The 110,307-nt window shown below is 56.8% G+C and overlaps 2 protein-coding genes across 6 annotated transcripts; both read left to right on the top strand.

Annotated features, from left to right (window-relative positions):
- Positions 1–26,398: 26,398 nt before the first annotated feature.
- Positions 26,399–88,266, top strand: IGSF9 (immunoglobulin superfamily member 9). 4 transcript variants are annotated; one of them, XM_077841437.1, is made up of 22 exons: positions 26,399–26,619; positions 27,044–27,116; positions 27,991–28,411; positions 29,573–29,764; positions 43,180–43,332; positions 46,766–46,917; positions 48,473–48,590; positions 49,023–49,164; positions 52,413–52,558; positions 53,156–53,298; positions 53,391–53,531; positions 63,003–63,119; positions 64,053–64,203; positions 65,102–65,225; positions 65,548–65,723; positions 66,707–66,957; positions 67,806–67,890; positions 68,202–68,372; positions 69,366–69,411; positions 69,781–71,274; positions 78,500–78,645; positions 79,951–80,670. In XM_077841437.1, exons 3-22 carry the CDS (start codon positions 28,354–28,356, stop codon positions 80,178–80,180), a joined length of 4,236 nt encoding a protein of 1,411 aa, XP_077697563.1. In that variant the 5' UTR covers positions 26,399–26,619; positions 27,044–27,116; positions 27,991–28,353; the 3' UTR covers positions 80,181–80,670. The 4 variants fall into 4 exon arrangements, 3 of the variants coding, with proteins under 3 accessions (XP_077697563.1, XP_077697562.1, XP_077697564.1); XR_013348696.1 differs by lacking the exon at positions 26,399–26,619 and adding an exon at positions 88,229–88,266 and having other exon boundaries at positions 27,003–27,116; positions 79,951–80,408; XM_077841436.1 differs by lacking the exon at positions 26,399–26,619 and having other exon boundaries at positions 27,003–27,116.
- Positions 88,267–92,154: 3,888 nt separating this feature from the next.
- TAGLN2 (transgelin 2) lies at positions 92,155–105,739 on the top strand. Of its 2 annotated transcripts, none has more exons than XM_077841425.1 (5): positions 92,155–92,253; positions 102,523–102,715; positions 103,123–103,297; positions 103,953–104,055; positions 104,600–105,739. In XM_077841425.1, exons 2-5 carry the CDS (start codon positions 102,539–102,541, stop codon positions 104,739–104,741), a joined length of 597 nt encoding a protein of 198 aa, XP_077697551.1. In that variant the 5' UTR covers positions 92,155–92,253; positions 102,523–102,538; the 3' UTR covers positions 104,742–105,739. The 2 variants fall into 2 exon arrangements, with proteins under 2 accessions (XP_077697551.1, XP_077697550.1); XM_077841424.1 differs by lacking the exon at positions 92,155–92,253 and adding an exon at positions 93,283–93,407.
- Positions 105,740–110,307: the final 4,568 nt, after the last annotated feature.

Genomic DNA, 110,307 nt, shown 5'->3' with positions numbered 1-110,307 from the left:
CCACGCCTGCTGCTAAAGCTGGAAAGTACCTGCCACAGAGGGAGACCTAGAGGAATGGCTAGAAAGGGCCCAGGATCCTTCCCTTGCTGTGCAGAGGGGGCCTGGCTGTTAGAGGGTTCTAGGCCATTCCCTTTGCCCCAGGGTCCCCACACCAGACGTCACAGCCTTAAAGCCACTATGCTTAGCATAGCTGTCCTGGGTGGGAGCAGGGAGTGGCCGTGCAGTCACAGGGCCCTGGAGCCGAGCTGCCCCCATAGCTGCCTGGCTTGTGGCAGCCTGGAGCAATAGCTGTGTGCCTGGCTGTTTGGCTGACGGTGGGCCCTAAATACAAACCAATCAGCTGGGGGCGGTTTGGACCCCTGTTTTTGCCTCCTCACCCCCAACTCCACCTAGGCAGGCTGCAGGATTTGTCAGTGTGGCTGAGAAGGGGAATGAGGATTTCCCACTCCTAGAGAAGGGAGCAGGCTTGCGTGAGCCTTTGCCCTTTTATCCCAGAGCTGCATTTGCCTCAGAACGTAAATGTTCATCATAACAGTGCCTACTAGCCTGGGTCCTGGCTGTTAGTTAGCTGTGGAGTTGCAGTAGCTCCTAGAGGCTGCAGTCCTAGACCAGGTTCGTCCTGTGCTAGGTGCTGTGCCTGCCCTGAGGCACTTACAATCCAAATTTTACACTTTGGTTGCCTCAAAGGCTTCCCCTCTAGTGCCCCAGAACTCAGAGGTTAATCTGCAGATTCACTGGGCTGTTGGGAATCAAGGTTCCTTGTTCTGTTTCCCTCCAAGCAGAGTGTAGCCTAGGTCAGAGGCAGCCTAGCCAAGCACTTAGCGTGGCACATTCCTTCTGAAAGGCAGCGTGGCCAAGTGGATGAGACCTGGCTCTGCCATGCTGAGGAGGGTTCTTTCCCAGCCATGCTAGCAGTGACTTTGTGCAGCTACCCCTTCTGTGAAATAGCTGCATGGCAGTTTCCTCCTGCTGCAGTGGGGGTCTGAGATGTTGCCTGATAAGGACTGTAAAGTGCACAGAGATATTAATGGCAGTTGGAAGAGCTGGGACTGCTAGTCTCCGCAGGTAGCTCTAGGCCAAATGGTGCGTTATAGGGGTCTTTTGCTCTGTTTTTTCTCAGATGTGGACAGGAATGCAGGGCTGACTGGATGCACCATACAAGTTGCTTGGCAAATCTGAAAAGAGTTTGGTCTGCTTTCCTCTAGTGGAAACCCTACTGGCTTTTGCCCAGCCATGCCCCCTGAAGCCATGGCTTCACCAGGCATCAGCTCTCTGCCTTCCTTTTGCTGTGTGCAGGGAGTAGAGGGAGCTGTGTCTTGGGAGCCAGGGGCGACAAGTAGCTCTCTGGTTGGAAGCATCTGTCTCTCCTCCCTCGTCTGTGGTCTGTTAGGTTGTTTGCTGTGTGCCTGCTGGATTGACGTTTATAGTGTGGTCTGTTTAGGGGCCGTGTGTTGAGTCAAGCAGCCTTCTAGGCAAGGCTGAGAGCTTCCCATGTCCTCTGATTCCTCTTCCCTTAAGGGTCGCTTAATGAGAGGGATGGGCTACTCAGGGAGAACAGGGGGTTAAAAAGCCAGCTTCTAAGTGACCTCAGGCATTTTGCCAGGGAGTTTAGAGAGGGAATGTAGGAGCCAGATACACCTGATTAACAGTCTTTGAACTCAGGCCAATTAACAGCCCCCTCCAAAAAATCCCCACCAAGCCTGCAGGAGTAAAAGGAATGCAAGCAGAAGTCCAGCAGGGGGAGGGAAGTTGTCCAGTTTATTGTACTGAATGCAGCATGTGCCATTTCGTGCCTTGTGGGCCGGTGACGTGTGTGCATTCCGTGCAAGGAGCTCTTGGCCTGCAGAGACTGGATACGGGACCCTGAGACCAGAATGGCTGAATTGGAGGAGCTAAGGGAGACAGAGTGGTACAAAGAGGAGGCTTTGTGGGACACAGAAGAGTGGTCCCACACCCAATCTGACAGCATTTGTACAGCTGAGGAGGATGAACATCTCAGAGAAGGAGAACATCAGGCTCAGGTAGAGGGAAATGATCCCATAGTTGGGACTCTCCTTCCAGATGATGTCTTGCACTGAGGATAACTGGGCTCCCCTCCCCCAAAGAGGTATCAGGAAAAGACAGGTAATAGTAATGGGGGACTGGATTATTAGAAATACAAATAGCTGGGTTTGTCATAACAAGGAGAACTGCATGGTGAATTGCTTGTTGGGTATGAAGGTTGCGGATCTTACCTAGTCTCATCTAGATCAGAGGTTCCCAAATTTTCTTATTGCATACCCCCATCCAGATCCACCAGCTGCCCACGTACCCCCATCCAGATCTACCAGTGCCTGCGTACCCCATCCAGATCCACCAGCTGACCACATACCCCCTACCAGAATACAGGTTTTATAAAGCCTTTTAATGCCCAAATGTACAAAATGTACAAATTATAATACACAAATACAGAGAATTCTTTGCTGCGTATCTGGCTGGTGAATCTTGCCCATATGCTCAGGGTTCAGCTGATCGCCATACTTGGGGTTGGGAAGGAATTTTCCTCCAGGGCAGATTGGAAGAGGCCCTGGAGGTTTTTCGCCTTCCTCTGTAGCATGGGGACGGGTCACTTGCTGGAGGATTCTCTGCTCCTTGAAGTCTTTAAACCAGGATTTGAGGACTTCAATACCTCAGACATAGGTGAGAGGTTTTTCGCAGGAGTGGGTGGGTGAGATTCTGTGGCATGCATTGTGCAGGAGGTCGGATTAGATGATCATAATGGTCCCTTCTGACCTTAATATCTATGAATCTAAATACACATGATATAAAGGACTATAGTACATATCATTTACGGTTTTAATTTTAATATATGCATATTTTTGACCACCGTAAAGAATGGCTTAGTAGTACCGCTCACCATTAACATGACAGATGAGGTTGTTTGAGCACCAGCGTATAAGTTTGGTGTGATAGGTGATAGTTGGAGTCGTAAGTTGTTTTCTACACAAAGGCACTGGACAATACTTTGATTTCATTCCAGTGCATGATGAAAATCCATTTTCACACAGGTACATTGTAGCAAACGGCATCAAAACCTTGAACAGCCCTGTCTGACAATTCAGGGAACTCTGCTAGCATCTGGATCCCAAACTCAGCCAACTGCTTTTGTTCCAACTGCAAAGTGCTGGCTGCTCCTGACACAGGTCACTAATTGAGTTAGGACCTCACTGGCCATGTCATCAATTTGATGTGGCACTGTGTTGTTTGATAACGGCACTAAATTAATTTTTGGGCCTTCTCTCCAAGCATAGTGCTTAGCATGTCTGCAGCCGCAGGTCGTGTTAATTCCTCTGCTACGGTGTGAGGTTTTCCTGACTTTGCAACTCTGTAACTCACTAGTGATGCGTCAAGGGCCTTAAGATTGTCACCAGGAGCAGCAGAGCGCAAAACTTCCTTGCTCACCATTAGCTGCACCCACATCCGCTTGAAAAATGCCGATGGTTTGCCCTTGTGTTGTTCATGTTTTGTTTCCAAGTGTCTATGTAGAAGAGGTGGTTTTAGTCTGTTATTTGACAGGACTTCACCACATAGCACATGCTGCAGCTGAGGGAATTCACTGCCTCCAGCCCAAGTAAAGCCCATTTCGATGGACTTTTCATCATATTAAGTCTCTTTGATATGCATCCCGTTTTGTCCCTGGTGTCAACGTTTCGCTTCACAGGCTGAGATCTGCATGTTGAGTCGGTAATCGCTGTCTCACCAGTGATTTCAGCAAGCAGGACAAATTTCATCACTTCGCTTCTCATCACTGATCCTTTATATGTTCTTCTTCACACTACCTGTATTAGCCATCTGTCCATGTTGCACTGTTACATACAGATATAGTTATAGTGCAACATATACAACCTCCCCAAAAAAACCCTGACTAAGTTCTGCACACTTGCTGGGCGACTGAACTTGCGCTGTACAGTGATTGGAGGTGAAGGCTCTGTACATTAGCATCTCTGTGTGTCAGGGTACTCATTGGTACATCTTAAAGTAAATTAACTACCGTATTTTATATAACAAATTCCCACAGAGTTATCTGAGTAGCCTCTTATGAAAATGCAATAAAGAAAATAATTAATAAAATCCACCATTACACAATTTCTCCCGCATGCCCCCTTGAGACATCTTGCATACCCCTGGGGCTACACATACCACAGTTTGGGAACCCCTGATCTAGACAGACTTATGTACAGTGCTGGGGAGGAGATGGAGGTTGTGATACACATAGGTACCAGTGACATAGGAACAGATAGGATAGAGGTCTTGGAGGCCAAATTTAGGCTGCTAGGTAATGGATTAAAGTCCAGGAACTCCTACAGCGCATTCTCTGAAATGCTTCTAGTTCCATGCACTGGACCAATTTCAGGCAGAACTTCAGGGTCTTAATGTATGGATGAGATGATGGTGTAAGGAGGAAGGTTTTAGGTTTACTAAGAACTGGGGAGCCTTTTGGGAAAGGAAGAGCCTAGACAGAAAGGATGCGCTCCACCTAAACCAAAACAAAATCAGATTGCTGGCATGGAAAATCGAAAAGGTCATAGAGGAGTTTTTAAAATAAAGGTGGGGAAAAGCCTACAGGTGTGGAGAAGCACACAGTTCGGCCAGAGACCTCCCATAGGGAAGGATATATTAAAAGGTATTCTCTATATCCTTGTAAAGAGGAGAGGATAGACATTGATAAAATCTACTGAAGGAACCGAAGAGAAACAGTCAAATGAAAAAGACTCCCATTCAATTACATCGCATGAAGGTAGACAACTAAATATTGACCAATTTTATGAGTGCTTGTGTATGAATGCTAGAAGTCTAAACGCTAAGACAGGTGAACTTGAGTGCCTAATATTAAACTAGGATATTGGTATAATAGGTGGAATGATGATAATCAGTGGGACACCGTAATACGAGGCTGCAAAATACAGAGGATTGACAGAGAAGCTTGTGCTGGTCGGGGAGTGGCACTATGTATGAAAGAAAGCAAAGAATCAAATATAGTAAAAATTTTAAATAACTCTAACAGAATCTCTAGGGATAGAAATTCCATGCTCGAATAAAAAGAGCATAGCAGTAGGACTGTATTACCGCTTGGTAATAGTGACCACAGTGTAATTAAATGTAATATCCTTGGGGGTGGGGGGAATACCAAAGAAACGCATACAATAGCATTTAACTTCAGAAAGAGGAACTACAGAAAAATGAGGAAGCTAGTTAAATTAGGAACTTAAAACTAGGAAATTAAAAGGAACAGTCATGAGTGAAATGCTTGCAAGCTTCATGAAAACTATTTTAAAACACCATAATACAGGCTGTCAAAATATAAAGAGAAGGGTGAACCCCTTTAAAATCCCTCCTGGCCAGAGGAAAAATCCTCTCACCTGTAAAGGGTTAAGAAGCTAGGATAACCTCGCTGGCACCTGACCAAAATGACCAATGAGGAGGCAAGATACTTTCAAAAGCTGGGGGGAAGGAAAAACAAAGGGTCTGTCTGTGTGATGCTTTTGCCAGGGACGGAACAGGAATGGAGTCTTAGAACTTAGTAAGTAATCTAGCTAGATATGCGTTAGAGTCTGTTTTCTTTAAATGGCTGAGAAATTAAGCTGTGCTGAATAGAATGGATATTCCTGTCTGTGTGTCTTTTTGTAACTTAAGGTTTTGCCTAGAGGGATTCTCTATGTTTTGAATCTAATTACCCTGTAAGGTATTTACCATCCTGATTTTACAGAGGTGAGTCTTTTTATTATTATTTCTGTTTTACTGTTACTTCTATTAAAATTCTTCTTTTCAAGAATGGAATGTTTTTTTTTTAATTGTTCTTAAGAGCTAAGGGTTTGGGTATGTGCTCACCTATGCAAATTGGTGAGGATTTTTATCAAACCTTCCCCAGAAAGTGGGGTGCAAGGGTTGGGAGGATTCTGGGGGGGAAAGACGTTTCCAAACAACATTTTCCTAATAAATAAACCCAGATAAACATTTGGTGGTGGCAGTGGAAGTCCAAGGGTAAACTAGTTGTACCTTGGGGAAGTTTTAATCTAAGCTGGTAAAAGTAAGCTTAGGTGGTTTTCATGCAGGTCCCCACATCTGTACCCTAGAGTTCAGAAGAAACCTTGACACAGGCTGTGATGGGGTAAACTTAACCTCATTAGCCCTGCAAGAGCTGAATTAGGCCATGAGGCCCAAACAACTAATTAGGCTGCAAGCAGGGGAGATTTAGGTTGGAGGCAGCTAATTAAGGACAAGCTCACCTGTGCAGATACAGGCAGGGCCTGTATAAAGCCAGATAGCTAGCTGCAGTAAGAGTTGTTGCTGGGAAAGGCTGTATGGAAGTAGTCTGCAATCACTCTCTGAATGGTGGGAGTTAGAGGCTGGCAAACCCAGAGCGGGGGAACCCTGATAAGTAGGAAGAAGCCCAGGGAAACAGCCGTAAGGGGTAAGACTGTACAGGGACTATACTAGCCACTGGGGAGTGGCAAGGACATTAGAGGTGCCAGCCAGCAGGTCTGGAAAGACCGTGAATCCCCCAGAAGAGGAGGACTTTACTGACCTGGCCAGATGGCCAAGCCACGAAGAGGGAAACTGCAGACCTGGGAGTGAGCAGGGCAACAAAGTGAGACAAGACGGGAGAAAACAACACCAGAGTAGGAATGCAATCTGGCAGAGCTAATCCCCAGGATGGCCAGCAGGAGGTGCTGCTCACAGTGAATGGACCCCATGACACAAGCTCAAACTAAAGGCATACCCCAAATCAAAGAGAACAATAACAAGATGACCAAAAAACTACCTCCCAAGTTAAACAGCGTAAAAGAAGTGGTTAGAGTCCAAAAGGCATTCTTTAAAGATTGGAAATAAAACCTACTGAGGCAAATAGAAAGGAGTCTAAGCTCTGAGTCAATTGTGAAAGTATAATTAGGCAGGTCAAAAAAGAATTTGAAGAGCAACTAGTAAAAGACACAAAAATTAACAGCATTTTTTTTTAAGTACATCAGGGGCAAGAAGCCTGTCACACAATCAGTGGGGCCACTGTCTGATCAAGGTGCTAAAGGACCATTCAAGGTAGGCAAGGCCATTGGGGAGAAGTCAAATGAATTCTTTGCATTGGAGCTCACTGCGGAGGATGTGAGGAAGGTTACCACACCTGAAGCATTCTTTTTAGGTGACCAATAAGAATGGCCATACTGGGTCAGACCAAAGGTCCATCTAGCTCAGTATCCTGTCTTCTGACAGCGGCCAATGCCAGGGAATGAACAGAACAGGCAATCATCAAGTGATCCATTCCCTGTCGCCCATTCCCAGCTTCTGGTAAATAGAGGCTAGGAACACCATCCCCGCCCATCCTGGCTAATGACCATTGATGGACCTATCCTCCAAGAACTTATCTAGTTCTTTTTGAACTCTGTTATAGTCTTGGCCTTCACAACATCCTCTGGCAAGGAGTTCCACAGGTTGATTGTGCATTGTGTGAAAAAATACTTCCTTTTGTTTGTTTTAAACCTGCTGCCTATTTTCATTTGGTGACCCCTAGTTCTTGTGTTATGAGAAGGAGTCATCTTTTTTCCAAGTTGAAAAGTCCCAGTCTTATTATTCTCTCCTGGCATGGCAGATGCTCCATACCACTAATCATTTTTGTTCCCCTTTTCTGAACATTTTCCAATTCCAATATATCTTTTTTTTTGAGATGGGGCGACCACATCTGTACTCAGTATCAAGATATGGGCAGGCATACCCTGGATTTATATAGAGGCAAAATGAGGCAATTTTCTACCTTATCATCTATCCCTTTCTTAATGATTCCCAGCATTCTGTTTGCTCTTTTGACTTCCGCTGCACATTGAGTGGATGTTTTCAGAGAACTATCCACAATGACTCCAAGATCTTTCTTGAGTAGCGACAGCTAATTTAGACCCCATCACTTTATACATATAGTTGAGATTAGGTTTTCCAATATGCATTACTTTGCATTTATCAACATTGAGTTTCATCTGCCATTTTGTTGCCCAGTCACCCAGTTTTGAGAGATCCTTTTGTGGCTCTTCACAGTCTACCTGGGACTTAACTATCTTGAGTAGGTTTCAGAGTAACAGCCGTGTTAGTCTGTATTCGCAAAAAGAAAAGGAGTACTAGTCTCTAAGGTGCCACAAGTACTCCTTATCTTGAGTAGGTTTTTATCATCTGCAAATTTTGCCACCTCACTGTTTACCCCTTTTTCCAGATCATTTATGAATATGTTAAATAGGACTGGTCCCAGTACAGACTCCTGGTGGGCACCACTATTTACCTCTCTCCATTCTGAAAATTGACCATTTATTCCTACCCTTTGTTTCCTATCTTTTAACCGTTTACCGATCCATGAAAGGACCTTCCCTCTTCTCCCATGACAGCTTACTTTGCTTACGAGCCTTTGGTGAGGGACCTTGTCAAAGGCTTTGTGAAAATCTAAATACACTATATCCACTGGATACCCCCTTGTCCACATGCTTGTTGACCCCCTCAAAGAATTCTAGTAGATTGGTGAGGCAGGATTTCCCTTTACAAAAACCATGTTGACTATTCCCCAACAAATTATGTTCATCTATGTGTCTGACAATTTTGTTCTTTATTGTAGTTTCAACCAATTTGCCCGGTACTGAGGTCAGGCTTATTGGCCTGTAATTGCTGGGATCACTTCTGAACCCCTTTTTAAAAATTGGTGTCACATTAGCTATCCTCCAGTCATTTGATACAGAAGCTGATTTAAATGGTAGGTTACAGACTACAGTTGGTTGTTCTGAAATTTCACAGTTGAGTTACTTCAGAACTCTTGGGTGAATACCATCTGGTCCTGGTGACTTATTACTACTTAGTTTATCAATTTGTTCCAAAACGTCCTCTACTGACCCCGCAATCTTAGAGGAGAGGAAAGTGATCAGGAACAGTTAGCATGGATTCACCAAGGGCAAGTCATGCTTGACTAATCTAATTGACTTCTATGATGAGATAGCTGGCTCTGTGGATGAGGGGAAAGCAGTGGACGTGTTGTTCCTTGACTTTAGCAAAGCTTTTGACACAGTCTCCCACAGTATTCTTGCCAGTAAGTTAAAGAAGTATGGGCTGGATGAATGGACTATAAGGTGGATAGAAAGCTGGCTAGATTGTCGGGCTCAACAGGTAGTGATCAATGTCTCCATGTCTAGTTGGCAGCCGGTATCAAGTGGAGTGCCCCAAGGGTCGGTCCTGGGGCCGGTTTTGTTCAATATCTTCATAAATGATCTGGAGGATGGTGTGGATTGCACTCTCAGCAAATTTGTGGATGATACTAAACTAGGAGGAGTGGTAGATACGCTGGAGGGCAGGGATAGCATACAGAGGGACCTAGACAAATTGGAGGATTGGGCCAAAAGAAATCTGATGACGTTCAAGTGCAGAGTCCTGCACTTAGGACGGAAGAATCCAATGCACCGCTACAGACTAGGGACCGAGTGGCTAGGCAGCAGTTCTGCAGAAAAGGACCTAGGGGTTACAGTGGACGAGAAGCTGGATATGAGTCAACAATGGTGCCCTTGTTGCCAAGAAGGCCAATGGCATTTTGGGCTGTATAAGTAGGGGCATAGCCAGCAGATCGAGGGACGTGATTGTTCCCCTCTATTTGACACTGGTGAGGCCTCCTCTGGAGTACTGTGTCCAGTTTTGAGCCCCACACTACAAGAAGGATGTGGAAAATTGGAAAGAGTCCAGCGGAGGGCAATAAAAATGATTAGGGGACTGGAACACATGAGTTATGAGGAGAGGCTGAGGGAACTGGGATTGTTTAGTCTGCGGAAGAGAAGAATGAGGGGGGATTTGATAGCTGCTTTCAACTACCTGAAAGGGGGTTCCAAAGAGGATGGCTCTAGACTGTTCTCAGTGGTAGCAGATGACAGGACAAAGAGTAATGGTCTCAAGTTGCAGTGGGGGAGGTTTAGGTTGGATATTAGGAAAAACTTTTTCACTAGGAGGGTGGTGAAACACTGGAATGCATTACCTAGGGAGGTGGTAGAATCTCCTTCCTTAGAAGTTTTTAAGGTCAGGCTTGACAAAGCCCTGGCTGGGATGATTTAATGGACAATAAGGACAATAAGGCCATTGTGGAGAAACTAAATGAATTCTTTGCATTGGTCTTCATGGTTGAGGATGTGAGGGAGATTCCCAAACCCATTCTTTTTAGGTGACAAATCTGAGGAACTGTCCCAGATTCATAGAATATCAGGGTTGGAAGGGACCTCAGGAGGTCATCTAGTCCCACCCCCTGCTCAAAGCAGGGCCAATCCCCAATTTTTGCCCCAAATCCCTAAATGGCCCCCTCAGGGATTGAACTCACAACTGTGGGTTTAGCAGGCCAATGCTCAAACCACTAAGCTATCCCTCCCAGGGGAGCTGTCACCAAAACTCCTGATCAAACTCCTGATCACCAAAACTCCTCTCCTGCCTGGAGAGAGGTGATGGCTAGAGGCCTGAGAGGGCATCCCTTGAGTAGACCACATGGGGGTCAAAGGTGTAATTACCCCAAAGCTAGGATAGTCCCATTCCAGGCCTATGCGGTTTCTGGCCAATGGGAGCTGCTGAGCTGGCGCTGGGGGTAGGAGCAGTGTGCAGATGCAGAGCCCCCATGGCTGTCTCTCCGCCTAAGAGCCAGAGGGAGATGTCGCTGCTTCTCGGGAGTCGTACGAAGCTGGACAGGGACCCTGCCAGCCCCAGGCTCCCGTGCCAACCAAACTTTTAACGGCCTGGTCAGCGGTGCGGATTGGAGCTGCCAGGGTCCCTTTTTGACCAGGCGTTCCGGTCGAAAACCGGACACCTGGCAACCCTACTGCTACGGCCACCTTGCTGGGGTAGCTGCTGCAGCACTAGGGGCATGTCCTTTTAGTGCTGAAGGACCCAGGTTCCAGCCCTGCTCCCGGCCATGCTGCAATGCAGCCAGGCGCTGAGACTGCACAGAAAAGAGCCCGGCTGCGCAGTGGGCTCTGCCTGCAGCGAGGAGGTGCATGCAATGTACCAGCACTGCATGTGAGCATGGCGCCTCAGAGGGTCGTGGGCCGAGGACTGCCACACTAACGGGAGGGGTCTGTATAACTCAAGTGGCAGGAGCCAGGGCCTTCGGAGCCCAAGGTCTGGAGCTCTCTTCTCCCCAGGACCTGGCTCACCATGATGCTAGCTGGCTGGGACAGGCTGTCCATGCATGCGTGGGGGAGCTTCCCTCTATCTAATCAGCTATTAGCATGCTTTAGGCTGTGAGATTCATGGCCCATTCTCCAACGCAGCCCCTTGTCTGACCTGCTGGGCTCATGGCAGAGTGGTCAGAGCAGTGGCTGCGTGCATGTCCCTGCTGTCCCCCTGTGGCCCCACAATACAGGGGCTGGTTGGCATTTGCTCTCCAAGGCATATGCTGCGTCCAGATAACCAGCTGGTAAGGATCTACCCAAGGGACCAGGTGCTGTGCTTTGGTGATCACCCCCCCTGACTGGACAGCGCTGGCATCTGCCTATGCCAGCACGTGTAGGTGGAAGCACTATGCTGGAAGAGCTATTTGCTGGCCTGTCTGGAGAATCGCTCCTGGGTTTTTGCTACATCTCCGATGGGCTAAGAGAAACCAACAGGCATTTAAGCAGCACTCGTGGCCTGGCCGGAGCCTATCTCCCGATGTGTGTGATCCGTGGCTCCGTGTCCCAGGCCAGCGTGTCTGTGTGTACCCTCCCAGCAGATACATTAGTCTGGGCCTCTGCTTTCATACAGTCCATGTAGTGGCTGTCTGGTCTCAGGGGGCTGCTCCCACTGCAGGAAACACAGCCGGCTCCATTATGTGTAATTGCTTTTCAAACTAAACAGGTGCCACTTGGGAGTAGCGGTGCCCAGCTGATGGTGTCTCTCTCTGGGCTTGGCTGACAGGAAGCTGGGGCTGCCATGTATTGGCTTGTGAGACAGAACCCTGCAGCAATCCCACGGGTTCTCCAGGACCCGCTGCCATAATAGCGGGAGCAGGTAAAATTTACTTTGTTATGGGCAGGATTGGGTGCGGAGGGAAAAAAAAAAAAGAGTGCAAGAGTTTGCAGGGGAAACCCTAAATCGCTCGTCAGAGTGTCAGAAACAGAATTTCAGCAATGTAAAGCAAGTTTTTCTTTTTTAATAAATGTTTTATGACTTGCATTTAAGAGAGGGATAGAAAGAGATGATGTCTTTTATAACAGGAGTTAAAGTATTTTTACATGGCTTAAGCAAGAGTTGTTTTATTCTTTTAGTGATAACAATTGTGTCTGAATTCTGTTTATTTGTATCATATATTAACTGACCATTGGTTTGGGTTTGTTAGTAGCATGGGGGAATCTCTCTTTTGCAGGATCTAAGGAGTTTTGCAAGTGGGAGCAGGATAAAAAGGCAAGAAATGATGCTGGGGAGGGAGTGGGAGTGGGTATTACGGGGTGGGATTAAATAAACAGTCCCGCACCAGGCTCTGCTGTGAGGGGCAGGGTGGCTAGATGTTGCTCAGCTGGGAGTATGGCCCATGACAGGCCCCCGCTGCTGGGCCAAAGCCACAGGCTTTCCCACAGGGTTTCTCTATTCCCAGGATGAGGCTCCTGGGCAAAGACCCCTTCCCCTCGGCTCCCTGCCCTGGGCACCAGGATTGCTACTGACACACACAGGCAGTGCCAACCCCTGCTTGGCACATGCATCTCCTGCCCCCAGAACCCTGTGGATGCTCTGCGATTCTCTGGCTGTGGGGAGCAAGCAGCCGGGCAGCCTCCCCCTTCCCCATCCACGCCTCCCCTTCCCCCACAGACTTCAGTGTCCCTCTCCCCCAGAGAGGATGCTGATCTTTTGAGGCTTGTTCCTGTGTTCACTGCATCATAGGTATCGTATGACAGTGGGCTGTGATGTCACAGCCCCGGGGCTGTGACCTGGCTGGATCTGGCAGAATGGGGAGGCACCTTGTTGGCAGAGGGGCTGCTTCTGTTCAACCCCAGTTCCCCAGACCACGTGGCCCAGGGGGACCGGGCTTAGGGAAGGTTGTGACCGGAGAGAAGGCCATGGGGAGGGCAGGGCTGAGCTAGGAGTCATTCCACAAGCAGCCTCTAAACCCAGCGGAGCTGCCTGACTCACATGGGCCGGGAGATGCAGGAAAGCTGCTTACCGCAGTATTATTTACTCTAACTCCTCTAACTGGAGCTCTGTCCTTAATAGTCTCCTGGGCTCAGAGTGATGGTCAGGGCAGTGACGCAGGGAGGGCTGCTGCCCACTGCCAGGGCAAGGCATGAGTCACTGTGCGGTGCGCCCCTGGCTCCGCTCTCAGACCCACTGTGCCGTGCTGATTGGCTGAATGGGGGGTGCAGCAGGAGCAGCGTTACGAAGGCAGCCCTTTGTGCTGGAGCAGCCAGTGCCCACAACAGTTCACAACAGCTTCCACATCAACTCAACCCCAGCGCCAAGCAGCGCCCAGCCCACACATGAGCACAGCCCAGCTGCACCCTACACACACACAGATACCCCATCCCACCACACACACACACCCTGCATGCACATGGACATATAGAGATGTGCAAACCTCCTGCACACACCCACACACATAATGGCAGTTCTGTTCAGGACCAGAGCCTTTCCCTGCAACAGCTCCTGGAGCAGGCCCTTGCATTCACTCCACTGGCTGGATCAGGGTCCAAGCCACGCTCCCTCCCAGAACTGGGGCAAGAACCCAGGAGTCCTGACTCCCAGCCCTCCCCTCCCCCCACTCCAATCTGCAGACTGCCCACCTGCCTTTTGGGAATCCCTTCCTCCTTCCATCTGATGGAAGGGAAAGAAAGAAAGAGAACGAATTGGGGGCGTGGGGGCTGAGATCTCAGTCCCATCAGCAGTGGGGCCATCACTCCCACTTCCAGCCTTGGAGCTTCCAGCCCACTCACAGTTCCCTCCACCCCCCTGGCTCCTGCTGGAGCACTTTGATCCCAGGGGATTGGTTTAGAGCTAGGAGGTTTGGCACCCATCGCTGTGCCCAGGGAGCCACTGGCAGCACCTGTGCCCATCTGTCCTGGCTGCTAGGCCCAGCAGGGTGGGGTGGGGCAAGAGCAACAGTCCCCTCTCCCTGCAGAGCCATTTAAGAGGGGACTATCCAGAAACTTCCTTGGAACAGCAAAGAACAGTGAACAGGGAGGTGCAGCAAAGGGCACCGCACAGCCATTCACAACATTGGGGACAGAGCGGGCACTCACAGCCCTAGGGATGGGGGTTGCACCCACAGCCCAGGGGACAGGGCCACTCCCATTCCCCAGGGGGTGAGGGGGGCACTCTTCCCCAGAGACAGGAAGGCACTCACAGTCCCAGGTATGAGGGGGCACTCACAGCACCGGGGAGCACTCCCATCCCTGGGGACATAAGAACGGCCATACTGGGTCAGACCAAAGGTTCATCGAGCCCAGTATCCTGTCTTCTGACGGCAGCTGGTGCCAGATGCCCCAGAGGGAATGAACAGAACAGGCAATTACCAAGTGATCCATCCCCTGCAAACAGAGACTAGGGACACCAGTGCCATTGATGGACCTATCCTTGGGGACACCATCCCTGCCCATCCTGGCTAATGACCATTGATGGACCTATCCTCCATGAACTGATCTAGTTCTTTTTTGAACCCTGTTATAGTCTTGTCCTTCACAGCATCCTCTGACAAGGAGTTCCACAGGTTGACTGTGCATTGTATGAAGAAATACTTCCTTATGTTTGTTTTAAACCTGCTGCCTATTAATTTCGTTTGGTGGTCCCTAGTTTTTGTGTTATGAGAAGGAGTAAATAACACTTCTGTATCTATTTTCTCTACACCAGTCATGATTCTATAGACCTCTATCATATCCCCCCTTAGTTGTCTCTTTTCCAAGCTGAAAAGTCCCAGTCTTATTAATCTCTCCTCATACAGCAGCCGTTCCATATCCCTAATAATTTTTGTTGCCCTTTTCGGTAACTTTTCCAATTCCAATATACCTTTTTTGAGATGGAGTGACCACATCTGCATGCAGTATTCAAGATGTGGGCGTACCATGGATTTATATAGAGGCAATATGATATTTTCTGTCTTATTATTTATCCCCTTCTTAATGATTCCCAATATTCTGTTCGCTTTTTGATTGCCGCTCCACATTGAGTGGACGTTACTTTGCATTTATTAACACTGAATTTCATCAACCGAGAAGTCTGCCGCTTGCCAGGAGCTAGGATTCATGATGTGACAGAGAGCCTGCCGAGACACATCAAGACCTCGGATCACTACCCCTTCCTGGTCCTCCACGTGGGCACCAATGATACTGCCAAGAATGACCTTGAGCGGATCACTGCAGACTACATGGCTCTGGGAAGAAGGATAAAGGAGTTTGAGGTGCAAGTGGTCTTCTCGTCCATCCTCCCCGTGGAAGGAAAAGGCCTGGGTAGAAACCGTCGAATCGTGGAAGTCAACAACTGGCTACACAGGTGGTGTCGGAGAGAAGGCTTTGGATTCTTTGACCATGGCATGGTGTTCCAAGAAGGAGTGCTAGGCAGAGACGGGCTCCACCTAACGAAGAGGGGGAAGAGCATCTTCGCAAGCAGGCTGGCTAACCTAGTGAGGAGGGCTTTAAACTAGGTTCACCGGGGGAAGGAGACCAAAGCCCTGAGGTAAGTGGGGAAGTTGGATACTGGGAGGAAGCACGAGCAGGAGCGTGTGAAAGGGGAGGGCTCTTGCCTCATACTGAGAAAGAGGGACGATCACCGAGTTATCTCAAGTGCCTATATACAAATGCAAGAAGCCTGGGAAACAAGCAGGGAGAACTGGAAGTCCTGGCACAGTCAAGGAATTATGATGTGACTGGAATAACAGAGACTTGGCGGGTTAACTCACATGACTGGAGTACTGTCATGGATGGATATAAACTGTTCAGGTAGGACTGGCAGGGCAGAAAAGGTGGGGGAGTTGCATTGTATGTAAGAGAGCAGTATGACTGCTCAGAGCTCAAGTATGAAACTGCAGGAAAAACCTGAGAGTCTCTGGATTAAGTTTAGAAGTGTGAGCAACAAGGGTGATGTCGTGGTGGGAGTCTGCTATAGACCACCGGACCAGGGGGATGAGGTGGACGAGGCTTTCTTCCAGCAACGAACGGAAGTTACTAGATCTCAGGCCCTGGTTCTCATGGGAGACTTCCATCACCCTGATATCTGCTGGGAGAGCAATACAGCGGTGCACAGACAATCCAGGAAGTTTTTGGAAAGTGTAAGGGACAATTTCCTGGTGCAAGTGCTGGAGGAACCAACTAGGGGCAGAGCTCTTCTTGACCTGCTGCTCACAAACCGGGAAGAATTAATAGGGGAAACAAAAGTGGATGGGAACCTGGGAGGCAGTGACCATGAGACGGTCGAGTTCAGGATCCTGACACAAGGAAGAAAGGAGAGCAGCAGAATACGGACCTGGACTTCAGAAAAGCAGACTTTGACTCCCTCAGGGAACTGATGGGCAGGATCCCCTGGGAGAATAACATGAGGGGGATCCTCCCAGTCTCTAAGTCTAAATTAATAGTATCCAATTTGCAAATGAATTCCAATTCAGCAGTTTCTCGCTGGAGTCTGGAGAGACTGGGAGTGGCTAAGTCATTATGCAAGGTAGCCTATTTCCCCTTGTTTTTTCCTACCCACCCCCCCCCCCCCGATGTTCTGGTTAAACTTGGATTTATGCTGGAAATGGCCCACCTTGATTATCATACACATTGTAAGAAGAGTGATCACTTTAGATAAGGTATTACCAGCAGGAGAGTGGAGTGGGAGGAGGTATTGTTTCATGGTCTCTGTGTATATAATGTCTTCTGCAGTTTCCACAGTATGCATCTGATGAAGTGAGCTGTAGCTCACGAAAGCTTATGCTCAAATAAATTGGTTAGTCTAAGGTGCCACAAGTACTCCTTTTCTTTTTGCGAATACAGACTAAAACGGCTGTTACTCTGAAACCTGTCAGTGTGCCCTTTTTGCCAAGAAGGCCAATGACATTTTGGGATGTATAAGTAGAGGCATTGCCAGCAGATCGAGGGACGTGATCGTTCCCCTCTATTCGACATTGGTGAGGCCTCATCTGAAGTACTGTGTGAAGCCTCACACTACAAGAAGGATGTGGAAAAATTGGAAAGAGTCCAGCAGAGGGCAACAAAAATGATTAGGAGACTGGAACACATGACTTATGAGGAGAGGCTGAGGGAACTGGGATTGTTTAGTGTGCGGAAGAGAAGAATGAGGGGGGATTTGATAGCTGCTTTCAACTACCTGAAGGGGGGTTCCAAAGAGGATGGATCTAGACTGTTCTCAGTGGCAGCTGATGACAGAACGAGGAGTAATGGTCTCAAGTTGCAGTGGGGGAGGTTTAGGTTGGATATTAGGAAAAACTTTTTTACTAGGAGGGTGGTGCAACACTGGAATGCGTTACCTAGGGAAGTGGTGGAATCTCCTTCCTTCGAAGTTTTTAAGGTCAGGCTTGACAAAGCCCAGGCTGGGATGATTTAGTTGGCGATTGGTCCTGCTTTGAGCAGGGGGTTGGACTAGAGGACCTCCTGAGGTCCCTTCCAACCCTGATATTCTATGATCTGTCATTTTGTTGCCCAGTCACTCAGTTTTGTGAAATTCCTTTGTAACACTTCGCAGTCTGCTTTGGACCTAATGATCTCGAGTAGTTTTGTAACATCTGCAAATTTTGCCCCTCACTGTTTATCCCTTTTTCTAGATCAGGGGTTCTCAGGACAAATTTTTGGTGGCTCCACTCTCAGGCCACCAAACTTTTGCTGGTGGCCGCTCTCATATTTTTTTTCCTAAAATACTTGATTAGCTTTAGGAAAAACTAATAAATATGCACAGAAACATGTCTAAATTATTGTAATTTATTCATTGCTAGGTAGTAAATCTGTTGTGAAAAGTGATATTAACAAACATACAAGTTTCGCTTTTCACAGCAGACTTACTCAGCCCTAGCAAGCCTGGGGACAAATTAAACCCTAAATGGGGGGCACTCAGCCCCAGGGACAGGAGGTACTCACAGCCTGGGGGGGGGGGGGTACTCCCATCCCTGGGGACAGTGGGGCACTCACAGCCCCAGGGATAGGGGCCATGGCAGGGTATCCAGCCCCAGGTGCCTGGAGATCTGCAGGAGGCGATCCTGGCCCCAGGAGCAAGGCAGGTTGATAAGGGTTCTGTGCTGCTCGGTACATCACAGGCTCAGACTGAAATTCTCAGGGAAGGGATGTGATCTTTGGGGATGGGAGAAAGCTAGCTGCCCCCTGCCTCCCATCTCTCCCCACAGCCCTGCATCTCCTGAGGTAAGCAGGGCAAAACCCACTCCAATGCACCAAAGGCAACCAGGGATGGCACCTGCTGCTGCAGCCCTTGGGAGGGCAATGGCCCTCTGCTGTACTCCCCACCCTGGCAGAGGCAAGGGGAGGACTGGCCTCTCTGCAGCATGCTGACTTGGGTATATCCAACATGCCAGGCTTTGCGGTGTTCTGCACTGCCCCACGGGGGAGATTTGGTGCATGGAACTCACATCCCCTGAGCAGCTGCTTCTTAAAATTGAATCTACCCTCTGCTGCTTAGACAGGCTAGCAGTGCCAGGAAGGATATTGCTCCCAAAGTCACCAGGCCACATTCATAGAATATCAGGGTTGGAAGGGACCTCAGGAGGTCATCTAGTCCAACCCCCTGCTCAAAGCATTGACACATTCCACCCGGGCCTAGCCTCACCTGGCCATTGCGTCCAAACGGCTGCAACTGTTCCAGAACCCCTAAAAGGCCCGGTCCTGCCAAGTGCATGGCATGTCATGTTCAACCTAACACTTCGCTGCTATCTCCCATCTCTGCTCCAGGCAGGAAAACAAGTCAAGGCTCTGCGGAGCACAGCACCTAGATCTACACTGGGAATAGCTGCTAGGAACCTGACGTTGCTGGAGTGGTAAAGTGGCAACCCTGGCACCCTACCCTCAAGAGCAAAGATTCATGGATTCCGAGGTCACAGGGGATCGGTGTGATCATCTTCTAGTCCGACCTCTGTACAACACAGGCCAGGAAACTGCCCCAAATAATTCCTAAAGCAGAGCTGTTAGAAAAACATCCAATGCTGATTTAAAAATTGTAAGTGAGAGAGAATCTACTACAATGCTCCCTAAATTGTTCCAATGGTTAATTACCCTCACAGTTAACAATTTACACCTTATTTCAAGTCTGAATTTGTCTAGCTCCGCTTTCAGCCATTGGATCAGGTTAGACTTTTCTCTGCTACTTGAAGAGCCCATTCGTAAATATTTGTTCCCTACGTAGGTACTTACAGACTGTAACCAAGTCACTCTTTAACCTTCTTTTTGTTAAACTAAACAGATTGAGCTCCTTGTGTCTGTCACTATCAGGCCTGTTTTCTAATCCTTTGATCATTCTCATGACTCTTCTCTGAACCCTCTCCAACTGATCAACATCTTCTTGACTTGTGAACACCAGAGCTGGACACAGGATTTCAGCAGTAGTCACACTAGTGCCAGTACAGAGGTAGAATAATCTCTCTATTCCTACTTGAAATTCCCCTGTGTAGGTGTCCCATGGTCATGTTAGCACTTTTAGCCACAGCGCTGGGTTCTCATGTTCTGCTGATTATCCACCTGTAGTGGTGCACAGGACCGGCTCTGGGCACCGGCAAAGCAAGCACATGCCTGGGGCAGCACGATTCCGAGGGCGGCATTCTGGCCATTATTATTTTTTTTTTTTTTTTTTTGCTTGGGCAGTTGCGCTCTTGGAGCGGCAAAAAGCCTAGAGCTGGCTCTGGTGGTGCAGGTGGCCCACTCCAGTAGGGGATGGGGCAGAACCGGTCAGTGAGGCTGTGGAAACCTGCAGTTAATTGGGAAAAGGCTTGTTAGGAGCCAGACAGGAGGCAACTGCTGGGGTAGCCCAGATCTAAGGTACTGCCCAGCAGAGCAGAGAGTCTCTCCGTGACAAGTGGGGGGGGAGGGGGAAGACTGGCTCCTAGGGATAGCACCTGAGCTAGAAAAGTGCTTGGCATGTTCAGGGGAGCCCAGGGTGAGCTGTGGCCCATTACCTGATAGGCTGCAGGCCCCTGCCAGATAGGGCCAAGAAGGTGCAAGGGCCAAGGGGAAGTAGCCCAGGGACGATAGGCAGACAAGGGGAGAGAAGGAGGGCAGAGAGGCTGCCGCTAGAGGGTCCCTGGGTCTGGACCCAGAGTAGCGGGCGGGCCTTAGTCCCCCCCTTGCACTGCACCTGGCCGCAGAGGGGCAGGGCCAATACAGACTGCAACTTGCCAGTGAAGTGAAGGGCTAGACTTTGGGTTGTGGTTGGCCCCTGCAGTGGGTGCAAGCCAAATGACTGCCGTGACCCCCCAGAAGGGGGGTAAGAAAGAAGTACTGGGCACTGGCAGAGGGCAGTGTCCTGAAGAGGACACCACCGAGTGGGGGAGCAATGTGGGTCTGAAACAGCGGAGTAGAGCAGACAATGGGCAAGACACCACCCGCTGAGGGTGTTCTGGAACTGGACTGAGCCAATTCCTGGGGCAACCACCAGGAGGTGCAGCAGTGGTGAGTCTGCACCTGGTCACACCACCACAACCCCCAAATCTTTTTCAGAGTCACTGCTTCCCAGGGTAGAGTCCCCCATCTGTAAGCATGGCCTACATTCTGTGTTCTAGATGCATACATTTACATGTAACCATATTAAAATGCATATTGTTTCCATGTGCCTAGTTTACCAATTGATCCAGATCACTCTGTGTCAGTCACCTGTTCTCTTCATTATTTATCACTCCCACAATTTTTGTGCCGTCTGAAAACTTTATCAGTGATGATTTTAGGTTTTCCTCCAGGTCATTGATTAAAAATGTTAAATAGTCTGGGGCCAAGAATCAATCCCTGCGGGACCCCACTGGAAACACACCCATTCAATGATGATTCCCTATTTACAGTTACATTTTGAGGCCTATCACTTACCAGCTTTTAATCCATTTCATGTGTATCACGTTAATTTTGTATCTGTGACCAGTTTGGTCAGAGAGACCCCCTTGGAACTGTCACCTGATGTGCTGAAGTTACCTCTGAGCCTGTTTTCCTGCCAGCTTGGGACTCCAGAACCCTGCCTTGTCGAGCCAGACATGATAGCCTGCTGGAACATAGACCCAGGTCTGATCCATGCCCCCAAAGCTGCAGACTTTAACCAAAAACTGCTCAGCAGGTCACCTATCTCCAGCACCCAGACACCCAGTTCCCCATGGGATCCAAACCCCAAATAAATTCCTTATACTCTGTTGTGACAATGTGATGCAGCAGGGAGAGGGGAGTGTTGACCTGGGAATGTGCCCTGGGGATGGGAGACCTAGAGCCTGTAACCTGAGCCAGGAGGCGGAGGTGACACCTCTGCCCAGGAATGTGATCAGAGGCTGCAGGAGGGAGTCTGCTGGGGGGATTTAGGATGGCTTGCAGGTAAATAAACACAACCTATTGTCCTATTTAAGGGTAGCCATCAAAATTCTAAGCCACCATTAATGGCCCACACTTTGCATAATTACAATAGGACCTCTGAGTTATACTTCATATTTCTAGCTTCAGATACAAGAATAAAGAAAAGGAGTACTTGTGGCACCTTAGAGACTAACCAATTTATTTGAGCATGAGCTTTCGTGAGCTACAGCTCACTTCATCGGATGCATACCGTGGAAACTGCAGCAGACTTTATATATACACAGAGAATATGAAACAATACCTCCTCCCACCCCACTGTCCTGCTGGTAATAGCTTATCTAAAGTGATCGTCAGGTTGGGCCATTTCCAGCACAAATCCAGGTTTTCTCACCCTCCACCGCCCCCCACAAATTCACTCTCCTGCTGGTGATAGCCCATCCAAAGTGACAACTCTTTACACAATGTGCATGATAATCAAGTTGGGCCATTTCCTGCACAAATCCAGGTTCTCTCACCCCCTCACCCCCCTCCCAAAAACCACACACACAAACTCGCTATCCTGCTGGTAATAGCTCATCCAAAGTGACCATTCTCTTTGACATTCTCTCTGACATTGTAGGGAGAATGGTCACTTTGGATGAGCTATTACCAGCAGGATAGCGAGTTTGTGTGTGTGGTTTTTGGGAGGGGGGTGAGGGGGTGAGAGAACCTGGATTTGTGCAGGAAATGGCCCAACTTGATTATCATGCACATTGTGTAAAGAGTTGTCACTTTGGATGGGCTATCACCAGCAGGAGAGTGAATTTGTGGGGGGCGGTGGAGGGTGAGAAAACCTGGATTTGTGCTGGAAATGGCCCAACCTGACGATCACTTTAGATAAGCTATTACCAGCAGGACAGTGGGGTGGGAGGAGGTATTGTTTCATATTCTCTGTGTATATATAAAGTCTGCTGCAGTTTCCACGGTATGCATCCGATGAAGTGAGCTGTAGCTCACGAAAGCTCATGCTCAAATAAATTGGTTAGTCTCTAAGGTGCCACAAGTACTCCTTTTCTTTTTGCGAATACAGACTAACATGGCTGTTACTCTGAAACCTGTCAAGATACAAGAATGATACATTCATACAAATAGGAGGAATATATTCAGTAGGTTATAACCTTTGTTATAATATCTTATTGCATAAAGCATATTCCAGTTGCATCATATTCACTCATAAAGCATATTTCCATAAAACATATGGAGTGCAAGGTTACAATATCACTGAAGTTTTTTAATCGAAATGTTGAGTGGTACCAAGCCAAACACCTTACAGAACATCAGCACTTTGCCTTTCTCAACCAAACTTGTAATTTCATCAGAAAATGTTATCCAGTTATATCCACAGAATCTATTTTCCATAAATCCATGTTGCATGGCATTAATTATAGTACTCTCCTTTAATTCTTTATTAATTGAGTCCTGTATCAGCTGCTCCATTATCTTGTCCCGCTCCCAGGCAGCACACACCACTGGGGGAGCGGCTGCTTCACCCAGCCTGAGCTCAGCTACCAGGGCAGTGAGTTGCCAGAGCGCAAAGCAGCCCCAGCGGGATGGCTCCTGAGAGAAAAAGAGACAGACACAACCCCTAGGCACCCATTGTCTCCACTGCACCCCGAGCCCTGTCCATGTATGCAATCAACCAGGACAGCTCCAGGGAAACATGCATCACCCTGAATCCCAGGCAGGGCTCAGTCCAGGGAAGATAGGCATCTCCTGGCATCAGTTCATACAATAGTGATTTCTCAGATATGGACCTCTGGAGAAGATCTACCACCAGACACCTTCATTCTCTCTCTCTCTCTCTCTCCAACCATCTGTCCCCTACACATCCATCTATCTATCCCTATACACCTCCTCTATCTGTATACCTATCTATCCCCACACCCTCGTTCTATTGGGTTGGTAGTGGAGCCCATCACCATGTGATCCGAGTGTCAGAGAATATCCACACAGTGGCCGTCTCTAGACAGGGCTGCAGTCATTCACCCTTATCTGTACATCATTGCTGCATCTGGCCTTAGAGTGAGTCCTGGGGGTTGGAAACTCAGGATGGGGAACACAAATAAATTCCAAAAAGAAAAGGAGTACTTGTGGCACCTTAGAGACTATCACGAAAGCTCATGCTCAAATAAATTGGTTAGTCTCTAAGGTGCTACAAGTACTCCTTTTCTTTTTGCGAATACAGACTAACACGGCTGTTACTCTGAAATAAATTCCACAAATTGGCACTACCTTCTGGGATGCTACCTGATATACTGGGGTTTCACTGAGCCCCTCCTGCTCCATCAGCCTGGATTCCCTCTCCCTGGTTTGCTGAATTAGGCTCTCCGGCCTCTTGCAACACAACACACACACACACCCCCGATAGGGCCACATCCAGCTGCAGACACAGATTGAAGTCAGCTCTGTGTGAGAGGATTTACCCAGCACTCACTTGCACACCCTCTTTGGGGAATAAACCCAAAATAATACTGTCTAATAATACCGTCTTGCGCTATATAGAAAGATCTGCACCGCGCAAGCTCATAAAAATTTGTCCTCTCCCTCAATGTGAAGAGAGATATGCACAACTTCTTGCCTCCCACATTTAGAAATTGCACAAACTGGGTTTAAAAATAAACAAAACAAATTTATTAACTATAAAAGGCAGATTTTAAGAGATTATAAGGGATAGCAAACAGAACATAGCGATTACTGAGCAAATAAAACAAAACAGGCATACTAAGCTTAAGATCTTAAAGAAACTGGTTTCAAGAAGAAATTTCTGACCCTAAATGTTATTTTAGGCAAGTTGCAGAGTTTCTGTAGTTTAGAGTTCCAGGTATTTCTTCTTAAAAATTGGACCCCTGTGTCAGTCTGGCTTCACCCCTGCCTTTCCTCTCAGGCTAGTTCCTTTATCCCTTCAGGTACTTTCAGCAGTCTTTCTTCTTGGGTAGGCAATGGAGGAGAAAGTCCTGTTTTCCTTATGCCCCAGTCTTTAATAAGATTTACATAAGGCAGGAATCTTTTGTTTCCCAGTCTTGATGTCCCCCTCCTTTTAGTGGAAAATTATTAGAAGTCCAAGATAGTTTTTATCATAGAATCATAGAGTATCAGTTGGAAGGGACCTCAGGAGGTCATCTAGTCCAACCCCCTGCTCAAAGCAGGACCAATCCCCAACTAAATCATCCCAGCCAGGGCTTTGTCAAGCCTGACCTTGGTGACAGGACCACCTGACCTAGAGTGTCACAGCTAGGTCCCAGGACACCTCTCAGGAAGGAGAGAGATTAGTATTTTTAAAGTCTTATTGTTTCTTCCTAATGGTCCACCAAAACTGATGGCCTGTTGTCTGGCAGGTGTCTCCCAAATACATACACACACAGCTGTGATTATTACATGGTCAATATTCCTAACTTTAGATACCTGCATACAAATTGGATAATCACATTCAGTAAATCATAACCTTTCCAATTGTATCTTACAGGAGCCATCTTGCATAAAGTATATCTTAATTATGCCATATTCACATCATAACTATATTTCTGTAAAGAGTATGTAGCATAACTTCAGAGCTATGACTGGCACAGGCCATGGAGGACTGTGCCCACCCAGCATGACAGGATGAGTGTGTGCAGGCTTGTAGTTATATTGATCTCAGGATATGGAAGAGACAAGATGGGTGAGATAATACATGTTCCTGGACCAACTTCTAGTGGTGGAAGAGACCGACACAAGTTTCAAGCTACACAGAGTTCAGGTCTGGACTGTGTGGCATCTGTGCAACAATGCAAGGTGCTAGGAGGCCTACAGGGCATCAGCTTGGAGCAGGGGAGGAGAACTGGAGAACCAGAGTGAGCTGTCCTGGTGACAGGCAGGATGAGGGGAGACAGACTGGTCCCTCCTAAGCTTCTGTGATCTCCGTGCCTAGGCCCCAAGCAGCCCTTGGCTTACCTTGGGGGCAGCTGGGTTAGAACATCCCATGACCCAGGATGGCAAAGCCCAGCTGGGTCCCGCGGTCCCTCTTCCTAGCTAAGGCAAAGGCGAACTCGCTCCTAATCATCCGTGTCTGTTTCAGTCTAGTTTCCAACTCCCAAAGCAGTGAAGCAGGTGGATGGGCTCCCTGGCCAGTGAGTGATCTCTGTGCCAGGGGGGCTGTTCAGTAGAGAGCGCCCTGCACTGGGCTGGACGATCCGCTGGTAACTCCCCAGCAGACAACACAGCTCTCTGCGGCTGGGCTAGGGGAGGCGGTGGGGTTTGACTGGGAACGCAACCCTGGTGTACCTAAGACCCCGCTGCCGGGCGCTAGCAGGAATGCCTTCAGCCGCACACGCCCACAGACAAGCTCCCTGCTACCGCTGGGGAAGTTGAGGCACGTAAAGAGGACGCACTTCGCCCCGAAGCCAGGAGCCCTGATTGTTCCCACCACCGCGGTCAACGGCTTCCCACGCTCAGCCAGAGGTTCCCAGCGGGCCGCGCTGCCATCACCTGGCTCAGACAGGAGCCAAACGAACTTCACACGCCAGCTCCTGCGCTGCCCGGGCGGCGATGACCGAGACCCCGGCCCGGCCCGCCGCGCTGGCCCGTCGGGCCCATGCGCGGCGCGCACCGCCCCAGCTGCTGTCTGCGCCCCCGGCCCCGCGCAGGGCAGACGCAGCTACCAGGCGGAGCCTGGGACCGTCGCACCCCGCCGGCTCCCGGAGCGGCAGGGCGGGCCCGGCGATTGGAGACGCGGAGGGCACTCGGAGCTGTCGCAGGGCATTGGCTGTCCCCGTGGCAACGGGCGGCTTGGGGGGGGGGGGGCGGAGGCGGAGGCACCGCCCCCTATTGTGTTGCTGGCGGGATCGGGGCCACGGGGGCCCTGGCTAGCTCCCTCCTGCCCGCCAGGCGCGTCCCAGCGAAGCGGCCGGCCCGGGCTGGGGATGAGCGCCGGGGCCCCGGGAGCTTGCGCGGCGCCGACTCGCTGCCCGCCGGATGCGGGTGCCCGGGAGAGGCCCTGCCGGTCCCGGAGCGTGTCCGGGCGCAGGCCGGGGGGGACTGGCGACCGGACCATGGCGCCGAGGCTGCGCTAGCGCTCGGGGCGCCGCGCTGCGCTGCCCGCGGAGGAGCCTTGAGTGCCCATGGCGAGCGCGCGCGCGCGCAGGTATCCGGGGGCGCCGGCCTGGGGGAGGCGGTTGTGCTGGGGCCGGACTCCTGGGTTCTGGGGGCGGGGGGGTTCTCCAGGTACCTTAGCAGGGATGAGGGACTCCTGGGTTCTGCTCCCACTGCCCCCTCTGTGCCTCCGCTTCGCCGTCTGTAGTGACCCAGCCTCGGGGGGGAGGCGCTGAGATCCCGTGGGAAGGGTGAGCACAGGGAGGTGCGCGGGAAGAGGCTGCGGTGGGGGGCGAGCCTGGCCAATGGGGGCTGCCCGCGCCGGACGCCACCGTGTTTGTTTTTGAATGTTTTGCACCGGCGATGGCAGTGGGGCGGGGCGGGGGTGGCTGGGCGTGGGCAGGGGCTGGCCTTTGCCGTTGGCTGCAGGCACATTCGATCCCCACAGGAAAGTTGGTTTGTTTTCCGCATAAAAGCAGGGAAAGAAATCTCCTCTCGGGGCCCTTCATGGCAATCGGATCCGGGACCTAGAACAAAGGCAGCGGCCAGGTAGGAGCTTTGCTCAGCGCTGCTCCCCTTGCATGTGCCCAGGAGCACTGGGCCCTGGCAATGCCAAGGACAGGGAGTGAGGCTGGCAGAAAAATGGCCTGGTGGGAAAGGACAGGGAGAGCCTCCCCTGTCGGGTTCTGCCAGGCCGCATGCCCAGATCTCAGCACGAGGGCACTAAGGAAGAGAGGCAGGTCCAATGCTACACCAGGGCACTGAGCTGGAGAGGGTTCCTGCCGGGCATGTGCTTCTTATTAACGGAGTCATCAGCTGGGAAGAGCCCCAGCAAAGCAGAATGCAAAGGCTCCCAACCGCCAGAGGACTGGAGGAGCAGGGCTGTGCCCCCACCCCCATATCCAGGGGTCCCTGGGCTGGGGATAGGTAAGGTACCCAAAGGGGCTGGCTAGCTGAGGGCTCCATGCCTGTCCCCGAGGGAGCTCTTGCTGTACCTAGAAGGGCACAAACTCTGGGGGAACTAGATGAGAGAGAAGTGATGAAAAGAGAAGAGCAAATGAAGGATGAAAGAAGGCACAGGAGGGGAGAGCTGTGATGGGAAGAGGAGAGGGGGCTGAAAGAGCTGCAGGCAAGGATCTCCTTTTGATTGCCCCACTCTGCAAGACCTCCTCCTGCTCCTCCACAGACAGCTGGCTGATTGAGAGATGGGCTGAGGGACTCTCCCGAAGTAAGGCTAGCAACTCCCTGCATGCCATGTTGCTATTAACAGAGCAGGAAGAGAAAGGGATGCAAATGGGAGGCAGATGCTTTCTGAGCGCTTGGCTATGCTGTGTCTAGCTGGGGCAGTGACATGCTGGGACTGTTCTGCTCAGACCAGCTAGGGAGCTGCTCCCTAAGGGCTTTGTGCTGGTTTATTTCCTAGGTGTTTCTTCGAGCTCCCGATAGTCCACAGGAGACCAAAGGGCAGCTGGGAGGTGAGACAAGCTGGATCTTGCCTGGACTGCAGCGCCTGGTCTGTGCTAGCCAAGGGCTCTTGGTTTGAGGAGTGGCACTTTCCCATCAGGCCACCAAAGCACAGAACCTAGGAACAGTACCAAGGAGTCTCCTGCACTCCTGGCCCTAACAGGTCTCACCTAGGGGGACACCAGACCCTTCTGTCCCATCGCACAGCCATTTGATCCTCCCACCCTCCTCCCCCACCTGGGTCTGGTCTCTAACTGTGCGGTGCGGCGAGCCGGAGGACTTGGGACAGGGGGTGCAACGTGGCTGTAAGGGGAGCTGTGCTATGAATTGGTGTTTATGGATTGCCTACCTCAGCCTGTTCACCAACAACCTTGCTGAAGGTAAGTGGGTGAACATAGCACGCTGTATTGTGCAGCCCCACAGCTGTATGCACCAGGGGCCTGACCCGGAGCCACTGAACCCAATGGAGCCTTTCTGTGGGTTTGAATTGGATTTGATCAGGCCCCAGAGCTTGGGGTGTGCACGGGGAGGGTGCAGGAGCCACTGAGGTCATGATTAGAGCAGCAAAGAAGGCTAGTGCCCCTCTGGGGGACCATGTTCATGAAGAGCAGAGACAGTGATGCTGCTGAACTGCCAAAGAGGAGGGGGTGGGAGGGAATCCCAGACGTTCACCCCTTGCCAGGGAGATGGTGCCCTGCCCAGATGCCCAGGCAGCAGGTTACATTAAGGGAGCTCTACTGGTGATGCTCAATCTCTCTGACCATGACGACTGGATGCCTGAGGGCCCCTGGCACTGCCCCTGCCCTGGAGTTCCAGCAAGCAGCCTGCAGGGCTATTCGAGAGAGTTATTTCCTGCTGCAAAGGGTCTGGGGTGGGGGATGCAGTACCCCCCCACACACTTACTCCATTCCTTTCCCTTCGGCCCTGCATTCTGCAGTGATGTGGATGTGGGTATCCATGGACCATGTTTGTGGATTAGTTGTGGTTACAAACTTTGTATCCATGCAGAGCTCTAACAAGGGGGGTGAAGACGGTGCCCTTCCTCTGTGAAGGGCGCTGGGATGTGGGGATGGAACACACTGTGTTGTTGTGGCACACACAGCAAAGCCGGGGCCCCAGGTAAAGCCGGGCAGGACGCAACCTTAGCTCTCACCTTCTTCTGCCTTTTTGGAGTGTGAGTTGCACCCCACGGGGCTCCCTCGTCATCAGTAGAGTAGTGCGAGGCACTCTCCAGGAGTCACTTATGGCCCCAGGAGCCGTTCCCTCTCAGGGTTTTGAATCCTGCTCTGAGAGCGCCATGCCCAGGGTGCTGGGTGTAATGGGCCCTGCCTCGCTGCAGGGTATTGGGTGGGGCAGGGTACATGGGCTCTCCTTGCATAACCTGGATACCTGTGGGAGCATCCCAACTTGGGGCTTGGCTGACTGATGCGGTGCTGTGTCTGAGCTCCAGGACATAGCAGGGGCTCCACTGGAGATGGTGGGCTGCAGCTCATGGGATGTCCTCCCCATGAGTGTGAAATCTCCCTGTGCTGGCCCTACAGGTAACGGCCAGGTGAAGTCTCAGGCTGTGGTTGGGCGTGTCGGAGAGAGCGTGATCCTGGGCTGTGACCTCCTGAACGCAGAGGAGGCACGCCCCCATCTCTATGTGATCGAGTGGGTCCGCTTCGGCTTCCTCCTCCCCATCTTTATCAAATTTGGGCTCTATTCCCCACGCATCGATCCGGAGTACGTAGGTGAGTGCATGCTAGGACAGCAGTGAAAAGGTGAACCCGTTGGGAGGACCTGGGGGCTGGGATGTAGCAGAGGGCATGCTGGTGTGTATCTGAGTAGGAGAAGTCTGGGGGGAGGAGGAAGGCTGGGACGTAGCAGAGGGGATGCTGGTATATATGGAGGTAGGGTAAGTCGGGGGTAGGGCTGGGAGGTAGCAGAGGCGATGCTGGTGTATATGGAGGTAGGGGAAGTAGGGGGTGAGGCTGGGACGTAGCGGAGGGGATGCTGGTGTCTATTGGGGACGGAGAAGTCCTGCGGGGCTGGGAGGTAACAGAGGGGACACTGGTGTATATGGGGTAGGAGAAGTTGGGGGTGGGGCTGGGACTTAGCAGAGGGGACGCTGGTGTATATCGAGGTAGACGTGGCAGGGTGGAATGTAGCAGAGGACATGCTGGCATGTCTCGGGGCTGGAGGCTCTCTAGGTGGGACACACCGATGGGGGAGCAGTAGGGCAGTGGCTGGTTCTGTGGCATGTGATCCAGTGTCTGAGGTGCAGTCCGTGGGCTGGCCTTACACAGCTGCATGGTGTTTGCCTTCCCTGAGGCGAGCCCATCCCACCCTGGGGCCCAGAGGAGTTTCCTGGCAGGAGCCCTGGGTTCCCTCCCGTGACTGTAGTATCTGGTGACTGGCCAGGCCCCAGGAGGGTGAGGCCATGGCATTCCCTGTGCTGGACTAGCTCTGGGTCTTCTTGTGTGTACAGCGCACTAGTGCTCTACCTGCCGCACGCTCCTCCCCGCCCCCACGGCTGGGCCCCAGCCGAGGGCTGCTGCTGTCAGGCTGCATTAGTCACGCCCCATGGGCTGTGTAGCGCAGCAGGCAGGGCTCTCACCCTGCCCATGCCAGCTGGAGGAAGGGATGGCCATGGGGCAAGGCAGGGAGGTGAAGGGGTCCGTCCCTGCAGCTTGGACTGACTGGTCTGACCCTCTCCGCTGGTAGGGATGGGAGTGTGGAGGAAGTGGGGGGAGGGGCGCTGTGAGGGGCTGCAGGGGGGGTTCCCTCCCCCATCCTCTTATGCCTAAGGCTCTGTGCTGAGGGGGGTGGGGGAGGCAAATCTGGCCTCAGCCACACACAGCTCAGCTGAGTGTGGGGGAGGGGATGGGGCTGTGGACACATCAATGGGCACCTGCTGAGGCAGGAAACTCCCATAGTGTGACCCTCCCCTTATTGATGTGCTGGTGGCCTCCACTTGCAGGGAGACTCTCCTCCCTCCAGCCTGGGAACAGGCCTGTCTGGGGCTTTGTGAGACAGGTACACTGCCAGGCTCTGAGCCCGCATCCATGCATGGCGTCACATGTCTGCACTTGAATGGGAATGTTTCAGTGGCTCGGTGGTACATCTTTGCCTTGCACCAGAGTGTACTAGTCTCTGTTGGTCTGTGTCTTGCTGCCCAACGTGCAGGCATCCTGCTCGGCGCAGGGCAAAGGGAAACTGGGAGGAAGCGGCACGCCACACCGGGAGCTGGACTCCCTGCAGCACAGAACCTTGTGGGGGCACCATGGGGCTGGGGCTGCTGAAAGAAGGCAGGCAGCAGATGAAGGTCCCGGCCTGAACAAGTCGCTGGCCTCTTTGTGCTGTGCGCAGGAGCTGGGTGCCTTGGGCCTGGGCCACACAAAGGCTCTTTCTTGCCAGGGTCAGAGGTCAGATTGACGCTGCTCCTGGGATCTTTGTTACATTCTAATCCCATAATCCCAACTGGGGCCTGCTGCTGCCAGGGGAAATTCATGCCTGGGAGCCAACCGCCACCTGGGCCTCCTGGCAGTTCCTGGGGCTCTGGGATGAGCTGCGATCCCATGGGAAGAACTGCAGGGAGCCCTTGGCACAACCTTGAGCGTGGGCTTTTGTGTGACAGTCACAGCCTCTTCCTTTCCGCAGTTGCACTGCCGTTGCATCACAGCCCCCAGCCCCTGTGTTACCACTCACCCCCCATACTTCTCTTCACAGCCTCCTGGCTCCTGTTACAATCCCCGAGCTGCCCCATCCACAGTGCCATGTGTCACACCCACCTTCCGAGTCACAGCCCCCCCACCCCCATCTACACCAACCTGCATCACAGCCCCCGGCTCCTGTTAGTATCCCCACACCCCACCTGCACTTCTCTTCACAGCTCCTCCATCCCCCACTCCTGTGTTACAGGCCCCCCGCTGCCCCATCCACACTGCCCCTGTGTCACAGACCCCCGCCCCATCCTCACTGCCCTGTGTTACAGACCCCCACTCCTGTGTTACAGCCTCCCCACTGCCCCATCCACACTGCCCCGTGTCACAGCCCGGTGTCACAGCCCCCCCGCCCGATCCACACTGCCTTGTGTCACAGCCCCCCCCACCCCATCCACACTGCCCTGTGTCACAGACCCCCACTTCTGTGTGACAGCCCCCACCACCGCCCCATCCACACTGCCCCTTTGTTACAGCCTGCTGTCACAGCCCTCCCGCTGAATCCACACTGCACCTGTGTCACAGCCCAGTGTGACAGCCCCCCAACCCCATCCTCACTGCCCTGTGTCACAGACCCCCCCACTCCTCTGTTACAGCCCCCCCTTCCCCCACTGCCACATCCAGCCTACCCCTGTGTCACAGCCCCATGCGCACTGTGTCATAGTCCCCTGACCCGTGTCCCACCCCTCCACCTCATCCATGCTGCCTCGTGTCACAGTACTGCCCATCAGCTACACCTACCTGGAATGTCCAATATTCCCTGCTCCCCACCCCACCCTTGTTGCCCTGAGTACCAGACAGCTCCCCCTACAGGAGAGGACTAAGTCCCACAACACCATGGAACTGGGCACTGTCCTGCCTGTTCAGGCCCCAGCCAATCGCAGCTCCAAGAGTCGTTCAGTATTTGGGGACAAACAGAACTAAAATCTCCTTGGGAGACACAGAAGGACACACACATGCACACCACTCCCTCTCTCAAGCCAGCCCTGGGTTAGGATCTCTGTGTCTGAAGCATCCTCTAGCCCCTCTGTCCCCGCCACACACACTGGGACTGAGCTAGCCTTTCTCCACACTTTTGTGGCTTGATCGCTGCTGGAGTCCTGGGGCTGTGCGCGCTGCCTGCTCAGCCCTGCCTGGTGGGTCACTTGAAGGTTGAGCTTGGGGAGGGGATTTCGGCAAAGCTGCTAATTGGCAGTACTGGGTGGAGTGGGATTTGGAGCGAAGCTGCTGGAGAGGGGGCAGTGGCGTGGGAGGGGGATGTTCTCCTACTCAGAGGGTATTTAAAGTGGAACAGTGGCAGATTTTCAGGGCTCTTTGCAAACGCAGAGGCGTGAGCAACAGGATCTTCTCTTAGTGAAAGGGAATGCTGAAAGCTTTGGTTTGGGGCAGAGTGGGAGGGCCGGCTATGGGGCTGGGGACTGACAGCCCTGCAGGCCAGGGCAGAGGCTGGGGGCACTAACACAAACCACATCCCAATAAAGGTCTGTTACAGCCAGACTCTGGGGGACAGGGTGGGATAGATCTGGGGCACCCAAACTTTGCCCAGGCAAGGCTGTATTGGCAAGCTATAGCAGGAGTATGCCTCCAGCGTGAGCAGGGCTGGCTGCAAAAATATTGCTGGACTTTGTTTCAAAAGCAAAAGTTTAAAAAAAAGTAAATCCTTCCTGTGCCCAAGCTGGCCAATGAGAGCTGACGTCTTGGACACCAAAATGCAGACCAAGAAAAGCCTGTTGCCAGCAGGGTGGCCCTGCACCCATGGAAATCGCAGCTTTCAACATGGGTTGAGTTGGGGAGGATTTAGGAGAAAAATGATCATTATATTTCAGCCAGCTGGTGTGGGAGAGACACTGCCGTGGAGGTGGGAGGAGTTGATATACACTATTTATCTGAAAAACTTGGCCCAGCTTTGCTGCTCAGCTGACAATTATGGAGTGCTGCCCCCAAGCCCTTGGGCGAGTCCCACTGGGCTCCCCCGCCCACTCTCAGATCACCAGCAGGAAAGACTCTGCCTTCAGAATGGAGCTAATTCCACCTGTCTGTCTCCTAATGCCTTTAAGCCCATCCCCACTGCCAGGATGAAGCACAAGCCAGACTGGAATCCAGTTCCTCTCCTGTGGCTGTGCTGACTTGCAGGACTAATGAGGGAGCTGATGGGACTCTGATGCCTGGACAAAGGGAGTGATTTGTTGAGTAGCAAGATACTACCTTGAAATAGCTAATCTTCAGAGTAGGAGTGTGTGCACGTTAACATTTAGGGGCTTGCTCCCAGCATGCACTGCTCTGTCCTTGGTTTGGGCAGTTGAGCTGCCCTCTGGGCTGCGGGTGGGCAGTAGAATCCCTGGGTCAGGCTCTTTCCTGGCAGCGGGGACCACACATGGTTCAGCTTGCTCGTTCTGCATGGCTGGCCATGGGAGGGGAGCCTATGCCCAAGCTGTTCACAGTCCTGCTTCCTCACCACGACCCCTGGCTCACAGCTGCTGGCTGGGTTACTGCTGGGCAACTGCACACCTCCCCAGTCTGGGGGGTTTCTGCCTCCTGGTGCTCACTTATGACTGGGGGATGGTCTTGCATTGCCTTTTCCCCTACACTCTGACCTAGTCTCTGTGGAGACCAACTATTTCCTCCCCACACCTCTCCAGGGCCTCTGGCTCCAAGTCTGTCCTGAGGTCTGAAAGGCATTCTTGGCTGGCCGGGCTCTGGGATCCAGAGGCACCACCAGCCCTGGTGGTTCCCTGGTCAGAGAGCTGCCCCACTCAGCCTGTAGCTCAGAGCTGGCTCCTTTCTCTCTGCAGCCATGGCTGCTGTTCCTGGTATGTGAGCTGCTGAGGGCAGGGGTCTTGCCAGGGCCGTTGAATGCAGGGTTCAGTGCTGCTCACAGGCATCTCTGCAGCAGTGAGGGGCTCCCCCGATGCTACCTACTGGCCAGGTGTGAAAGCATAGCAGCTTGTGGGTCCCCTCAGGGACAGCCCAGCCAAGGCTCCCAGCATGCTACATAGATTATCAGGGTTGGAACGGACCACCTCAGGAGGTCATCTAGTCCAACCCCCGCTCAAAGCAGGACCAGTCCCCAATTTTTGCCCCAGATCCCTAAATGGCCGCCTCAAGGATTGAACTTACAACCTTGGGTTTAGCAGGCCAATGCTCAAACCACTGAGCTATCTCTCCCCCCAAGATGGAGAGAGATGCTACAGGCATGTTTGTCACTGGTTAAGAGCCTGGTTTGGCTTAGCTCCCTGGAATCATAATGCAATGTCAACCAGTCAGTGCTTCATCCTCCCAGGGCACCATCCTGGGCCTTTAGGTCTTTTGGAGGAGGATTTAAAAGCCTTGGGTTCTGTCTGCTTTGTGCAGGCAGTTCAAGATCCCAGGCAATTCCTCTTGATGCTAAACTTTTGCTGTGTTGGCTGGTTGCCACCTCCCCAGAGGTGGTTGCACTAAAGTACTTCTGTGTGCATCAGCCCTAATGCAGGTGCAGTGCCATGCATGGAAGCATTCTCCAGCGGCGGAGACCATGTCGGGGGGATGATGTATTTCGGGGTGGACTGGGATACTGACAGTGTGTCTCTACTCCCAATAGTGACTGCCATAACGGCACATTTCCTCCTCGCCCCAGCCAGCTCTGCGGAATGCAGCAATTCCCAGCAGCCCGGCATGCTCCAGGAGCCACTCCTGCGGGGGCAGCGGCAATGCAACCGGGGAGAAGTTCAAGTTGGCCACACTGGGGCAAAAGGGCCACCCAGGGGAGGGCAGCAAGAGGTTTGCTGAGCCCCTCTCCTGGTGCTGATGGGGGAAAGAGAAGAACCTGGTTTGACTCATGGAGTGCATGGAGGGAGCCTGGGGCTGGCACATGGAAAAGCAGATAGATACTGACCAGAGGGACCCAATTAAGGGCAGAGGGGGTGCAGCTGTGACGGTCACTGGCCCCAAGGCAGAGTTGCACTGGGAGTGTGTGGGGGGTGGGTGGGCTGCCAGAGGCTGCTAGGCCTAGAGCTGTGCTGGGGGGAGAGGCTGGGAAGGCGCTGGGCTCAGGGCAGAGCTGGGCTGCGGGGAGGGGCTGAGAGGTTGCTGAGCCCAGGGCAGAGCCGTGCTGAGGGAAGAGGGCAGGGCTGGATCCAAGGTAGAGCCAGGAAGGGGCAGGGCTGGGCCCAGGGCAGAGCCCTGCTGGGAAGAGGAGGACTGGGAGGGTGCTGGCTGTGCTGGGGGGAGACGGCAGAGCTGGGGGCTGGGCCAGGGTAGAGCCAGGAGGGGGCAGGGCTGGGCCCAAGGCAGAGCTGTGCTGTGGGGAGGGGCTGGGAGGACCCTGAGCCCAGGGCAGAGTCCTGGGGCTGCTCAGTGACACCCTTGTTCCCATGGCAACTGGCTGCTTATTTTCAATCTGCTGTGGGGGATGAGGGTGAGTTAGGAGTGGGGTGGGGGCGGGGCCTGCCAGTGGCAAGTGCCTGCGGTTTCACCAGGGAGGTCAGGCTGGGATTTCACATGGAATTTCAGTCCCGTTGCTGCAGTTCCCATGTGGCGCTTTTCAAACAGCTCCAGCCGTTGGTGGGAGCAGCTGCCAGGAAGCATCTCATGCACACCCCCGCCTGTGGCATGCCCCCCGGGCCTGTGATCAGGGGAAGGCAATTCTTCAAGGTGCAGCTGCTGCTGGTGAGGCAGGTGCATGTGCTGGGCCTGGGGCAGGTCATGACTCTTGCTGTCTCCTGGAAGGTTGCTTCCTCCACGCTCCCATGTGCTGCTAGGTGGGCTCCCTGTGAAATCAAGGTGGGGGCTTGGGAGCCAGGAGTCACTCTCCCTGCCCAGAGGCCCAAAGACGCAGGATCTTAGTGCCGCTAGACAAAGCAAGCCCTTCCTAATCTAGGCCCTAAAGTCTGAGCCATGGCCCTCTGTCCCTGCCTGGCAGCTGGGCGCAACCACATGCAGACAGGACTGGCTAAGGCAGGGCATGGAGTTCCTCTCTCCCTAGAGGCTGGTGGCAGGTGTCCTGATCTTGCCAGCCTCAGTCTGCCTGACTTAGGGATGGCTCCATGGGGGCTGCTTTGGGGTGGCATTTGGAGGCCCCTGGGAATGGATTCAAACCAGATCAAGTGGTGCCTGCACACCATGGATACAGGTGAGTAGAGCAAGGTCCAGGGGAGTTGCTTCCGGCCTGCTGCAAGGAATTGAGTGTGGGGCACGGAGGGGACAGCCGCCGAGCCCCATGTAAATCCCCGCCTGGGACAAGGATGCGGCACCGGTGCTGCTGCCTGGGGATGTGTGAACAGTTCTTCCACTCTCCCGCCCTCCTTTTCCTCCTCCTTTCCCCATCTTCCCCATGTCCGTCAGTGCAGCCCCTGCCTTCCTCTCCCATCCCTGACCTGCCACTCCTGCTTCCAGACACAGGAGCAGCTAATGCGGGGAGCTGCAGCCTTTGAAAGGTGGTTGCTAAGCAATGGGAGGCTGGGGTTGCTAAAGTCAATGATGTTTTGTTGCCAATCCTCTTGGTGAGTGAGGGGGAAGGAATGGGCAGAGCCAGTGCAGGGATTATGGAGGGGTTGGGGGAAGGGATCAGGGAGGGGTCCCCACTGCAGTCTTTTTGCAGGGTTTAGTTCCTTCCAATGGGGCCTTTGTTTAGGAGCCTGGCTGCTGCTCCAGGGTGGGGGAGGGGAATTCCCCGGAGCTCCCCGCCTCACTGACTCTGCTACCCACCCCCACCTGGCCCTGCCCCTGTGTGATACCCAGCACCCCTCCTCCTTGCCTGGAGGCCTGGGGCCTCTCAGCAGGCAGACACAGAAAGGGCAGAGTGGGATGGGGGAGAAGGATTCCAGGCAGCCCTGGGCCTAAATTTGAGCAGTCCCAGGGGCTGCTCTAATTGACCCAGGCTGCAGACCAGAATTGCTGGAGCATATTCCCCTTTGCCAGGCAGTTGCAAGGGGTTAGCAAAGGGGATGCTGGGCCTGTGCTGCACCTGCACTGGGCACCGTTATAGCAGGGCTGGGATCTGGCCCCTTATATACACTGGCAATTTGCCTCAGCTCCCCCTGGTGCAGCCCCTCTGGCAATCAGTCGCAGCTGGGGGAGCACTAGGCATACCAGCATTACCGACTCACCTGGGCCCACTCTAAGCAGGGTTAGGCCACGTGGCAGTTAATGCGCTACTGGCTGGTCTACACTGCTGCCCTTCACTATGGATGCAGCAAGTCCGGTCATATAGTTGAGAGTAAACCTGGGTAAACTGAGTTTACCCACTTCCTGTTTGGGGCTGTGGAGTTTAGGTTAGGTTAGTTTAGCCATTTCATTGTTTATGTCTACAACCCTGCAGAGGGGCTGGTGCAGGGACAGGGAATCCCAGCAAAATGCTGGTGTGTACCCAGCCTGAAAGGGGATTGTGAGCGTAAGGCTTGGGGCAGAGGGCTGGTGAGCACACACATATGCGTGAAAGTGCACGGACGTCTGCGGGGTGGGGGAAGGCGGGGGAGTATGTAGCAACCTGCCACCAGACCAGGAATGGACACTACTGATAAATGGGCACAAACACAGCAGGACACCCTCCTGGTGCACATCTAAGCCCTGTGACTGGGGTCTCTGTGACATGCGGGCTGCGGCTACACTAGAATGGGTTTGCCAGTGGAGCTTAAAATCATAGGGTTAGAAGAGACTGCAAAGGTCATCCAGTCTAACCCCGTGCCAAGATGCAGGATTTGTTGTGTCTAAACCATCGCAGACAGATGGCTCCAGCCTCCAGTGAGGAAGCTTCCACAACCTCCCTAGGTGTCTGTTCCATTGTCCTACTGTACTTACCATTAGGAAGGTTTTCATGAGATTTAATCTAAATCTCTGTGCTCTAGTTCGAATCCATTGCCTCTTGTCCTTCCCTCTGTGACAAAAGAGAACAACTTTTCTCCATCTTTTTTATGGCAGCCTTTCAAGTTTTTGAAGACTGCTATCATGTCCCCCCTTAATCTCCTCTTTTCCGAACTAAACATACCCAGTTCCTTCAGCCTTTGCTTATGTTTTGCATTCCATCCCTTTGATCATCTTTGTCGCTTGCCTCTGGATCCCTTTCCAGTTTCTTTACATCCTTTCTATACATTGGTGACCAAAATTGGACACAGTACTCCAGCTGAGGCCTAACCAGCGCTCAGTAGAGCAGTTCTATCACTTCCCATGGCTTGCATGCTTTGCTTCTATTAATGCAACCTAAAATTGCATTTGATTTTTTTGCAACAGTTTTGCGTTGCTGACTCATGTTGAGGCTGTGATCCACCACTCCCAGATTCTTCTTAGCAGTGCTGCTGCCAAGCCAGGTATCCCCCATTCCGTATTTGTGCATTTGGTTTTTCTTCCCTATGTGTAGCACCTTACATTTATCTTTGTTTAATTTCATTTTGTTGTCTGTAGCCCAGTTCTCCAATTTATCAAGATCCCTCTGCATTTTAGCTCTATCCTCCAAAGTGTTGGGAACCCCCACTAGCTTTGATCTGCAGATTTGATCAGTACGCACTCTAGTCTTACATCCAGGTCATTGGTAAAGATATTAAACAATACTGGATCCAGAGCAGATCCCTGTGGAACCCCACTTGAGACCTCACTTCACTCCAACATCATTCCATTAATAGTTACTCTTTGTTTGCGATTAACTCAGCAGTTCTCAAACTGTGGGTCAGGACCCCAAAGTGGGTCACAACCCCCTTTGAATGGGGTCGCCAGGGCTGGCTTGGACTTGCTGGAGTTTGGATTTGCTGGAACCCAGGGCCGAAGCCCAAGCCTAAGGTAGCAGGGCTTAGGTTGCAGGCCCCCTGCCTGGGGCTGAAGGCTTTGAGCTTTAGCTTTGCCCCCTTTCCTGGAGTGGTGGGCCTCAGGCTTTGGCCCCCCACCTGGGGCAGTGGGGCTCGGGTGGGTTCAGGCTTCAGTCCCCGCTCTGGGGGTTGTGAAGTAATTTTTAGTGTCAGAAGGAGGTTGCAGTGCAATGAAGTTTGAGAACCCCTGGTTTAACCAATTATGTATCCACTTAATGGTAGTTCTGCCAAGCCCGCGTTTCTCCAGCTTACTTATCTATCAGAATGTCATGCGAGACTGTGTCGAAAGCCTTGCTGAAGTCCAGGTATATTTTGTCCACCAAACAGTTACCCTGTCAAGAAGGAAATCAAGCCAGTTTGGCATGATTTGTTCTTGGTAAATCCATGCTGTGATTGCTAGTGATCACCCCATCATCCTCCAGGTATTTGCAAATTGAATGTTTTTATATTACTCTAGTAGCTTCCCAGGTATTGAGGTCAGCCTGACTGGTCTATAGTTCCCTGGCTCCTCCTTTTCCCACTTTTTAAAGATGGGGACTACGTTAGCCCTTCTCCAGTCTTCCAGGACCTCTCCTGTCGTCCATGAATTTGTAAACATTGTTACCATTGGCTCCAAGATTTCTTCAGCTAATTCCTTCAGTACCCAGGTGAATAGCATCCATCCCAGCTGATTTTAATTCATTCAGATCAGTCAGATCTCTGATATGTTCTTTACTTATCCCAGTCTGCATCCCTTGCCCTTTTTTGTCTATGGCAACTTCGCTAGTCCTAGTTCCCCAAACCAAATGAACTACCTCATTAAAGGACTTTTTTGACAGTATAGCTCTGTCTACATAGGGGCTTTTGCCAGCACAGCTGTGTTGGTCAGAGATGTAGGATGGTTTTCCCTCCACACTCCTAATAGATACGGCTGTGCCAGCAAAACTTTGTAATGTGGACCTGGCCTTTGATAGCTTTTTAGGCCAAGGGAGTCTTGTGGAATGGGATTGTGCTGAGCTGGTGGGGAGTGTTTCTCAGTGAACTGTGCGGTAAGCCCATGTTGCAGAGTGTTCCTCTCAACCTGCAGAGGTCTGCTACAGATCCCACCTCCATGCAGGAGAGGGATTGGGTGATGACCTGTAGCGCTGGGAGCTTTGTGGAGCTCTGGGGTGTGTGCAGCCCGAGTCAGCCACCATCATTAAAAGGGACGAGCCCCAGAGACTGCGAGGTGGGGAGCCAGTGTGGGTGTGAAATGAGGGACAGTTGAGTAGTGACCTATGTTGAGACAAAGTGTGTGTGCTCACTCACGTTTATATGGGTGTATGCAGGTAGAGGTAGGTATCTGTGGGTAGGGATCCTGGTGTGCACATACAGGAATGTGGCCATAGGCGAGGATATGTTTGGTGTACATGCTTATGGGTGGGTGGCAATGCATGCGTGTTTGTGGGTCGCATGCAAGTGTGTATGCACACTTGTGCAGGTGTGGGTGTATGCATACAAGTCCTAAGCAGATGTCTCTCTTTCCCCGAGACAGTCTTTTTTTTTTACACTTTGTGAACCCTTGCGTAGCTTGTTGTGCCCATGACGTATTATTGAATTGCACTGTATGTATGTGCATGTCAGTGTGTGAGCATAAAGACATGGGTCTGTATAGGTGAACAAGGTGTGCAGGGTGTGTGTTAGTATGTGTGTATTGGGGGGGGTGTATATGTCTCTATCTCTGCGTGTGTGTGTTGGGTCGATGGATAAGATATTGGTGTGTGTAGTATATGTGTCGGGTGCATGTGTATCAGGGATGTAGCAGTGTGTATTTGGGGGCGTGTAGCATTGTGTATTGGCGTAGCTGTGTGTATTATGTGTGTGTCTAGCAGTGTGAGCAGGTAGTAGTATGTATTGGGGTAACTGTATGAGAGGAGTGTAGCAGTGTGTATTTGTGTGGGGAGGATCTAGCAGGGTGTAGTGGGGGTAGCTGTGTGAATTGGTGGTGTGTAGCAGTGTCTAGCGGCGGTTGTTCAGCAGTGTGTATTGGAGTAACTATGTATGGGAGGGCGTAGCAGTGTCCATATGTGTGTGTCAGTGGGTGTAGCAGTGTGTATTTGTGTGGGGGTATGTAGCAGGGGTAGCTGCGTGTATCAGGAGGATGTGTAGCAGTGTCTAGCAGGGAGTGTTTAGCAGCATGTATTGGGGTAACTGTATGGGAGGGTGTAGCAGTGGTCATATGTGTTTGTTGGGGAGTGTAGCAGTGTGTATTTGTGTGGGTGGTGAGTAACAGGGTCGCTATGTGTATCGCAGGGGGGTGCGGTGTAGCCCTACATAGCAGGGTGTGTGTACACAGCCCCTGCACTGAGCCAGTTGCCGGCTGTGCTCCTGAGCCGATTATGGCTCTGATAATAGCCCTGAGGATTAGGGGGCTGCATTTGCTGCTTCTTTAGGGTACTTAGCCTCCTGCTCATGAAAGAGGCTGCGCACTGGGCCCCCAGTTGGGTGCTCTGCAGCCCCAGACAGTGGGACTGGGGGCAGCCCCTGCATCTGGCTTGCTGCCCCATGACCCTGCGCACGCAAGTGCCGTCCCAGCCTGCGGTGTGTATTCCAGAGCAGGGACTGGGACGCAATGCTTGAGGCCCGCAACCCCCATGGTGCGGTGGGAGGAGGAGATGGGATCAAGCTGGGAACCAGCAGCTCAGGTGGCTGGCAGGGGTAGGGACTACTGGGGGAGGGGAGCTCCTGGGGGAGGCAGAAGTTACTGTGGCAGAGGAGGGGAGGTTCAGACTTTCAGGGGTTCAGTGAGGGCTCCAGGGATATGGGGGGAGGGGCAGGGGAGAGTGGATTGGCCAGAGCTGAGGCAGGGTGAGGGGCAAGGGCTTTCTGGGGATGCTGGAGAGGGGGAGGGGGTGGCCTCAGGCTCCCAGGGAGGTGTGGTTAGCAAGGACTCTGGGGGAGGGGGCAGGCTGAAGATGGGAAGGGGGTTTGGGGGGGTGGCACTGGTGGTTGTGGGCAAAGGGGGCTGGAGGGGGCTCCCTAAGGAGGCAGCAGCTGCTGGGGAGGGGGCCCTCAGCGCACAGCAATCTGCAGGGCTTGCGGCCGGGGCTCCCATGCCATAGTAGGTAGAGGAGACTGGTACTAGAGGATGACTCTGGAGGGTCTCATTAGTTCCTCTGTCCCAAGCTCCCTTTCTGCATCTCCCCTCCCCCACTGCCTTGCCCCTCCTGCCCCGCTGGGCCAGCAGCAATGTGTCTAATGCTGAGTCTGTGTATCTGACCTTGTCCTCAGCCAGGCATTTGTTTGCCGGGCAGTTCCCAGCCCCCCACCCCAGCCTGGAGCAGGAGCAGGGCTATGAGGCAGGGGGTTGAGCTGTAGGGCCTCAGCCTGGACCAAGAGCCAGCTGGCCCCTTTGGGTGGGTTGGGGAGGAAGCTGGGGTACTGCGCTGGGAGAGGCCAGGATGTGCTGAATGGGGACTGGATAGAGCTCACTGATCTGGAGCCTAGAGGGCTGCGAGATACTGAGCTGGCACTGCCAGCGTTGCACAGAAAGGTTTGGCGCAGGCTGGGCATGTGCCCTCCAGCACACAGCTGGCCCAGGCAACTGCCCTCAAGTAGGGGGTGTTCCCAGGCCAGACAGCTTCCCCTGTTGGTGCCTGGCACTGCCCCCAAGCAGCTCGGTGACTGAGTGACAGGCTGGCTCTATGTCGGCAGGTCGTGTGCGGATCCAGGAAGGTGCCTCACTGCAGATCGACCTCCTGCGCGCCGAGGACCAAGGCTGGTATGAGTGTCGCGTCCTCTTCCTAGACAGGCACAGCAACGACGACGAGTTCCAGAATGGCACCTGGACCCACCTCACTGTCAACGGTATGTGCCAGGCCAGGCGATGGTGTGCTCTGGCGGGGAGGCTGGGCAGTGCCACAGGGAGACGGGGAGAGATAGAGGCAGTGCCAGCCATGACCAGCCTCCCCCATGCAGGGACACTAGGGGTCTTGGTGCCAGCTGTGACCAGCCTCCCCCATGCAGTGAGGCTCTGAGTCCTGGTGGCAGCCATGACCAGTCTCCGCCATGCAGCAACACTCTGGGTCCTAGTGCCAGCCGTGATCAGCCCCCTGCCCCTCATGCCAGAGCTGTCTGGGTCCTGGTGCCAGTGAAACCGAATTCCCCCCCCTCCCTTCCCGGGGCATTTTGGGTCCTGATGCCAGGCATGATCACCCCCATCCCTGTGCCAAGGCACTCTGGGTCCTGGTGCCAGTCATGTCCAGCCCTTGCCTGCATTGGGGGTCTCTGGATTCTGGTTCCAGGCATGACCAGTCCCTCCCCTGTGACAGGGCACTCTAGGTCCCCGTGCCAGGCGTGTCCAGCCTTTCCCCATGCAGGGGTGCCCTGGGGAGTGACCAGAGCTCCCTCCCCATCCTGGGCACAAGATTTGCTTGGCACCAGCAGCTATTACAGCCTTCTTAGGCACCTGCACTGGCACTGGTCTCCCCAGCTCTGTGTGAAGGAGGCATTGCCTCCCCTACGTAGGGCCTAGGTTTCCTAGAGGCAGTGCTGTGATTGCCTGCCTGCACCATGGCAGGGGCAGTGCTGGGCAGGGCCTGCTGGGGCCATCGTGGCCCCATGCCATGTCTCGGGCTGGGCCTGATGGCGCCCCAGGGTGATTGCGGGTGTTGGATCCCAGTTCTTGTATTGGAATGGGGGGTGTTGGGGGTTCCCAAACCCTGTGGCAGACTCGAAGCAGCTGTGGGCAGGGTGCAGAGTGTGCTGGGGACACACTATGCTCTGGGTCTGATCTCTGCTCCCTGTCCCATCTCCCCCCACCCGCTGCACTCTGGGTCTGATTCTCCTCCCCCGGGTACACGCTTGCGCTCAGGGCCTGATCCTCCTCCTCCGCATTCTCCAGGTATGCTCTGGGCCCAGTTTCCCCCCTCCTTCCCCCCAATACACTATGGGCCCAATTCCACCCCACATGGGTACACCCAACACTCTGGGCCCAGTTTTTCCCCCACCCCTCCCCTGGGTATGCTCTAGGCCTGATCCCCTTCCCCGGATATGCCCTGGGCCCAATCCTCCCTGGGCTCCTCATTTAGCCCTGAGCAGAACGAGCACACGGTCAGGGTAAACACGGCTGAGTAGAGTGAGACCATCACACCTGCTCCAGCCCGGGGGACAGGAGCAGTGAGGCATGTCCCTGTCCAGTCCCCGCCCCTCTTGCCTTTGCTAGCCTCTGTGAAACCCTGGCAGCTGCTTTCCTCGAAAGCTCCACTTTTCCCCTCTGTGCCAAGCACATTAGCAGAGCAGCCGGCAAGCTTATTGCTCCAGTTCTTCGGAGCCCAACTCGAGACTCTTCCGGGAACCCTCTGCACATGCCTGAGGCAGCCCCCGTTAGGGGCCCTTGGTAGACATGTGGGTGTAATTCTCCTGTACCCACTGGCAGTGCTAGCTCTGGGGATGTTGGCCAGGCTGCACTGCCATCACAGCCCTTGGCTTCAGCATCCCACACTGGATCTGAGCACATGGGCCCCATGGATGGGTTGCAGGGTCCCATTCCAGGTCTGTACAGCCCAAGTTGCTCAGCATAAATATGCGGGGGAGCCAGAGCGAGCCCCTAGCCCGGCGGGGATCATCCTGCCTTGGCCTAAGGATGCTGTTCCTGGAGCAGACACAGCCCCTGCAGGGCCCCGACCTCCACTCCCCCTTCCCAATCCACCTTCCCAGAGAAGCCTGCAAAGGGACCCAAACCCACCCTCCTAAGTAAACACTTGTAAAAGGCCCAGCCTAACTATTAAACCTCCCAAAGAGCTGGGCCCGACCCTTGGACCCCAGGCAGCACACAATGAGCCTTTGTGCGGAGCCTCTTCTCCATTTATAGCATCAGGGGGTGGGGACTGGGAGGCCTGGATGCCAGGGCAGGTCCATCCCTGCCCTTGGCCTGCAGGAGCCACCCTGACCCTGTACTTCATGCCTTGTGGGCTTTCCCATCCTATCCAGCTGGGGAGGCAGAGGAGTTACCCGAATGCCTCTTTTCTGGCCCAGCCCAGCAGCCTGGCCTGGGGGCTGCAGGCACCCTGCCATCATCACAGGCCCAAGGGAGTGAGCCCTGCTCTGTACGAGGCGTTTGCACAGTCTGTGCCTCCCCTCTCCTTTGCCACAGAAACCCAGTGGCTGCCCCAGAGTCCCAGCAATCCCGGACCCATCAGGACCAGCACAGCTGTGTGCCTGGATGCTGGCTGGGCCCTGGGTGTAGTATGGACAGTGCCCTGTGCACTCTACAGCTGAGTGCAATGGACACAGGCCCTGCCCCGAGGAGTCTGCCATCTCCCTGCAGACAGGCCCTGCCCCACAGCTGGTGCCACCAGCGACAGCTGTGCACCGAGTGCGTCAGTGTTCTGCACTCCCATGGGAGGAGTGTTCGGCACCCACTGCACGTAGCAGGGTCGTGTGTCTGCACCAGCTGCTCACTTCCCTGAGGGGCTGCCTGACCCCAGCTCCCCTTGCGGGGGTGGGATGAGCGCAGTGTTCCTGGAATTCAGGATTCCAGAGACTTAGAGGCTGATTCATTCACTTCTTTAAGCTTGTGTGACACCCCCCCCCACACACACACACACATCAGGGTCACTTAGGCTGCTAAAGGTTAAAAGGGACTGCTCCTCCTCTGGCCCTTTGTTTGGGGATCTGGCCCTTCATTTCCTTTGCTTTTATTAAAAAAAAAAAAAAATAGTTTAAAGCATCTGGGAACAAACAGTCTAATTCCGCGTCACACAACAGACTTTGTTCACCCCAAAACAAATCTGTCGATATTTCCCATTTTCTGACATTTCTGGGCGTTGACAGTTTCAGTTTGGGCTGAATCAAACTTTTTCCAGTTTGTTTATTTTTTTCAGCACAGCCAGTGAAGCCCTCAGTCCATCCTCGGCCCCACTCTGCTCCTCACTTCCCCACATGCTCCCTGCACAACACTGCACTGAGTCTGGCAGGGTTACTGGGGGGAGGGAGTGGAAGGAATTTGCCCAACGCCACAGACAGGCTCGGACTCCAGATGTCCCGCCCCCTGTCCATACCCTCACAACACCTTTTCCCTGAGCCAGGAGTGGAATCCAGGAGTCCTGGCTCCTAGCCCTTGGCTCTGACCCTCAGATCACACTCCCTGCCCTGTGCTGCCAGCCCACCAGGACTAAGCAGAGTGAGTGCCTGGGGCTCTCTACAGCAGAACCAGCTGGTGTGGCTGCATGAGGGAGCCCAGCCTGCCCTGGGGCCAGCAGCACGGTTCTGAAGCACTGTTTCCGTGTCCTCTCCGCAGCTGCCCCCACCTTCCTAGGGACCCCGCCAGCTCTTGTCGAGGTGCCAGACAGAGAACCCCTGAGTCTCACCTGCTCAGCCATCGGCAACCCCCAGCCGGTCATTGTCTGGAAGAGAAACGACCTGGCCATTGAGAGTGGAGAGAAGGTGCAGGTAAGGGAGGGGCAGCCCCAGAGAGGGAGGAGATCATGTAGCTTTCCCAGGCTGTCTCCTGCATCTCCCCACGTGCTGCTCACTCCGGGCTTCCTCCCTCAGCAAGCGCTAAGAGGGGGTTGGGGCTCATGCAGACATTGTGTGGGGAGCAGAATCCCCCTGTCACCACTGCAGAGTTCTCCCAGCCTGGGGGGCGAAGCTTTGTGTGGGGAGGTAAGTGCACCAAGGGCCTGTTTTGTTGGAGACCCAGGCCCGAGCTGAGCCCCTGAGGCATGGGCCCCTCTCTGCCTCCCCCAGAGCTGCCCAGCTCAGCTTAGAAACCAGGGTGGGGCCAGTCCCCACAGGCCACCTGCCCCAGGCACTGGCCACGATCCCCTCTCCCCCAAGAGCTGTCTGGGAGTGATGCTGATCCACGTGCATCCCAGCTTGTCCTGGCCGCTTCCTGTCACAGATCCTCAGGACTGGTGGAACAGTCTGTTGGTGGAAACCCTTTGATGGGCCAGGCCCCCAAAGGTCTCACTGTTCCTTCAGGGTCACCTTCTGAGACTGACCCCTGGGCTCCAGCACTCCTGCTTCATGCTGTGAGGTCTGCTCAGCGAGTCCAGCTGAGCCGGACCCCTGGGAGAGACATAACACACCTCCCCCAGCATTCCCAGTGACACTCAAACAGCCAGATTTATCCAAAACAGGCAGATTTATCAGTCAGCTGGAACACAGCAGTGGTAGCCCAGAGGTCAGCACAGAGACAGGAAGACATTCTGGTCAGCCCAGAGCCCAGCCATGCTGTAGTGAAGCCCATGTTCAGGCTGTGTTTGTATCTGCCTGGCCTCCTCAGTCAGTTCCAGGTGAGAGAGCTCCCAGCTTCCTCCAGGAGCCAGCACTTATCTCCCCACCTCACACCTTCCAGTCATTTGTTCTTCCGCTGACCTCTTTGCTCAGCTTCCCTGTGGAGAGGTGGGGAAATTCCTTGACCTTGAGTCATTGAAGCTTGCATTGTCTCACTGGTCTCCTTGTTGATCTGGGTCAGTTTCAGCCATTCCACCCAGCCTGCCCTGAGAGAAAACTTTGTCCTTCTCCCTCCCCCCCGCCCCCCACTGAGTAGCCATGCCAAATATAGGGGAAACTGAGGCACACACAGTGTTCATACAAATAATTCTCATTTTGTCACACTTCCATTCTGCCTCCCTAACCCACACTGTAGATTCAGTTGGATACAGGAGTCTTCATTTCTTGTCCTGAGCTGCTGTGTCATCTTGCTGTTAAATAGCCACCATGTTGTGTCCCAGAGGTGGCTGTGTTTTTGTGCTGGGCAACATAACTCTTCTGTATAGGACAGAATATCACTGGGGAAGGGGAGGTGAAATACTGGCCCCATCTCGCAGCACCGTGCTGGGGTTGGCACTGTGAGCCTAGGGAAGGCAAGAGATTCAGCTCCTTGGGATGCTGAAATGGCCTGTACAGCTCATAAATCCAAGCCCTGGTCTGCTGCTAGGCTGGGAGTGCCTGAGGACGTCCTTCCCTGCACTCCTGCCTGTACTGCTTTGTGCCTTCACAGGTGAGCAATGGGACGCTGAGGATCACCAGCGTGGAGCGGGCCAGCGCTGGCATCTACACGTGCCACGCCTCCAGTAAGGAGGGCTCTGTCACCCACACCACCCAGCTGCTTGTTCAAGGTAAGGGGAGAGGGCTATCTCTGGGGTTCTGATTGATCTGGGGCGATCTCCGTAGTCAGTGAGGTCCTGTCATCTGGGCACCTCTTACCTTCCACTGAAGAGGCCAGCCTGTCAGACCAAGAGCTGGGTGCAGGTGCGTGTGCGTGTGCGTACACACCCGGCACACGCAGTGAGATGTGGGAGTCTGGGCCTCTCTCATGACCCAAAGAAGGATCTTGCAGGGGTAGTCCTCTCCCTCAGGCCGTGTTAGCCCCCCACATCCCCTGCAGCCAGACCTTGCTCACTCCTCTTTCCAAGTCTCTGCAGAGGAATTGAAGCCTCTCTGGGAATCTGTTCTCCATGTCCCATTGGTCCAGTCAGCGCTTCCCCTCCTCAGAGTGAGCTGTCGCCCCCTTCTGCCCAGAGCCTCACTCTGTGCCCTGTGTGCGCCAGGGCCGCCGGTCATCGTGGTGCCGCCACAGAACATCACGGTCAACATCACCCAGGATGCCTTCCTGGCATGCCAAGCCGAGGCCTACCCTGGCAACCTCACCTACAGCTGGTTCCAGGGCAGCAGCAACGTCTATCACCTCAGGTACACAGCGCCAGGAGCCGAAGGGGTGGCACAGGGGCAGCGGGCAGGGGCAGAATGGCCTCTTGTGGGGATGGGCAGGAGCTTCGTCAGGGAACTGGAGACTCCACATCCACGCACACATCCATACCTGTGCATTCACTGACACGCACCTGCGCACTCACACACTGCCGCGCACTCACACTGCACACACCCATTGCATTCACACTGCTGTATGCACACACACCTATGCACTCACTGACACACGCCCATGCACTCCTACACTGCCACGTGTGCACACACGTGCACTCACACGCTACCACATTCACACACATGTGCACTCACACACTGCTGCACGCACAGACACCCATACACTCAATGGCACACACCCGGTCACTCTCACACTGCCACAGAAGCACATACCTCATAGATGTTAAGGTCAGAAGGGACCAACATGATCATCTAGACTGCACATTGCAGGCCACCAGTGCTTAATTTGTAATGAAAGAGTTCCCGGGACTCAAGCAATTTTTTTACATTCATTAACTGATGTAGCAAGCCTAGCGGTGCCGGGGCTATGAACTGCCCAGCCTAGCGGGGCCGGGGCTCAGCCCTGGCACAAATTATGCACTGCAGGCCACAGAACCTCGCCCACTCACTCCTGCAATAGACCCAGAACCTCTGGCTGAGTTACTGACTTCCTCAAATCATGGTTTAAAGGCTTCAAGTTACAAAGAATCCACCATTTACACTAGTTTAAACCTGCAAGTGACCTGTGTCCCAAGATGCAGAGGAAAGTGAAAAACCTCCAGAGTTTCTGCTAATCTAACCTGGGGGAAAATTCCTTTCCGACCCCAAATATGGTGATCGGTTAGACCCTGAGCATGTGGGCAAGACCCTCCAGCCAGACACCTGGGAAACAATTCTCCATAGTAACTCAGAGTCCTTCCCATTTACAATCCCATCTCCAGCCACTGGAGATATTTGCTGCAGTCGCAGATCGGCTACATGCCAGTCCCATCACACCATCCCCTCCAGAAACTTCTCAAGCTCAGGCTTGAAGCAAGGTAGGTTGTTTGTCCCCACTGCTCCCCTTGGGAGGCTGTTCCAGAACTTCACTCCTCTGACTGTTCGAAACCTTTGTCTAATTTCAAGCCTAAACTTGTTGATGCCGCACACACACATCCATGCACTTACTGACCCACACCTGTGCACTCATATGCTGCTCCCCCCCCCCCCACACACACACCCATGCACCCAGTGACCCACACCTGAACTCCCCTCAGATACGCACACTTTGGCACGTGCACACACACACCATACACACACTCATGCACTGATTCATAGAGAAGTGTATACACCACGAGATATACACCTGTACACACACACACACTGACAGGTGTCGGTCGGTCCTCCGAGCCCCTAGGGGCGATGGAGAGCAATGGTCTCCCTGGCAGGCCTCGGCCCCACCTCCCAGGCGTTGGGGAATTAGCGGGAAGGTGTGCCAGCCGGAGTCAGCAGGGGCAGGGGCGCGCCGTGCCTCGGGCAGGGGAGCGCCGGCCGGAGTCAGCAGCGCGCCCAACTCCGCTGCGTTCCAGCCCAGGACCCTGACAGTGGTGGGAGGCGAAGGTCCCGCCGCTGGGTCAGCGGGGCAATCCGCACCCGCTGACCAAACACACCCACCCCACGGTGTAGTTGGGCCCCTGGGCTACTTCCTACCCGGTCTCTCTCAGGCGGGTTGCTCCGGTCCCTCCATCTCCTCCGGGTATTCCGCTGCGGGCAGTTCCGGATCCTCCATCTCCTCTGGATAATCTGCTGCGGGCAGCTCCGGTTCCTCTGGGTATTCCGCTGCGGGCCACCCCCGCTCCCCCTCGGTACCGGACTCACGCTGGCCCAGGCTGCAGTCAGGCCCCTCCAGGTCCTCTGGGTATTCAGCGGCTGGCAGCCGTGGTTGCCACAGGCCTTCCCCCCGGTCAGGCTCCTCCTTGCCCAGGGCTTCGCCTGGGTCAGCAGCAGGATCACAAGGGAGCAGCCTGTGTCTGTCTTCCTCGCTGGGCAGAGGGCCCCGCCCTTTGTACTTCCTGTCCCACCCTTCCCCTTCTGGGGATTGGCGGAAGCTTGGCCTGGCCCCGCCCACTCAGGCTCAGAGGGGGGCTCTTTACCCTCTGGTTCGGAGGGGAGCCACCCTGGCTCCCTACACACACACATACGCAACACAATGGCAGAGGTGCTGCTGCACATGCACACACGGAATGTTGTGGAGACATATGCATGCAAGCACACACCTGAAGAGACGTGCGCACACAGATGTATAGTTGCTGACACACAACAACGGCATTGGATACACACCAAGAGATGCAGGCGTGCACACAGGCCTACAGCAAGGGAGATGCTCAGAGTCCCTAAGCACACAGATACGTGCAAGAATGTGTGTGCACACGGATACCAGCCCACGGAAAGCTGTGTGGCGAGGCTGATGCACACAGGCAGTGTGGTGCTGGTGACAGGAGCGGTGACCCCAGCTGGGTCCCTGTGATGTGTCAGTGATGGTGGGAGTGTGGGGACTCCCTGTTAGGCCTGGTGGTGCTGAAAAGGGGACTCAGATCCTCTGGTGGCTGGCAGCTCAGACATGGGTGGTGATGCATGGCCTGTGATGCTGACAGTGCTGGCAGCACATGGAGCCCGGGGCTGGAGCAGAGTAGAGGGAGGAGATCGGGGCAGGGACCCCCCGCAGCACCGTCCAGATCATACACACCGGGCAAGGGCTTGCGCAGTTAGTGCTGAGGGGGTGATTTGATTGGCTGGTGGCGGGAGGGTGAAGTGGTGCCGCTGGAGTCATAGGAGTCAGCGGGACAGTCAACAGCGATGAGAGTATGGACAGGGCTGTGATGATGGCAGCTGTAACAGAGTGATGGCAGCCATGGCAGAGCTGTGGGACTGTGGGGAGAGTGGTTGGGTCCCAGTGGCGTGGCCGTGGCTGGACTGTGGGGATTTGGCTAGACAGTGGTGTGGCCTTGGTGATAGTAGCCGGGTCACAGCCGGGTCAGGGCTTTGGAGGAAATGACTGGGTGCTACTGGCAGGACCGTGGGGGCAGCGGGCCGGGCCCTGAGAGCTGGTCTTGGGGGTGCTGCTGAGCCGTTGTGATGTGTTGGGATCAAGTTGCTGTGGATGTGCCCTGAGCCCTGCAGTGGAGACTGCCAGCAGTTTGGGTGCTGACTCGTTGAGACAGCTCCTGCTGGGCTGCTGACTCTGCCCCCTCCTTTCCTTCCAGCCACCTGCAGTCTCGTGTTCGTGTCCTGGTGGACGGGAGCCTTTTGCTCCAGAAAACGACCCCAGACGACTCTGGCAGATACACCTGTGTTCCTAGCAATGGACTGTGGAAACCACCCTCTGCCTCGGCCTTCCTCACAGTGCTGTGTAAGGCCCCACTGCCCCTGCCCTCCCTGTACTGTGTAAGGGCCACCCCGTCCCACACTGCCCTCTCTCAGGGACCCTACCATACCCCACATCCTGGCTCCTGAGCTGAGCCCTGGTGGCCCAACTTGTTTGACGGGAGTAGGGAATCGCCTCTGGCCTGTGGCCTCCCCCTTTGTGGCCTGAAACCTGGGAGAGAAAGGCCCATCCCCTGCCATGGTCCTTGGCTGACCTCCCCATCCGCCTGCCCTGATTTGGGGTGTGCCTGCCTCCCACCTGGCCCAGGTCTCTGAGCTGAGGAGCCCATGTGACCATGGCCCAGACGCACCCAGGGGAGCAGTGCTGAATTGCCAGGATCTGGGCTCCCTCCATGGGTAGATCCCAGGGTGTCCCTAGCTTTCCGAGGGCTTTGCCTTGGAGAAGCCCATCGGATAGAGAAGGCACCGTCCCTAGTGCTGCTGCCACCTGGGCTCATCTCTGCCTTGTGGGCCGGCAGCATATTGTGCATATGGCCGCCACACCCCATTCCGCAGCCCCTTCACTGCGGGTCAGGGAGCTCACCCAGGCCTTGACCACATCCTGCCTGTTGGTGCCTTGCAGATCCAGCCCAGGTGACGACCATGCCACCGGAGACCCTCTTGCCCATGGGGATGCAGGGCATGATCCAGTGCCCCGCCAAGGCCAATCCGCCTCTTCTCTCCATCAGCTGGACCAAGGATGGGCATCCCCTGGAGCTTGATAAGGTACTGACTACACTAGGCCTCCCTGGAAACTCAGCCTCTGCCACACACCTGCTGACAGGGGGCCGCATTCTGACCTATCTCTCCCTCTGCAGTTCCCTGGCTGGTCCATGGCACCCGACGGCTCCATTGTCATCGCCACGGGGAACGACGACGCCTTGGGGCTTTACACCTGCACCCCCTACAACAGCTATGGCACAGCTGGTGCCTCAGCACCCACCCGCGTCTTGCTCAAGGTGAGAGAGGGGGGCAGCCTGCCCTCCACACTGGCTGAGCAGGGGCATGGCTGGGAAGCCCTTTCCTGGTGCCCTCATGCAGCCATGCAACCAGGTGTATTAATTTTGGTGTAACAAGTGGGCCCAGAGAGTCAAGGTGTGAACGTGGCCCAGTCATTGTATAGCATTAAACAGTCAAACATGGTCGGGGCTTTTGAGTGCAGAGAGTTTTTAGGTGGTATTAAAGATAGTGATAACTGACCTTGTTGGGGGAAGGAAAAGAAGTTAGATGAGATGGGCTGGAGCTGTTGCTGCTGCTCTTAAAGTCTGATTCTTCTTCCTGTAAGACAAAACAAGGCAAGCGCACAAGAGGGGCAAGAAAAGACGAGCAAAGATAGAAAATGCAGCTTCTGTCTCTGGTGCTGACTCTCACTTGCAACCTCACTGCTGGAGAAACGCAGGCCCAGCCCATGGTCTGATCAGCTACTCCAAGCCCTGGCAAACTTGTACCAAGCCATTGCTTTTAGCTGCCTCTCTGGTCATGGGCTTAGAGCAGCGTTGCAAAAAATGCCATTGTCTTGGTTGGCTGAACCAGACTCTTGTTAGAAGGTGAAAGAGAGTGTGGGCTTATCTATATGAACACTTAAGTTTTTCTAAGTTGTTGTCCCTATGGGTGCTCCATGTGAGGATACGCATGCCCATAAATTCTCGATCAGAGGTTTTTCTGCTACTAGTGCCCGGTGCACCCTCCTCCCCGAGAAAGGGACTCTAGAAGGCAGCAGATGTTTGACCAACAGCCCTGGTGAGACCACCCATGAGGTCTAGTACCTTTCCCTTATGCCCCTCCACAGTGGGTTTTTTGGAAACCCTCGGCTTCTTTTGGGGACCAAGTCTACAGGGTACCTCACGCACAAGAGGTCCTACCAGAGTCTCTTCTGCCAACAACTGGGGAGCCTCCTTACTCAAGAGGAGGCATCAGTGCATTAAGAGTTGAGAATAGATGGGGAGGTGCCACCATCCTCTTTCTTCCCAGTAAGGCGACTCCCCCCACTGCCATCCAACGCAGATGACTTCAGGGCCTTTCAGGGCTTGATGAAACGCACAGCAGAGGCTTTGCAGAATCCCTTGGAGGAAATCCAGGAACAGCAGCACTCCCTGGTGGACATCACCCACGCCTCTACCCAGGGCAAGGTAGCCTTACCTATTAATGAGATCCTCCTCTTGCCAGCCCACTCAGCGTGGCAGACTTTAGCCAGCATCCCATCCACCTGTAAGAGTGCCGATAAAATGTATTGTGTCCAGCCAAGGGCCCAGAGTACTTGTTTACTCATGCCACGCCCAACTCCCTGGTCATCAGTGCTGCCAACAAAAGGAGTAGGCAACATTGTTTCAAGGCAACAACATCTGACAAGGAACTCAAGTGTCTGGACCTTCTAGGACAAAAGAGCCACAGTTCTGAGGCGCTTGCTCCCAAGCCCTGATGGTGAATGTGACTTTACCAGCTAGAGTAAATTTTCACACTAAATTGAGTTTTTGCCTTAGGACAAGACAGAGCTGTTTCATGCTCTTATTACAAAGGGCCAGACAACAGCCAAAGCCCTCCTGCGGCCTCCCTGGACATGGCGGATATGGCCTCTTTTTAATGGCTACTGCCAAAGTCGTGTGTCAGGCCTCCTGGCTACAATCCTCCAGCTTGCCCAGGGAAGTGCAAAATACTGTGGAGGACTTGCCATTTGAAGAGCCTAAACTCTTCAGTGGCACTACAGATGGCTCTCTTCGCCCATTCAAGGGTTCCAGGGTGACGTTGCACGCTCTTGGTATCCAGCTACAAGGAGGAAATACAGCAAGTCTCAGACAGCACAACGCTGCCCAAGAGAACTGCTGAGCCACCCGGAAAGAGGTTTAGGCCATACAAGAAAGGCCCATCCTCCACTGTCACCTCTCAGGTGGCTGCCTCATCCAAACAACCATTTTGACACCTTGGTTGAGGCCCACAAACCCTCCCTATTGGATCTTCAGCTACATCATTCCATTCACCAACTCTTTGTAGACCGTCTTGCCCATGTCTTCCCTTCTTCCCAAAGCCCTGGCTGGGATGATTTATTTGGGGTTGGTCCTGCTTTGAGCAGGGGGTTGGACTAGATGGCCTCCTGAGGTCTCTTCCAACCCAGTCTACGATTCTTGGGAGCGTAGCACCTCAGACAAATGGGTACTGGCAGTAATCTTGACTGGCTATTCCATCTAGCTCAGCTCCATCCCACCCCCCTGTTCATATTCAGGAACCCCACTCAGGAGGGGCTCCTTAAAGCAGGAGGTAGAATCCATTCCTCCAGACTTCATCATTAAGGGTTTCTTCTCCTGGTACTTCCTGGTCCCAAAGGAAAAAGGAGGGTGGAGACCGATTGCAGACCTTCCATCTCTAAACACTTTGATTCACATGCAGCACGTCTGGATGGCCACCCTAGCGGCCATCATTCTGTTGTTAGATCTTCATCACCCTTGACTTCCAGGATGCTTATTTCCGTGTAGCCATATACCCAGCACCATGGTGTTTCCTCAGGTTTGTAGTGGGCACTGACCATCACCAGTACTGTGCCATGCCTTTTGGCCTATCTGCTGCCCTGAGGGGAAAGTCCCCTCCAGCATTAAAAAAGTCCCCTGCATCATCACAGCCCACCTTTGGCATCTGGGAACAGTAACTTTTCCATGTCTGGATGACTAGCTCTTCAAAGGCCATCCTTCTCTCAAAGGTCAGTCCACCACCAAGAGGGACCTAGCTCTGTTCCACTCCTCAGGCCTTCACTTCAGTGTAGAGAAATCAACCCTATGCAATGCATAGACTTTATCAGGGCCACCATGGACTCTGGCAGCTAAAACATACCTGCCTGTGGATAGGTTCACCTCGATGTCTCACCTGATTTCTGCATGACAGCAGAGCCCACAAACCATGGTGTGGGCTTGTCTTTAGCTCCTGGGATGCATGGCATCCTGCACTTTCATAACCCCCCATGCAAGCCTGGCTTAGGACAGCCTACACCCAGTAAGCACAAGCTCTCCAGGGAGGCATCAGTCCCTTGGATGGCACCTGACTCCCTCAGTTGATAGAAGGACCCTCAAAGAGTCTGCGTGGGAACCTCCCTCACATCCACCTCTCACACGTCATCCCCACGGACGCCTCTCTTCTAGGCTGGGGCGCTCACTGACAGAATCATACAGTGCAAGGCAGATGGACTCCTTGAGAGTTGTCACTACATATCAACGTCTTCAAACTTCAAGCCACCTGTGATGCCTGCCTTTGTTTCCTACCTTATGTGGGGCCAGTCAATCAGAGTGAGGTTGGACAACGACGCGGCCACATACTATATAAACTTCCAAGGAGAAGCAAAATGCCAATTCTTATGCGAAGGGTCATTGAGACTATGGAACTGGTGCATACCCCAGTGCATAGATATCTCCATGGTCTATTTGCCGGGATCACAGAACACCATTGCACATTAGCTGAGCAGAATTTTCCATCAAGACCATGAGTGGGAGCTGACCAATGTATTCTTCGAGTAATTGCTCATGTCTATTCCACAATAGGTGTGCGTACTTGCCACGTGCACCGGTGCTGGAAGTTTTTCCCCTAGCAGTATCCATGGGGGGAGCACCCCCCCACTGCGCATGCCTGGCGCAGTATAAGGAGGGCTGCGCTCCCCCCACCCTCAGTTCCTTCTTGCCGCCAGTGAAGGTGCATCGGAACTGCTCGGCTCCAGCTTTGCTGCAGCTCGTCCCCAGAACTCTTCGTTTGTCCCCAGAACTCCCATTCCAAGTCTCTGCCAAGGCACCGTAGCCCGGGCGTCGATCGCTGGCGTCTCACCGACGCGGGTCCACCCATTGAGGCCATTCGTGGAGCAGCTACTACCATTGGTGCCTCTCCTCCGAGTCGAGATTGCAGTCCTGTGGCCGACATAGGTCCCGGCACCGCTGATACTCCCGGTCCAGAGGCAGCAGTGGATCATACGCCAGGCCAGCCTCCCCTCACAGCCACCCGTCTACAGACCAAGCTAGCCAGCCGGCCCCGCCAGTGCCTCAGCAAGCGCAATGGCACCAAGCGTCGTGGCTGGCCCAGTGGTACCAGTGGGCACCGTGGCCTCCGGCGCAGCCCCCAGTGGGGGCTCGCTCAGTGGCCGGGGCCTTGGAAGCAACGTTGGCGTCCATCTTTCGACCGCCAGAAAAAAGGTCTGGGGGACCTGTGTCCTCAGTACCGTGCCCTGAGTCCAACCAGGTGGTGGATCCTCCAGTGCCGGACGACACCCAAAGCACCGCACCAGCCTCACCTTGTCCAGAGGAACTGATTGTGGCCCTGCCCCCTTCGTCCCGCAGGAGGACATCCGGGCCCACCAAGACCTCCTAAAAGGGATGGCAGCGAGCCTCCAACTCCAGGTTGAGGAGATGGAAGAGCCCTCAGACTCTCTGTTCAATGTGCTGTCCCCTTCAGCACTGGGCGGGGTGGCAAGAATTTCAAATGCCCTGTGGCAAATACCAGCCTCGTTGGCCCCCATCTCTAAAAAGGTGGCGCACAAGTACTTTGTACCCACGAAGGGACACGAGTATCTGTATACCCACCCGGCGCCCCGCTCCTTGGTTGTCGAGTCAGTCAACCACAGGGAGCGGCAGGGGAATCCCTCCCCAACTTTGAGGACTCTCTCCAGGAGCACGATAAGAAGGATTTTAAGGCGCTCATGGAGGAAGGGGCGGTGGCCGTCGCAAGGGCATCCCTGCGGGCCGCTTCAGATGCAGCGGACATGGCCGCACAGTCCATGGCCTCGGCGGTGTCCATGAGACGAGCGTCATGGCTTCTGCTCTCTGGGCTCTCCAGTGAAGCGCAGTCATCCATGCAGGATCTCCCTTTCGACGGGAAGGCTCTGTTTGCTGAGGAAAAAGACACAAGGCTGCATGACATGAAAGACTCCCGCACGACCCTCCAGACCTCTGTGTCCCTCCTCCGGCAAAACCCAAGTTCAAGCCGCAGCAGGCTCCTGCCCAGGCCGCCTTCCTGAAGTACGAGGCCACCCACAAAAAGCATCGGGACTATAGAAAGTGCCTGCAATGACAATCCCGGCCTGCTCCCCAGCCTGGGTCTTCTAAGGGCAGGCAGGCGGGCAAAAGGCATTTTTGACGGAAGCTCGGGGGTACCCCACCAGTTCTCAGCAGGGACCTACTCCCAATAAAGCTCCTTTTCTCCAATCGGTTGTGTGCTTTCCTCCCAGAATGGTCGCGGCTCACCTCGGACCGATGGGTCCTCAGCACCATCTCCTGAGGTTACACCCTTCAGTTTACCTCCTCCCCACCCAACCACCCTCTGCCCCCGTCCCTCCTGGGGGATCCCTCTCACGAGGCTCTGCAGGAAGTGAGGCGGCTTCTGGACCTAGGAGCTATAGAGGCGGTGCCCAAGGAGTTCCTGGGCAAGGGGTATTACTCCCGGTATTTCCTTATCCCAAAGGCCAAAGGGGGACTCAGGCCCATCAGGGACCTGCAAGGCCTGAACCACTGCATGGTGAAACTCAAGTTCCACATGGTTTCCCTGGCCTCCATCATCCCCTCCCTGGATCCCGGGGACTGGTACGCTGCCCTCGATCTACAGGACGCGTACTTCCACATCCACATATTTGAGGGGCACAGACGCTTCCTCCGTTTCGTGGTGGGACAGAGTCACTACCAATTCACGGTCCTACTGTTTGGTCTGTCCACTGCCCCCAGGGTCTTTACAAAGTGTATGGCAGTGGTAGCGGCCAACCTCAGACACCAGGGGTCCAAATATTCCCATATCTGGACGACTGGCTAGTCAAAGGCACCTCCTGGTCGCAGGTGAGGGATCATGTGGCACTCCTCCTGTCCACATGTACTGCCCTGGGCCTGTTGATAAGCAGTGCCAAGTCCACGTTAGTCCCGGTCCAATGCATAGAGTTTATTGGGGCGCTACTGGACACAACGTCAGCCAGGGCCTCTCTCCCACCAGACAGGTTCGAGACCCTGAAAGGGCTCATTGACTCGGTCACAAGGTTCCCGGTGGCTTGCCTGCAACTGCTGGGTCACATGTCTGTGTGCACATATGTGGTCCATCATGCCAGACTCAGAATGAGGCCCCTCCTGCTTTGGCTGGCCTCGCAGTTCTTCCAAGCCACGGACAGAATGGACAAAGTCCTCACCGTGCCGAACTTGGTGATCACCTCCCTGTGGTGGTGGTCCACCCCAAACAACATGCTCCAAGGGGTCCAGGGCCCCGTCATTGGAGCTGGAGTCCGAAGCATCGGACCTGGGTTGGGGGGCCCATGTGGGGAATTTTCAGACCCAAGGCCTGTGGTCTCTACAAGACCTACCCCTTCATATAAACGTCAAGAAACTCAGGGCGGTGCGACTGGCGTGCATGGCCTTCTGCTCGCACCTGGAGGGCAAGGTTGTCGGGTCCTCATGGACAGCAAGGCCTCAATGTTCTATATCAACAGGCAAGGCAGGGCCCAATCCTCTGCCACGAAGCCCTCAGTCTGTGGGACTTCCATATAGCCCACGACATCTACCTAAAAGCCTTCCACCTGCTGGGCGCCCGGTTCTGCTCCAGGGGGTGCCTTTACCCTGTCCTGGTCAGGCCAGCTCCTCTACGCCTTTCCCCCGTTCCCTCTGATCAGCAAGGTCCTGGAGAAAATAAAGACTGACAAAGCCAGGGTCCTCCTCATTGGCCCGGCATGGCCCCAGCAGCATTGGTACAGGACCCTCTTGGGGCTGGTGGTAGCTCCGCCATGGCAGTTGCTGCTCCGTCCGGACCTGCTCTCTCAGGACCAAGGCCGCTTCCTCCATCCCAACCTAGCAATGCTTCACCTCGCCGCGTTGCTGCTCAGTGGCTAGGTGGCGAGGAAAGGACATGCTTGAAACAGGTTCAGCGCGTCCTCCTCAAAAGTAGATGGCCCTCCACTTGCCACTCCTATGTGGCGAAGTGGTCTCGGTTTCCGCGATGGCCGCCCCGATCCAGCTTATCCTTGATTATCTCCTCCACCTGAGGGCCCGGGGACTGGCACCCTCATCAGTCAGGGTACACTTGGCGGCCATATCGTCCTTTCATCCCCCGGTGCAAGGGCACACGGTGTTTTCCCATGCTATGACCGGCCAGTTCCTTAAGGGTTTGGACCGTCTCTACCCATATTCCAAGCCCCTGGTTCCACAGTGGGACCTAAACCTGGTGCTGGCTCGTCTCATGGGGGCCCCGTTTGAACCACTGGCCATGTGTTCCTGGTCTCACCTCTCATGGCAGGTTGCCTTCCTGGTAGCATTCACGTTGGCCAGGTGGGTCTTGGAGCTCAGGGCCCAAACCGCCGTATACGGCTTTTCATAAGGACAAGGTCCAGCTTCGCCCACACCCCGCGTTCCTCCCGAAGGTGGTCTCCGCCTACCACATGGGTCAGGACATTTTCTGTCAGTCCTCTGCCCCAAGCCTCACGTGACTAGTGAGGAACGCCATCTCCACACGCTCAACAAGAGGCGAGCTCTGGCTTTCTACTTTGAGCAGACCAAGCCGTTCAGAAAGTCGCAACTGTTCGTCGCCTCGGCTGAGTGCGTGAAGGGTCAGCCATTTCCACTCAGCGGCTTTCTAAGTGGATCACTTTGTGCATCCGTTCCTGTTATGAGCTGGCAGGGGTTCCCCCGCCGCCCATTGTGAGGGCAGACTTGACTTGGGCGCAGGCCTCGTCAGCTGCCTTTTTGGCTCACATCCCCATCCAGGACATTTGTCGGGCCACCACGTGGTCTTCGGTTCACACGTTCACCTCGCACTATGCGATTGTCTCCCAGGCCAGGGATGATGCCGGGTTCAGCAGGGCGGTACTCCATCCCGAGAACTTGTGAACTCCTACCCACCTCCAACAGATATAGCTTGGAATCACCTATTGTGGAATACACATGAGCAATCACTTGAAGAAAAAAGAGAGTTACCTTTTGCGTAACTGCTGTTCTTCGAGATGTTGCTCATGTCTATTCCACATCCCACCCTCCTTCCCCTCTGTCGGAGTTGTCTGGCAAGAAGGAACTGAGGGTGTGGGGAGCACAGCCCTTCTTATACTGCGCCAGGCAGGCGCCGCTCCAGGGGGGGCGGGGGGGTGCTCCCCCCTACGGGTACTGCTAGGGGAAAAACTTCCACCACCAGTACACGTGGCGAGCACGCACACCTATTGTAGAATAGACATGAGCAACACATCTCGAAGAACACCAGTTATGGAAAAGGTAACTGTCTTTTCTTTGGAGAGATCTGCTTTGCCTGGGTTCTTCAACAGAAAGACCTCTTTGCCACAACTTCCAACTGAAAACGCCACTACCTATTCTCAGCAGCGGGGTGGGAGGGGAGACACACGGTCGTGACTCCCTGGGGGATGCACTCCTTGCCTCTTGGCCCTGGGGTCTATTATATGCCTTCCATCCAACTCCACTGATCCACAAAGCCCTGCTTAAATTGAAACAAGAAAGCAGCAATCATTTTCATGGCTCTGGTGTGGCTGAGACGGGTGGTTCCTGACCATGATCCAGCTGGCAAAATATCTGCCTCTGCAATGTCCTCTAATGACAGAACTCCTGACCCAGGAGTTGGGCCCCATAACCCACCCTAACCTATCATCCTTGCCTGACTTCGCAATGGTTCTCGGGCCTAGAACAGGAATCTTCTAGTATAGACAAGTCCTGAGAGATAGGAAAGTGAAGAAGTAAGGTGGGGAAGGAAAAGGGAGGGGGCGACAGCCAAAGGACTTGAAGCTGCTGTGGTCAGGATTCAGGTGGAGGGGGTGATGCCCTTGCTCTGGCCTGCTCTGGTCAGGACCCTTTGGACAGTGAAGGCCCAGTGGAGTCACAGCGACTCCCAGAAGACGGTGGGGGTGGCAGCCACTATGGGAAACCTCGCTCCTGTTGGTCCCAGTTGCTAATTTCATTTGAAGGACCTCAAGAGGGGGTTGGGTGGAATAGCTCATCCCCTCCTAATCCCCAAGACACCCATTCTGGTGCATTGATTTCCGTCCCACACTCCTCTTGTTTACCAGATGTGAACATAACACAGTCCTGGAGTTCCATGTGGAGGCCTTTTTTACTTGTACTAATCCAGCCTGTCTGTCTCCCTCTTGTACCTTTTCCCATCAACACCCATGGTTACAGGTGACTGGGACATTCTTTAACCTTGGATTAAGCTCACTAAGGGGTAGGCCTGCCAGGCCTGTTGTTACAATACCCACCCCATCTGTGCACCCCACAGAGCAAGCTGGGTAGCTGTGCTCAGGCTGGTCTCTTCCCTGCCCTGAGTGCCACTGTGCAGAGCCCTCTGTCTGCTCTGCTCCCTGGACCTGTCAGATTTCTTGCCCATGAGTCCAGGCCAGCACCACCTCCCACTTGAGCTGCTGAGCCCTGACCCCTTTGTCTGTCTGTCTTGCTCCTCCTGCCCCCAGAGTGGGGTGCTGAGCTACCCCAGTGTGTCTGTTCCAGGACCCTCCCGTGTTCACCATGCGCCCCAAGGAGGAGTACTTCCAGGAGGTGGGCCGCGAGCTGGTGATACCATGCACCGCCCAAGGAGACCCCCCACCCACGGTCACATGGGCAAAGGTAGGGGGGCTGCAGCTCTGGGTTCAGATGGCGGGATGGACTGCGGAGACAGTGGCTCCTTGACATCACACCCTCACTTCTCCCAGCCTGTGGTTTGGTGCCGGCTCTGCTGCTGGCCACCCATATGGCAGATTCCCCTTGGCAGTGGGGTGCAGCCTAGAGCTTCAGGGCTCCACAAGCAGGACCCACTGTGGCCCAGGACTCGTCTCAGTGCTGCAGGGGGAGCCAGCCCCACGTGGCCCAGCTGCCCCATGCAGCTCCTGCCTTACAGACACCCCCTGAGAGGCAGAGCCCTGGGGATGGGGGTCATCCACTGAGTTATTCATTCCTCAGGCTCTCCCTGTGAAGAGACTTCCTGTGCCCCAACCCTTCCAGAGCTTGCGGCGGGGTGGGGGTCTCCTTCCGGACAGTCCCCTCCCTCTGAGAAAGCGATGACCCAGGACTCTGGGGCTTTGTTCCTGTTCTGCCGCTGTCTCTCAGTGAGACCTTGGCCCAGTCACTGCCCCCCCTGTGCCTCACCTTTCCCACCTGCCACTGGGGCGGCAGGCTCAAGGCTTTTCGAGATGAATACGGCCCTGGCACCAGTGTGGTGGGAAGCAAGCTCAGCTTGGTCGCTGGCTGGATTACTGCCTAGAGACTCTCCTCAGCCCCCATCTATGCTCATGGCCCCCCTTTTCTCCCCAAGCTGCTCTCCCCCAGCCTGGCGCCACCCTATCTCCCCGCCAGTCTGTGCACGCCTGCCGGCCTGGCCCCCCCTAATCCCTCTCCCGTCTGCACGTGCAGGGCCCAGCCCCCCTCAGATTTGCGCTCACAGCCCTGCCCACTTCAGGCTCTCCCTTGGTTGGTGGACAATGGCACTGGTGGGCTCAGGGACCCGTGGGTGACAGAGGGCTGGGCTGCTGGTGTCAGTGTGGCTGCACCTTTGCTTTGCAGCTGGGAAGCACAGGGCGGAACAGTGCCCAAGTGGACGGGAACAGCAGCCTCGTCTTCCGGCCACTGGTTAAGGAGCAGCACGGGGCCTGGGAGTGCACAGTCAGCAACCAGGTGGCCCAGATCAGCACCACCACCTCCGTCTACGTGCTGGGTGAGTTGGGCCATGCCAACACCACTACCAGCTGACCAGGGTGGGTGGGAGGCCTGACCCAGGACCTTTGGGCTCTGAGGAGGGAGCTGTGTGTGTGTATGTACGGGGGGGATGCATTGGCAGTGTGTCTATGGGGCTCGAGATGGAGGTGGACTACTCTGTGTGGGGGGGGGGTGTGGAGAGGTGGGCAGCTGTGTGTGTATGGAGCTCAGTGTGGGGGTGGGTGGCTGTGTGTGTCGGGGGAATGGGGCTTGGGGTGGGGCTGGGCAGCTGTGGGGGGTGTGTGTATGGGGCTCGGGGTGGAGGTGGGCTGCTGTGTGTCGGGGAGGAATGGGTGTGGGGCTGGGCGGCTGTGTGTCTGTGTATGGGGCTCAGAGTGGGAGTGGGTGATTGCGTGCGGGGGGCTCAGGGTGGGAGTGGGTGTGTGTGGGGGTGTGTGAGTATAACACAGGGTGGGGGTGGGTGGCTTTATGCCTGCCGGGGCAGGGGGTTGCACTGGCTAAGCATGGGAATGCCTGGCGGAGTGTACATGAGACGAACACCCAATCTGCATGTCCCAGACCCCGTATCGCGCTGGAATCCATGTTGGATTCGGCCTGTGCCCAGCTCCATTGGGCACTGCCAGGGACTCCGCAGTGTAAGGCCAGTGTGCCCTGGTGAGCAGCATCCCAGCCGCTCCCGCCAGCACAGCCACTGCCCATTGTGAGCCCACAGATGCAGGTGCCTCCCCTGTGGGCATCCTGTGGATGGCGCCTGCCCATTTCATCTGTGGGGCGGGACATTCGTGCTGGCCAGGTGGCACTCTGCCCCTGGTAGCTCCCAGCCAGAGCCTGAGCCCTGGGAGGGGCAGGGCAGAGATGGCCCCTGACTCACCCCCCACCCTGGCTGTCTCCACCAGGCACCAGTCCTCACGCTGTCACCAAGGTCTTGGTGCTGCCGCTGCTGCTGGCAGCCAACGTCTCCTGGGAGCCAGGGTTCGACGGGGGATACTTCCAGAGGTTCAGCGTCTGGTACACGCCACTGTGAGTCCCATGCCAGGCAGGCTCTCAACTGCCTGGGGTGCCCCCTGTCTACCTGCTGCGGAAGTGGGCTGGCGCGGCCATGGGGGCACGGGGCACAGGGCCCATGGCCCAGGCTAGCCTTGGGTGTGAGCGCGGGGATCCCTGCCCCATGCAGGACAGACACAACATAGGGAGTTCCCAGCTCTCAGCACAGGTGGAGGCTGTGTCCCTGCGCCCTCATGAGGGGCAAATTTGGGGCTCTCAGGCACAGGCCCTCACTGAGGGGGGTGGGGGGAGGTTGGGCCCTAGCACTGGCTCCAGCTTGCCTGCTCTGTCTCCTCAGGGTGAAGCACCTGAACCGGCCCCATCATGACTGGGTGTCGCTGACCGTGCCTGTGGGGGCCGGGCACCTCCTGGTGGAGAACCTGCAGCCAGCCACTGGCTACCAGTTCAGTGTCCTGTCCCAGAACAAGCTGGGCAGCGGCCCCTTCAGTGAGATCGTCACCTCCTTCCCCCTGGGTGAGAGAGCCTCTGCCCCTCCCCCCCGAGTACCACCCCCGCACCAGCACCCCTGGGAACTGAGCTCCCCTCTTCCCCCACCAGCCCCCACCACCTGCACCCCTGAGAACTGGGCCCCCCATGCCAGCCATGGGAATGGCCCCACCACCACCAGCACTCTAGAGAACCGCCCCACCACCAGTCCCAGGAATGGCTCCCCCACTGCCAGCACCCCGGGAATGCCCCCCGCCCCACTGCCCACACCTCTGAGAACCAGGCTCCCCTCTCTCCACCCGCCAGCCCCAGGAATGGTCCCACCACCACCAGCAACCCTGAGAATCAGCATCACCATCACCAGCCCGGGATTGGCTCACCCACTGCCAGCACCCTGCCTCCTAGAAATATTCTCCTCTCCCTTACCCCAGCCTCCGGGAACAGCTCCCTTACACCTGGGAACAGCTCCTCCACCTAGAAGAGGGACCTCACCTGGAGGGGCACCCTGACCTTCGCCACCCCCCAGAAGGGGCATTCCCACTGGATCCCTACCCCCTGAACTCCTGGGAAAGGAACCCCCACCCCTCAAGTGATGCTGGAAAATCCCAGGGCTCTAGGGCTGCCCCTTCCTGTGTCCCCTTCCCATGTCCTGACCCCCAGGGAGGTTCCGATCACTAAGGGAAGAAGGAACATGCTTCCCAGCCACCCACTCAAGCTCACATCCCCTGAGTGGCTGCCCTGGGGCTCCCCCTGCCATTTCCCCCAAACAGCTGCCTGGGGCTACCCCTCTCCCTGAATGGCAGCTCTGAGACTCACCCCCACCTTGAGTGGCTGCCTGGGGTACCCCCAGCACCCCTCCTGAATAGCGTCCCTGGGGCTCCTCCGCAGCCCCTTCCCCCAAATGGCTGTCTGGGGCTCCCCCCAACCACCACCCTGAATGGCTGTCCTGGGATCGCCCACTCCCCAAAAGGCTGCCTGGTTCCTTTCCTCAGTGTCTCCTTTCTTTTCAGGTTTCCCGACGACCAAGGTGCCTCCTGTGCTGCCTACCACAGCCACACACGTCTTTTTGTCCCCCCCGCAGTCCCTGCTGGCCAATGAGACATCGCGCGGGGTCCTGCTGCAGTGGGCGCCCCCGTTGCAGTTCTCCGTGGCCCTGACAGGCTACGCACTGGAGTTACGGCAGGACCAGGGTGGCTGGGAGGTACTGGATGGCTCCATCCCCAGCACGAAGACGCAGGTCCTGGTGCCAGGACTCATCAAGGTTGGCTGGGTGAGGGGGATTGAAATGCCAACCTCTGGGTCTTGCAATGGATGTTTCTGCACCGGGTCTCTGCCTGCCACTGCTGAGATTGGCAGCCTGAGCCCCTGGCACTGAGCTGTGAGGGATGCAGCCCCGGGCTTGAGGAGCAGCCCCTCCCTGGCTGGGTGGCACTAGATGGCTGCACGCCCGGTGTGCTTTGTGGCCTCTTCATTAGTGCTGTGCTGATGTACCTGCCCCTGGCTGGCTCTGTGGAGTTCGGAGACCCCTGCCAAGCGGGGCCCCCGGATAGGGAGGGGAGACCTGCACAAGCAGGGGGCTGGCAGCCCATGGGCTGAACAGTGGCTCCAGGCTGGTGCCTGGTGCTCCCTGCAGGGTGGGAAGCCCTGGGCCCTGGCTTGCAGGGTTCACTACGGAGCCTGTGCCCTGGTGCTGCAGGCTCCTGAGCTCTCGGGACAGCAGCAGGCCCTAAAAGGGCTAGCGGGGCCCAAACAGCCTGGTCGGGCCTGGGCCAAGGTGTATCATGGGAGTGTCCTCTTGCCCAGCAGGCCACTGAGGGTGGAAATGGGTTTCTGCTTGGCTCTGGCACTGGCCCCCTGGTGGTGAGTACTGCTTGGACGAGGCTGGCCGGAAGGGCCTCTGCTTGTCCCCAGGTGTCCCTGCAGAGTTGCCTTGCGAGGTGCTTTGAGACAGAGTGGGTCTGGTGCTATGGAAGCCCTCAGCTTGCTGCACACACGGCTGTGGCACTGCAGGTCCTGTGGCAGGAGCTGCCTCTGGTCAGCGCCCGATATCATGGGGGAGAGCTGGCCGGCACAGGCCGTAACGCTAATGCAGCCTCTCTGCTCTCCCAGGACGCCTACTACGAGTTCCGCCTGGTGGCCTTTGCCGGGAGTTACATTAGTGATCCCAGCAACACCGTGAACGTCTCCACAGCAGGTAAAGCTCTGTGCTGCCCCGGACAGCCAGCCACGCCCTGGCGGGGCCCTGGGTATCCTTGGGGTGCAGGGGAGGGGATCTGTACTGCCACAACTCCTGTGCTGCCCCCTCAGGCATGGGCCTACCTCCATGCACCCAAGCCAGGCCAGCCTGGGTGTGACCGGGGCAGGAATTGAACTGGCCATTGTGCCCAAGCAGAGGGCCCCTCCCTACTAGGTAAGTGTCTATGGGCTGGTTTCCCCCTAAGGGAGAAAGACGGTATTCCCTCGCCCTGCTGGCTGTCTGAGGCCTCTCCCCGTCACCTTGCCCAGGTATGGAGGTGTATCCATCCCGCACTCAGCTGCCTGAGCTCCTGCCGCAGCCTGTGCTGGCCGGTGTCATCGGGGGCATCTGCTTTCTCAGTGTGGCTGTGATCTTCAGCACCATGGTAGCCTGCATCATGAACCGCCGGCGTGCCGCCCGCCTCCAGAAACGCAGGCAAGGTAGGGACCCAACCCTGGCATGGAAGGGCAGTTGCAGAGGCCGGGAGCACAGCAAGGGGCTGGGATCCTTCTGGGCAGCCCAGAAACACACTGGAGGATGGGGTGAGGTCTCAGTGGAGTCAGGGGTCATTCCCTACATAGGGGTAAGGGATTGTAGCCCAGGTGGTGGGCACAGGAGGCAAGGGACATGAGGTTGTAACTCAGGTTGGGTGACAGCCCCCTCTAAGTTGGTTGGGTGGGAAGAGCCCAGAGGAGTGGGGAGCTGAGGTCAGGCTGGCATGGGACATGCAGAACCCCAGGACTGTTGCAGTCAGAGGGGTGAGTTCAAAGTGGTTCAGTTAACCGGGTGCCCTGTTGGTGGGGCTGCTCTGACTTTGGTTTGACCCAAGCTAGTTAAGGTTAGCTACAGCCATTAGGAACCAACGCAGGCTAAACAGCAACTATCCACTGGGGTGAGCCACAGTCCCCGGGGGCTGCCCCGAGGTCACTGAACTCCTGGGGTTATACTGGTGCCACTTTCCCCAGTTGACAAGGCCTGGGAATGATGGAGTCCCCTTGATCCCAGCCTCTCTACCTGTCCCTTCATCTGCTGCTCCCTCCTGGAGGAGCAAAACCTGCCCAGAGCAAGTGCCCTGCTGGGAATGGGGTTGTGGGGAAGGTGAGCTGAGATGCGCAACACCATTAGGTCAAGGGACTGGCTGGGTCAGCGGGGTGGGAAATGGGACACGGTGCCTTTCCTTTCTAGGGGGCACCGGTTCTGATCCAGCCCCAGGGTAATAGGGGCTGTAACCCATCCCCTGATGGCTGTCTGGTGGCCCCTGGGCGCTGGTTGGTTTCATGCCAGTTGTCACAAGCAGGTTATCACACCCCCCAACCCGTGGGGGCCCCCAGGGCACGTCTGGGGGCCAGGGGCAGGCACAGGCCACTGCAGTCTCCTCATTTCACATTGAGTTGCTTGCCATGTGATCCCCTTGTGTTCTCATGACCTTCCAGATCCACCACTCGTCTTCTCCCCCAACAAGAAGCTTCCACCTCCACAGTAAGTCGCGCCATTCCACAACATCTTCCTGTCTCACCACGCTCCCTGTGCCATGCTGTTCTCCTTGCTTTCCTCATTTGCTCCCCGCTGACTCAGGGTGGGGCTTCAAGTGGGAGGGAGGGGGGCTGGGTCCTGGCCGCTGGGGTGGGGCTGAGGGGAACGGGCCACCCCTCTACTGGCCATGCTCTGGTGTGGGGCTAGCTCCCCAGCAGTGCACTTTGACCCTTCCCTCTCGGGGCTGGGGGATTGTCCTCAGTTCTTGGAGTGAATGTGCAGGCCAGGTTGGATGGGGGGAACAAGTAGGCAGGGGCTGCCCCGTGGCAGGAGGCAGTGGGATCCCCCCCAAGTAATCCCTCTCTTTCTCTGCAGAAATTCTCTCAGCTCTGGTAGCCCAGACAGCACCATGAAGCTGAAGCTGCAGGCCTCCCCATACCAGAGCTTGCGCCGGACCCTGCTGTGCGGGGAGAAGGCTGGCACCAGTCTGGGCCTCACCATTGCTGGCGGCCCTAGGACCAGCTCCAAGTACACGGTGTACGAAAGCCATATCGGGGATGCGATGCCCCTGGAGCGCATCTGCCGGGGCCCGGACGGGCGCTTTGTGGTGAAGACTGACAGGCTGCCTCGGGAAGCCTTCCCCTGTGCCCTCGAGACGGAGCTGTTCCCCGAGCTCCTGCAGCGGGATCCCTCCCCCATCCCTCCTGAGCCCAGCCTGCCAGCACCCTACCTGCAGGTGTATGCTCCCCCGGAGGCAGAGGAGCCCATCTGGCAGAGGGGAGTGCCACTGCGGCCCAAGGCCACAGGCCAGGCCCGTAGAGAAGCCAGATCCTCTGGCTACCGCCAGGGACGTTACTTCAGCTACAGCAGCAGCCCCACGGAAGAAGCCAAGCCCTTGTGTGTCATCAACCTCAGCCCGGTGGCCTCCCCGATGCCCCTGCCCCTCAGCACAGTGGAGGAGCCGCGAGATGGCACGTGTTGTGAGGGGTGCTGCCAGAGCACTGTTAGCACGCTGCGCAACTCCCCAGGCCCCGTGGGCTCCCCTGTGCTCAGCAGGCTGCTGAGCACCCCAGCTCTGGCCAGCCCCAAGCCACTGGACTCTGGGTCCCCGAGCAGCCAGCAGAGAGCCAGCTCCTCGGCCCAGAGTGGGATCCTCCAGTACTTGAGCCTGCCTTTCTTCAAGGAGATGAGCGTGGATGGGGATTGGCCGCCCCAGGAGGAACCCTGCGAGCCCCAGGCCCTGGGCAGCATGGAGCCCACCCTGCTGGGGGAGGAGGGTCCCCTGCAGAGCACAGAGGGGGTGGCCTGCCTGGACTACATGGACGCGCATGGCACTGCAGAGTCTCCTCTGGAGCAGGCGCCCAGCAAGGCTCTCCTCAAACCACCAGAGCCACAGGTGGTCCTTGCCAAGGCTGCCCTGCCTGGGAGCACGGTGTGGCCAGGCTTCCTGGGCTCCGACCCGCTCCCGGCCAAGGAGCAGGCCCCCTGGGGCCGGGGGCCATCGCCCACGGACAGCAGCAGGACCGAGCTGATGTACACAGCCATCTCCTCAGAGTCCAACTGGGCCCTGAGCCTGCCAGGGCAGCCACTGCCTGCAGGGCTGCTGGAAGCTCAGGTGTCTGAGAAGCACCAGACCTCGGGGCCACCTGCCGAGAAGCTGCTGCGGGGCAGCCTGACCAGCCAGAGCAGCGGCCGGGGCAGCGTGTCCTTCCTGAGACCCCCCTCGTTGGCGCTGTCACTGGGGGGCACCTACCTCAGCTCCCCCCTAGGAGAAACAGCAGGCTGGCAAAGTGAAAGCGAGTCCCGGGGCTCCATGGCAGAGGAGGGCAGGCCAAGGAAGGAGCTGGCCATTGCCACTGTCAGCAAGAGGTGAGCCACATGGGTTGGGTTGGGGGAGAGGGGTGGAAGAAACCCCAGGACTCCTGGGTTCTATTCCCAGCTCTGCTGACTCATGCGGTGATGGGGATAATAACCCCAGGGCCTGTTTTGCAGCCTGGAGGCTGAGAGCCCAGGACAGTGGCTATGGGGAGCTATCCGAGGGAACCCCAAATCTGGCATTACCAGCCTGGAAACCAGCTGCACCCAGACACCTTACCCACCCAGGCCCCGAACACCCTCAGCTCTGCCCTGCCCTGGCTCCCGGGGAGAACGAGGGATGAAAAGCCCTTCTCTGTGTAATGGAATCCAGGACTGTAAAGTGCCCCAGCATGGCCAAATGCAGGGGCTGGAGATGGACCTAAGCTGCTATGAACAGAGCTCCCACTGGCCTCTACCCTCTTGTGAGTGATTCTTTCCTTCCCAGTGTTCACATGAGCCGATGCCCAGCTCCTAGGCTGTTTGTCAGCTATGGCATGGGAGGGTGAGGGAGGTCCATGCTGCCATGGGCTTTGTTCTGGAGCAGGGCGTGGGAGCCTGCCCAGACCCCCACAGAGAGCCGCAGAGACTGCTGGTGGCTGGTCCATGGGGTGAAGAGGGAGCACAAAGGCTGTGAAATTCCTGGAGACCTGGCATGGGGCAGCCTGCCCTAGACACTGCCCAGTCCATGATTTTGAGAGAGACTGGATTTATGGCTCTTTACAATTATTTGTTTCCCACTAAGAGCTCCCTTGATCCCAGGTGCTTTCCCCCACCGCCCTCCTTTCCGCCCGAGGCTGGAGGGATGGTAATGAGGCACTTCACCTTGAATGATTCCTTGATGGGTGTTAACCACTTATGCTAAACTCTCTAGTCCCCCTTGTATTTTGCTGTGACGCTGGGGGTACCTTTCCCGGCCCTGTGTAGCTCGAAAGCTCGTCTTTCTCACCAACAGAAGTTGGTCCAATAAAAGATATTTACCTCACCCCCCAAATCTCTTGAACATCCCAGAACAACCAGCTAGAGAGGCCTGTGGGACAGCATAAGCCCCGGGAGGGTAAGGGCCATCAGCCTGCAGTGTGGTCAGACAGACTGATGCTGGTTCTTAAAGTAGTTTCATGTTTGAGCTCCAGAATCTCTTCATCGCTATGGAAATATCTGAGCCCCCTGGCTACCAAGAGCCCTCAGGCTGGCCACAAGGTGCTCTGCAGGCAGCCTGGACCAATAGCTCTGAGAGCAGGGGGACTGTTCTAGTGCCTCAAGGTGGTGTTGACCCTTAACCCTAACAATGGCACATGTCACTGCTGATTGCTTTAGCAGCAGCCCCCAGTTAGGGTGCATTCCCGAGACTGCTGAACGCAGTGTCAGATACCCAGCTGGGAGCAGCTTGTCAGTGTCTGAGATCGCTGGGAGGAGACAAAGGCATGCAAATGTCCCTCCCTTGAAATCTCCAGGCCTCTTTTGCCCTGATCCAAGCAGGTGAGGAAAGGAGGGGCTGTTCCCCTCCCCCCACCAGAGCCCCCAGAGCTTCTGAAACCACCTCCCAAACCCTCCAGGTGCCCCCCCATCAGCGGCTTTGCAGTTCCGGGGCAGGGTATGGCCCACACCATGGGAGATGTGCTGAGCCAGGGGAGGGAGCTCTGAGGGTCCTGGCTGCATGTCAGAACGTGCTTGTGGAGCTGGCGCTGTCCTAGCAGCCTGCTGCCTTGGGGGCCTCACTGGGTGTGTCGGGGGAAGCCCCTCAGTAGATGGAGCAGAGCTTGTGTCCACGCCCTGCACGCCACCCCACAGCACAGGTCCCCTGGCAGACCATAGTTGGCCTGCTCCCACACAGCCAGCTCCCACCAATGCTGGAGGACAGTGGGATCATGGGGTGTGCAGGCCTCTGCTGCCACTGGCCTGGATTGTCACCAGAGCATCCATCGCCCCCCAGTGGCCACTGTGTCAGCTGCTGCTGTGTGCCTAGCTTGGTCTGAGCTCCTACCTTTGCTGCCATTGCAGGGGAGCAGGTCAGGCCAGGCCAGCGGTGGCACCGGGCTCAGGGGTGTGTAATGGGATCACACCCGAGTGCCCCTCGTTTTCAGGACTCCTCAAACCCAACTCAGGCCAAAGGAAATTAAAATATTTCCCCACCCAGGCTCCACTTTACTCTGTCCTCAGCTGTGTCCTGGCTCTCCAGGTCCCAACCCCGTTCAGTGTGTCTCTCCCTTAGCTGGGGGGTTCCCAGAGCTGGGCACAATTCAGTGTCTGTAGGAGCCGGACTGGCTCCCTGCAGCCACTGCTTCAAGCCAGCTACAGCTCCTCAGACTTCTAGCTCCTGAGCATCCCCCTCGCTGCAGCCAGCTGCTGCTCTCTGCTCACCCAGGTGCGCCTCCTTTGGGAAGGGGTGCTGGCTAGCCACAAGCCTCTAGCCCTGCAGGGGCGAGCCACTCAGCATGCTCTGCATGAGAAAGAGGGGCTGGATTGGTCCCTTGTGGCCAGATGGCACCAAGCAGCCGCCCTGGTGTCCCTTCTCCCAGTGATCAACTTATTCACTGCCCGGGGAGGGGAGAACACTGAACCCGGCTCGGCTCACTCCCCCAGGGCGCTATGGGGGGCTGGGGGGGCACTCCGCGCCCGGCTCGGCTCACTCCCCCAGGGTGCTGTTGGGGGGTGAGGGGGCACTCCGCGCCCGGCTCGGCTCACTCCCCCAGGGCGCTGTCAGGGGGTGGGGGGGCACTCCGCGCCCGGCTCGGCTCCCTCCCCCAGGGCGCTGTGGGAGGGGCACTCCGCGCCCGGCTCAGCTCACTCCCCCAGGGCGCTGTGAGGGGGTGGTGGAGGGGCACTCAGCGCCCAGCTCGGCTCACTCCCCCAGGGCGCTGTGAGGGGGTGGTGGAGGGGCACTCAGCGCCCAGCTCGGCTCACTCCCCCAGGGCGCTGTGAGGGGGTGGGGGAGGGGCACTCAGCGCCCGGCTCGGCTCACTCCCCCAGGGCGCTGTGAGGGGGTGGTGGAGGGGCACTCAGCGCCCGGCTCGGCTCACTCCCCCAGGGCGCTGTGAGGGGGTGGGGGAGGGGCACTCCGCGCCCGGCTCGGCTCCCTCCCCCAGGGCACTGTGGGGGGGCACTCCGCGCCCGGCTCGGCTCACTCCCCCAGGGCGCTGTGGGAGGGGCACTCCGCACCCGGCTCGGCTCACTCCCCCAGGGTGCTGTGAGGGGGTGGGGGAGGGGCACTCCGCGCCTGGCTCGGCTCGCTCCCCCAGGGCGCTGTGGGGGGGCACTCCGCGCCCGGCTCAGCTCGCTCCCCCAGGGCGCTGTGAGGGGGTGGGGGAGGGGCACTCAGCGCCCGGCTCAGCTCACTCCCCCAGGGCGCTGTGAGGGGGTGGGGCACTCAGCGCCCAGCTCGGCTCACTCCCCCAGGGCGCTGTGAGGGGGTGGGGGAGGGGCACTCAGCGCCCGGCTCGGCTCACTCCCCCAGGGCGCTGTGAGGGGGTGGGGGAGGGGCACTCAGCGCCCGGCTCGGCTCACTCCCCCAGGGCGCTGTGAGGGGGTGGGGGAGGGGCACTCCGCGCCCGGCTCGGCTCCCTCCCCCAGGGCGCTGTGGGGGGGCACTCCGCGCCCGGCTCGGCTCACTCCCCCAGGGCGCTGTGGGAGGGGCACTCCGCACCCGGCTCGGCTCACTCCCCCAGGGTGCTGTGAGGGGGTGGGGGAGGGGCACTCCGCGCCTGGCTCGGCTCGCTCCCCCAGGGCGCTGTGGGGGGGCACTCCGCGCCCGGCTCAGCTCGCTCCCCCAGGGCGCTGTGAGGGGGTGGGGGAGGGGCACTCAGCGCCCGGCTCGGCTCACTCCCCCAGGGCGCTGTGAGGGGGTGGGGGAGGGGCACTCAGCGCCCGGCTCGGCTCACTCCCCCAGGGCGCTGTGAGGGGGTGGGGGAGGGGCACTCCGCGCCCGGCTCGGCTCCCTCCCCCAGGGCGCTGTGGGGGGGCACTCCGCGCCCGGCTCGGCTCACTCCCCCAGGGCGCTGTGGGAGGGGCACTCCGCACCCGGCTCGGCTCACTCCCCCAGGGTGCTGTGAGGGGGTGGGGGAGGGGCACTCCGCGCCTGGCTCGGCTCGCTCCCCCAGGGCGCTGTGGGGGGGCACTCCGCGCCCGGCTCAGCTCGCTCCCCCAGGGCGCTGTGAGGGGGTGGGGGAGGGGCACTCAGCGCCCGGCTCAGCACACTCCCCCAGGGCGCTGTGAGGGGGTGGGGCACTCAGCGCCCAGCTCGGCTCACTCCCCCAGGGCGCTGTGAGGGGGTGGGGGAGGGGCACTCAGCGCCCGGCTCGGCTCACTCCCCCAGGGCGCTGTGAGGGGGTGGGGGAGGGGCACTCAGCGCCCGGCTCGGCTCACTCCCCCAGGGCGCTGTGAGGGGGTGGGGGAGGGGCACTCCGCGCCCGGCTCGGCTCCCTCCCCCAGGGCGCTGTGGGGGGGCACTCCGCGCCCGGCTCGGCTCACTCCCCCAGGGCGCTGTGGGAGGGGCACTCCGCACCCGGCTCGGCTCACTCCCCCAGGGTGCTGTGAGGGGGTGGGGGAGGGGCACTCCGCGCCTGGCTCGGCTCGCTCCCCCAGGGCGCTGTGGGGGGGCACTCCGCGCCCGGCTCAGCTCGCTCCCCCAGGGCGCTGTGAGGGGGTGGGGGAGGGGCACTCAGCGCCCGGCTCGGCTCACTCCCCCAGGGCGCTGTGAGGGGGTGGTGGAGGGGCACTCAGCGCCCGGCTCGGCTCACTCCCCCAGGGCGCTGTGAGGGGGTGGGGGAGGGGCACTCCGCGCCCGGCTCGGCTCCCTCCCCCAGGGCGCTGTGGGGGGGCACTCCGCGCCCGGCTCGGCTCACTCCCCCAGGGCGCTGTGGGAGGGGCACTCCGCACCCGGCTCGGCTCACTCCCCCAGGGTGCTGTGAGGGGGTGGGGGAGGGGCACTCCGCGCCTGGCTCGGCTCGCTCCCCCAGGGCGCTGTGGGGGGGCACTCCGCGCCCGGCTCAGCTCGCTCCCCCAGGGCGCTGTGAGGGGGTGGGGGAGGGGCACTCAGCGCCCGGCTCAGCACACTCCCCCAGGGCGCTGTGAGGGGGTGGGGCACTCAGCGCCCAGCTCGGCTCACTCCCCCAGGGCGCTGTGAGGGGGTGGGGGAGGGGCACTCAGCGCCCGGCTCGGCTCACTCCCCCAGGGCGCTGTGAGGGGGTGGGGGAGGGGCACTCAGCGCCCGGCTCGGCTCACTCCCCCAGGGCGCTGTGAGGGGGTGGGGGAGGGGCACTCCGCGCCCGGCTCGGCTCCCTCCCCCAGGGCGCTGTGGGGGGGCACTCCGCGCCCGGCTCGGCTCACTCCCCCAGGGCGCTGTGGGAGGGGCACTCCGCACCCGGCTCGGCTCACTCCCCCAGGGTGCTGTGAGGGGGTGGGGGAGGGGCACTCCGCGCCTGGCTCGGCTCGCTCCCCCAGGGCGCTGTGGGGGGGCACTCCGCGCCCGGCTCAGCTCGCTCCCCCAGGGCGCTGTGAGGGGGTGGGGGAGGGGCACTCAGCGCCCGGCTCGGCTCACTCCCCCAGGGCGCTGTGAGGGGGTGGTGGAGGGGCACTCAGCGCCCGGCTCGGCTCACTCCCCCAGGGCGCTGTGAGGGGGTGGGGGAGGGGCACTCCGCGCCCGGCTCGGCTCACTCCCCCAGGGCGCTGTGGGAGGGGCACTCCGCACCCGGCTCGGCTCACTCCCCCAGGGTGCTGTGAGGGGGTGGGGGAGGGGCACTCCGCGCCTGGCTCGGCTCGCTCCCCCAGGGCGCTGTGGGGGGGCACTCCGCGCCCGGCTCGGCTCGCTCCCCCAGGGTGCTGTGGGGGGGGGGGCACTCCCCGTCCGGCTCAGCTCACTCCCCCAGGTGTTCAGTGCTGCCAGTTGTCGAGTGTTATGGGCTCAGGGTGGGTTTTGGGGCTCAGTGGCAGATCTAGCTATGGGGCAGTGTGAGTGACCCCTGTGTGGCCCACGGAGCAGCATGTGCGCCCCATAGGGAAGGGAGGCTAAAGGTGACCCCAGCAGCCCAGGCAGAGTCACCACCCCAGCCCTGGGGCTCTGCTGTGTAGCCTTGTGCCGTTGCTGACGCCAGCGCACAGGAAAGCCTCTCTCTCCTATGCCGGGGGGAACGCTCGCTCGCTCGCTGGCCTGGGGACCCGAGCAGCAGGGAGAGTCCAGCCCAGTGAGCTGGGAGGGAGTGAGGAAGATGGTAGGCTACATCACAGAGCCCAGGTCAAGCCCAGCAGCAGGCTGTGCTTCTTGGGCCTGTCTGTGAGGTGTTACCTTGGGCCCAAGCCATGCCCTAGGTCTGGGATGGATGGGGCATTGGGACCTCGCTCCCATCCTGCACCGCATGGCCCCACACTGCTGGACCCAGGGGCAGTCAGGCCCTGGGACCTGCTGGGTGCAATGCCAGGCCTAGGGCCCTGGAGTTGGAAGGTCGCTTAGCACCCACTGTGGGAAGCGTCAAGCTGCCCTGGGTCAGAATCATAGAATATTAGGGTTGGAAGAGGTCATCTAGTCCAACCCCCTGCTCAAAGAGGACCAATCCCCAACTAAATCATCCCAGCCTGGGCTTTGTCAAGCTGGGCCTTAAAAACCTCTTAAGGATGGAGATCCCACCACCTCCCTAGGTAACCCATTCCAGTGCTTCACTACCCTCCTAGTGAAATAGTGGTTCCTAATATCCAACCTAGACCTTCCCCACTGCAACTTGAGACCATTGGTCCTTGTTCTGTCATCTGCCACCTCACAGAACAGCGGAGCTCCATCCTCTTTGGACCCCCCCTTCAGGTAGTTGAAGGCTGCTATCAAATCCCCCCTCACTCTTCTCTTCTGCAGACTAAACAAGCCCAGTTCCCTCCTCTCCTCATAAGTCATGTGCCCCAGCCCCCTAATCATTTTTGTTGCCTTTCACTGGACTCTCTCCAATTTGTCCACATCCTTCCTGAGGCACCCCCTCACCCCAGCAGCCAGCCCCTTGTTGGCATCCTCTCTGCTCTCCCCTCACCCTTCGCTGGGCATGGCACTGGGGCAGTGGTTCGGCCGGCCCCCTGGGGCAGTGTTTCCCCTGCTCCCGTCTCCCCGACACTGAGCATGGCACTGGGGCAGCCAGCCCCCTGTCAGCCTCTCACTGCTCCCCTCCCCATGGCATTGGGGCAGCCAGCCCGACCCCCAGCACTGGACATTGTCCCACATTAGAGCCCCAGCTCCTAACGCTTGCTTTTGCCCTCTGCCCGGCAGGAGGAACACATCTGTGGATGAGAATTATGAGTGGGACTCAGAGTTTGCGCTGGAGTCAGACATCCTGGATGCGCTGCAGCTGTACCGCAGCGGGAACCCCAAGAGACCCGTCTCCACCATCGCTGTGCAGGAGCTGGAGCGGCAGAGTGAGTGAGCAGGGTGCTCCTGCCTGCGGGCTGGCCACCCAAGTCCCAGAGTCCTGCCCCCCGAGCCCTCCCTGCTGTTCCAGGTGCCTATGGGGCCTCCCTAACTCTCTTCCCTGGACTCCTGTACAGGGGCATGAGGATGTGAGTATAAACAGCTGCCACATCCTACTCCGGAGGTGGCTGCATCTCCATAGGGGAGGTGAGCAGAGCCTGTATTGTGATTTGAGATTCCGGGGCCTCCGGTGTATCCCAGGGATTAGCACAAGCCCTCCCCTCCAGAATGAGGCATGCAGAGAAACAGAAAGTTACAGCATGGTCCATCTTGGCCAGCACAGAGACCTCTGAACCCTCTTTAGTCCCAGCCCAGGAGCCGCTGCTGCTTCCAGCAGCCCACACTTAACAACCCCAGGAGGCCTTTGTTCTCCAGCTGGTCACACTTGCAGAGGGTGGGCCATCCATGGTCGTTAGTTGCTAAGTGCCAAATGTCCGGGCAATGGGAGAGGCCATTGTCTTCTCGGACTTTCCATGGGCTTGGGGCCCCAGGCCCCACACAGCCAGGCATCAGTCACACCTGGATCTCTGCCAAGTAAGTAAAGGCCTATCAGTTGAACAACCTTTTCCCACCTTTGACTTAACCATGCGCCACCTAGGGGAAACTGAGGAACATACAAAATATTACAAAAAATTCCTACTCTGCCTCAGGACTGGCTTCAGACCAAGCTTCCCATGTCCCTGCTGTAGGCCTAGCAGTGGGTTAGCTGGGCACAGTGTTGTATTCCTACCCCACCACAGAGGAGGCCACCAGGCCCAGTCTAGCTCCTCACCTATCCCCCTCTGGAGTCAGAGCCTCTCAACCCCGCGGGCTGCTGTTTGGTGCTTCTCAATCCCAGCCGGGGGCCAGGCTTACCAGCTGTTACCCCAGCCATGAGCGGGCACCAAGACAGGGCTGTGAGCAGTAACTCTACCTCCAGGAGGGACCCAACCCATGGATGAGCCATGCTGAGCCGGTCCCAGCTGGGAGCCCCTGTGGGCAGGCCCGTGTGAGCTGCGCTGAGCCGGTCCCAGCTGGGAGCCCCTGTGGGCGGGCCCGTGTGAGCTGAGCTGAGCTGGTCCCAGATGGGAGCCTCTGTGGGCGGGCCCGTGTGAGCTGTGCTGAGCTGGTCCCAGCTAGGAGTCATTCTTTGCTTCCCTTCCCCTGACCCTGGAGCAGCCTCTTGGGGACCATGGTGAGGGAGGGCAGGACTGGGGTGGGGGGTACTTCCTGCCCTCCCCTCCTTTGATGCCGTCCCTGTTGCTGGCTTGCAGGTGCCAAAGCTCCCAGTGACGGCAGTGGCTCCCCGGGGAACTCCAAGTCAGTGGATGCCCTGGAGGCGTCGGGCTCAGAACAGGCCCGTGCCAGCCCGGAGGCTCGCTGTGTGGCCCTGAGGGAGGAGTTCCTGGCATACCGGCGCCGCAGGGAGGTTGCCCAGCAGCGCAGGCAGAGGATGAGCAGCCGTCGCTACGATGAGCGCTTTGAGCAGGCCACGCTGCTGTGAGAGGATGCACCCCGCTCTCTCACATGGCCTGGCGTGACTGGGCTGCAAAGAGTCTGCTGGGTGGCAGGGCATCCCTGCAGCGTCCTGGCTGGGCAGATGCCACGCCCCACCATGGGATCATCAGCAGATGTGGGGTCAGGACTCAGGAGGCCCCTGCAGTGGCTGGTCTGCCAGGCTGTCCTAGGGCCTGTGATGCGGGGAGCCCATGCCTGACGCTCAGCCTGCCAGGTGCGTTTCGGCCTGACCGGCCCTTCGTACAGCACGTGGTTGAACAGCTGTGGGGACCGAGCTGAGCCCAGGCCGAGCCCCAAGCCAACAGATAGCACTTGCCACAGGCTGCTTGTCTCTTGCTCCTGGCCCCAGGAGCTCCCACGGGCTGGGCCAGGGAGTGGGCCAAGGGCTTCTTGTGGGGGATGGGCCAAGAGGTCCTATCAGGGGATGGGTGGAGGGCAGAGGCATTTGTAACGGAATAAAGAGAGACTTGCACAGACTTTAGCCCCCATGGGAGTGACAGACCATGCCGGCAGGGGCGACAGGCTCCAATGCCAGGCGAGGGAGCCTCCACCCCATCTGCCAACCCCCTCCCACCCAGCTCTGTAGAGCTCCCTCCCACGTCTCCCCCCGTCACCCCTCAGCCCCACGGAGTGTCCTCCCCCATCTCTCGCTGTCGCCCCACGGAGTGCCCTCCCGCCATCAGTCCCTGGCCCCACGCAGCGCCTGCCCCCATCTCCCACCGTCACCTCCTGGCCCTGTGGAGTGCCATCACCCCCACCTGGAGCCACGCAGCCTTTCACCTCCAGCGCCCTGCTGCTTCCAGCTGCCTTGGCTCAGGAGGGCTGGGGCCTGGGCCTACCTCCAGCTCGTCTCTATTTGGCAGGTGCCCCCCTCCCCTCTGGCCCTAGCTGCTGCAGGCCCTGTGGGCAGAGGGGGGGCAGGCTGACCAGGCTGTGGCCTCCACGCAGCCACAGGGGGTTGGCAACATGAAATCTAGCAAGGCTGCTGCTGTAGTGGCCAGGAGGGCCTGTTGGGGTGATCCCTGGCCAGCACCCAAGTGAGGGGCAGGGCTGTGGTGCAGCCCCTGCGGCGGGGACACGGGCTAGCGCAGGCCCTGGAGCAGCACCTGGCACGGGCAGGGTTAGCGGAGGCCATGCCCGGCTGCTGGGGCCGGATGGGCTGCACTTCCTCGTTCCCCAGATTTGGCCAGGCTCAGGCAGGTCATTTGACAAGGGAAGTGGTTGGGCCGCGGAGCTCCAGGGCCATGGACCACCCAGCCCTGCCCCATGAACCCTTCCCTCCCCCATGTCGGCTGCCTCCCTCAGCCCTGCCCCATGGACCCCTCCCCCACGCCAGGTGCTTCCCTTTGCCTTCCCCTCCCCGACCCTTCCCCACAGACTCCCCTGTACCATAGACCCCTCCCAACTCCCCCACCCCTTGAGCCAGCCCCAGCGCAGCACCGCAGACCGTCCACCACTACCCTGCACCATGTGCCTCCCCTGCCCTGCTCTCTCCACACACACCATGGACCCCTCCCCCTCCCATCTCCGCCCTGCCACATGGTGCTCCCCCAGCCCACCTCCCCCCCCGCTCAACCCCCCTTCCCTTGCCGCCCCCCCATACACCTCTGCACCATGAGCTCCACACGGCATCCCTCTGTGTCCCCTCCCGCCCACTACCAACCCCTCCCCAGCATCCCTGCCCCGAAGACCCACTCCTGCCCCACCCACCCCACAATCCTCTCCCAATACCCCTCTGCCCCACCCCCATACCACAGACTCTTCCCTGCAATTCCCCCTGCCCCCCCTCCCCCACTTCCTTTGCTCCCGCTGCCCTGGGATCCCTCCCCCAACAACCGAGCCAGGACAGGAGCAGCATGAGGGTCCCTGGGGAAAGAGGTGGTTTGGGGTGAATGAACTCAGGCAGCCTTGTCTGTCCCCCCAGAATGCTACCTCCTGTGGGCACTGCCCCCCCTCAGGCAGAGTCCCCATTACATTACCCCACTCATAGGGAGCAGGGATTGGCCCAGAGAGCTGGGGGCACCTGCTGGCTGCTTGGGAGCCTGGTCATGCGGCAGGAGCAAGTGGGGCCAGCTCAGGCCCCAGTGCCGCTGTTGCTGGGTTTGTAGCTGCCCCAGAGCTTGCTGCCTGCAAAGACCTCGTGGGCATATGCCTCCCCCCATCCCCAAAGGTGACAAGGGTTGCTTGGCCCTGCTCTGTGCTGCTGCCCAGGATACCCTGGGCAAGGACTCTGCCAGGCACCAGGGGCCAAAGGGCACCCATCACTGTGAGATCAGGGCACTGCTCTCTGGCACATCCCCATTGAGGGTGGGAGCTGCTGTGCCAGCCCAGCCCACAGGCCCCAGGACACGGTGGGCTGGGACCAGGGACTTGCCCTGGCCGCTGGGACTGGGGACAATCAGTGCCCAGGAGGTGGCACTGGACTGAGACCCAGGGAAGCAATGAGCCTCCTTCATGGGTGAAAGTTGGACTCCACCACCCCCAGCTCCCCAGGCTGCTCCCTGGCAGCAGAGGCTGGACACATCCTCTGGGACAGGACTAGAGTCTCGAGCTGGCAGGGAGAGGGGGCTGTCCCTGCTCCCTCCACTCCCCCCACATAGAGGGGCCTGCTGGCAAGGGCATCAGACAAACTGCTGGACTTCAGCATCTCCCACGGAGGGGCACAGGGCCTGGAGCATGAGCTGTCTGGGCATGAGTCTCTGACCCGCCCTAGCACCATGTGCCCTGGGATGCGGGCACCCCCCACATCATTGCCAGCCTGGCTGGGCTGCGGGGGCCAGGCTGGGGGAGCATATAACCAGCCCCAGTGCGCACCACAGCATGAGCGTCCCCAACCCCCTGCAGCTGCCTGAGCAGCTGGGGCCTATTCACAACAGCCACTCCATGGGGCTGCCTGCCCTCAATGCCAGGGTACCAGGGGGGCTTGATGGGGCTGCCTGCCCTCAATGTCAGAGCACGGGGGGGGGCCTCCATGAGGCTGTCCTAGCTGTCCTCGATGCCAGGGCACTGGGGGGTGGGGGTGGGGTGCTGGGCGCCTCCATGGGGCTGCCTACCTTCAATGCTAGGGGACAGGGGATGGTCCTTCCCTCAATGCCAGGGCACCAGTTGGCATCTGGGCAGAGCTCGGAGGACATGGTCACAAAAGTCCCCTCTGGCCTTGAATCTAAGGTGATTCCCCCCATCACCACGTATGGCCCTTGTGGGGGCAGTGATAGGAAGGGGGCTGAGTGGGATGGGGTCAGAGAAGAGATGGGTTGAAGAGAAGGGGAGGGCTGTGGGGGGGCAGGAGACTGGTGAGCAGAAAGAGGGGGGGCTGGTGTGATTGGCCAGAGGGAAAGGAGTTGGACCCCTCCCTGCCTTGGAAGGGGAGGGAAGCAGTCCAGGCAGTGGAGATAACACCTGTGGTTTTACATGGGCATTTAAGGTTGAATCCTGGCCCCGAAATCCTCCCTGCAAACCGGATAGCAGCTGCCCGCAAAGGCTCGAGTTGTGCTCGAAGCTGGGGTTAGCCGCAGGCATTCAGCTCTCGGGCACTGGCAGCATCTGCCTGGAAACACTCCGAGCACCAGCGACTGCAACAGGAAGCCATGAACCCAGTGACTGGGCGCCTGGGCCAGCCCTCCCTGGTCTCAGCCACGGGGCGGGGGCGACAGCAAGGCCTTGGCATGGCTGGGCTGAGCGACAATTGGATTGTGCCAAAGTAATTCTTTTCATTTTTAAAAAGTTTTTTACAACCTCCACTATTGTATTCACCTTTTCCACCTCCCCTCCTTCAGCCCTGCAAATGCACATCAGCCCCCTCTTAACTCAGCCCTGGGCTCCCCTTTACACACCCTCCATCCAGACCCTCAGCGCCCCAGAGTAGCCCTTGGGCCGGCTGCCCACCCTTCGTGCCTGTGACTCTCAAGGCTCAGACCCAAAGCTGGATTCTGGCTGACCCCTAACCTGCCTAGCCAGCTGCTCTCTGCCTCCACAGCAGCAAAGAGTCCTTCAACTTCCCATGCCACAGACAGTCCCCAGCTGGGCTCTTGCTGGGATGCTCAGGGCCCCAAGCCACCATCACAGAGGAGCCAACTCAGCCCCATGCAGTGGGTTCGTAGCATCTAGGGGTCCCACCCTGCTGTACTGGAGGGATGAGTCACCCTGACTCACTTCCTCCTGCGATGGAGCCTGCAGTGATGGCCACAGCCACATTGCTTCCATAGAAATGCCTCCCCCACTCATGTGGGATCAAACAGCAGGAGAGGGTGGGAGCATGGCAGGGAGGGTGGAGTGGGGCAGCAGGAGGAGTGGAGCAGGAGGTTCCTTCCTTTCCAACAAAGTGCGAATAGTTGACCCATTGACCCAACCCCCAGACTCAGCCCCCAAGGGAATACATCACGCTGCAGTAGTGATGGGCCACAGGAGAGACCCTCGGGGTTAGCGTCACAAACCAACACGCTCAGCATCACAGTGGCTAACACTGGGTGCCCTGCCACTGAGGGGAATCTTCACTCTGTTACCTGCACAAAATTCTCAGTTACTCACACACTCCAGGACATCCCACCTCTACCTAGTTCCTAGGGCTCAAGATGTAACCCAGTTAATTTAGGCACCCCCCACCCTTACCCCGTTCCTAGGGCTCCAGGCAAAAGGCACCTAACTTTACCCCTCTGTGGGCTCCAGGCTGTACTCCTCTGGGTAAACACCCTTTCCATGCCTGACGAACCTAATTACCTTCTATGACGAGATAACTGGCTCTGTGGATGAGGGGAAAGCAGTGGACATGTTATTCCTTGACTTTAGCAAAGCTTTTGACACTGTCTCCCACAGTATTCTTGCCAGCAAGTTAAAGTATGGGCTGGATGAATGGACTATATGGTGGACAGAAAGCTGGCTAGATCATCGGGATTAACAGGTAGTGATCAATGGTTCCATGTCTAGTTGGCAGCTGGTATCAAGGGGAGTGAAACCATCTTGGGGTTTCCCTGCTCCCTTTCCCTTGGGGATAGGCTTCTTCTCTTCCTGACAGGGGCACCCTCTCTTGAAGTGTCATAGAATCATAGAATATCAGGGTTGGAAGGGGCGTCAGGAGGTCATCTAGTCAACCCCCTGCTCAAAGCAGGACCAATCCCCAATTAAATCATCCCCACTGCCTACAGGCATAACACTGCCCTGCTTGGGCTTCTAGTCTGATCCTGGGACCTGGCTTCTTGCCCCAGGCTCTCTGGCCCCTGATCACCTCCTGGAGGGTCTTGAGCAAATAATGCTGCTCTTCTGCTAGTTGCCTCAGGCATTCCTGGAAAACCAGTGGCAACAGTGGGTCTGCCTCACCAGGGCCTGAATCGCCACTTGGTTGCTCTTTAATCCCCTTCAGTGGAAGTGGCAACGCCAAAGTCCATCCCGGAAAGGTACACCTGCCTTCTGCCAAAAAGGCCTCTGAACACGGCAGCTCCATCGTTCCTTTAATAGTCTTCCAAACTCCCCTTCTATCAGGGGCAGCTGCCAAACAGTCTGGGTCTCTCACTCTTCCCTCGGGGCAACCAAATGCCTGCATTCTCCAGGGTGCAACTCATCACTCCAGTGCCTCCTGCTGGCTGTCACACAGATTAGCTCTTCTTGCCAGTGCACCCTCTTCTGGTGGTGCCTTGCCACCGTCACTTCTGCTCTGGGACACACGTCACTCCCAGGTCTGCAGCGTCCTCTTCAGAAACACAGCCCTCCAGCCATGTTATACCTGGGTTCCCCGCTTCCGGGTGGGATAGTATCACAGTCCAGCCACTTCCTCAGTGGTGAGTAGGGGAGGGGACCTAGGCCCACCTACTAATCTGGGTCCCGACTCCCGGCCCAGGGACCCTGTAGATGGCCACTGCTTTCAGCGCCCCCTCTGACTTCTCCTTGGGAGACTTCCCAGCACCCAAGGGAACTTCTCCCTGGGAGACAGCCCCAGCACCCTCTTTACCCGTGCCTCAGAGCCTCAGCCTGTAGATATCTGCAGCCCACCCGGAGCTGCCTTTAGCTCTCCAGGTCTTTGCCTGTAGCACTGCTCTGTCCCAGATGCTTGCTGCCTTCAGCCTGCAAGGCCTTATTGGAAATCCTGGGAGGTGCGCCCGCCCACGTCTAAAGGCCCCTCCCCCAGACTTGTGGGAGGGACCACTGGACCTGGGAACCAAAGGAAAATGGGGACCAACTAAGGAATAACAGGGTCAAGAATGAAGGTCACAAGTTCAAAACTAGGGATCCAGAGCGGGACACTGAGCAGAGAACCCTGGACAGCACCCACTGCTCCTCACAGCTGTCTGGGGAGCCAGTGGATGCTGCCCAGAGGAACTCTGCCCGGATGCGTGAGACCAGGGAGGAGCAGAAATAGGCCCCATAGTCGCAGAGCACCCTCTCATCTAACATCCTCCTCCTGATGTTGTAGATGGCCACCTTGGCCAGGGCTAGGAGGAGGTTGACAAGGAGGTCTCGCGACTTCATAGGGCCACGGACAGGGTGTGCAAATGTAAACAGGTGTGGGAAAAAGTGCATCCAGAACCTCAGCAGAAGGTTCTGGAGGAGCTGGAATAAGGGCTGCAACCTGGTGTATTCTAGATAAGCATACGTCAGGTTCTCCCTTACACCGCAAAAGGGGGCAGGCAGCGGGAATGGGGGTGAACCACGCCAGGTACACAACCGTGCTAACGGCTCCATGAAGGAGCTGCCAGCTGATATCCCCAGCAGGCCGTGGGACCAGGGTGGAATTGAGGCTGCCCACCGGGGTTCCTCACCCTCCACAGGTGGCAAGTAGTCCTGCCATTTGGTATCAGGGCGGGACACGAGGGTGAGGAAGTGAGCATCTATAGTTGTTTCCTAGGCACAGTTCGGAAGTGAACCGGCTGCAGGGCGTGCAGCTAGCTCGGATTGTGGATGGGAGGGGACCGGGAGGGGTCGCAGGACAGTGGCCCGATGAAAAGGTCCGGAGGGCCCGGGTTGAGGGGTGGGCGGGGAGCTCCCTCTTGCAGTAGCTGCTTGAGGAAAACCTGAGAGGTGGGCAACAAGGCTGCCCTCACCTCCTGGAGTATGCGCAGGGGGGGGTCAGGAGTATGGAGAGCACCATGCTCTGACCGAGCGCTCAAGGGTCCACCGAGTTCCCCTTTCGTAGTCCAGGTGGTCTCCGATTCTGGTGGTTTCTGCCAGGATCAACTTCTGGTGCACTGAGGGGGACTCCACCACCTGCACACGTAGGTTGGAGTTGTGCAGCAGGGGCTCCGCGAGGAGGTCTGCCCCCTCGGTGGCCTCAATGGACCTGGTCGCCGAGAATAGCTTCTAGGTCTGGAGGAGGTCCTGGTAGAATACCGGCAGCCTGGAGAGGTCTCATGGAAGACCTCTTGGATGGAGATAAGGGAGCTGCCGGTCGTATCGCAGGTGGCAGAGGAAGGCATGTGCCAACATGCTCCACGTCGGACTACCTGCACCATAAAGGAGTCTCTGCAGGGCCTGGAGGCTGAAGACATGGACCTGGTTGCGGAGGCAGACCAGGCCCTGTCCTCCCTCCTCCACGGGAAGACTCAAGACCCCTGCAGAGACCCAGTGCAGTCCTGGCCAGAAGAACTCCACAGTTACCCTCTGGAGCCGGGCCAGGATCTCCGGGGCTGGGCCCGGGTGTTGAGCCAGTGCCAGAGCATGGACAGGACTAGTTGGTTCAGTACCAGTGCCCTCCCTCACAGAGAGAGGCCTTGTTGGAAATCCTGGGAGGTGTGCCCACCCAATTCTAAAGGCCCCTCCCGCAGCCTAGCTGAAGGGACCACTGGACCCAGGAACCAAATGAAGACGGGGGACACTAAGACATAACAGGGTCAGGAGTGAAGGCCACAGGTTCAAAACTAGGGATCCAGAGAGGGACACTGTGCAGAGAACCCCGGACAGCACCCACTACTCCTCAAACTGTCAAGGGAGCCAGTGGATGCCGCCCAGAGGAACTCTGCCCGGATGCGTGAGACCAGGGAGGATCAGAAATAGGCCCCACAGTCGCAGAGCGCCCCCTCGTCCAGCTTCCTCCTCCTGGTATTGCAGATGGTGACTTTGGACAGAGCCAAGAGGAGGTTGACGAGGAGGTCTCGGGATGCACCATGTCCACCAGCACAGGCTCCAGCCGTAGCGAGATGGCCTTTGCTACGATCTTGTAGTCCATGATGAGGAGCGAGATGGGATGCCAGTTCTGAAGGTCGTGGAGGTCCCCCTTCTTTGGCAGCAGGCGAGCATGGCTCACCTGCACGACAGAGGGAGGACCCCGGTCTTCAAGGACTCAGCCCAAACGGTGATGAGGTCCGGGCCGAGGACGTCCCAGAACACACGGTAGAACTCCAAAGCCCGTCCATGCCCAGGGATTTGTTGGTGGGCATGAGATGGAGGGCTTTCAAAAACTCAGCCACAGTGAGAGGCAGCTCCTACCAGTCCCGGTTGTCCGCACTGACTGTCAGGAGTTTGGTCCAGAGCACCCTGCAGGCTTCGGCATTGGTCAGGTCCAGGGTGAAGAGGCTGACATAGAAGGGCCCAGCCCTTCCGCACATCTCCTCCGGACCTGTGAGGAGGGTGCCATCCTCTGCCAAAAGGCAGGTGACGTGCTTTTTCACTCCCCTCCATGGGGGGAGGGGGAGAGGCAGAACAGAGGTTGACATTGGGTAGAATTGTCTCTGGGTTTGGTTTTTCAATGCATAGAAATAGAGGAGAGGTTAAGCCTGTTGGGATCCTGGAAGTGGGTGGCAGAAGCCTGCTCACTGCTAAAAGACCTCCCCCAGCCTAACGGGAGGATCCACAAGGTCTGGATCTCATTTAATTACGGGGGACAACTAAGAAAACCTGAGAGGTGGGAAACAAGGCTGCCCCCACCTCCTGGAGTATGCGCAGGGGGGGTCCTCTTCCTAAGAGGAGCCGGAATTGGGCCTGCAACTTGGTGCACTCCAGATACACGTGTGCCAGGGTCTCCCTCTCTCCACAAAAGGCACAGGTGTCCAGGATGGGGGTGAACCATGCCAAGAACATGCCCGTGCTCACAGCTCCATGGAGGAGCTGCCAACTGATATCCCTGGTGGGCTTCAGGACCAGGGTGGAGTATAGGCTTGCCCACTGGGGTTCCTCACCCTCCAGAGGTGGTAAGAAGTCCCGCCACTTCATGTTGGGGTGGGACACGAGGGTGAGGACGTGAAGGGTGTGGAGCACAAGCGTGTACAGATGTTTCCTTGGTGTGGTCCAGAAACGAGCTGGCTGCAAGTTGTGGAGCCGGCTCACAGTGAAGGGGTTGAATGGCCGGGTAGGTCCCCGGGGCACCATCCAGAAGGCCTGGGGTGCAGGGTGGGAGGCACCCTCTCGCAGGACTCAGTCGAGGTAGGCCCGAGTAGCAGGTGGTAAAGCGGCCCTCACCTCCTGAAGTACGCGCCGGGGAGTACGAGGGCCAGAGAGCCCCATGCGCTGAGCGAGCATCAGGGGATCCAGCCAGTCTCCTCGGTTGTAGTCCAGGAGGTCTCTGAGTCTGCTGACTTCTGTCAGGACCAGCCTCTGTCGCACTGAGTGGGACTCCGCCACCTGCACACGGAGTTAGGGGTTGTGTAGCAGGGGTTCTGCGAGGAGATCTGCCCCCTTGGTGGCCGCCACGGACCTGGTCACCAAGACCAGTTTCCAGGTCCGGGTGAGGTCCTGGTAGAAGTCTGGCAGGCCGGAGAGGTCTTGCAGAAGACCCCTCAGATGGAGATGAAGGAGCTGCCGGTCATATCAGAGCCCTCAGAAGCGGCATAGGAAGGCGTGCACCAACATGCTCCACGCCGGACTACCTGCACCAAAAAAAGAGCCTCTGCAGGACCTGGAGGTGGAAGACGTGGATCTGAGTGCGCCGGCACTTCAGGCCCTGTCCTCCCTCCTCCGGGGCAGGTGGCGGACTCCTGCAGAGACCCAGTGCAGTCCTGGCCAAAGGAACCCCAGAACCAGCCTCTGGATATCAGCCAGGAAACCCGGGGCTGGGACCAGGCTGTTGAGCTGGTGCCAGAGCATGGACAGGACTAGCTGGTTGAGCACCAGTGCCCTCCCTCGAAGGGAGAGACACCAGAGTAGTCCTGTCCATCTCCAGAGCCACTCTGCCAACCTGCCCTCTAAACTGTGCCAGTTCTCTGGTGGAGACGGATGCATGGCAGAAAGGTAAACACCGAGATAGAGCAACAGACCCGCGCTCCAACCCATCCCATGGCTTGAAGCGCAGGTGAGAGGGAGCTCGCCTACCACCCATCCGTGACCACCAGGCCAGAACTCTTGACCCAGTTGACCCAGACAGAGGGGGCCGCTGAGTAGATGGCCTGGCAAGCCTCCACCCACACCAAGTTGCCCAGGTCCTGGACCACGAGGAGCACATAATCAGCGTATGCCGACAGGACCGGGCGCAGCTCCGGCTCCCGAAGCACTAGCCCCGTCAACCTCTGGCAGAGGAGACAGAGGAAGGGTTCAATCGCCAGAGCATACAGCTGGTCTGACAGCAGACACCCCAGATGGACCCCGTGTCTGAAGCTGATCAGTTAGGTCAGGGTCCAGTTGAGCCTGACCAGACACTCTGCGGAGGCCTACAGCACCTGGAGAAAACCCACGAGCTGGGGCCTGAAGCTGAACACCCACAGAGTGCCCAGGAGATACCTGTGGTCCACCCTGTCGAACGCCTTCTCCTTATCCAGGGACAGAAGGGCGAACGACAGAACGTCCCTACACCCGAGCTCCAAGAGATCCCAGACCAAGTACAGATTATCAAAGATGGTCTGGTCCAGGATGTAGGTCTAGGTCTGGTTGGAGTGCCAGCACGGACCCCAGCCGCAGCGAAATGGCCTTCACTATGACCTTACAGTCCGTGCTGAGGAGTGAGACAGGACGCCAATTCCGAAGGTTGCGGCGGTCCCCCTTGGCAGCAAGGCGAGCATGGCTCACCTGCACGACAGAGGGAGGACCCCACTCTCCAAGGACTTGGCCCAAACGGTGACAAGGTCCGGGCCGAGGACGTCCCAGAACACGTAATAGAACTCCACTGTCAGCCTGTCCATGCCCAGGGATCTGTTGGTGGGCATGAGACAGAGGGCTTTTGACAGCTCAGCCAGAGTGAGAGGCAGCTCCAGCCAATCCCGGTTGCCCGCGCTGACTGTCTGGAGTTTGGTCTAGGGCACCCTGCAGGCTTCGGCATTGGTCACATCCAGGGAGAAAAGGCTGGTGTAGAAGAACCTGGCCCTTCTGTGCAACTCCCTGGGGAGGAGGGATAGCTCAGTGGCTTGAGCCTTGCCCTGCTAAACCCAGGGTTGTGAGTTCAATCCTTGAGGGGGCCATTTAGGGATCTGGGGATTGGTCCTGCTTTGAGCAGGGGCTTGGACTAGATGACCTCCTGAGGTCCCTTTCAACCCTGATATTCTACGATCCATGAGAGGGGCACTGTCCTCTGCCAAAAGGCAGGTGATGTGCTCCCCCCCCATGGGGAGAGGCGGAACAGAGGTTGAGCGTTGGTAGAATCCTCTCTGCATTTGCTTTTTCAGTGCATGGAAATAGTGGGGAGGTTAAGGCTGAGCCCAGACCTCGATCCTGCCTTCCCAGAGTTTTGTGTCTGTGGATTGTAGCCGGACCCCTGCCTGCGGGCGGTGGAAAGCTACAATATTCTCAGGGGTGTGTCAGGAACTGACAGTTACAGCCTGGCCTCCGGGGGTTCCCATCAGACAGACACAGGGGGCTTCCCGCTACACGCAGGAGGAAGCGGCCTCCCTGAACTCAACGCCCTGCTCCCCTGAAGGTGCCGCAGGGGTGAGGGCGGCTGGGCTCGACCCAGGCTAGGGGAGCTAAAGGCAGGTTCGAAGCGGGTAGCTCTCCCGTGGGGCCCGGCAGAACCCAGGCGGCTCCAGCCCTGGAGAACGCCTAGCACCACCGCACCCCCCCTTACTGCGAGGCGGGGCTGGGCCCTCCTGGCCCTTTAAGTCCCTTCCCTCGGCACCGCCCCTCTCCCAGGACGCTGACATCAGCCCTCAAATAGCCGCGCGGGCTGGGTGCGGCCCCATCCCATCGCTCTAGCTCCAGACTGCCGCCAGCAGGTCAGAGCCACGCTGGGGCTGGGTGGGGAGCCCCTAGCTGGGGGCCCCGGGCCGGGCGCGGGGGTGGGGACACCCGAACTTGTCTCACGCTTGGGGGCGAGCGCGGGGCCCCTTAGGGCCGGGGGCTGCTGTAGGTGCTGCGCTCCTGGCAGCTCCCCGCGGTTGCTCCGGCTCAGGACCTGGGGAGTTCCCGAAGTCTCGTCCCGGGGTGTGGGGCTGTTCCCGGTGCCGGGCCGCGCAGCGGGGCCAGGTGCGCTGCCTGCCACCCGTGTGCCGCGGGCGTTAAGCTGCGGGCCCGCGGGCTGATTGAGCGGTCACGGCCTCGGCCCCGGCGCAGGCTTCCCACGTGTCAGAACAGCAGCTAGCCCCGGGGCTGAACCCCTGGCTTGGTGTGGCTGGGGCCGGAGGTGGGGCCCCTAAGCTCGGCCGGTCCAGTGGGTGGGTTCTTAAAGGTGGTGGCTTTGCTCGGTGCTGCTGCCAGCGAAGGCTGCCCCAGGACCCCCTGTTTGCAGGCCCTGGGGGAGAGGGTGCTGTGGCCTGGGCTGTTAAATCTGCCGTGGCTGGAGTGAGTGAACCAGTGGGTCCGCAGAGGGGAGCTGGGTCAGTGTGGTCGCTGCTTCGCCCTCTCGGGGGTGGTCGCTGGCGAAGGCACTCGGGCGCTGTGGGGAAAGTCTGGGTCTCTAGGGCAGAAACTGCTGTCTCATCGGGGATCATGACCCCTTCGCGGCCGGCTGGAGCTAGCAGCCTGTTGCTACAACAAACTTCTTATAAATCGGGGAACTTCTGCGAACTGGCTCCTTGTGCTGCTGCTCCTGGCTTCAGGCCTGCTCTCCTCCCCCTGCCTTGCGCTCCCCAGCTTGGCAAGCAGCACAGCGGTTACAAAGGCCGGTGAGGGGCTGACGACTTCATGCTCAAAACAGTCTCCTGGCCTGGGCCCTCTTTTCTCTCCAGAAAAGGAAAAATTAGCAGTGCTTCTGGGTCTGACCCAATTCCCCGGACGCTGGTTGGTTTCCAGGACTCTGCTTCTAAAATGGCTGTGAGCAGTGGAGATGTATGAAGCCTTTGCCCTCCCCTGAGGGACTGGCCACTTGGAACAGCCACAACTGGTCCCTCAAGCAGGCTAATGCTGCTTTGACCCAGAGTGCAAATAATGGGTGAGCTCTCCAGCTCCTAAGTCCCTTCCCTCCTGCCGTGGCTGGTCAGGGTGTGGTGGTGCCTGGCATCCACCCAGTAGCATGCTGTTGGGCAGTGCCGTGTGAAGTGGCTGCACTTCATCCATAGCCTCCAGGTTGCTTTTCTCAGACTGTGGTATGAAAATCCCTCATTCAAGAGCTGGGGCAGCCCCTGATGCAAGGCAAGGAAGGCCTGGTCTAACACAGTAGTTCTCAAGTAGGGATCCCTGTACCCCTGAGGGCACACAGAGGTCTTCCAGGGGGTACATCAATTCATCTAGATATTTGCCTAGTGTTATAACAGGCTACACAAAAAGCACTAGCGAAGTCCATGTGAACTAAAATTTCATACAGACACTGACTTGCTTATACTGCTTCACATACTATGCACTGAAATGGAAGTATAACTGTATTCCAGTTGAATTATTTTATAATCTGGTAAAAATGAGGTCAGCAATTTTGTAGTAATAGTGTGGCTGTGGCACTTGTATTATTATGATGACTGGTTTTGTAAGCAAGTAGTTTTTAAAGGTGGTGAAGCTTGCGGAATGCAAACAAATCAAACTCCTGAAAGTAGAGGACAGTAGCCTGGAAAGGCTGAGAACCAGTGGTCTAGCTCTAGCAGACTGTTTGTGTCAATGTAGCTGTTCTGGCTAGGGTGGGGCTCTGCAGTAGCTAAGTCAGCTGTCCTCTAGTGTGGATGCTGCGCTGCTGGTTTGGAGGTGCCTCCCCTGCTGGCATAGCTGGTCGTGTATGATCAGGCTGCAGCTGTAGCTTTTTACCAGTATAACAGCAGCCACTGGAGTGGTACAGTGGAAGTGGTTCCAGTGCTGTGTAGACCGCTCTTGTGGAATGGCCTCCTGAGCCAATGAAGTTCCTGTGGAATTGGACTGGTCCTAGCATGGGGAGTGTTTGCTGGCTCCTGCATTTGTCCTTCTCCAGAACTCTGTGCAGGGCCCTGGGGGCAGGGAGAAGGTATTGCAGGTAACTGGGATGAATGGGAGTTAGATCCATCACTTTGGCCCGTTATTGGCACCTCTTGTGGGACAGCAGCAAATCCAGATGGGTTCTTGGGAGCAGGCTGGGCTCTCCTGTCCCAGGCTGCCTGATGGCTAGGAACATGTAACAGTCCTGCCTTCAGCATGGCTAACACAGGGAAAAGGCCTTGTCCAGCTCCCAGTTTGGCAAGCTTCAATGTCGATGTACAGCAGGCCTGGATTTGGGAGGGTGGCAGCATGTCCCGGGACAGCAGATTAGCAGCCTGTGCTCTTGGGCAGGAATGTTTAATGGGAATCTGCTCACAGCTAAATTGAGGGCCTCCATAAAGTGAAACTGCCCCATAAAACAGCAGCGGCGGTTCATGTGAATCGACCTGCTGCGTGCTGGCACCTCTCCAGGGGCAGGCAGAGCGGGCAGTTTTATTCCCGTCGGTAATGAGCCTCTCTCGGCAGCTGGAGCCTCTGAATGGTGGAGATAGGCGGGTTGGGGGGGCGGGGAATGTGCCTTCTAAAGTTTCATGAGATGCTGATCTGGCTCCTGCATTCTGATTTCATCAAATCCTCCTCTGCCCCCAGGGTGCTCAGTTCTGGGAACTGCAGGTTGGAATGGCTGGGGCCTGCCCTGACTAGGGTCCCAGAACTCTCCTGGGTGGAGGTACTAATCCTGGGTGGCCCAGCTCTGAGCAGGGAGAATCTGCAGTTCTGAGGGGGGGCCAGAGAGACTATCCACCCACCCCCCCACCCAGTAAGCCCTTCTGCCTCCCACACTAGCCCATCTATGCCCCCCCCCCCAAGCCAGCAGGCTCCAAAGAGCTGACCTGAAAGCCAAGAGAGCTGTGTAGCTCTTAGGCAGCATCTGCATGGCTGAGTCTCCTTGTGGCTTGCCTGCTGGGGGTGCTGCAGGCCCTCCTCCCAGCTGGAGCCAGGGTCAGTGCCCTCAAGAACATTGGCTGCAAGTGAGTGGATGTGGGGGTAGCAGGAGGAGGGGTGAGTAGGGTGGGGCCTTTCCTTCCTCATGACCCCCATGGTGGTCATGGCCTCCCCACACCTTGGCAGTCTCAACAGCTGAAGCTGCAGGCTCTGTTGGCGCCTCTTAGGGTTACTACCTTTGAAATGCAAAAATATCACCACCCCCCAAGTAAGGTGGCTGCACCCCCAACCGCAAGGCAACTCCACAACCCCCCTCCCTTCAACAGCCACTTATCTATAAGTGTTCTTTCTCTCGATACTATAAGATCGAGAACATCAATTTCTTAGTCCTTGGCAGACAGGAGGGGTTGCTGCAATTTCAATTTTAGTCTCTAAGGTGCCACAAGAACTCCCCGTTGTTTTAGACCCACACTTAATTTAAAAAAAAAAAAAAAAAGGCAGCAGATTAAATTATTTTTCTGGCAAAACCGGCCAGGCTGGTCCTGCACCAGCCAGGTGGTAACCCTAGCTCCTCCCCCTGGGCTCTTGTGGGTGGGGGGTGACACAGGCCAAAACAGAGCCAGTCCAAACTCCTGGGGAGGAGAGGGGGTGGCTCAGCAGCCAGGCTGTCTGCCCAAGAGCCCAGCATGGGGCCTGTACCTTCTTGCTGGCTTGCTCCACTCCTTGGCAGCTCTTAGCCAGAGCCCTTCATGTGGGGTGTCTGCCCAGACACATGCCTCATGGAGCCCTGTGCTCTGGTGTGCCCACATGAACATGCTGCCCTCCTGGGACCCTAGTATAGCAGGGACCCTGCACTTCTGGTGCCTTTGGGTCTGTGGCTGGCTTGTGTTCTGTCCCCATGGCAACATCCCCAGGGGACCTGCCCACACTTCCAGGGGGCTTCCTGTCTGTGTGGATTTCAGCAGCAGCAACTTGCCCTCCCTGCTCAGATGTGTGGGGGGGCTCAGTTCCCCTGAGGGCTTATCGCTTCCTGGCCACCTGGCTGCTTTCCGCTCAGTAGCATCCGCCCCCAGGGCTGGCTCTTGTCTTCCAGCGCTGCCCCCCCCCCAGCACTCATGTCTCCTGCAGATGCTGTCTGTGGCAGGAAATCAGCCCTGTCTCCACCAATTCCTTGGCCTGGAGCCCAGTGCTACTAATGCTCCTGGGGAGCTGCTTTTCACAGCTGCTTCAGGCTGGGCCTGACGGGTGCCCTCTCTGCAACCACGCTCCAGAAGCTCAGCTACCTATTCTGTAGCTTCCCAGATAGGGCCACTGACCTGGGCAGGGGCCATTCCAATCCCCCTTCATGCCTTTTCTGTGGCCTGTCCTCTCTGAGAACCCTTGCCAGGGGCCTCTGGCTCAGCACCAGTCTGTTCCACTAATCTTGTGGGAAGTGGGGTGCTCTCCCTCCCTCAGCCCTCTTGCTGCTGTCTGAGCCCAGTGCAGGCTGTGCCCCACTTGATGTTGCTCTAACTCTGCAAAGCTGCACTCCTGCTGGTGAGCTGCAGTGGAAGTGGGATCTGACTTTTTGGCCACCCCCCCCCCCCGTCTGCCAAGGACTGATCCAAGGTTTGGCGTGGGGGCTCTGGGGACAGCCCTCTTCAATCAGCTTCTCAAAGTTCCTGCAGGTCCCACTTGGGGGCAGGTGGAAGCACAAATAAGTGAGTGAGGGAATGTCTGTACCCAGATCATGTAAATGATGGAAACAAATCTCCAGCCAGCTTGTGGGTTCTAGCAGTGGCTGCTCACTTACTGCCTGGATGGGACAGGTGCTATCTCCTCCGCCCATGTTCCCAATGAAGGGTGTGGCATAGCATGCTGACTTGGCAGCAGCTGGTCCTGTCCCATTGTTCAGTGTGTTCCATTTGCTGCCCATGTCCAGACTGTGAGAGAACAATGGGCCAGCGTAGCCAGATGCTCTCCAGACAACAAGATCCTGCTGGGACCCAATTAAAGCAACGTTCTCCTAGATTTCAAGACCAGAAGAGACTGTTGTGATCATCCACTCTGAATGACTGCTTAGCACAGGCCAGAGCCTCCCAGCTCGGACTGCCAGCTGAGCTCAATGTAAAATCTCCATGCGATGCAGAATCCTCACATCCCTTGCCAATCTACTTAGTGGCTAATTACCTTCACTTAATCTGCTGTTGCTTTTCAGTTAGCACTTCGCTGATTTCAGTTTCAAATCATTGGCTGATGTTGCTCATCTGGCTGGTTAGATCTTTGGGTACAGGATATTGCCTCTGTGTAGGTGTCTGAGCACTTTGTGAAGCTAAATACAATAAAAGCTTTGTTATCTGGCATATTGGGGGGGGGGAATGAGGGGTGCTGGTTAGTCAAAAATTCTGGTTAATTAAGAATTATACTTGCCAAGGGAGGGAGTTTGGGTTTGGGAGGGGGTTGGGGTGCAGGAGCAGGTAGGGGGTGTAGGTCATGTACAGAGGTAGTGCCCCCTTTCATCCTGCTTACAGACAGGAGAGTCATTATGTCCCATGTACAGCTTGGGAGTACATGTTCAGGAAGGGAGCATGGTGAATAACCAAGTCCCTGCTCACTGCTTGCCAGCCAGCTGCCCAGCCTGCAAGGACACTATATCCTCTGGTCCTAGAGCTGACCATGCACTTGGCTGTGTGGCTGAGGCAGCCCTGCTCTCACCCCATCTATAGTAGATAGGTGGGCATGCTCACATGGCTGTGATGGCTCACAGGTAGCAACTGTTCTGGGAAATGAGGTGATGTAGGTTTTCTTCTTCCCTGACATGCTGGGACAAAGCTGTGTTGTGCCATCAGCTCTCAACACCTGGCAGGATGAACTGGAGAATTGGTGACACCAGCTCCTCTCCTGGCTCAGGTCCAGTTTATGACCAAGTGCTGGCCTGGCATGCACCAAACAGACTTAACCCATACTGTAGGGAAACCAAACCCTGCCTTCTGAGCCCATTTCTACTTAAAGCATCCATCTAGGGGCTGGACTGGGCAGAGTTCCCACATGCCCTGGACTGTCCTGAGCTTGAGAATGTGAAACTAATGGGGGGGGGGTGCAGAAGTTAAATCCAGCTCAGTGAGTCAATGATGAGCAGTGAGTCAGGCAGCATCTGGCCTCCCGTTAACTGGCCCCTTCATGGTTCAGCAAGCATGTGCCTGAAAGGAGCTAGATCTGTATAAGTGCTGAAGAGGTGCTGGCTTCCCAGAAACACTGCCTGACCGTCTAACCTGCATGGTGCAAGTGTGGGTGTGAGATGCTCTCTGCAGAGCTGATCTGGTAGGGAAGGTCTGTTCCCAGCCTTGGCAATGGCAGGGAGTCGCCTCCTAGCAGCGCTGCCCTGGTCTCTTTCCCCACCCCCACAGGAGCTGTACGCTTGCACTCCTGGACTGTGTGCCACAGAGAGGAGTGTAGTGAACACCAGGTTGTAGTTGAACCCATGCAGCACCTTTCCCCCCAGTAGCAGTGACTGCCTGGAGCCTGGCTAGGGTTGACCTGGGAGGATGATCATGGCTCTGGCCATCCTGAGTGGACTGGCTGCTGTTGCCCCCTGAACAGGCTGGGATCCAGGGGTGAGATAGCCCACTCCTTGACTTGAGTGCTGCTGGCTGGGAGACTTGCCTAGAGAGCTGGGCTCCCTGCATGGGGGGGGGACAACCCACCAAAGTGCAACCTGAGGAGCTTCTGGAACATGCTGAGACAGGACTTGCCCCCATCTCTGTTTCCCTCTGCCTGGGTGGTTCTGGCCAGCTACACTGAACTGGAAGGAGCTGCCTGCAGCACAGAGGGCTGGGAGTTGGCATGTGGCTGGGAGGGGCTGGAGCCCTCAGGGCTGGCTCCTTTGTGTGACTGGGTCCTAGCTGGGTGTGTCTGCACCCCCTCAGACTGGCTCTCCTGCCTCAGATCTGCCTGCTTTGCAGAGGTGGCGTGCAGACCCAGAGCAGCAATTCCACAGCTGCTGAGCTGGATCTTCCCCTTCCCCTGCCTCACTCCAACCTGTCAGCCATGCAGGCACCTTGCTGGGGACAGATGGTCTCTACCTCAGTAACACTGGCTCGGTGCTTGTGGAGGGCAGCCGCTTGTGGAGGGCAGCCACTGGTGCAGGGGTGAGCAGTGGCTGGGGTTTTGGGGACTGCTGAGGACAGGCAGGCAGGGACCATCGATGAGGAGGGTTGGTAAGGCTGCTGCTGGGGGAAAAAAGCCAGCAGGACAGAAGGTTCGTACTGCAGTTCTTTCTCGGACAAGCTTTGGGGATGGCTCAAACCTTCCCCTGTGCCCAGCAAGCTGGGTGAGCTCTCAAGGGAGCTGTAGTGCGACCCAACAGCCACAGGCCTGGTGGGATCTGTGGTGCTGGGGGTTCTGGAGATAACCAGCTCCTCCCCTCACCCCGAATGCTCAAGTACCTCTGGAAGGAGCATTTCAGGCCACTTTAGCAAAGGCTCAGGCTACTGGCTCAGGCCTCTTTCCCTAGGCATCTGCAGCCTGGGTGGGGTAGAGTGCCTAGCCTTCCAGCTCTGGAATAGCGCCCCTCCCTCCTGTGTGTGCCTGGGAACCACATTCCCATCTGGCACAGCCCCTGGGTCCCAGCCTTTTGGGGTGGAAGCCCCTGCCTGGAAGGGTGCATGTGCCATTGTGTCTAGAAGAGCTCTCCCCTCTTACCCCTTCCTTGCCATATTGGCACCAGGCTGGGTGGGGGAGGGCCTGCTTCCTGCCACAGGAACGGTGCCCAGAGCTGCAGCGTCCCTGGCTTGTGGCATCCTTGCCCCTTCCTCTCAGCTGCCAGAGCCATGCATGCCCTGAACATCCAGCATGGGCTAGGTCTCAGTGACACTGAGGGATCTGGAGGGAGCCAAACTACTGACAATCTCCAGACATGATTAAATCGCCAAGTTGCTCAATAGCAATTGTCCCTGAATGGGAGTGATTCACCCCTCCCCTCCCCTGCTTGGCTCTGGGGCCCAGAGCCATTTCACAACCCTGGTAAACATTTCAGGGGAGGGGTGGGGTGCTGGGTCCACTGGGCTCTTGCAAGGTCAGCTCCATAGTGATGGGTGGGGTGGGGAGCCAGCCTGCTGGGTGCCCATGTGCATCTGGGTTGTGCTGTCCCCTTGTTCGACCAGCTGAGGGTCAGGATTATAAGGAGCTCCCCCTGACTGAGCTGCTGGGGGAAGTGGTGCGGTCAGGGAGGATTGGGGCTCTATAAATAAGGGGAATCTCTGGAAAGGTCTCACTCCCATCTGGCACCAGGGCAGGGACCAGCAAATGCTGATTATTTCCTTCCCAGCCTTCCCTTGGAGCCTCTCCCTTCAGAATGGCTGCAGGAGCTGAAATACCCCCCCCCCCCCACCACTTCCCGCTCCTAGGGTGGTGCCTGTGAGTGGGGCTGCCATGGACACTGGTTGGGGGTGGGGGTAGGGGTTGCTTGGGTAGGAAGTTCCCTGCAATGGTGATAAGTTGCTGTCCAGGAAGTGCTGGTGCAGCATCATGGTGGGGGCTGTTGGCTCAGGCCTGCCTTGGGGCTGGCTGGCCTGCAGGATCATTTATTGGGGCTTGTCTGTTCAGATCCCAGCCGGAGGCAGTTCCCGGTTAGTCTAGAGGGTGGTGGCTGTTGTCCTGCCCACTGTGTCCAGCATGGGCCAAAAATCCCTGCAAGGACAGGCCTTGCTGGTGCCTGCGTGCCCTCCCTCTCCTCATGACTCTGCTAGAACTGTCCTGCAGGCATGGATGGGTACCCAGGCTTGGCACATCAAATGCTGCTGCTTGCTCCCTCCAGGAGCCACAGCAGAACTGCCCATGTTCACAAGCCCTGCAGGGGCCTGCCATGGCAGCACTGGTCAGAGCTCCTCTGGCCCAGCACTGCCAGCTGCCCTCCCTACAGTCTAGCCTTCTCTGCAGCTCCTGGGCATGGCCCCCCTCTGCCTCCATCTTGCCCATGTGCTGCAGATGTCTTCAACACAGGACCCAGACCAGCAGCTGCTCCATGTGCAGCCTGCACCTGGGGTAGAGCTTGCAGCTTCTTTTGCTCCCATGTTGTGAGGCAGGAATCCCAAGTCTCTCCCAGCCAGGAGAGCCCTTGGCTGAGTGCAGCATTGTTGTATGGCACCCTGTGCAGTCTCGCTCTCTCCAGCGCCTGTCACTGCCTTGCCAAGCAACATTCCCATGCTGCAGGTGGTGGTGGTGACGCTGGCAGCCCTTAGAAAGGTGATGAGGTCTCCTGGCTGAGAACTCCAGCCTAGGCCTCACCCAGAGGTGCAAGCATGATTCAGCAGTGGTGGGAGGTGGAGCAATGGGGTGGATTGTAGCAGAGTTGCAGCTCCTTCATCCCTCTTCTTCCTGGAAAGCCTGGTCCCATCTGAGACCCCAGCCTGCCACCAGCTGGCCTGGGCGGGGGAGCAGAACAAGTGGGATTGAGATGACCATCCCAGCAAGTGGGGAGGGGCGTGGCACCTATCCCCTTACATGGGGTGTGAGCTGAAGAGCCAGCCAAGGGCTGGACTGGCAGCCCGAGCCAGTGCCTCTGGCCTGGCTGCATCTGTCCTGGAGCCCTAGTTTCCCCCTAAGGCTCCATGTAGCAGCCTGTGGGGCTGGGCAGCTCCCCTGCAGAACAGCTGCTGGGCTCCTCAGGCAGCTTGGGGCTGGGCCGAGGCTCTGGCACGTCCTGCTTGGCCCCAGCACAGAGCTGCATTCCAGAGATTAGGGCTGGAATGTGCCTGGCCAGCAGGGCTGTTGACTTTCCTGATACAGCACCCAGTGTATAGGATGGGTGGGAGAGATGGGCTCTCTCGGACAGGCACTTTCCCACCGTCTGGAGAGACCTTGGTCCGGGCTGCAGCCAAGGCAGCAGCCACTTCTTTTACAATCCTGACCCACCATGTTTTTGTCTCCTCTCCTGCCCTGACCTTGCGGAGTGGGCTTTGGCCCAGGAGGTGTTTTTTGGGTGGGTGGAGGGAGGGGCTGAATCTGAATGATGCTCTGCTGGGCCCAGTGCAGAGGTGCCCCGATCAGTGCTGATCCTACAGCGCCCCAAAAGCTGAAGGGATCAAGTCTTGGAATAGCAGAAGCAGGAACTGGGTGTGGGGAGAGGGAAGCTGTATCTGGAGCCCATCCCTGCCACACAGTAGGCAAGGTCTGGCTGATGGATGCTGCTGTCATGGCTCAGACTGCAGAGGGTGCCTCACTCAGCTGCCCTGTCTGTGTTGGCCCTGCAGACACTGCATCTTTGCCATGGCAAACAGGGGACCAGCCTACGGACTCAGCTGGGAGGTTCAGCAGAGGATCGACAAGCAGTACGACCCAGAGCTGGAGCAGATCCTCACCCAGTGGATCCTGGCACAGTGTGGGGGCATCCAGCCACCTGAGCCCGGGAAAGAGAAATTCCAGGAGTGGCTGAAAGATGGCACAGTGAGTATCGCTGGGGCAGAAGGATCTCCCTGTGTGCCCCAGCAGCTTGGGCTTTCTTGCATGAGCTGCGACATCCCTTCCCCTCCAGGGAGCTGGAGCCCCAGGCAATTCCCCCTCCTTGATGGGGCAGTGAGATACAAGCATCCTCCAGGGTCTCTGCGGGGGCAGCACAGCTCCATAGACCAGGGGCACCTGGTCCTCCCTGCTGCCCCTTGAGCCTCCCCTAGCAGGGCTGGAGCACGCCAGGGCACACACTGGCTGTGCTGAGCTAACAAGGGTGGACTCTGCCCTGAAGTAACCCCCACAGATGGTCCTGTCCCCAGATACAGGGTGCTGTGGAGACTGCTACAGAGACCTGCCCAGCACACTGGCTGAGTCCTGGGTTTATCCTTGTTCTTCCTGCCCAGGTGCTCGGCAAACTCATCAACAGCCTCTACCCAAAGGGCCAGGGGCCGGTTGCCAACACAGAGCCTTCAAACAAGGCCTTCAAGCAAATGGAACAGATCTCCCAGTTCCTGCGGGCTGCTGAGCAGTATGGCATTGCACCCACTGACATCTTCCAGACTGTGGACCTCTGGGAAGGTAGGGAGAGTGGGGGTGGCCTGGCACATAACTGCCCTGGCTTATGTGGGAGGCTTAACCCCTAGCATGGGGATGAGCAGGGAACCCCTGAGTTGGAAACTCCACATGAGCAGCCTGCCCTAGATCCAGCCCTTGTGCAGTGCAGAAATCCAAACTCTTCCCCTTCATGGGGTCTGGCTTCATCAGCAGAAAGCTGCCTCCCCAGGCTCTGCTTGTCCTGGGGATCCTCCTCAGGGTGACTCAGCCCATACCCTAGATCTTCTCCTGCCTCCCTTGTATCTGGGTGACACTGGGTCTCCTGCCTTCATGAGTTAGCAGAGCCCATTTGACCCTTTCCCAGCAGGCTCCACACCTGCTGGGTCAGCAGATGCTTCTGGCACATCCAAAGGCTGTGCTTGGACCCAGGAGAATCTGTCTGGGGATGGTATTGTCACCATTCTCTGGAATGGCTGCTTATCCTGAACTCTGGCCAGGGCTCTGTACATGGGCCAGAGAGCTTGGGTGTGAACTTAGATGAGCAGCAGGCCCCACTGGCAGGGTTGGGTAACTGACCCCATCCAAGTGCTGCCTGGGCTCACTGCAGAGGCTGGGCTCTGTGCTGAATGCACCTAGGTCAAATCACAGCACATCACTCATGGGCTCTCTGCCCTGCCAGGAAAGAACATGGCCTGTGTGCAGAGGACCCTGATGAACCTGGGGGGCTTGGCTGTCACAAAGCAAGATGGGTTGTTCGTTGGAGATCCCAACTGGTTCCCCAAGTAAGTGGCTCTTGAACTTCTGAGAGTAACAGAAAACCAGCCCCTCAGAACAGGGTGGGGGGTGTCAGGCCAAGTGGGTGTGGCCCAGCCCTGGGTGCAGTAAGGTTTGGGGCTCCCTGTCTCTAGCTGATCTTGGAGCCACTGGAAGTAGATTCCACTCTCCAGTCAGGGAGTAGAGCTGGGCAGCCTTGCTGTGCAGGAGCCACCTCTTCCAGCAGGAGGGCTAGAAGTGCTGCAAGCACCTGCCAGTGTTCTGTGCCCCCTCTCTCCCAGCCTGCAAGAGGGACTCTGGGGCTCAGTCTGTGACTGGCTTGGGGACTTGGCTACAGGGAAGCAAAGTGATTTGGGTCTCAGTCCCTCTACAGAGGAACAGGGTGTTGGCTCATACAGCCTGACTGTCCTGGAAGGCCCTGTAGTGTAGCCAATACAATGAAGGCATAGTTGCTGCTCCTCTTCAGCATGCACTTCTGCCTAGCCATTAGGTGCCACCCAGGTGTTCTCCCTATGACCCCTCTGGTCTGACTCATGTTCTCCTCACCCCCAGGAAATCCCAGGAGAACCGCCGTGACTTCTCTAAAGACAAGCTGAAGGAGGGTCAGAACGTGATTGGGCTGCAGATGGGCACCAACCGGGGTGCATCACAAGCGGGCATGACAGGCTATGGGATGCCACGCCAGATCCTCTGATCAGCCCAGCATGGCAGCACTCCCTCTCCACCATCTTCCCCCCCCCACCCCACCCCCAGGGTTTAATATATTCGTCTACAGTCTAGAAAATTGGGGAGTGGTGCCTTGAACACCCCCCACAAACCGCCACAGTGAAATGGGCCAGGGCCTCATGCCCTGACAGTCTGTATTCAGAGCTCCCTATCCCAGCACCATGAACTCCCTCCCCCACTGTCTTACACCCTAGTTCTGTAGGGACCAAACAAATTTCCATATTTGACCAAATGACTGTCTAGACTGACATTGGGACCACTCAAGGCTGCCCCCTCCCACCCTGCCATCAAAGCAAAGTGCCAAAGCTATGGCTGCTAGCCAGATCTCTCCTCCCTCGGGCTTGGGGCTCTGCCTGAAGCAGCAAACCCACTTCTTGCATTCCAGGTACCCAGGCCAGTGGCTCTTGCTGATCTGTCAATAGTCTTAGGACCAAAAATCTCCCTTGCAGGGCTCTGTTCAGCTGTAAGACCTGCTAGCGACTGTCTTGTCTCTAATCCCGCACGTGTGCTGCAGAGCAGTCTGTATTGTCTCCGAGTAACTCACCTGTGCTAGTAACAAAACATGTAACCTGATGTCCCAGGCTCCCGTAGCTGGAATGGAGGCAGAATGCTGCCCAGCTGGGGCTGTGAAGAAAGGGCTGAAATACCCTGCCCTGGGGCTTGGGACAGGGCATTGTCAGCCAGCTGGTCCAGGTCCTCCCTCTGGGTTAGGAGCAGCTGTGTGCTGTGCTCTCCCGGGTGGAGGAGCTAGGAAGTGCATTGCATCTGTGACACTGGGGCTAGCTCCAACACCAGCGGGCCCCATTGCTCCTGGCTGACTTGTGGCTTGACCCTAACCCTAGCTGGTCCAGCAGTGCTGCATGCCCAGCTCAGCAGCTAGGCTGTAGCTGTCACCTGTGCTCTGATCACTCTGACTGGAATGTATCGCTGAGGTCACCAATCAGAATAAAACAAATCTTGTTTATATCCCTGAGTCCTTGTGTGTGATGGGGAAGCCTAGCACAAAGCAGGGTGGGGGTGGAGGGGTGGCACTGGGGTCTCAGCAGCTCATGCAGGATTGGCTTAGCTTCCAATTCTCAGACACTGTTGGGGCAGCAAAGAGTGAAATGACAGTGCAAGCAAACAGCCACCTCTGCACAGCCTGCGGGAAAGGGGAGCACAGGAAGGGTTAGTGCCAGGACTCTGCTCAGGCTCGGGTCCTTCTGTGCTGGAGGGAGCATGAGTTGGTGGAGACCAGCTGGCTGCTCCTATTGGCCCAGCTTCCTCTGTCTAGGACACAAGAGGCCCCCTGAAAGGGAGTGAGGCTAGACTTTCACTGGTGGGAGCAGCCGGCTGGCATTAGGCCCTTACCCCAGCTGGGCCTCCGTTCCTGTATTGAGGGGCAATCCACAAAGGATCAGGCATGTCCATGCAGAACAGCCTGTGCCTTCAAGCAGCTGGACCAAGTGGGTAGGGTGGGAGGGGCACTCTGCCTTGGCTGTGCCATGGCCTGTGATCTCTAAGAGGATGAAATGGGCAAAAGGGGGAGATGGGGGTAATTACCTGGGCATGCTGTAGGGGCTGCAAGCAGCAGCCTGCTGCCCAGCCACTGTTACAGTAATGGCCAGACAGCAGCAAGCTGAGCACGGTGTGTGTGGCTCACCCCCTCCCAGGACTCTGTGGGGGGGGTATTCCGAAACCAGGGCCCCTAGTTTTGGAAGCCCCTATTGGGCCCCTGGATAATGGGGCAGCACCTGCCAGGGGTCACCCTCACCTCAGCCTGCTGAGTCCCTTGGTGACTGTAGGCTCCCTGAAGTGGCAGGATGCTCTTGGTTGTAGAATGGGTGTCTGGGTGGAGTCCTGACCTCTCATGGGCTGTTCATCTGGGTGGGTTGCTCAGCACCAGGTGTGGAAACTAGCTGTGGTGGGGCACCAGCTCTGCTCCCAAAGTACTGGAGGGGGTAGTCCCTGGATCTGTTTTTGCTTCTCCCCTCTAGGCTGCTTTGACCCAGGGGTGCTGGGTGGCCCATCTACACAGGCACATCTGCTGTTGCTGGGACTCATTGCTCTTTACAGTGGGCAGTTGGCTTAGGAGGAGCCAGTCACCTCAGGCCCTGGCAGTGCATGGCAGGTTCTTCTGCCCTTGGGTCACTCTGCTCCCTGGTATTTGGGGGTGCCCAGCTCTGAGAGAAGCTGCAGAGAGCTAATGCTGTTGCAGTCAGGATGGGCTGCTCAGAGCAGAGGCTAGTAACCCTGGCACAAGCTGGCAGCCTGGGTTCTCTGCATCTTCTACAGGTTGGATGCAGTGGTCTGAATTCTCAGAAGCAAAGTGGCTTGCTCTGGCTCTGCTTTGGAGCTGAGTCCAGCACGCTCTGCACTGCTGAAAGCAGCAGCTTGGGAGCTGCAGCAGAGTGGAATCTGGTTCACTACTTAATGTACTAGCCTGGGCAGCAGGAGATGTGGCACCTCCCAGCTCTGCACATCTTATCTCTGTCTGTCACTCCATACAATAGAGGCAATAGTGACCCTGACAAGGGCCTGGCCCAGCGTGGTCAGGGCAGGGCTCTGCTCAGAAGGGCAGCCCCAGCCATTGTTGGGGAACAGAAGGTTGATATTAGCAGAGCTGCTGCCCACATCCCAGCTCTGGTAGGAACAAGGTTTGCATTGTAGCCAGGGCTCGGGCCCAGCTCACGGCCAAGAGCCTGCTTTGATCAGTGCATGTACTACCTGGAGCCGAGTGCTGCAGCAGCACCAGCAGGCCTGCCTCTCTCCAGTCACCTGTCTGGGAGCCCTGAGTTCCTAGCACTTGGTGAGAACAAACTGAGCCCACACAAAGAAAAGGAGGACTTGTGGCACCTTAGAGACTAATACATTTATTTGAGCATAAGCTTTTGTGAGCTATAGCTCGCTTCATCAGATGCACACAGGCTCTTAACCCTATTCCCAGCAGGCAGACAGCTCCTTGGCCCTACTCAGCTACAGCCCGTGGAGCCAGCCACCTACCCACTCTGGCCTCCCAAAAGACAGGCAGGCCCTGGGCCCCTTCTCAACCATGGTGTGGTGTATTGAGCGCTGTGGGAATTGCAAGCTTTCACTTTAAGACTGGGGTGGTGGGGTTGCCTGGTCCTGCTTGCAGGCTCTGGGGCTCAGGAGCAGAGTCAGTCTAAAGAGTCAAATTGGAGCAAGGGGGGGGGTGAGTTGTGCCTTGCTGCCTTCCACCCTCTGATGGACAGGAGTGGGTAGTAGGGGGACCCTAGCCCAAGCTGGGAGCCTGGGTTCTCTGTCTTCTACAGGTTAGGTGCAGCAGTCTGAATTCTAGGAAGCAAAGTGGCTTGGTAAGTTGCAACGCTCCCAGAAGAGCATTTGCCTTGGTGCAATCTGTCTGCATGTGTGTTGCAAAGTAACACTAGGCAGCACCTGGCCCTGGCCATGCTCACACCCAGCCACAGCCAGTCCAGGAGTTCCAGCTGGAACATCCCTGATCCCTCAGCTAGGCACAGTGAACACACCCAACTCCCATGGCCCATGCTTAGACACCCTGGGCACATTCTGGGGCCTTTACAAGCAGCAGTGAATATGCCTTCAACACCCTGGGGTGCAGGCACCCCCACCCCCCTGAGGAGTTGCAGTGGGCCCACCTGGAGGGGATTCCAAGTCAAGGCACCACACCCTGTGTTTTCCAGTATCCTGGATCTGGAGAAAGCACAGCCAGAGGGGCAAGTACACCCTCCCAGCATCTGCCCCTGCAGCCAGGCTGATCCTGCAGTCACTGCCCCCTCCTCCTGGCACAGTTTGTGCTAACTAATTGCAGAGTCTGATATCAAGGCATTTGCAGCCCTCTCAAACCACAGGCTCAGGCTGAACATGCAGCCACCTCCCAGCGCAAATATTTACTCTCTGCTGCTGCTGTGTTGCCTTAACTGACCAGCCTGGGTCAGGATCCCTGCAGCCACCAGCCAAAATTTTCCTGAGCAAGAACCCCTGATGGAATGCTCTCTGTGGGTGCCAGGGCAAGGCCACCCCTAGGACTGGTGTAGCCTGGCCCCAGGGCATGGTGCTGAGGAAGAGGCCAGCCATGGAGAAGGCCTGCTTTGAGTCAGCACTGTTAAACTCTGACTTAGCTGGGCTAGAGTGGGGATTTGATGCAGGTTAAACCCACTCTGGCCACAGCTGCTGTAGCCAGGCAACCAGCATCACCTGCACCAGGCAGGCCTGTTGCTGAGCTGTAGGTCAGGCAGGATGTTACCATGCTGGCCTGATGCCCTACGCCTGTTATCATTTATATCAATGCCAAGGGCGTGCAAAGCACCACCTTGCTGACCTGGCAGTGCTTTGCATGGGTGTGAATGCCTGCACACAGGGTGGGTGGACGGTTCAATGGGAGCAGGGGGGTGGCCCTCGATGAGGACAGGGGGTCAGCCCCAACCCCCTTGTGGCATGCAGGGGAGTAGAGAGCCAGGCCTGGGGGTGGGGCAGCTCCTCCCCTCGCTTTGAGTCTTGGCTCCAGGGATGCATGTGCCAACATGGGGCTTGTACTGCAGCATCTGGGCTGGCAGACTGTACCTGCTGCATGTGTGAGTGGGTGCTGGGGGATGACGACAGGCTCAGGCATGGCTCCATGCTGCAGCTGGCAAGGGGTGAGGCAGGGTTTGTACTGCTTTAACGCTATAACTTTGAACCCAGCACCACTAGACTGGGCCGGCCTCTGGTGTGGACACCGCAGACCTGGGGTGAAGGGCCATATGTTGGTGCTGTTCCTCTGCAACATACGCTTGGCTGGTAGAAGGCCCCTTTAGCCTAGTCTAACTAAGTCCACAGGGGGGGCTGTGCCAATTTCACTCAGTAACACTCACATCCCACCCACCATCATGCCATCCCGGCAGAACTGGGTGCAGGCCTGGCCTGAGACTGACAGGCCCTTGCTCCAGCCCTGGGGAGGGGGCAGAGAGCGGGGAGGAGAGACTCAACTGGGATGAGGGGAAGGGAACAGAAACCTGCAGGGTCACTGCAGCAGGACAGGCACAGAGCCAACCCCTACTTACAGGCTTCCCTGGCTGAACTGAGACCCCTGCACAACTCCAGAACCAGCTGATAGGAAGAAAGCTGGGCTGGGGGGGCAGTGTGAGGACAGGGCAGGGTGTTTGCACTCAGTGTGTGTGCACATGTGGTGGGTGTCAGGGTGTGTCTGCTCTACTGTCATTGGTGCACATCAGCTCACCTATGTGCACAGCCAGACACAGAGGCCGGCTCCTAATCCTGTCTAAAGAGCCGCCAGTCAGCAGTGAACCAACAGTTGGGCTGGGTGTGAGGCTGGGAGCAGCGGCAAGGAGGTGACACAATATCCCAGTGAGTCATTTCCTTTCATTCACGTAGTGGAAAATCATTGTCAGGGGCTGTGTCCGGGGCAGGCCCTCAGATCAGAGGCACTGGAGTGTAATGGAGTGAATGAGACATTCCCAGTGCGGGCGGGGGAGGGAGGATATAAAAGGGCCCAGCTCCAGCTTGCATGCGTGTGCTCATGTGCGTACACACTGTGACCCAGCATTCTCTCGAGG

The sequence above is a fragment of the Eretmochelys imbricata genome, chromosome 24 (assembly GCF_965152235.1).
Source record: "Eretmochelys imbricata isolate rEreImb1 chromosome 24, rEreImb1.hap1, whole genome shotgun sequence".
In the NCBI taxonomy this organism is placed as follows: domain Eukaryota; kingdom Metazoa; phylum Chordata; order Testudines; family Cheloniidae; genus Eretmochelys; species Eretmochelys imbricata.
Note: the sequence above shows the minus strand (reverse complement) of the source record. Positions and strands in the feature narration are given on the sequence as shown.

Excerpts from the sequence above, each read along its gene's own strand:
- IGSF9 (XM_077841437.1), top strand. The coding sequence starts at position 28,354 with ATGAATTGGTGTTTATGGATTGCCTACCTCAGCCTGTTCACCAACAAC. Across the intron at positions 65,226-65,547 it reads AGCGTCTGGTACACGCCACT|GGTGAAGCACCTGAACCGGC; the intron begins GTGAGTCCCATG and ends CTGTCTCCTCAG. Across the intron at positions 66,958-67,805 it reads TGGTGCCAGGACTCATCAAG|GACGCCTACTACGAGTTCCG; the intron begins GTTGGCTGGGTG and ends CTGCTCTCCCAG.
- TAGLN2 (XM_077841424.1), top strand. The coding sequence starts at position 93,307 with ATGAAGCCTTTGCCCTCCCCTGAGGGACTGGCCACTTGGAACAGCCAC. Across the intron at positions 93,408-102,522 it reads ACCCAGAGTGCAAATAATGG|ACACTGCATCTTTGCCATGG; the intron begins GTGAGCTCTCCA and ends TTGGCCCTGCAG. Across the intron at positions 103,298-103,952 it reads GACTGTGGACCTCTGGGAAG|GAAAGAACATGGCCTGTGTG; the intron begins GTAGGGAGAGTG and ends CTGCCCTGCCAG.